Genomic DNA, 104,811 nt, shown 5'->3' with positions numbered 1-104,811 from the left:
TGAAAGAAACGGTGCTTTTCTTTGAGAAATAAGGACATTTCTAAGTGACCCCAAACTTTTGAACGGTAGTGTGTATATATATATATATATATATATATATATATATATATATACATATATATTTCTGTATTAAAGGCGTCCCTCCCTTCAGCCCTACAGTGTAGTTCTCCACCCGTCCACCAGATGTCCTCGGCCTGTCCCTCATGAGGCCTCGTGTGCAGCTTTGATCTCTTCTGAAACAGTTCTGGTGGAAATCGTTCTTTTTTCTCCGTGACGGTTTCTTCTCTCTCACTTTTTAAGCTTTTGTATTTTTTATACGTTTCCACTAAATCCCTGAACTCCTTCCCTCCGCGTCTCACGAACCGGAACGACCTCCGACTTTCACGTCAACGCGTCCGAGACTTCGGTTCGTGAGCAGAAACCTGCGGAGATAACGACGTGTTAGCATGCTAACATGCTAATCTAAGCTGCACACATTAAAGCTGCTGAACATCAACGTGTGACTGTAGACCTTCAGTGTTCAGAGTTAAAGAGAAGAACAGAACTAACGTCGTTCTTTAAGTCTCCTTTAAGGCCTTTAATCCTCAAACTCTGTTTCTTCATTGTTCAATCAGACGAACGTGTTCGGCTGAATGTTACTGATCGTTCGACGTGTTTAAATGTCAAATCTCTGGAAACTTTGAGGTCGTTTCTGTCAGATGTTATCAGCGTCCGTCTCTCTTTCATCTCCGGCTCACAGATGGAAGTCAGAGATAAGAATCTCCATAAGAGCAGCGACGTGTCGACACTCCAGACCAGAACCTGAAGAACATGGAGCTGAGACGCAGCCGCGGCGCTCTGCTGGTGAGCACCAACTTTATTAACAACGCCGACCGTTAACGCTGACCTGAGACACAATCAGTCTGATTATCAGCTGATCAAATGTGATTTAACTGAATGAATGTTTTTACAAGCTCATTGTTTGGCTGAGGATTGTGTACGTATGTATGTGTGTACACATGTATGTACACATATATATGTGTACATACATGTGTATGTGTATATGTGCGTAAGAAAGTTGAGATATTTAGGATAAAATCAGAGTAAATTCAAAGTATAACAGTAAACTCTGTTAGATTTGTATGTTTTAATGTTGGATTCTTTTTGTTGATGCATTTAAACATAGAAGCTCATTTTACTCAGTTTATTGAATCACAATGTTGTAAAGTAACTAAAGCTGACAGAAGTCGAAGTTTAAAGTAAAGAACAATCTTACTTCACGCCGCTGAAATGTAAAACTTTATTTGTAATTTCTTAAATTAAACACAGAAGCATGTGACATCCTCCAGAAGAGAGCTTGAGTTCATTTAAAGTCGTCTTCTCTCCCGTCCACAGGTGTGTTGCAGTGTATTGTGGGTCGTCGCCTCCTGCTCCAGGGTGAAGACTCCTCCCTCCGCTCCTCCTCGCTGCGATGCCACGTTGGCGTTCTCCTCCGAGCTCTCCTCCCAGGTCTCCTCCTCGTCTGAAGGAAACGGGAACATCCACCTCCGCTCTCTGTCTCCGTGGAGCTGGAGGTCAGTCTGAGGACTCCGAGTCACAAACACAGAAACAAATCTTTCTTTGATGCTGAAGACGAGTTTAACATGTGAAACACTCGATCAAATGATCTAAATGTGTGTTTGTTCAGGTCGTCCACGGTGCTGAACCGGATCCCCTCCGTCCTCTGGGAGGCCGAGTGCAGCAGCAGCCTCTGTTCCGGTCCCGACGGCGGACAAGACCTGAACTCGGTCCCCATCTACCAGAACGTGCTGGTCCTGAACCGGCAGGACCGAGGACGCTGCTTCGTGGCGTCGTACCGCTCCGTGGCCGTCGGCTGCACCTGCGTCTGGGCCAAGACCGGCAAGGACTGAACCCGAACCACCTGGACCTCCACAGACCTGGACCTGAACCACCTGGACCTCCACAGACCTGGACCTGAACCACCTGGACCTCCACAGACCTGGACCTGAAGCACCGTTCAGTTTCCTGTTGTTGTTGTTGATTGTTTCTCTTCACCAATAAAAAGATGGAACAGAACACGTGATGACATCATTCCTACTTTACTTGAATAATAAAATGAATCAAAGAAATCAAATATAATTAAAGCTGCAAGCAGCGATGTACGGGCCCTCGCATCCTCCCGCACGTCGGGGGTACTGGCGGGATGCCGGCAGAAGCGGCCATAAATATCTGCGACCATCAGACAGCGAGCCCACAAGTTAGACTTATCTTTAATGATTGGACTGTGTGACACTGGAAATTATGTAGTGCAAATATTTCACCAGTTCCTGTATCCACTATGTGGCGCTAGAGAACACGCGCAAACATGCATTATGTTGCTCTACATCAAGTATAGACCACATCGTGTAAATCCAATTCAGTGTGTCACATAACGACACACGACATAACAAAAAAAGTAAAGTAACTAAAAAAGTAACTTTAAAAGTAAAGTAACTAAAAAAGTAACTTTAAAAGTAAAGTAACTTTAAAAGTAACTAAAAAAGTAAAGTAACTAAAAAAGTAACTTTAAAAGTAAAGTAACTAAAAAAGTAACTTTAAAAGTAAAGTAACTTTAAAAGTAACTAAAAAAGTAAAGTAACTAAAAAAGCAACTTTAAAAGTAAAGTAACTTTAAAAGTAACTAAAAAAGTAAAGTAACTAAAAAAGTAACTTTAAAAGTAAAGTAACTAAAAAAGTAACTTTAAAAGTAAAGTAACTTTAAAAGTAACTAAAAAAGTAAAGTAACTAAAAAAGTAACTTTAAAAGTAAAGTAACTAAAAAAGTAACTTTAAAAGTAAAGTAACTTTAAAAGTAACTAAAAAAGTAAAGTAACTAAAAAAGCAACTTTAAAAGTAAAGTAACTTTAAAAGTAACTAAAAAAGTAAAGTAACTAAAAAAGTAACTTTAAAAGTAAAGTAACTAAAAAAGTAAAGTAACTTTAAAAGTAACTAAAAAAGTAAAGTAACTAAAAAAGTAACTTTAAAAGTAAAGTAACTAAAAAAGTAAAGTAACTAAAAAAGTAACTTTAAAAGTAAAGTAACTTTAAAAGTAACTAAAAAAGTAAAGTAACTAAAAAAGTAACTAAAAAAGTAAAGTAATTAAAAAGTAACTTTAAAAGTAAAGTAACTTTAAAAGTAACTAAAAAAGTAAAGTAACTAAAAAAGTAACTTTAAAAGTAAAGTAACTAAAAAAGTAACTTTAAAAGTAAAGTAACTAAAAAAGTAAAGTAACTAAAAAAGTAACTTTAAAAGTAAAGTAACTTTAAAAGTAACTAAAAAAGTAAAGTAACTAAAAAAGTAACTTTAAAAGTAAAGTAACTAAAAAAGTAACTTTAAAAGTAAAGTAACTTTAAAAGTAACTTTAAAAGTAAAGTAACTAAAGAAGCAACTTTAAAAATAAAGTAACTTAAGTAAAGTTATGACTTTTCGACATGGTACACTGACTTTTTCATGACTTTTTTCGACATCCTATACTATGCTGTTTATAACTCCGCAGCAACTCCCTTCATCAACATCGATTGTCTTCCTTCAGGATGGAGTCCAATCGCCAAAGACGTTGCACTATTCACATTTGTACAATGTGTAATAAATTATTGTGAAATTCTAATGAAGTCTCTCCTGATTGAATGACTTTTTGGACTGTTTTTCGACTTTAATCCCAGTAGAACAAACTGAAAAAACACAATTGGGTTTCATCATTAAATTCTTTTCTTTACTGCATTTGCACATAATTCACTGAACACACAGAAGTCCAGAAGCATCCAATACATAAACTGACCGATGAAAACAAGGTAAAAACAATACGTCTGTAATAAAATACACTTTCATGTTCTTATATGCATAATATAAAAACAATAAAGGAAAATATTTAAATTGCAGTAATTACTATTTACAAAAGGCATTTTCTTTTAAAAGGAACTTTTACAACTTCAGTACCTAAAATAAATCAAACTATATGCAGGTCAGGTGCAGTAGTACAAAAAGGCTTTGATATCAGGAGAGTAAGGTGACAGTTTTACAGCAGGACAGAAAGGCGGGATAAGGCCTGATGAACATTAGGTAGCCTGGAGGAGTTCACCAATGAGGAGCGAGTGCTTTTCCTCCGTTTCGTCTCTGGCCGGTCCAGGTTGCCTTCCAACCCAGCTGATATCACGCAGAAGTTCCAAATCATCAAGGTTGATAGGGTGAGGTCATCGCTAACGGAAATAACGAGCCTGTTGACGAGGGCAAACATATCAATAGTACAAACTACTAAACTTTTTCCCCCCATCATGTCCTACAGCCCGTCAACGGCCTCCCTACTGCACAGACCTGCTTCTTCCTGTTTCGCCTGCCCCCTTACACGAGCCAGGTCATCCTCGCTGAGCGTCTGCGTTACTCCATCCACAACTGCCCCTCCATCGACAACTACATGCTGACCCACAACACCGACGCAGCAGACAGCTCCGACACAGAGGAGTGAAGCGGCCAGCTGTGGTCAACCTGGTGATGAATGTATCTTCTCCCATGCCATGCACATTATGCACTGAACACAGACTTCTATTCGCCAAACCTGTAAGGTAGTGTACTGTACTGTTTATATGTTGGTTGAAATTAAAGATATGTGTAGTTTTGGTTTTCCAAATGTGCAAGGTGTTGTAATTAATGCAGTGCTTACTCTGAATCAACACTACAGGGATACGGAATAACAGTTTTTCAAATAGAAATAAAGTAACTAAAAAAGTAACTTTAAAAGTAAAGTAACTTTAAAAGTAAAGTAACTAAAAAAGTAACTTTAAAAGTAAAGTAACTAAAGAAGTAACTCTAAAAGTAAAGTAACTGAAAAAGTAACTTTAGAAGTAAAGTAACTTTAAAAGTAACTAAAAAAGTAAAGTAACTAAAAAAGTAACTTTAAAAGTAAAGTAACTAAAAAAGTAACTTTAAAAGTAAAGTAACTAAAAAAGTAACTTTAAAAGTAAAGTAACTAAAAAAGTAACTTTAAAGGTAAAGTAACTAAAAAAGTAACTTTAAAAGTAAAGTAACTAAAAAAGCAACTTTAAAAGTAACTAAAAAAGTAAAGTAACTAAAAAAGTAACTTTAAAAGTAAAGTAACTAAAAAAAGTAACTTTAAAAGTAAAGTAACTAAAGAAGTAACTTTAAAAGTAAAGTAACTAAAGAAGCAACTTTAAAAATAAAGTAACTTAAGTAAAGTTATGACTTTTCGACATGGTACACTGACTTTTTCATGACTTTTTTCGACATCCTATACTATGCTGTTTATAACTCCGCAGCAACTCCCTTCATCAACATCGATTGTCTTCCTTCAGGATGGAGTCCAATCGCCAAAGACGTTGCACTATTCACATTTGTACAATGTGTAATAAATTATTGTGAAATTCTAATGAAGTCTCTCCTGATTGAATGACTTTTTGGACTGTTTTTCGACTTTAATCCCAGTAGAACAAACTGAAAAAACACAATTGGGTTTCATCATTAAATTCTTTTCTTTACTGCATTTGCACATAATTCACTGAACACACAGAAGTCCAGAAGCATCCAATACATAAACTGACCGATGAAAACAAGGTAAAAACAATACGTCTGTAATAAAATACACTTTCATGTTCTTATATGCATAATATAAAAACAATAAAGGAAAATATTTAAATTGCAGTAATTACTATTTACAAATGGCATTTTCTTTTAAAAGGAACTTTTACAACTTCAGTACCTAAAATAAATCAAACTATATGCAGGTCAGGTGCAGTAGTACAAAAAGGCTTTGATATCAGGAGAGTAAGGTGACAGTTTTACAGCAGGACAGAAAGGCGGGATAAGGCCTGATGAACATTAGGTAGCCTGGAGGAGTTCACCAATGAGGAGCGAGTGCTTTTCCTCCGTTTCGTCTCTGGCCGGTCCAGGTTGCCTTCCAACCCAGCTGATATCACGCAGAAGTTCCAAATCATCAAGGTTGATAGGGTGAGGTCATCGCTAACGGAAATAACGAGCCTGTTGACGAGGGCAAACATATCAATAGTACAAACTACTAAACTTTTTCCCCCCATCATGTCCTACAGCCCGTCAACGGCCTCCCTACTGCACAGACCTGCTTCTTCCTGTTTCGCCTGCCCCCTTACACGAGCCAGGTCATCCTCGCTGAGCGTCTGCGTTACTCCATCCACAACTGCCCCTCCATCGACAACTACATGCTGACCCACAACACCGACGCAGCAGACAGCTCCGACACAGAGGAGTGAAGCGGCCAGCTGTGGTCAACCTGGTGATGAATGTATCTTCTCCCATGCCATGCACATTATGCACTGAACACAGACTTCTATTCGCCAAACCTGTAAGGTAGTGTACTGTACTGTTTATATGTTGGTTGAAATTAAAGATATGTGTAGTTTTGGTTTTCCAAATGTGCAAGGTGTTGTAATTAATGCAGTGCTTACTCTGAATCAACACTACAGGGATACGGAATAACAGTTTTTCAAATAGAAATAAAGTAACTAAAAAAGTAACTTTAAAAGTAAAGTAACTTTAAAAGTAAAGTAACTAAAAAAGTAACTTTAAAAGTAAAGTAACTAAAGAAGTAACTCTAAAAGTAAAGTAACTGAAAAAGTAACTTTAGAAGTAAAGTAACTTTAAAAGTAACTAAAAAAGTAAAGTAACTAAAAAAGTAACTTTAAAAGTAAAGTAACTAAAAAAGTAACTTTAAAAGTAAAGTAACTAAAAAAGTAACTTTAAAAGTAAAGTAACTAAAAAAGTAACTTTAAAGGTAAAGTAACTAAAAAAGTAACTTTAAAAGTAAAGTAACTAAAAAAGCAACTTTAAAAGTAACTAAAAAAGTAAAGTAACTAAAAAAGTAACTTTAAAAGTAAAGTAACTAAAAAAAGTAACTTTAAAAGTAAAGTAACTAAAGAAGTAACTTTAAAAGTAAAGTAACTAAAAAAGCAACTTTAAAAATAAAGTAACTTAAGTAAAGTTATGACTTTTTGACATGGTACACTGACTTTTTCATGACTTTTTTCGACATCCTATACTATGCTGTTTATAACTCCGCAGCAACTCCCTTCATCAACATTGATTGTCTTCCTTCAGGATGGAGTCCAATCGCCAAAGACGTTGCACTATTCACATTTGTACAATGTGTAATAAATTATTGTGAAATTCTAATGAAGTCTCTCCTGATTGAATGACTTTTTTGACTGTTTTTCGACTTTAACCCCAGTAGAACAAACTGAAAAAACACAATTGGGTTTCATCATTAAATTCTTTTCTTTACTGCATTTGCACATAATTCACTGAACACAGTTTGTTTGAAAGGGTCCAGCCAAAAAGCCATATGAAATATTTATTTCCATCACCTATGGCACCTTCCTTGTGCCAGTAGGTGGCGCTATGACTTTGTGAAAATGTTGGCATGGAGATGTGTTCAGGCCCGGACCAGCATCATGCAAAACTAGTTTGGGGCATATTGAATAAAGTACCTTGTACCAACTTCCTCTTTCATGGCGAACGGCACGAAATGTGCCTGACATGGGCGCCACATAAAACGAAGGTCGTTCAATGTCAGTACACTATTTCAGTAACTTTTCATCATTAATGTCTTTAGATCATCTTGACCAAATTTAAAGTTGATTGTATGAATTCTGTGGGAGGAGTTCGTTAAAGTACAATGCCTGGAAGTTTGGGACAGATTTGAGCAAGTCCAGTGGAGTTACATCAGCTTGTTTAACGGCGAATCACTTAAAATGGCCGCCATGCCACGGCTACGCCACTCCAGCAAACGTAAAACTTTTAGTAACTTTTAATTGCAACAGTCTTTAGATTATACTGACCAAATTTGAAGTCGATCTGACAAAGTCCCTAGGAGGAGTTTGTTAAAGGATAGCGACTAGAAAGCATGGGAAAATTCACACAAAAATCAAAATGGCCGACTTTCCGTTAATTTTAGAGCATGGTCCCACGACATTTTTTTTTATGTCTTCATATGATACACGTGCCTACCAAATTGCATACATGTAGGTCAAACGTAGCGCTGGGGCTGCGTTTTTGAATATTTGTAGGGGGCGCTATCGAGGCAATTTGAAAGGGTCAAGCCAAAACGCCATATGAAATATTTATTTCCATCACCTATGACACCTGTGCAAAGTTCCAAGGCTTGTTGAGCATCCTAAGCCACAGAAAAATAAGCTTCATTTTTCATGGCGAATGACGCGTTGCCACGGCAACAGCGTTTAACGACAACTCACAATATTCATGATGAAGCATCATCATTGTCTTACAAATTACCTTACCATATTTGAGAGTGATCTGGGCAACTTCCTAGTCGAAGTACATCAAAGTATAAAACTTGTCATTTCCTTGTGCCAGTAGGTGGCGCTATGACTTTGTGAAAATGTTGGCATGGAGATGTGTTCAGGCCTGGACCAGCATCATGCAAAACTAGTTTGGGGCAGATTGAATAAAGTACCTTGTAGTTACAACAACTTCCTCTTTCATAGCGAACGGCACGAAATGTGCCTGACATGGGCGCCACATAAAACGAAGGTCGTTCAATGTCAGTACACCATTTCAGTAACTTTTCATCATTAATGTCTTTAGATCATCTTGACCAAATTTGAAGTTGATTGTATAAATTCTGTGGGAGGAGTTCGTTAAAGTACAATGCCTGAAAACTGAAAAATGCCGAAAAATGCAAAGAAATGAGAGTATTACTGCATCGGCCCCTAGTGGTTGTATGGAATAAAAATTTGAGGGTATGTTACAGGACACAATGTGAACATATGCTAAAGATTTCGTGATGATAAGCCACATGGTTTTGAAGTTATATATATTGCTGTAGAAGGCCAACTCCTCATGAAATCCATTGGTCCATATATTCTTAATGCAATAAGATATCAAGAAACTTTTCATAACTTTTGATGATATATATCCAATAATGATTCACAGCAAATTTGGTACCAATCAGACCCAGGGTCTAGGAGAAGTGATTTTTTCTTTTTTTTTACAAAATTCAAAATGGTGGAAAATGTTGGTAGGCGGAGCTTAGGGTTCCAAGAGGATTTTTTGTAGAACTCATTCAGTTGCTCATGTCTGTAAAATCTTAAGTAATTTGGACATACGGGCTGTTGGGGCTTGCCTTTCCATTATCTAGGTGGCGCTAGCGAGTAATTTTGTATGCTCGAGCATTGGACCCATAAAATATCAAAATTTCCCGCAGTCCCGATATGCTCGCCAAATATGGGGAGGTTGGGGACATGTCAGATACCCTTAAACGGTTTTTCATCATAGGGTATAATAATAATTCCTACAGATACAATAGGGACCTCGCGGACCCGACGTTGTCGGTGCTCGGGCCCTAATAACACGAATGATTTCAGTGACCAGAGAGGTGTGTGTGTGTGTGTGTGTGTGTGTGTGTCTGTGTGTGTGTGTATGTGTGTGTGTGTGTGTGTCTGTGTGTGTATGTGTGTGTGTGTGTGTGTCTGTGTGTGTGCGTGTGTGTGCGTGTGTGTGTGTGTGTGTGTGTGTATGTGTGTGTGTGTGTGTGTCTGTGTGTGTATGTGTGTGTGTGTGTGTGTGTCTGTGTGTGTGTGTGTGTGTGTGTGTGTGTGTGTGTGTGTGTGTGTGTGTGTGTGTTGAGTCTCATGACGTCTCAAATCCTCTGCAGAGGAAAGAAACTCATTCAGGCTGAAATCAGCTCTAATGAGCTGAACACAAGAACACATTGTGAAGATTAGATTAGTGTGTGTGTGTGTGTGTGTGTGTGTGTGTGTGTGTGTGTGTGTCAGCATGCATGTGACAGCGGCCGGTCTACGGGACTGAATGAGTGGACCGTGGACCGAAGAGCTTCTGATGGTTAAAGAATAATATAAAATGCTTCAGGTATGTTTGTTTGTTTGTTTGTTTGTTTGTGTGTCGCTGTGGCCTCTGACCTTTGACCTTCCTTCTCTTTATGGTGATTTAGCATTTTTTTCAAGTTGTTTTTTCTGATCCTCTTACATTCATTCATTTGTGGGATATTTGTTTTTACCATCAATGAGAAAAACACAAACTCGTCTTTTCTTTAGAATATGATCACAGCTGTGTTTGCGTTGGTTTGTCTGATGATCTTTGATTAAACTATTGAGGCTCTTCATGAGCAGCTGATCACTGATCACTTCTTCTCTGCCATAAATGATCTTTTATGAAACGGGCCGTCTGACAACCGACTCGCCTGCCTGAGCTCTGACCTGTCTGAATGTAAGAATGTGTGTAATGGTTTCAGCTTTGAACAAGACTACGAGCCAGTCTGAGGATCTTTTCCCATCATGCCTCGGGTGTCGTTCGCTCCTCCCTCGCTGAGCCTCACCTTCCTCCCTCTGCTGCACCGCCTCCTCCCCTCCCTCCCCTCCCTCCCCCCCACCGTCCGGGATGTGGATGTCCCCCCTCTGTTTCGGGAGCGCTTCATCCTGTCCGGGTACCGTCCCGTGGGCCTGCCGTGGCGTTGTTACGTCCTCAGCCTCTTCCAGATCCACAACGAGACTCTGAACGTGTGGAGCCACCTGCTGGCCGCCGTCTGCGTGGCGCTGAGGTTCATGATGTTCACGGTCCTGCAAGGAGGGGTACTAAAGTCTAGTCTCACCACAGACACACCCGACTAACCACCGACACACCTGTTTAACAACCGACACACCTGTCTAACCACGACACACCCGACTAACCACCGACACACCTGTTTAACCACGACACTCCCGACTAACCACCGACACACCCGACTACCACCGACACACCTGTCTAACCACGACACACCCGACTAACCACCAACATACCTGACTACCACCGACACACCCGACTAACTACAGACACACCTGTTTAACCACCGACACACCTGTCTAACCACGACACACCCGACTAACCACCGACACACCCGACTAACCACGACTAACCACGACACACCCGACTAACCACGACACACCCGACTAACTACGACACACCCGACTAACCACCGACACACCCGACTAACCACCAACATACCTAACTACCACCGACACACCCGACTAACTACCGACACACCTGACTAACCACGACACACCCGACTAACCACGACACACCCGACTAACCACGACACACCCGACTAACCACCAACATACCTAACTACCACGACACACCCGTCTAACCACCAACATACCTAACTACCACCGACACACCCGACTAACTACCGACACACCCGACTAACCACCAACATACCTAACTACCACGACACACCCGACTAACCACCAACATACCTAACTACCACCGACACACCCGACTAACTACCGACACACCCGACTAACCACAGACACACCTGTTTAACCACCGACACACCCGACTAACTACCGACACACCCGACTAACCACGACACACCCGACTAACCACCGACATACCTGACTACCACCGACATACCCGACTAACCACCGACACACCCGTCTAACCACAACACACCCGACTAACCACCGACACACCCGACTAACCACCGACACACCCAACTAACTACCGACACACCTGTTTAACCACGACACACCCGACTAACTACCGACACACCTGTCTAACCACCGACACACCCGACTAACCACAGACACACCTGTCTAACTACGACACACCCGACTAACCACCGACACACTTGACTACCACGACACACCCGACTAACCACCGACACACCCCACTAACCACCGACACACGGTGGGGTACTAAAGTCACGTTCTTATACTGTTTGGTGTTTGGAAGCTGCGTGTTTGACCTCCTGCTGTCTGACCTTTGACCTCCTCAGGGGATCCTGGGTTTTCGGCTGCAGGGTCCTGAAGGTCAGGGGTTCTCGGTGGACGTCTCCTCGCTGCCTCTGGTCCTCTACGTTCTCTCTGCCGTCACATACCTGATCTGCAGGTGAGCCAAAGAAAGAGCTTAAACTGATGTGATGGATTGTGATGAAATGTGTTCAATACTTTGGTTTATGACCAAATACCTGCATGTTAGTGAGCATGTTAGCACGCTGATGTTAGCATTTCGCTCAAAGCACTGCTTGCCTAATATATTTTCATTCACATCATAACTGGCTATTTGAATTATTCATCGACTTCTTTTTGATTTCAGCTTTTTCATCGTTGACAAACGAGCACCTGTGGCAACTTCATCTGTAGTTTAACTTGTATGACTCTTCAGATTCATTATTTCATCTTTACATGTGCTGCCGTATATCCTGAAGTGAAGTCTTTAAAGCTGCATTTTTGTTGGCCACTTGGGGGCGCCAGAGCAAACGCTCAAACACTACACTGACATAATATCACATTGTTCAATTGTCAGCAAACAGTTGCTCATCGGCAGCTTTAATTGATGAACTAAGTTGCATGTTTCAGTGGCGTTACTCACCTGCTGCAGTCCCACTCGGAGCTCTCTCATTACTCGCTGTTCCTCCTGGACTATGTGGGCGTGGCCGTCTACCAGTACGGCTGCGCTCTGGCTCTGAGCCTGTACAGCTCCGACACTGCCTGGACGCAAAGCATGCTGGGACAGGTCAGTAAAAACACAAGCGTTTTTTCCGTCCTTTAGCGTTTTTTTAAGATGTACTGGTGATGTCGTGTTTCCTCTCGCAGGTCTTCCTCCCGGCCGCCGCCCTCCTCGCCTGGTTCTCCTGCACCACCTGCTGTTACGCGAAGCTCCGTTTCCGGCGGCCGTATCCGCTCCGCAGGAAGCTCTGCCAGGTGGTGCCGATGGGCGTGGCCTACCTGCTGGACATCAGCCCCGTCGCACACCGCCTCACCACCGCCAGCTGGACGAGCAGCGCTGCACTGCCGCTGCACTTCCTGCAGGTGGTGCTTCTTTACCCACATGTCTTAATTAATGTCATGACAGATTATTCACAGAGCTGGAACAATTCCAAAAACATAAATGCAAGTGACAGTAATAATGGAGACACTTTTAGTTCCACTGTTGTTTGTTTGTTTGGTTAAATCTTTGCACTATTGTTTAGTTAGTTAATTTAATATTATTATATTATATCTATCTAATTGTACTACAGTTTAAGTTACTGTATTCTACTACTGCAGCTTCTGCGCCAAGCCCATTCCCGCCAGCAAAAAAATAAAAAAAACCCACCCAAAAAAAAATACAAAAATAAAATATCCACCCAAAAAATAAATAATATATATATCCACCCAGAAAAAAAAGGTTTTTTTTTTTTTTTTAGCCGGAAAAAAGTAAAAAAAAGATTATGTTTGGTTTTTTTTGCTAGCAAAAGAGATTAGAAGTGCACATGCGCTTCAGTGATGATCTCCTCACAGGTCCCTTCATCCCCTCGCCAGTCTTTCCATGAAAACGACATGCAATTCTACATATTAATACTTAAAAAAAACTTTTTTCCGGAACAAATACGACATGCAAAAAAAACAAAAAACATAATCTTTTTTTTTTTTTTCTGGGTGGATTTTTTATTTTATTTTGCTGGCAGAAATGGGCTTCCACACCAAGCAGAGTTCTAGCCCGTAAATCAATGCAAACATCTCGCATCGTTCCTCCACCAGGTGGTGCTGTTCCTGCTGTCGGCCTTCTTCTTCTCTTGCCCCGTTCCCGAGCGCTTCTCCCCGGGCCGCTACGACATCGTGGGCCACGGCCACCAGCTCTTCCACGTCCTGCTGTTCTTGTGCACGCTGGCCCAGCAGGAGGCGCTCTTCCAAGACTTTCTGTGGCGGCGGCCGGCGCTGGTCGGGGAGTTCGGAGAGGAGCGCCTCCTGCTGGCCTGCGCCTCCTTCTTCTGCCTGGCGCTCTGCTGCGCGATGACGGCGCTCGTCATGAGGAGGCGAGCTCGAGCTCAGCTGATGAAAGAGCAAATATAACAGAAGAAGAAAGAAAGAAACAACTTCGCGTTACTTTGCGTAGAGCGACATGAGCTGTTTGTGTGAGTGTGTGTGCGTGCATGTGTGTGTGTTTGTGTGTGGGTGTGTTTGTGTATGTGTGCGTGTGTATGTCTGCGTGTGTGTGTGTGTGTGTATGTGTGCGTGTGTATGTCTGCGTGTGTGTGTGTGTGTGTTTGTATGTCTGCATGTGTGTGTGTATGTCTGTGTGTGTGTGTGTGTGTGTATGTCTGTGTGTGTGTGTGTGTGTGTGTGTGTGTGTAAGATCATCAGCTCTGATCTTCCAGATTTTCTGGTTTCTGCTATTTTTTAAACAAACAGCTGGAAAATGTAAAACATTCGAACTGAAATGTCGTGAAATGCACTGAATAAAAATGACTTTCTCCTAACTTCTTGTGTAATAACACAAGTTCACCAGTATGGTCTCTGCCGTTTAACACAACCACTACATGAAGCTTGAATCTTTTACTCTTCTTCCTTTTGGAGACAAAAGTATTTCACATGTAAACTAGTGAGAGCTCAGACTTAATGCTTCACACCTCTGAGGAACTGAACTAAGCTCCTTCATAACCATATATGTTGCTGATAGTAATTAAAGTTAAAGAATTACACTGTTTTTTATCTAAAAGGTACAATTGAAGAACATAAGGTAGATAAAATTATAACAGCTGATATACATGAAGAGTCACATGTTGAACAAATACAACACAGATTGTTAAACGACCTGCTGGTTTGATGACTCGTGTTTACTTTAATGACAGAAGTGAAATTTATTCATCAATACAAAAGTGTGAAGTGTGAAAAGAGGTTTACATGAGAACTGGAGCTGAAGCCTGTCAGAGGATGAAGAGATCAGAAACCATGACCCGGTTACTCAACATGAACATCCACAGAACTGTTCCACCAAACTACACCCGACAACCGCATCACCGCGCACAATCATTCAACATTAAATTAAACATTAACGGCGTCCGCCTCGGCTGAGCTGTAACGCTAGCTAGCTAGTGGTGCTAGGTGAGCTAGCAGTATCGAGTCTAGATGCACGCTTCCTTCATTCTACTTATGTATTTTTGATTTTGGGGTGAACTGTCCCTTTGAACTATAAGTCTGATGATACTAAATATTATTTTTTTCGTCAATAAATCCCATTTTCAGAATTAAACCGACAGTGAAGTGATCAATGGCTCTCCTACACAGGTGTTTAGCCTTTCTTTGTAGTCGTTGTGTGTCTCTTTGTAGTCGTGTGTCTCTTTGTAGCGGTTTTGTGTCTCTTTGTAGCGGTTTTGTGTCTCTTTGTAGCAGTTTTGTGTCTCTTTGTAGCGGTTTTGTGTCTCTTTGTAGCGGTTTTGTGTCTCTTTGTAGCAGTTTTGTGTCTCTTTGTAGCGGTTGTGTGTCTCTTTGTAGCCGTTGTGTGTCTCTTTGTAGTCGTTGTGTGTCTCTTTGTAGTCGTTTTGTGTCTCTTTGTAGTTGTTTTGTGTCTCTTTGTAGTCGTTTTGTGTCTCGTTGTAGTCGTTGTGTGTCTCTTTGTAGTCATTGTGTGTCTCTTTGTAGTCGTTTTGTGTCTCTTTGTAGGGGTTGTGTGTCTCTTTGTAGTCGTTTTGTGTCTCTTTGTAGTCGTTGTGTGTCTCTTTGTAGTTGTTTTGTGTCTCTTTGTAGTTGTTTTCTGTATCTTTAAGGTTGTTAAAACCTTCATCATAGCCGTGAGTCTCTTTGTAGTCGTTTTGTGTCTCTTTGTAGTGGCTTTATGTCTCTTTATGGTCATTTTGAGTCTTCCTGGTAGTTATGTGTCTCTTTGAGGGACCGGGGGGGGCCTGGGCCTGTGCCCGGTAGACCCATTCAGTAATCCTTCCATGAATGCACCTGCTAAGTATTGAGTGTGTAATAAAGCCTCTTTGCCATAGTGCTCCATTTTTATACTTTCACTTTTTATACTTTAACTACATTTTGTTGATAAAACTTCAATGTTTTCACTTAAATAACATTCAGAATGCAGGATGTTGGTCTTACCACTTGACTTAAGGAAATGATCTGAACATGTCTTCCACCACTGGACCTTCAGTGGGATTTGTGGACAGTAAGACAAATGTAGAGCATTTCCAGCCTTGTCTTTCAGCATTTGTCCATCAAAGTGAAATTAAATGGTAATAGTTTAAATACTTGGCAGGACATAAAAAACACCAATAAAACAGGAAAAAGCTGCAGCTTAATATAAAACATTCACAATGTGAACTCATCATAAAATCAAACTGAAAACACATTCTGCTTTTATAAAGCTTCAGAGCAAAGACTTTTTCATCACATTTAAAGTCACATCATCACGTGACAAAGTCTGACCTGCCGGGGGCGGGGCTAAAGGACGGCAACGAGCGTCCATCTGTCCGTCCAACACCTTGGTCCAAATTCACATCTCTCAACATCGACCAGTCAGACGATCAATAACAGATTTCCCATCTTTCCAAAAAGCAGGTCTGCCAGGCGTCAGCTGATCCTGGTTTAGAGGGACCTCTGTCCTCACAGTGCTGTTCTGACATGTTCGTCCACATGTGAAGTGACATAAAACACTCTTTAGAATAATGAAATAAAACCGGTCTAACGGATATCTTTCAATCTGTGGTCCGTTAGAACGAGGAGACAGAAATCTGTTCAGAACGTTCTCTTCAAATATCCGCTCATCTGTTCAGGATCACTCGTGAATGAGGAGGTGACATCGTCCTTCGTGGTGCAGCCTCCTGTGGGTTTGTCGTGAATCTTAAAACGGTGTTGTCCAGGTGACCCCGTCACATGTCTTCATACAGCAGCATGCCGCTGAAGATGGTGTGGGGCTCCACAGCGTGGGCCAGCTTGCCCATCACCAGGTCGATGCAGACCGTGTCCCGGGTCTGCAGAGGCAGGATGATGTTGAAGACGGCCAGAGATCCCGGAGTGGCTTTAGCCTCGGCCACGGGGTTGTTCTCCAGGCCTTCGGGCTGGTAGCCTCCGGAGTTCACCCTGGCGACGCCGTAGTTAGACTTGGACAGAACCGCCTCGATCTTCTCGTTCTTATGACCCGTCAGGATGGCGCTGAAGAAGTAACGTCCGTCGACGGGGGCGGTGAAAATACCTGAACGAGACACCGGGAAACATTTCAGTAACAACGTTTGTGACTTAATGGTGCAAGATTCAGAGATAGGGAGCATGTACGATCCCCTCAACATGTCGATGACGAGCCGGCAGCTAATAGCTAACGGTGCTAACGGTGCAAACTACGGTAACAGTCCTGAAAGAGCTAACAGTGTTTACCCTGAAGGGGAGCTGGATGGTGGACGCTACACAGTCGGTATGCACCACATGCACTAACATGCGCTAAATGGCACGCTCACATGCACTAACATGCACTAAATGGCACGCTCACATGCACTAACATGCACTAAATGGGACGCTCACATGCACTAAAAGGCTCGCGGCCAGCCGGCTATGTGAAGACTTTACTTCTCTATATCTTTAGATGGATAGTAATAGTAGTAATAGTTTTTTTATGATATATTGATGTTCATAATGTTTATTTTGCTCTCAATATATGAAGGCTAAATATATCATTTACACCCTTGGATCAGGAAAAAACAAGAGTAAATCTGTGTGTCTGTGTGTCCTCTGCATATCTCAATAACCGTTCGTCCGATCTACTCAAGCCTTGGTGGATGGGTTGCTGGGGATTAAAGGGACCGCTGTGTCCAATTTGGTGCAATTTAAACACGGACAGGGACTTTTTCAACACGTGGAAAACGAGGAGGCGGGGGATTGAACCGCCGACTCTGCACCGTTTACCCGTTCTCGAGTCGTAGAAGTCTCCTTCATTGACCAATATCTTGTCGAAGAGGATGGTTCCGGCTCTCTCCATGGGAACGGTGAGAGCAGCAGAGAAGGACAGTCTGGGTACGTGAGCGTCGACGCCAGCAAGACCTGAAAACACACGTGTGATAGCTGTGATGCATCTTTTCAGTTTTTGATTATGTCTTCTAAGCAGTTATCTAACAAAAACACAAGAGGATGCAACAAGTCAAACTGATGCATGATCTTCTGATCAAGAGACGTGATTGGCTGGTGGATCAGGAGCTACAGTGTGTGATTCTGCAGGTAAAACCCAACAATAGTTCATTTGTATTTCAGCAACTCCGTACCTGGTTCACCTTTGTGACCTGTAGAGGTAAGAAATCAGAGCAGCTGTTAGAAATAGCAGAACAATAAAAACCACACTAGTAATAATGGAAATAGTAAATTTAGTAAATGTAGACTTTATATACTGAGGATCCGGTTCATTTATTTGACCTCGGGCTCCACTTTTCACCTTGTCGTCCAGGAGGTCCAAGAGGTCCAGGAGGCCCAAGAGGCCCTTGGGGACCCGTCAGCCCATTGAAGCCTCTCTCTCCTTGGGCTCCCGGGGGTCCGGGCAGGCCTGTGAAATAATGTGAACGATATGAACTGACATTTAACAGAAAGGTCATAACTCTGACTGAGATACATTCTATGTGGAAACCTTTAAATAACGTTGTGTGGGTTTTGAACATAGATTTACCCAAATAATGTGTTTCTGAGGGTGAAGAAGTTAAAAAGCTTCATGGAGCCGCACTAAACGCAGCTGTTACCCATAATTCCTTCTGTTTGTTAATACCACAACGTTTATGAGTGACAGGGGACTCTGTTAGCATGTTAGCATGTTAGCAGGTAGCTGAGGGTTTATTTTTTTTATTATAAAACAGATCGTTATGGTCCTGGAATTTGATTGGCTGAGCTGCAGTTCAAAAAACTGCAACAATTACTCACCTATTGTTTAAAATCTTCAATTCTTTTTGTGAAATTGGATTTTGGGTTAAACCTCGATAAGAATTTGGAAGAGATGGATAGAATACAGGAGGAAGATAACATTATATGGTTATAATGAATTATCTGGACACATTGACCGGATTACTGTAACTTTATATTGTTGTGTTATTGACATGTTGAATGTCGTTATTGATTAACAGGCATGTTCTCAGCAGCAGGTAGTATTTATGTGTGTTACTGTTAGTTTGATTTGTCGATCGATTGCTAACTTGCTGATTAGTTAACATCCAACTTGTAAATCTGACAGACGTGGAGTATTTCTGTCTCTTGTGTTAAAACAACACATTCCGCTTCTGGCTTTGCAGTTAGTGAGTTAACAAAGAAGAAGAACAGCTACAAATTCAAACCTCTGCTGAGCCGCACGGTGCCTACGAAACAAAACAACACAACATCAACACCGTACGTTTGGTTCTTCAGGATCTAGAACGCTTCACTTAACATTTCACTGCTTTTCCTCAGATGATTCAGCACATTTTCTAGATCACCACACGAGTTTATACAGAGCAGCTCAACGCTTCCTTATTAACACAATAAGTCACTGAATTATTCAGGACCGTAATAACATTAAAGCTCCTGCAGCTTAATGTAATTTACTGTATTAATACGATACATTCGACATGTGATATAGAGAATACTCACATGCTATTCATTTATTAATGACACATCGCTGAAAATGTGAAGCATTTACATTGTAAACGTTATGACAGATGGCAGTAATTTGCATGTGAGGATTTTACACGACGATCGTGTGGATGAACGTGCATGAAAGTAATAAAGTCCGTTAGAAAGACACAAAGACAAAGTCCGAGCACCGCCGAGTCAAACGACAACAACTTAAAGTCCTGCTGTGAGGAAGAAGTGGACTCGAGAATCCTAGTTCTCATTTGAGAACTGAGCCGAAGCAGCTGAGAAAAAATTTAATAAATTAAATTAAATAAAAGATCTACACTTGATTTACTTTATGTCAGAAAAACTAACTAGTGTTCATACTGTTTGTCTTCAGATGGAGAAGAATAGAGTCAAATAGAAACAGAGTAGAGTCCAGCTCACCGGTCAGGTCGTGCTCAGAGGAACTCTGCAGGTCTTTGAGGGCCTGGTTCAGGCTGGAGTTCAGGTTCTTCATCCTGCTGTAGACGTCGTCCTGGTTCTTCTGAATGAAGTCCATGATTCCTCCGTGATGGACGACCGACTCGTTCAGACCAGAAACACAAGTCCACAAACTGGACACGTGTCGGTTCAGTCCTGAAAAACAGATCAAAACATTTAGAAAACACGACACAACAGAACCTTGGACGCTAATCGCGAGTCCCAGAAAGCATTTCTGTCAGAATCCATCCAATCAGAGAGCTTCAGACTTTGTTGCCGGGCGGATAACAGATGGATGAAGAGATTTTTATCAGCCGTGGCCGTCCGTCCCGTTCTCGTTATATCTCAGGAACGCATTGAGCAAACTTCTAAATGGACCATCATTCACTAAATGAACATCATGCTGTATTGAAGAAGACTTGAAACTAGAGATTGAGACCATAAACTCATGTTTACAATGTTTACTGAGGTAATAAATCAAGAGAGAAGTAGAGTCATTTTCTCATAGACTTCTATACAACCAGAGGAGTCGCCCCCTGGTGGACACTAGAGAGAATGCAGCTTTAACACGTGAAGCTTTGACTTCACTTTGCAGACCTGAAGGTTTCTGCCTGGGATCAAGTGATTACAATTAATAATAATAATTTATATGCTAATTATGGCAATATCTCACTAGTTGTCTAATAAGACAAAATATTGAAGTGATGACATTTTGGACGGGCATGGAGGTAAACTGCAACTTGACTTGTTGGTGGAGGCTTGCAAACACTAGTTTTGTCCCAAAAAAGGAAATTTGCCTCCATAAACTCCCATAGGTTTTAAGAATCTGGTTTGTGTACAAATGTGAAAATTGAAAAGTTTTTTTTTTTAAGAAAAAATAAGCACAGAAAACATGAAATGAAGTGTACCGTCTTTGATCTTGAGGATAGAGTCGGAGACGCCGTCCAGCCTCCCACAGACTCCCTCCAGCTTCGACAGCCTCTTCTCCAGCCCGTCTCCGGACCTCCTACAGTCTCCCATCTCCACCACAAGCATGCTCTCGAACCGCCGGACGTCCCTGTCCATGGCGTCCAGGCGGTCGCGGCTCTCCTCGATGTGCTCCGTCACATCCTGCTGGATTTTGTCGAGCTCCGAGATGATCTTATCCTTTGTGTTTCCTGTCGGGGGATCACAGGATGAGCGTTAGCAGAGAGAGAGGCGTTGTACCGAATGCAGAGAGTCGGCGTTACCGAGCTGGAGCTCACCAAGGTCGGTGATGACGCTGCCGTGTTTCTGCACCGTGTGTTCGAGCCCCTTCAGGGTGTCGTTGATGGAGCTGAAGGTGAGGATGACCTCGGACAGTTCGCCCTGCAGCGTCTTCAGCTGGTTGTTGTTGATGGAGCCTCCGATCACACTGTGGCCGTCTAAAGGCTTCTCAGCATCCAACCCGGGTCCACGTCCGCTGGTACCACCGGTGCCACCAGAACCACCACCTGCTGAGGGTTTAGTTTGCAAAACCACTTTAATTAATCTTTTCATCAAAAACAATTATTCAATTATGATTGACAGTTCAATTACTTACAGTGGAATTTGTGATTGTGGCTGATACATTTAGTGTCAACAGAAAGAGGAATATAATAAAACAAAAAGACTCAATACATTTGTTGAAACAGTGGAAAGCTTCAAGCACTTTGGTACATTTCTGAATGTAAACCTGGACTTACATTTTAAGAAATGTTTACGGATTCTATAAACACCCGGGGCCTAAAAACATGGTGTTTTTCTATCTCATGAGAAAACAAATGCAAAAATGGGAAAACACGTTATTATCTTTAAAGGAAAAAGCTTCATCTCAGAAAACTCAGATTACAGAGTGAAGATGAAACGCTGAACATGTCATTTGTTTTCATGTGAAACTGCAGAAGGTCTGAACCCAAAATGCATCAGTTATTCCCTCAGAAAGACAGGCGGACTGATGGACTGATTGATTGATATCAATGGAAGTTTCAAATTAAGGATTTTTAGATTTTTAACTGCCATTGTTATCGTTGTAAACAGGTGAGGGTGCAGGGTTTTTGTGAGCAATCGTTTCATTGGTCGATCTGACCTGTGGGCGTGTCCGGGCCGGTCTTACATCGGCCGGTGCACCTCCCGACATCGTGTCGAAGCCGGCGGACTTCGTCCTCCAGCAGCGAACACATCTGGAAGCAGCCTTCTTTCCCCGAGTCCAGTCTTATCTGGAGTCTGTTGATGTGGCTCTGCATGCGCCCCAGTGCATCGTGGGAATGGTTCCTCACCCTCTGCAGCTCATCCTCCACCTTCCCGCACAGCTCGCAGTCCTGCCCCAGCAGCTCCACCTCCGTCACAATTCGGTTGAAGTGTTCGCCGTGATCCCCGGTCAGGTCCTTGATCTTACGGACATCGTGGCTCAGGTCCACGACCTCGGTGATGATTCACATGTTAATATTCATACAGATCATATCCAACAGTGAGAACATACTTCCTGTTAAAACTATTAGAGAGATGACCAGCTGTGGGGCTTATTCTCTGTAACCAGTGTAGCATTGAAGCATGGTGGAATTAGCGAGCTAACAACTAGGCGGCTGGCTGCTTGGCTAGCTTGCTAATTCACCCATGCTACTACGTAGCACTGGTTTCAGAAAAATGTCCTGAAGAAAGTTGTAATTTATCTGTCAATGGCAATTTTCTTTCATATGCTGTGACAAGACTACATTAAGTTGTTACATTTTTACTCATTTAGCAGATGGCTAGTTAGCTAGCTACCATGCTAACTCCACCATGCCTTCATGCTATGGTTACACTGTTAACAGAAGAGCCCAACTGCAGGCTGGTGGTCTGCGATCTCTTTCGTTGAGTCCTCAACACTTGAAGACTATTTTGCCATCAGGAGAGCAGCTGGGAACTCCAAAAGACTAGCTAGCCAAATAGCTAGCTTGGAGAATTGACGAGTTAGCTAACTAGTCAGCAGTGGAGATGGACTAGCTAACTAGCCAGCCTTCATTTCCGGAGCTCCCGTTTGCTCTCCTCCCAGCAAAGTAGTCTACCAGCGGCTTAGGTGTCGGCTAATGGACCCATTGGTAACTTTCTCAGGTGACCCTCGTGGTCCCGGGATCTATATCTCACCTTGTCGAGCAGCGAGTCTCCAGACACCGACATGTCTTTGAGTTGAGTGTTGAAGTGCCGAATCTGATCCTCGTTGGCGACCACTCTCCACTCCAGTGATTTCTCTGTTGTACCTTCTCTTTCTCCTCCGGTCCCAGATAACCCTTTGCCTGCACCTCCTCTTCCTGTAGATCCTCCTCCTGCAGATCCACCTCCTGTAGATCCTCCTCCTGTTGTATATCCACCTCCTGTAGATCCTCCTCCTGCAGATCCACCTCCTGTAGATCCTCCTGCAGATGTAGATCCACCTCCTGTAGATCCACCTCCTGCAGGTCTTCCTCCATCTCCACCTGCTCCCCACCTTCCTCCTCCATCTCCCCGGTCACCACCACCTCCTCTTCCTCCTCCTCCTCCTTCAGACACTCCACAGCTGCACTCCTCAAGCCTCCGGCTGATAAGGGATGTGCTGTTTTCCAGCTTCGACAGCCTCTTGCCATGGTCGCCTACCCCGTCCTTCACCAGGCCCACATCCAGCTCCACGTCTACGATCCTGAAGGCCTGGTCATCGAAACGGTCCAGGAACACTGTCCTCAGGTCCCCCAGTTCTCTGTGGAAGTAGTCCTTCAGGTCGTTCTCCAGGTACGAGCAGCTCTGCTCGGTCCGCTGCACGGTGTTGTTGATGCGTCGTTCCAGGTCCCTCAGCCGATTGTCCAGTCGGTCCTCCGTCACCACTGCCTCCCTCCCACCTCCCCCGATTCCACCGCCACCACCACCAAACCCTCCTCCTCCTCCTCCTCCTCCTCCTCCAAAGCCACCATTTTCGCTGCTGCCGCCTCCTCCGCCGAGCTCCTTGTCCAGACGATTCTGCAGAAAGTCAAAGTTCTCCGAGGCTGAGCTGATCTTGCGCTCTGCGACGGTGACGCGGTTTTGGAGGTCGCTGACGGTGGCACAGCATCCTTGCGAACGCACCACCTCCCGTCGCAGTCCGTCCAGGCCCTGCCGATACCGACCGTCCATGGCGTTCAGCTGCTTCTCCAGAGCTCGAATGCTCTCCCTGTCCTCCTGCTGCTGTCGGCGCAGATCCTCCACGCCAGCCTGGAAAACACACAGCGAACCCTCTTACCCATTCAGAATGCCGTCATGTTAAATTGGACGAATGGCTCATTAAAAGCGATTGATGTGATACCTGACAAGAGGAGCAGGACAGCGACACCCTCCTCTCCAGCTCCCTCAGGATCTCCTCCTTCAGCGAATTCAGCCTCCCTCCGCTCAGTCCTCCTCCAGACGGACCTCCGTCCAGGTCGTTCCCTTTCCCATTCACCAGGTGGTTGTTGATGCTGACTAGGGTTTTATCATGGGCCTGTTGGAGCAGAGACACGCCTGCTACAGTTTACAGTGTTAAAAAACGACTTAAAGACAAAACTGCACCAACCAACTCGTTCACACAGATGTCCATCTGGACCTCCATCATGATCACCTTTCCAATGCCCTGATTTACTCTTTGATGCTATAACGGTCCATGTCAGGTGACAGCTTGACTCCCGTATGAAGTCCTCACAGATAAAGCAGTGACTCACCTGTGTGCGGTTGTCCAGCTGGTCCAGTTTGGTCTGAATGCTGTGAATCGTCTCTTTAATCTCTGGCTGAGCTGCATCAGCAGGGTTTCTTCCTCCCAAAGAGGTTCCTCCTTCTCCTCCGCCTCCTCCGCCTCCTCCTCCTCCTCCACTGAAGCCGGGTTTGTTGCCTTCCCGTTGAAAGTGTTCGTTCATGGTGGTCTGAAGGTCCTGAAGGTTTTTGGTCAAACTCTGGATCTTCTCCTCCAGCTGCCTCACCTTCTCGTTCTCACCTCGTCCTGGAAGAGATGGGAAGCAGCAGAGTCAGAGCTCCAATCACAGAAGCTCTTTACAGTCACATGGAGACGGAGGCGGGGCCACACATCTGACACAATACAGTAACATTACAATGAATAAATAATAAAATAAATAAGAATAAAGAATCCGCTCACCACTGTGTCCTCCACTCTGTCCGGATCCAGAACCGCCTCCTCCCTGACCTCCTCCCCCTTGTCCATAGCTCGTCCCTCCTCCTTGTCCCCCCGGTCTGGGCTGAGGTCTGGTGGTGGAAATCTGTGTTCCTGCTCCTCCGACCGGACCGTCATTGCAGTCCACTCCACTGTAACCGTGGCAACACTTCCACTCCATTACCGTCACCATCTTGTAGGCCACTTTGTACCGCGGCCTCATGAAGGTCCGGTAGCTGCAGACACATGCAGAGGCACAGTCCCGTGTGATGTCAACATGTACCCACAGTCCTGCGTGATGTCAGCATGTACCCACAGTCCTGTGTGATGTCAGCATGTACCCACAGTCCCGTGTGATGTCAACATGTACCCACAGTCCCGTGTGATGTCAACATGTACCCACAGTCCCGTGTGATGTCAACATGTACCCACAGTCCTGCGTGATGTCAGCATGTACCCACAGTCCTGTGTGATGTCAGCATGTACCCACAGTCCCGTGTGATGTCAACATGTACCCACAGTCCTGTGTGATGTCAACATGTACCCACAGTCCTGTGTGATGTCAACATGTACCCACAGTCCTGTGTGATGTCAGCATGTACCCACAGTCCCGTGTGATGTCAACATGTACCCACAGTCCTGTGTGATGTCAACATGTACCCACAGTCCTGTGTGATGTCAGCATGTACCCACAGTCCTGTGTGATGTCAGCATGTACCCACAGTCCCGTGTGATGTCAGCATGTACCCACAGTCCTGTGTGATGTCAGCATGTACCCACAGTCCTGTGTGATGTCAGCATGTACCCACAGTCCTGTGTGATGTCAACATGTACCCACAGTCCTGTGTGACGTCAACATGTACCCACAGTCCTGCGTGATGTCAGCATGTACCCACAGTCCTGTGTGATGTCAGCATGTACCCACAGTCCTGTGTGATGTCAGCATGTACCCACAGTCCTGTGTGACGTCAACATGTACCCACAGTCCTGTGTGACGTCAGCATGTACCCACAGTCCTGTGTGATGTCAGCATGTACCCACAGTCCTGTGTGACGTCAACATGTACCCACAGTCCTGTGTGATGTCAGCATGTACCCACAGTCCTGCGTGATGTCAGCATGTACCCACAGTCCTGTGTGATGTCAGCATGTACCCACAGTCCTGCGTGATGTCAGCATGTGTGTGTGTTTATAACATGTGTATACACGTGTATATATGTGTGTGTATATATATATATATATATTTATGTGTATATCTGTGTGTGTACTCACACCACCACCCTGCTGCAATGTCCGCTCCCCCAGCTGCAGGGATGATAATCAGGCTTCACGTAGGTTTCCACTCCGTCCTCGACCACACAGCTCACCGTCTTTGTCACCACGAATGCACACCAGTTCCTGTACAACACACACACACACACACACACACACACAGGTTTCAGTGACATGACTAGTTAACACAAAGTTCAAGAGGACTGATCCTCAAGTTCCTGTCAACCAACACTGATTTGTAGCACGTCACACAGTCGGGCGTCACTTTGTAGCTTCATGTCAGCGGCTTCCATTTACAAACACACACTAAGGGTTAATAAACCTTTATTGGTCAGATTTTTACCGTCGCTTCCTGTACGTTTGAGTTTTTCTCTTGGTCAGCTGCAGCTCCACAGGTTTAAAGACAAACATCTGTCTGGGTCGAGTGAGGTCAGAACTGAGTGTGTGCAGATGTTTTCGGATAGTTTAAAGAAGCAGCTGATGCTACAGGACGTCGGCAGACTATTTCAAAACGAACAGTGTCTTTAAACAAACTGTGTCCTTAAACACGGTGTTAAACCTGTGAACTTACATCCCAACGATTTAAATAGTAAAATAGATTTATTTTGAAACTGCTGCGGTTCTAGACATGTTTTATTTTGAAGTCCATGGTCGGCCGGCTGTGTTTCCTGATTGAAAACATATGAAGCTGAAACTGCAAAACTATCAGATGGAAACCTGAACGCTGCCCAAAGTGAACACATGTATGAAAATGTATAAATATATAGTTATTATTGCTTTTATTTACACATAATAATAATACAAATATATAAACATAGTTTTACCATCAGATTTCTGCCATATTGTCTATTTGTTTCTATTAAATTTATAGATTCAGTTTATACACACACAAGCTTCACACAAATTAAATACGACACACTTATTGTACGTGTGTATGGAAGTGGGTGTTGTACCCGCCTTGTGGGGACATGAATCTGTTCACACAGTCACATTGTGGGGACTCACCTTACTTATGGGGACAACATATAACATAACCCATTACGTAAATTATTACATATGAGGGTGAAGGCTTGAAAACACTACTGTGTGTGTGTGTCATGTGCAGAAGTGATCAGTGTGTGATAGTGATGACTGTGTCTCTGTGTCTGCCATGTTGGTTCTGCAGTAGACTGAAGCTGTGTCTCAATTCAGGGGCTGCATCCTCCGGAGGCTGCATTCGCAGACCAGTTACGTCACAGTGCTGCGACTAGGCCGTCCCAATTCGTCCCAAGTCTATTTATTTATTTATGTATTTACTGACTTACTTACCAAGATCGGTCTTGTACAGCCAGGGGGAGTATTTCAAGACAGAAATGATGCCGTCGTGTAGATAAGATAAATAACATGAGGCTGTTTAGTTTGTTTCATAAAAGTACAAGATGTAGACCTGTTCTATAGGATAGGAACCTTGAATGACTTCTGTTGTGATCTAGCGATATATAGAAAATAAAATTAAACTAAATTAACTCGACCTCCAAGGGGAGGCGGAGGGTGCCGTTGGGGGGACGGGGCTCCCCCCTAATATAATGGTAGGGGAAACACTGCAACTACAACTCAGGATGAGAAAGACACACTGTTAGTACACAGTGCACCCCCGAGAATAACAACATGATATCATGTTGAAGGCATGAGTGACATCAGACACAGAAACCAAACCCAGAACAAATATTTACTGCAGATCTACAGTTATCATGGAGACAAGAGAGCAACGCCCGAGACACACAGTCACATGTTTATATTCACATAGAGTCACTAATGGATGGATGGATGGATGGATGGATGGACGGATGGATGGACGGATGAATGGACGGATGAATGGACGGATGAATGGACGGATGAATGGACGGATGAATGGACGGATGGATGGACGGATGGATGGACGGATGGATGAACGGATGAATGGACGGATGAATGGATGGATGGACGGATGGATGAAGGGACGAATGGATGGATGGATGAATGGACGGATGAATGGATGGATGGATGGACGAATGGATGGATGGACGGATGGATGGACGGATGGACGGATGGATGAATGGATGGACGGACAGATAGAACCATGGACTCAAAAGGACCTAATTTCAATGCAGAACCCCGTGGACTGCTGGAGTGGTGTAGCGGACCGTAGTTGATCCGGGATTCGTTTGGCTATTGGGGGAATTATCACGTTATCATGATGTGTTCACATGTAGTCTGTAAAATGTAGTTTTGGTGATGAACTTGAATAAATCAAGTAGTTTGAAGGAGATGTTTTCACGTTAATATAAAATAGATATTAGAGATGAATTATGAGCTGTTTAACACATTATTATACTTCATCAAATATAATAATGAAGAGATTGATTTAAGATCTTTTATTTTTCTAATCATTTGAATTTTTTGTTTTTCTGCAAATCACCACAATAGATGACAATAACAAAGAAACAGGAGAACATTTAGAACTTCTGATGGTTTACACTGACTTCAGAATGGTTGAAATATATTTCTGCTGAACATAAATAGTCTGGAGACAACAAAACAACAACAACAAAAGCCATCTCTATCGGCCGATATTGCTCATTGGCGATCAGCAATTGTTACCAGAGGCAAGAAAACTGTGATTGGGGCTAAAAGTTAAGAGTTACTGGAGAGTATTAGCTGCCATTGTGCCTCGAGACTAGAGTTTGAATTGTGGAAAATGAAAAAAGACACCATGAGGTCTTGCCAGAAGAAGAGCATAAAAAACACCAAAAACATTCAACAAGATCTGCAGGTGAACACACAGAAGTGCTTCTTTCATCCCGTCTCTCCTTTGTTCCTCCAGCTTCTGTAACTCAATACAATCCGTCATCAAGCGTTTCTTTCATCGTCCTTTATGGAAATATTGGTGTTTTGAGATATGTGAGCTTTCAATATTATGACAGCCAATCAGAGCGCAGGATTCTCTGTAGAAACGATAATAAAAAAGATGTTTTTCTCACAGATCTTTTTAATCTTCACGCTGCAGAGAAAATAAAACTCAGACCTGAAACCATTGAGGAAACGGGAGATTTTTAGGATCGCAGGATTCACACACACACACACACACACACACACACACACACACACACACACACACACACACACACACACACACACACACCCACACACACACACACACACACACACACACACACACACACACACACAGTGATGTAGCCCTCTGCACAGGAAGTGAGTCATTCGGGCGTTTGTTTCAATTTGCTGCTGATGACATTACATGTGTGTGTGTGTGTGTGTGTGTGTGTGTGTGGTGTGTGTGTGTGTGTGTGTGTGTGTGTGTGTGTGCATCATCAGGCCTGCAGAGTTCCTTGAGGAGTTTCTAGTGTTTATCTCGTACATGCAGCACGCTGGTGATGCAATAAAGAGTTAATAACACAAAAGAATAAAGATATATTTAGCAGATGTGTCTCCAGTGTTCTCTGGTTACTACCACACACACTCAGAATAACATAAACATACGTTCCATGAGACAGAAGCTCAACTTCACGCATTAAAAGGCTGAACTTTTATCTGAAGCCCTGAACACACTGAAGGCAGCGCGCTGCTCTGAAGACCCACAGAACTTCTTCATGGACCCAGAGAACCTCTATATGGACCCAGAGAACCTCTATATGGACCCAGAGAACCTCTTTATGGACCCAGAGAACCTCTATATGGACCCAGAGAACCTCTTCATGGACCCATAGAACCTCTTTATGGACCCAGAGAACCTCTATATGGACCCAGAGAACCTCTTTATGGACCCAGAGAACCTCTATATGGACCCAGAGAACCTCTATATGGACCCAGAGAACCTCTTCATGGATCCATAGAACCTACATATAACCAGGCAACATCTTGTATTTTACTGAGACCCAGAAGAACATTTCATGATTCAAACACTGAGAACATTCACACTGTCAGTTAACAAAACTACACGTTTCACCAAACTACACACTGTACCTCCAAAATAAAACAACTCATCTTCACAAAAACCTGACTCCGTCTGACCAAAACCCAACATCATCTTATTGCAATACGTCAAACACATCTGTCAACATGTGGCTGACACGATTCCCATCAAAATAAAAGCTGAAGTCTTGTTCCCTTTAAACCACAGAAGAAGAAGAAGAAGAAGAAGAAGAAGAGGTCCAGTCAAAGTGGAACCAGAACCAAACTGAGACGATCTAAAGTTCTGAATGTTGGACCTGCAGGTCTCATAGAGAAGGAACCATGTGGTGTCACAGGTCTTCATCGATCATTTCTAAATCACAAACATCATAAATGAACTAAATATGAAGAAAATCCTCCAGCAGTGTGAGGTCACAGTGTGACGTCACAGCTGTCAGTGACATCACACCTGCAGATCAGACCCGGATTCGAACCAGCAACCTCCTGACTCTTCATGTCCTCTCTTTCACAAGAAAACATCTGCTGCACGCGCACACACGCACACGCTTATGCAGTGAGGTCATCAAACCCTGACGTCGCCTCATCATCATCATCAGACTTTCCGTGCACGTGTCAGTTTACCTGTGTCTGCTGGCGGCGCGAGGTCCGTGCGCGTTCCCGCCGGTGTATAGGCTGTAGGAGGGTCTCTGCGGGAACGCGCTCTTGGCTTGTGCGCTGGTCCAGAGCGCGAGCAGCAGCAGCAGGAGGAGCGCACCCATCCCGCCGATCAATACACGATCAATACAGAGTATCGATCCGGGATCAGAGTGAGATCAGATCCTCAATTGGCGGGAAAAAACTCCCATCTCCATGGAGAGAAAAAATAAAGTTTCCAGAAAGTCCGCCCGTCCTACCGACCCATGATCCGGATTCTGATCCAAACACCCAGAAACCAGAGTCCCGTCTCCCCTGATCCGCTTCGGGTCCCACACCAGGTCCGGGTCCCACCGGTCATTCGCCTTTAATCCAGGTTGTAATAATCCGGGTTTAATCCGTCCAGAGTTTGTCCATCAGAACCTTTCATGTGAAACAAAGAGAAGAAGAAAACGTTGCGACAGACTGAACCGAGACCAGCCGCTCCTCCTCTTCATCACCGCCCCCCCGAACTGTCCCCGCCCCTCCCGGAGGAGAAACCAGACACGTGCAGCTCCGCACCCACACCTGCACCGTGCCAACAGCCTAGTAGCCCAAAAATACGTAAAAGAGATGATTTCATCTGACATAAAGGCTCAATCTGATGTTTATATTGTTTGTATTGTCATTAATACATATTCAAGTTATTTAAAGTCAAGTTAAACCAACATTTTAATCTGATGAAACATGAAACACAAACAGAAGTTTGTTTCTACATTGTTTTACTTTATTATCACTTTAAATCACTTTAACGGGATTATTTGGTTTTTCTTCATTAATTAGATTTGGTCGTTTCAACAAACTGATAAAAAGTATTTAAAGATTAAAAACTTTTTCTTTTTCTTTCATGGATGAAGTCTGAACGTTTGATGAGCTCCACCCTGGAGGACCAATAAGGACTATTACGACGATGCAGCGAGGGAACAAAACAACAAGCAATGTAACGAACGATCATTATGTAAGAGCTACAAGTGAACTGACTATTAATGAAAACATGAACCTTTAATATCAAGAGATAACATTTAAACATCTTCATCATTCTGTAGCCTTGAAACGTCTTTAATGAGCGACAGAGAAGAAAACATCCTGCAGACTTCCTGAAGCTGAAGGCTGGTTCATATCTGCTGCTCCCTAAAATAAACCACTCTAGATAACCTCTGACACACACACACACTCACACACTCACACACACACACACACACACACACACACACACACACACACTCACACACACACACACTCACACACTCTCACACACACACACACACACTCACACACAGTAGATAACAGTAGAAGCTCTGGATGATGAACAACATGAGCTTCTTGTCTCACACACACACACACACACTCACACACACACACACACACACACACACACACACACACACACTCACACACACACACACACACACACACACACACACACACACACACACTCACACACACTCACACACTCACACACTCACACACACACACACACACACTCACACACACTCACACACTCTCACACACACACACACACACTCACACACAGTAGATAACAGTAGAAGCTCTGGATGATGAACAACATGAGCTTCTTGTTCTGTGGGTGTGTTTGATTTGTGTCACTGAGCGGCTCACTGATTCATTATACGAGGGTTAATATTGATACCTTCACCACAATGTGATCATCCCTCATTTCAATGCAGTGCTGTACTTTATGTACCCCCTCAGACCCCCTCAGACCCCCTCAGACCCCCTCAGACCCCCTCAGACTCCCTCGGGGTCTCTGATGTGTGCAAAATCGATGCAGCCGACCCAGAGAACCTTGTCTTTTTTTACCCCGCACCTTCCTCCCTGCGTCCACATTACCCACAGTGCACCTCTCCCTCTGACAGTCACTCTCCACATAATAACTTTTCTAACTCGTCGTCTTCAGATTCACACATTCAGACCCTTTATCTTACTGTCATGTGCAGAAGAGCTGGCTGAGGCCGACTGCAGTGACATCACTACGGACATGAATAATAATAATAATAATAATAATAATAATAATAATAATAATCCATCAGAAGATGAAACGGGAAACGTTGTGTTTTCAGGGGCGTTGAAGGGTAAACATGGAGACACCTGAGCGAGCTGTGATGAAAAGCTCTCATGTTTCTGTCCTGATAAGAACAACAGAGTGAAAACAGGACTCAGTGGAAATATTCTTTATCAGATCTCATGAACCATGAGGTGCCCCCCCCCCCCCCCCCCCCCCCCCCGGGGAGAGGCAGACCACCCACACTCATCACTCACACTAACCACTGTTTTCACGTTTATGAGGCGCTCTTTAAACGGAGCTTTTGTATTAAACACAGACTCACATTCCAGAGTCAGAGCCTCAGGTGAACCACCTGAAGACCAAACGCCGCTCCGCTCTCTGCTTTTGAATCACGTTGGTGACATTCATTGTTTGATCTTTATTCCCTTCCTATATTCATTGTTTGTCTGTACATTCATGATCTACTCTGTAAAGACTTAAATGCTGTTTTGTGACTTGATTCAAGCGCTGAAGCTCCGTTTACTCCTTTAACTCCTCACTCAACCTGGAGTCCTGGTTCACATCAGCATCTAATGAAGTTGCAGTTTGGAGGTTAAGTGACTTTGACAAAGTTAAACAGAGTTCATACAAACCCCACCATGTTCTCAGAGGTTTTAAAGATGTAGGGATGAGATAGAGCTAAACCAGCAGCTGCAGCGTGTGGTGTTCAATGTCTGCTCCAGAAGTCTGTAAATAAATGATTCCTCGTCAGCAGAATGGATAGCGCTCGAACAGGAAGTCATCGTGATGTGATGACGGATGTTGGCGATGTGGAAGAACTCTCTCCCTATAAAACGCTGATCTGACTAATATCCTCCTTCATCGATGGATCTCTGAGGAAGAGGAGCTAATCCAGCTAACTGAAGTTAGCCTGCGCTGGAGCAGGTTCAAGCTTATGGATGTGTTGCTATGGTGATTTTGCCAAACTTGCTTTGTGGAACCGAAAAGCCTGATTTATGTAATCTCATCCTGAAGATTATCCGGCTAACTCAGTTAGCCACGTACGAGGATCGGGGCCCTGAACAACTACCACCAGAACTACTACCACCAGAACTACTACCACCAGAACTACTACCACCAGAACTACTACCACCAGAACTACTACCTCCAGAACTACTACCTCCAGAACTACTACCACCAGAACTACTACCACCAGAACTACTACCACCAGAACTACTACCACCAGAACTACTACCACCAGAACTACTACCTCCAGAACTACTACCACCAGAACTACTACCACCAGAACTACTACCACCAGAACTACTACCTCCAGAACTACTACCACCAGAACTACTACCACCAGAACTACTACCTCCAGAACTACTACCACCAGAACTACTACCTCCAGAACTACTACCTCCAGAACTACTACCACCAGAACTACTACCTCCAGAACTACTACCTCCAGAACTACTACCTCCAGAACTACTACCACCAGAACTACTACCACCAGAACTACTACCTCCAGAACTACTACCTCCAGAACTACTACCACCAGAACTACTACCACCAGAACTACTACCTCCAGAACTACTACCACCAGAACTACTACCACCAGAACTACTACCTCCAGAACTACTACCTCCAGAACTACTACCACCAGAACTACTACCACCAGAACTACTACCTCCAGAACTACTACCTCCCGAACTACTACCACCAGAACTACTACCACCAGAACTACTACCTCCAGAACTACTACCACCAGAACTACTAACACCAGAACTACTACCACCAGAACTACTACCACCAGAACTACTACCTCCAGAACTACTACCTCCAGAACTACTACCACCAGAACTACTACCACCAGAACTACTACCTCCAGAACTACTACCTCCAGAACTACTAACACCAGAACTACTACCACCAGAACTACTACCACCAGAACTACTACCTCCAGAACTACTACCACCAGAACTACTACCACCAGAACTACTACCTCCAGAACTACTACCTCCCGAACTACTACCACCAGAACTACTACCACCAGAACTACTACCTCCAGAACTACTACCACCAGAACTACTAACACCAGAACTACTACCACCAGAACTACTACCACCAGAACTACTACCACCAGAACTACTACCACCAGAACTACTACCTCCAGAACTACTACCTCCAGAACTACTAACACCAGAAAACAACGGTTCGTCTCCTCACTCTCTCTCGTGTACAAATCTAAACCCGGTCCTGGTTCATGAGAGTGAAACTGAGGCGCTGCTCCTCTGCCCGTTGGGGGAATCGAACCAACAACCGTCGTCTTCACTGCGTGTCGTTGGTCGGCAGGTTGAGGATGTACTGGACGTGTTTGTCGTGGATTCAGAGGGTTTATCCTCACAGACAGTGAAGTGGGCGATGGATGAGATCACTGTTAACATTCCTGACGTTAATGTAAACAACGGGCCCTGAACGCAGCGCCACAGTCTGTGCTGATGAAGATGGAAACTGGCTGCTGAGTTTTCCATTCACCTGTCAGTCCACGCCGAGGGAACAACAGCTAGAGAAGCTGCCGTAGTGCCTCTGAGCAACACACTGAACCCTCTACAGCTGCCTGCACATCACCCACAACTAATTTACCAACTGATATATTAAATATATATATATATATATATTCCTTCTGGCCATATTTGCACCAACAGTATGTTTTTTTGCCGTTATAATATTTTTATATTCTTCATAGATCTCTATGATAAAGACCTGATCCTCTTGGCTGAATGTGATTGGTGCATTTAGTTTGGTAGAAGAGTCACATGACATAGTGGAGCAGCTATTCGATGATATACGACACGTGACGTCTCCTCCTTTAACCCTCTGCATCCGGAGCAGGAAGCAGGTCGTCCACCTTCAGGCCCCGGAGACCCGAAGCCCCGCCCCCTCCTCTGTCACCTGTCCGTCCTGCGGGTGATCACCTGGGAGTCGGGGGCTCAGGTGCAAACCGTAAACCTGCTCGTTATCAGTCCAGATGGGGCAATAAAGACCTAAAGAAAAGGCCTGCAGACAGAACTCTGGGCACAGATTCCTCCTTTAAGTCTGCACGTGAAAGAAATAATATTATTACTTTATTATAAACATTTAATATACTTTATATATTTAGTGTATTTGAATAAAGATCTTTTCTCTGCTAGCAGCTGAACTCCTCCTTCAGGCAGCAATACAGTTTCCTCCAATCAGATCAAAGAGCAGTTGTAAAACCACAGAAGAAGTCCCGAGGGTCTCTTCCTGTTGATTTGTTTGTGACGACTCCCATCGGCGGGGTCAAAGGTCACAGAGAGAGGAATTTAAGACGCTGTTCAAAGGAGTAAAGTGTCTCACCTGTTCAGCCTGGATCGGATCCTTCTGCTGGTTCTGTCTGAAGGTTCTACTTTAGTTCTGACAGTAGAACACAAAGCAACGAGACGGACTGAAGAACGTTATTTTCAAAATGTTAAACTTGAATATGAGAATAATATTCAGAAGTCAGAAGTGCCTTCAGGTTCTAACATGAACAGTTTCTTCTTCAGGCTGGTTCTATTCCTTCAACCCGGTTCTATTCCAACAGCCCGGTTCTATTCCAATAGGCTGGTTCTATTCCTTCGACCCGGTTCTATTGCTGCAGCAGGGTTCCTTTGCGTTGCCGTTATATCCTTTCTGCAGCTGGTCTCGAGCAGCCCGGTTCTTCTCAGCAGCCCGGCTTCATTCAGGAAACCTGGTTCCTTTCTGGCAGTCCACTTAGCTCCTCACAGCGCGGTACCTTCCTGACGGCCTGGTTTAAATGTTCCCAGGAGGCCGAGCAGTGACACCCGACACCTGCAGCACCTCTGGTCTCCTTTTTTAAGCAGAGAAGAAGAACCTGCATCTTTTACTGCCGATGAACGATTCACACAAATCATTTCTTGTGTTTCTGCAGAGCACCGAGGACCAGAACAGATGTTGTGATTCAGCGGAACACCTTCAGTCTGAAGCGTCGCTTCAGATTCAATGCTGACTGATATCAATCACAGGTTTTTAGGAATGTTTGGGAATGTGCTCGCTGGAAAGTGGGTCAAGAATTCAGGGCTTCACTTGGACGAGAGACCACCACAGAGGAACCGAAGTTCATCAGCGGAGCTGGAAACATTTCTGCCTGACTGACAGATGTATTTCAGTAGGAGGGGAGGAGGGGAGGAGGGGAGGAGGGGAGGAGGGGAGGAGGGAAGGAGGGGAGGAGGGGAGGAGGGGAAGAGGGGAGGAGGGGAGGAGGGAAGGAGGGGAGGAGGGGAGGAGGGGAGGAGGGGAGGAGGGGAGGAGGGAAGGAGGGGAGGAGGGGAGGAGGGGAGGATAATGACAGAGAGGAACATGAACATCCTCAGCTGCAGGGGAGGTATTCAGATCTTTACTTGAAAAAAAAGTCTTGCAGTGAAAACGTTTAAAGCTTCTACGATGGTTCTGTTGGTTCTGTTGGTTCTGTTGGTTCTGTTGGTTCTGTTGGTTCCTGTGGACTGAAGCTGTAGAGTCTCTGAGCTCCAGACTCTCTTTAGAAAAACTCATTTTACTGAAGCAGGTCTGACAGTCTGCTCCTCTCAGTCCTGGTTCTGGTTCTCCTGTGCCTCCCTTCCCTCCAGCGGGTCCAGCAATACGTCCTGGGTCTCCAGCAGAGAGGAGAAGCTCTGCTCCTGGAGGAGGAGGAGGAGGAGACGCTGCTGCTGCCGGGAGCTGAGCTCTCCTCCTCCCTCTTGGAGCTCCGGATCTGGGTCTGTCCACGGTGGACCGGTCTCTGCTGGAGGATCTGGGTCTGAAGGAGGTTCTGGGGAACCTGTGTGCTGTAAATTGTTGGATTTTTTTGAGAATCAAACCCGTCAGCAGGCGTTAAGAACGACTCTGTAGAAAAACCCAATCTTTGAAGTATTGTTAGAATATTAATACTGATGTTTACTCACTATTTCACTCATGGTGGTGTAGCTTCATCTATAGAGTATTATATAGTAGTAGTATTATATAGTAGTAGTATTATATAGTAGTAGTATTATATAGAGCGGCATAAAATAGAACTGCTGGACCTCAAACCGGACGCCTCCAACATCATCAATCATTCAACGTTCACACGTTTTAGACGCTCTTGTCCTATTTTTCTTTATTTTTTTTGTAATGTCTAAATATATAAAAACAGGGTTAATTAGGACTCAGTCTACGTGGTCTCGTGCTCCCTGATGATGATGGATCAACGGCCTCTAACGAGGTCCAGCATGTGGATCGGGAGCTCTGCGGACTTGGTTTTGAGGAGGTCTGAGGTTTCCTCTGAACACTCGGAGGTGTTTATGGATTCTCAGTCAGCTGCAGGTTTCTGTGGACGTGTTGATCCGGTTCAAGCTGATCGTCTTTAAACAGAAACAGTTTTATATTTAGTCTGAGTCTGCAGCAGGACGGTCCATCTAGACTCACTAACCGTGGGGGGGGGGGGGGGGGGGCATACCTGGGGGCCGGGTTAACCCTTGCTCTGCTTTTTTCTGCTCTGCTCTGTAACCTCCCCCACTCTCTCCCTCCTCTCCCTCTTTTGTTTATTTGACTTCCTTCAGGATCTTTTCTTTTCTTTCCACACAGAGGAACGCTGCTCGCTGGAGTTCAGGTGGAGGAAAGATCCCAAAGAACCGAATCACAGAGCTGCTGAACCAGAGAGCGACGGAGAAGATCGTCTTCATCATCATCATCATCATCATCATCAGCTCCAGACACATGAAAGAGATTCAGTTCCTTTACTTCATGATACTTGTTATTGTTCTGTGTATAGTGGGAACGTGTTGGAAGGATGTGAATAATTATCATCTTCTGTTGATTACATCAGATCAACACTCTGACATCATCACCTCATCACCACAACAACCAAACTACCTCACTGAAGAGTCAAGTGTGAGTTACACACAATGATCTTTACTCAGAGTCCACTTCATGTCTTTCATCTTAATATCTGAAAACGTTTGATGAAGAAGAATTCAGTCAAACTTCAGAAGTTAAAATGTTCGACACACAGGTCACAGTTTCTGTTCCTGACTGTGTAGAAATCAAACATCCTCCTCTGCTCGGCCTCAGGCAGCTGGAAGTCATTACACCCCCCCATCGTCCTCCCCCTCCTCCTCCTCCTCCTCCTCCTCCTCCTCCCCCCCCCCCCCCCCCTCCTCCTCCTCCTCCTCCTCCTCCTCCTCCTCCTCCTCCTCCTCCTCCTCCTCCCCCCCCCCCCCCTCCTCCTCCTCCTCCTCCTCCTCCTCCTCCTCCTCCTCCTCCTCCTCCTCCTCCTCCTCCCCCTCACACAGCCTGACTGTGTTTCTACCACATTATAAATCCATTCAGGACTCATAGCCAGCAAACTCTGAGCCAATGTGTCTTCCACAACCATGTTTACTGGTTAGTAGGACGAACTCAAACACACCCATCAGAACAGAGAACAGTGAGAGAACACTGAGAGAACACTGAGAGAACACTGAGAGAACAGTGAGAGAACGCCGAGAGAACGCTGAGAGAACACTGAGAGAACACTGAGAGAACAGTGAGAGAACACTGAGAGAACAGTGAGAGAACAGTGAGAGAACAGTGAGAGAACGCCGAGAGAACGCTGAGAGAACACTGAGAGAACACTGAGAGAACACTGAGAGAACACTGAGAGAACACTGAGAGAACAGTGAGAGAACACTGAGAGAACACTGAGAGAACACTGAGAGAACAGTGAGAGAACGCCGAGAGAACGCTGAGAGAACACTGAGAGAACACTGAGAGAACAGTGAGAGAACACTGAGAGAACAGTGAGAGAACAGTGAGAGAACACTGAGAGAACACTGAGAGAACAGTGAGAGAACAGTGAGAGAACACTGAGAGAACAGTGAGAGAACAGTGAGAGAACAGTGAGAGAACACTGAGAGAACACTGAGAGAACAGTGAGAGAACACTGAGAGAACAGTGAGAGAACAGTGAGAGAACACTGAGAGAACACTGAGAGAACAGTGAGAGAACACTGAGAGAACAGTGAGAGAACAGTGAGAGAACACTGAGAGAACAGTGAGAGAACAGTGAGAGAACACTGAGAGAACACTGAGAGAACAGTGAGAGAACAGTGAGAGAACGCTGAGAGAACACTGAGAGAACACTGAGAGAACACTGAGAGAACAGTGAGAGAACGCTGAGAGAACGTCGAGAGGCTCATAAAAGAGTGAAAATGATCTCCAGGTTCTGGTTCTGATCCTGAACGTGTGTGAGGAGGTTTCCTTCCTCCACAGATCTGATTTAATGAGCAGAACCTCCAGCGGAGAACAAACACTGTGACTCACTGCTGCTGTTCAAACGTTCTCCTGTTAAACTCGAGTTTACGCAGCAATAAAAAGCTGCAGCACGAACAACAGGGAGCACGTTGAAAAGATAAAAACGCTGCAGCCAGACAGTAAAACAGCACTCGTGTGTGTTGCACTGGTTTAAGTTAAAGGTCAAATAGACCATCTGTCCCAACACACAATAAGAGATAAAGGTTTGTAGTTCTGGTCTTTCTTTAAATATCACTTCCTGTAACAGTAAGAATCACTGCAGGAAACAGTTTAACATTATTAAACATCATTTTAACATTGTTAAACATTATTAAACGTTATTAAACGTTATTTTAACAATATTAAACACTATTTTAACATTATTAAACATTATTAAACGTTATTAAACATTATTAAACATTATTAAACATTATTAAACGTTAATAAACATTATTAAACGTTATTAAACGTTATCAAACATCATTAAACATTATTAAACATTATTAAACATTATTAAACATTATTTTAACAATACTAAACACTATTTTAACTCTGATTGTGTGATGGAACTTTTTAAGCACCAAAAAAACAACATTTTCCTTTACAAGGAAATTCATTTAGTTGAGCGATAACTCAAATAATATTTTTTATTTTTTTAAGAAACAGGAAATGTATCAGACTGCAGGGGTTGGGGGAGGGGCCACAATAACAGTTGGGGACAGAACATCCATGTAAATAAATGAAATAAAATAAAGGAGATGCACACGTCGTGCTCGTGTTACCTTCACTGACCCAACAATAATCTGAAACATGAAGCCGCTTCGGAGTCTAAAGGAGGGAAACTGTGAGTCAGACTGAACTCTGAAGAGCAGAAGAAGAACAGAGGCTGATGAAGTAAACAGGAAGCTCTGTGACACTAACCAACGCTCAGACTCTGATTACAGGGAACGCATCTCTGCTGTAAACACATGAGGCCTCAGCAGGTCAGTGAACGCATCTCTGCTGTGAACACATGAGGCCTCAGCAGGTCAGTGAACGCATCTCTGCTGTGAACACATGAGGCCTCAGCAGGTCAGTGAACGCATCTCTGCTGTGAACACATGAGGCCTCAGCAGGTCAGTGAACGCATCTCTGCTGTAAACACACGAGGCCTCAGCAGGTCAGTGAACGCATCTCTGCTGTAAACACACGAGGCCTCAGCAGGTCAGTGAACGCATCTCTGCTGTAAACACACGAGGCCTCAGCAGGTCAGTGAACGCATCTCTGCTGTAACGCCTCAGCAGGTCAGTGAACGCATCTCTGCTGTAACGCCTCAGCAGGTCAGTGAACGCATCTCTGCTGTAACGCCTCAGCAGGTCAGTGAACGCATCTCTGCTGTAAACACACGAGGCCTCAGCAGGTCAGTGAACGCATCTCTGCTGTGAACACATGAGGCCTCAGCAGGTCAGTGAACGCATCTCTGCTGTGAACACACGAGAACCTCCAGGTCCTCCAGAACCTCCAGGACTCCAGGACCTGCAGGACCTCTAGTACCTCCAGGTCCTATAGATCCTCCAGAACCTCCAGGTCCTCCAGGATTCCAGGACCTACAGGACGGATTTCCAGGATTCATTGAGGAGGTTCTTGAACGGTTCAACGGTATTCAAAAGGTCTTCAAGGTCGTTTCAGAGGTCTCTCAGTCTCTGAAGGTTTTAAGGACGATCCAGGACGGTTTGTGGGATTTTTTCCAGGATCCTTGAGGAGCATGTTCTCAGCTAAACGAGGATCTAAAACCACAATATGAGTTGATGAACACAGAGAAGAAGTTCAATTTAAATTCTGTTGAAGATGAAACAGGAGAGAAACAAACAGACGAGTTTAATTAGTTAAATGTTACTCAGATATTATTCAGTTATTTGTTCTCTGAGTTTTATTTTCTTTGCTCTCAAACCCTCAGACCTGGAGCTCCTTGAACAGGTTCCAGGACTCCTGGAGGAGGTGTAGAGAGACGTTGAATGAACCTGGTAAAGATCTGTGACTGACATCGTTCCAGGCGTCTCTGCGGGACTTTAATGGTTGGAGATGAATTCTGTGTTCTAGTTTAGATATTGTTGAGGGAACTCATCACTTCTCCTTCTCTTAACTTCACCGTCTGATAACTTGAGATTCTTCTGGATTCCTGTTGATGTTTCTTACTTTTTAATAGAACTACATCCGTCTACGTTGTTTTTGTTTAACGACCCGTCTCCGTCCTCCAGCGCTGATTGATTGCAGCTCCGGTGTTGTTCCAGATCACAGGTGAGTTCACCTGCTGCTCTCTCACAGGTGATGATTATTTCCTCCTGTACCGACAGGATCGCTTCATATCTTCTTCTGTGGTACGGTTTATACACAAATATACATTGATGTGATCATGTGACCTGATCATCACAGAAGTTATTTATACACTATTTAAAAATGTCTTTTTAACATTTTATGTTCTTAACAGGTTCTTTTCTTTACTTCCTCCTATTTTTATTTTCTTTATATTTATATTTAATTTATGTAAATCAGGACTTCAGAATAAATGTATTAAGTTAAGTTTAATCGCCTCATCTTTCTTCATATTTTCTCCTTTTCTTGTTTGACATTATTTCATAAGTTCTTGGTTTTCTTTGATCTTCTTTTCTTTCATTGTTTGTTAAATCTCTTTCTTTCCTTTCTTCTGTTCTCACGTGTTTTAATAAAGATCCTTTTGTTCTTCATTGTTCTTCTTGTTTCATATTCGACCTTGTTGCATAACACACGTGTCCTTCAAACCGACCTTCACTCGTCAGTAACCGATAACACACGACGACCTGCAGACACGTGACGAGTCCTCGCCTCCGGTCTCAGCTGTGCAGCAGGAACAGGAAGTCATCAACATGTTGTCAGGAAACCGTAAATCTGTTTGTGTTTCTGTGGAGGCAGGATGGGCTGAGCTTCAATCAGCTGACAGACGTCCTGAACCTTCATCACCTGAGAGAGAGACAACAGCCTCTTCTTCTATGGTTTTAAATCAGCAGCACATCTGGTGAATCGGTGATATAATGACCGGTTATATCTGGAGAAATGTGAATCCGCTGAGAGACAAGAGTGTGTCGATGAAGAGTGAAGGTGTTACAATTTCACTCGTTTAGCGGCTGACTAGCTAGCTCGCTAACGTTAGCTCGCTAACGCCACGTGTTTTCATGCTTCAGTTGCACTGGAAACAGAGAGGGGGGGGGGGGGGGGGGGGCAGGAGGAAGCAGGGCCTCGTGCCACATCACCACCACGTCTCTGCAGCTCGCTGTCGTGGCTTCGTCCCTCAGCTCCTCAGCGCTCTGCTGAGGCGTTCAGGTCAGACGGTGGTGGGTGGACTTCGGCTCAGTTACAACACTTTAAAACACTGAACCTGAGCAGCAGATGTTCAAACCAGCTCATGAATGAAGCTTCAGTCTGAAACGAGTCGAGACAAACAGGACACGCTCACGCTCATAAACCTGCAGCACCAGTATGATGAACACAGAACTATCATTTCATGTGACAGATTCAGGTGTTATTATTATTATGAATCTATTATTCATTTAAAGAGGTTTGAAATGTTAAAGCTGCACAAAGAACCGTCTGTCTGTCCAAACTATAATACTTTATGATTTAGTGTTAATTCATTCTGAGACGAGCTGCTTTAAAACAAGAGATTCAACTAATCCATGAATCTAAACCGTCAATGACAGCAGATGGTTTATTCTGCTCACAGAATGGAAGTAAACAGTAAATATTCACGACGTTAGTGAGACTGTCCCTTTAAAGCTCAAGCTGTTCTGTGATCAGCTGAAACAACCAGTCCAGCAGACGTCAGTTTATCTTCACAGACATTTATTCAGGTTATACATCATCAACATGAAAATGAAGACAAAAACAGATTTCAGATGATAAAAATACAAGTGAGCATGTAAACTATTACGTCCTCGGGTTCACTGATCGATGAAGGAATCTAACTGAACAGAGTCCAAATCTTTAAATCTTTTATTCTCTTTTTGTTTATTTCTCTGAAGATAAACTCCAGCAAACATTCTTCTTCATCATCATCATCATCATCAACAACTAGATTGCTGTAAATATTTGTTTAGTGCAACATGTTGTTTTTATGGCTTCATCCTCAAACATGTGACAGTGCAGCCTGCAGTCAAACTGCAGGGAAAAATACCCCAACCTAGTGCAGCCTGCAGGCAAACTGCAGGGGAAAATACCCCCTCTAAAGAGACCCCTATCAAAATAAAATAAGAATATATCAAAATAAAGGTCAAGATAAGTCGACTCGTCTCCACATTCATGTTTAGAATTTAGATTCAAGTAATGACGAAGAGGACGATTGATTGATTAATTACATTCAATACCGGTCACATGACCCCAGCCACCATGTGCTGAAGGATCTTTACCCAGAATGCCTCACAGCAGCGTGGCTTTGTATACCTTCAAAATAAGAGCGTCCAGTGGCAATCAAACCCACAACCCTGCTGACTCAGCTCTTTGGACGGATTCCAACTGACGACAGTTTAAAGAAAGAAACTAAAACTCATCTCCGCCGCTGAATAAACATGTTTATGTAAATGTTTCCTTTGCATCTCATTAGTGACACGTCATGAAGTTCAGGAAACAGGAAGTGACATCACTGCTTGTTGCTGGCCTTGAGGAAGCGCTGCGACTTCTGTCTCGCCATGCGGTGCTGCCGCTGCGCCGCCTGAGCGTCGGATATGGCCGCCTGCAGCTTCTGTAGGTAACCACGGCAACCAGGTGAAACATAAAGGTGCGTCTCGCTGCACGCGCTCAGTAGCGTTCAGTGTGTTATGAATATTCATATCATCATTACCTGAGCAGTGATTGTGTCTCTGAGCTCAACGTTCCTCACAGACTCATGACCGTCTCTCTTTGGCAACTTCAACATCTGCTGCTCCTGAGACAGACAGACAGACAGACAGACAGAGAGAGAGACAGACAGACAGACAGACAGACAGAGAGACAGACAGGCAGAGAGACAGACAGACAGACAGACAGAGAGAGAGACAGACAGACAGACAGACAGACAGAGAGACAGACAGGCAGAGAGACAGGCAGTGAGACAGAGAGTGAGACAGAGAGTGAGACAGACAGACAGACAGACAGACAGACAGACAGACAGACAGACAGACAGGCAGAGAGACAGGCAGTGAGACAGAGAGTGAGACAGAGAGTGAGACAGACAGACAGACAGACAGACAGACAGACAGACAGACAGACAGACAGACAGACAGACAGAGAGACAGTCAGTGAGACAGGGAGGGAGGGAGACAGTGAGACAGAGAGTGAGACAGGCAGACAGACAGACAGACAGACGGTACCTTGCAGTAGATCTTCAGCTCTGACCCCGTCACAGCTGGAGGTCGGTAGAAGTTCTCAAACAAACACTCCCACTCTCTGTTGAAGTGACCCACGAAGTCGATCTCCTTCACGCACAAAACCCTCCTACACAACAACAACAACAACAACAATGAAGAACAGCGGAGAACAACAACACACACAGAGTCTTTGTGAGGAAGTGGACCTGTTGGTGATGATGATGTTGGTCTTCCGGTGTCCAGGATACAGAAGGTGATCTCTGAACACTTCCCCCTCCAGCTGTTTGACCTGAGAGCGCTGCAGAGACAAACACACGTGAGTCCACCGAACCACGACGAGCACGAGACGACCTGAGCTTCTCACTTCGTCTCCCAGAGCTTCTCGCGTCGTCTCCCTGAGCTTCTCACTTCGTCTCCCTGAGCTTCTCACTTCGTCTCCCTGAGCTTCTCACTTCGTCTCCCAGAGCTTCTCACGTCGTCTCCCTGAGCTTCTCACGTCGTCTCCCTGAGCTTCTCACTTCGTCTCCCTGAGCTTCTCGCGTCGTCTCCCTGAGCTTCTCACTTCGTCTCCCTGAGCTTCTCACTTCGTCTCCCTGAGCTTCTCACGTCGTCTCCCTGAGCTTCTCACTTCGTCTCCCTGAGCTTCTCACTTCGTCTCCCTGAGCTTCTCACGTCGTCTCCCTGAGCTTCTCACTTCGTCTCCCTGAGCTTCTCGCGTCGTCTCTCTGAGCTTCTCACTTCGTCTCCCAGAGCTTCTCGCGTCGTCTCTCTGAGCTTCTCGCGTCGTCTCCCTGAGCTTCTCACGTCGTCTCTCTGAGCTTCTCACTTCGTCTCCCAGAGCTTCTCACTTCGTCTCCCAGAGCTTCTCACTTCGTCTCCCAGAGCTTCTCACTTCGTCTCCCAGAGCTTCTCACTTCGTCTCCCTGAGCTTCTCGCGTCGTCTCTCTGAGCTTCTCACTTCGTCTCCCAGAGCTTCTCACTTCGTCTCCCAGAGCTTCTCACTTCGTCTCCCTGAGCTTCTCGCGTCGTCTCCCTGAGCTTCTCACGTCGTCTCTCTGAGCTTCTCACTTCGTCTCCCTGAGCTTCTCACTTCGTCTCCCAGAGCTTCTCACTTCGTCTCCCAGAGCTTCTCACTTCGTCTCCCAGAGCTTCTCACTTCGTCTCCCAGAGCTTCTCACTTCGTCTCCCAGAGCTTCTCACTTCGTCTCCCTGAGCTTCTCGCGTCGTCTCTCTGAGCTTCTCACTTCGTCTCCCAGAGCTTCTCACTTCGTCTCCCAGAGCTTCTCACTTCGTCTCCCTGAGCTTCTCGCGTCGTCTCTCTGAGCTTCTCACTTCGTCTCCCTGAGCTTCTCGCTTCGTCTCTCTGAGCTTCTCGCGTCGTCTCCCTGAGCTTCTCGCGTCGTCTCTCTGAGCTTCTCACTTCGTCTCCCTGAGCTTCTCACTTCGTCTCCCTGAGCTTCTCGCTTCGTCTCTCTGATCTTCTCGCTTCGTCTCCCTGAGCTTCTCACTTCGTCTCCCTGAGCTTCTCGCTTCGTCTCCCTGAGCTTCTCGCTTCGTCTCCCTGAGCTTCTCACTTCGTCTCCCAGAGCTTCTCGCTTCGTCTCCCTGAGCTTCTCGCTTCGTCTCCCTGAGCTTCTCACATTGGAAATAAAACCAGTTTCAACACCAAAGAGCGTGAACGTGTGAAGAAGGAAGTCGTTTTATTAACAGACGTTAAAGCTCAACACAAAGCAGAGTTCATGCAGTTCAGACGTAGACAGAGAACACGTCCTCACAAAGACAGAAGTATTACATGTATGTATATATGTTTATGTACACACGTTTAGAGTGAACTCATCATGTGATGCTGCAGCCTTTTACAAAAATATTGAGAAGATCTACTGGAGATAAAACAATCACAGCTTTCATAGTAAAATAACTTCTTATATTGAATAGTTAAATTATGAATAGTTATGAACAAAAACTATGATACAAACTGTTTATAACGGGTTTATTTATAACGGGTCATTAACAGAAATTAAAGAAACTACTTCAATATTTCAGAAATAAAAAGCAGAAATGTTTACAAAAAACAAACAAACAGAGCTGAGAGTAAACATGTTTGAGGTATGAAATATATATATATAAATAAATAATATATATATAAATAAATAAATATATATATATATATATATAAATAAATATATATATAAATAAATATATATATTTATAAATAACTAATATATATATAAATAAATAATATATATAAATAAATATATATATATATATTTATATATATAAATGTAAAAAAAAATATATATATATATATATATATATAAATACAAAAATATATATAAATAAATATATGTATATTTATTTATATATATATAAATAATTAAAAAAAAAATATATATATATATATAAATAAATATATATATATATTTATATATATATTTATAAATAACTAATATATATATATAAATAAATAAATACATATATATATATAAATAAATAATATATATATATAAATAAATATATATATATATATTTATATATATAAATGTAAAAAATATATATATATATATATATATATATAAATACAAAAATATCTATAAATAAATATATATATATTTATTTATTTCTATATTTATATATATATAAATAATAAATAAATATATATATATATACACATTATATATATAATGTATATATATATATATATATATATATATATTTATTTATATATATAAATAAAGGTTTGTGCGTGCATAGAATCCTGAATGTTCTCAGCACGATATTTATAGATGAATGTGTAGTGAACAATATGAATGGATTATTATTTACAGGATGAATCATTGAACCTTTCTGAGACTGAATGAATTTAGTTTATCGTCTTTAAAAGCACTTGAATGATAAAGTTGATCCACTCAAACCCTGTTTATTCCTCATCAGGCTGCATGTGACACAAACACAAGAAGAAGAAGAAGAAACAAATTAAAGGCAGAAATAAGAAAAATCCAAGAAGACACATTCTTAGTTGTTTAAAGGCGACGCTGCTCCACAGAAACTCACCTGATTGTTCTTCTGTATTGTTTGTATTATAATGTTATCATGGTTTTTATAACACTCGCTCTTAAAGGGAAACACGCACCAACCGTATCTCGACACCCTGATGACGGTCCTGAATCCTGAACCACAAGTACTACACCACAAGTACTACACCACAGGTACTACACCACAGGTACTACACCACAAGTACTACACCACAAGTACTACACCACAAGTACTACACCACAAGTACTACACCACAGGTACTACACCACAAGTACTACACCACAAGTACTACACCACAGGTACTACACCACAAGTACTACACCACAAGTAGTACACCACAAGTACTACACCACAACCTGACAACTGTCCCTGACTACCTCCGCCCTACTACTGTCCATCTGAGAACTGTACCCAGACCTGATTACTGCACACTAATTACTGCCCCAACCGCCAACATACCCTGAATACTCTACCCCAACTGCTGTACCCCAACTACTCTACCCCAACTATTCTACCCCAACTACTCTATCCCAGCTACTCTATCCCAACTACTCTATCCCAGCTACTCTACCCCAACTACTCTACCCCAACTATTCTACCCCAACTACTCTATCCCAGCTACTCTATCCCAACTACTCTACCCCAACTACTCTATCCCAACTACTCTATCCCAGCTACTCTACCCCAACTACTCTATCCCAACTACTCTACCCCAACTACTCTATCCCAACTACTCTATCCCAGCTACTCTATCCCAGCTACTCTATCCCAACTACTCTATCCCAGCTACTCTATCCCAACTACTCTACCCCAACTACTCTATCCCAACTACTCTACCCCAACTACTCTATCCCAACTACTCTATCCCAACTACTCTACCCCAACTACTCTATCCCAACTACTCTACCCCAACTACTCTATCCCAACTACTCTACCCCAACTACTCTATCCCAACTACTCTATCCCAGCTACTCTATCCCAGCTACTCTATCCCAACTACTCTATCCCAGCTACTCTATCCCAACTACTCTACCCCAACTACTCTATCCCAACTACTCTATCCCAGCTACTCTATCCCAACTACTCTATCCCAACTACTCTATCCCAACTACTCTATCCCAGCTACTCTATCCCAACTACTCTACCCCAACTACTCTATCCCAACTACTCTATCCCAACTACTCTATCCCAACTACTCTATCCCAACTACTCTATCCCAGCTACTCTATCCCAACTACTCTACCCCAACTACTCTATCCCAACTACTCTATCCCAACTACTCTACCCCAACTACTCTATCCCAACTACTCTATCCCAACTACTCTATCCCAACTACTCTATCCCAACTACTCTATCCCAGCTACTCTATCCCAACTACTCTACCCCAACTACTCTATCCCAACTACTCTACCCCAACTACTCTATCCCAACTACTCTATCCCAACTACTCTATCCCAACTACTCTATCCCAACTACTCTATCCCAACTACTCTACCCCAACTACTCTATCCCAACTACTCTACCCCAACTACTCTATCCCAACTACTCTATCCCAACTACTCTATCCCAACTACTCTATCCCAGCTACTCTATCCCAGCTACTCTATCCCAACTACTCTATCCCAGCTACTCTATCCCAACTACTCTATCCCAGCTACTCTATCCCAACTACTCTATCCCAGCTATTGTACCCTGACTATTGTACCCCAACCTAACTACTGTACAATGGACCACTAAGATAACAGGCTTTTATTTAATGGTGGTGTGTTTTTTGATTAAAAATAAAACATTAACTGATCTCATGTTATATCGACTCACAGCGCGGTCGTTTTTTAGACCGAGTGAGAGATCGCGTCCGTTTCCTCTCAGGAAGTGACATCACAGTGTTGTAGAAACAGAGTAAAAGAGGGAAAGTGATCAAACCTGAAAAAGGTCGAAACCCTGCGACTCCGTGAGGTCGTACGGTCGGATGATCCCGTCCTCCCGGATCAGACGCACCGGACGCAGTTTGGTCACTTCCTCTGTCGACTCCGCCACTCTGACATCACACACATACACACACACACACACACACACAGTTTACAGTTGAGTGACAGTCATTTGGACACTAAACACATTGAGAACAGATCAGAAAGTTGATATCTTTCACTCTGAGCGACACACTTCAGTTAAAAAGAAGCTGATTTATTATCAATCATTAAACAAATCACAGCAGAAGCTCATTCAGACCGAAGCCGGTTTCACGTTCAGTGCACACGATGCCGTTAGCTTCCGTCTCACCTTTCTTGACCTCTACAGGACAGCATGGAACGGTAACGATCAACAGGTTATCAAGAACTCAAGGAGGTCACGTGACGGGAGGGGGGGGGGGGGGGGGGGGGGGGGGGGGTGAAGATCACTGAGGACATGTTTTAGGGACAGAAGCATGTTGTCTAGGCAACGACTGATTTACTGAAATATTAGTTAGATTAGTTTTGTCTCAAATGATCCATGAGGTCAGCGATGACATGATGTCATCGCTGTAACAGCACCGTGCAGAATGACACAAGAAGTATTTACAGGAATAATATTTGATATGTTTATAATATTTATTTATTTCTACCTCTTCTGTATCTGTGTTTAAATGTATTTACAAGTATTATACTATATATTCCATTATGTTAACTAATATATATATTTACATGTACTTATAGTATTTATACATCTGAACACATGTTTACACAATGAGTACAAGTGCTCATTAGTATTTCTAAATATTTACTACAATATAGATGTACTTACAAATGTAGGAGTATGTAGGAGTGTAAATCAGGAGTATTGACTGCTCGTTACATGTTCTTACAGTATTACAGATCTCTACAAGTATACTACAAGTTAAACTTGCATGTATTGACTAGTATTACTTGCAATCATATGTATTTTCAGATATTTACAAGTACTTGGATGTATTTATTAAATGTACTTGCATGTATGTAGTAGCATTTACTCGTAATTACACAAAGTTAAATGTATATTTTTGGTATTCAAAATATGTAAAAGTACTCTCTGATGCAGCTTTAAGTTAATCTCTGTGGAGTTCCACAACAAACAAACAAACAAACAAACAAACAAGCTGCAGCTGTTAGTCATCGTGTTCACCAGAAAGTTTCCAAACTCAGGCAGAACCATGTGATCATTCAGTCAGCCAATCCCTGAGGAGAGACCAGGTGATGCTGGAATCATGTTTACATGAAACACTGAGTGGATCTACACGGAGCAGGGTGTTATGGGTAACCTGCGCTTCAAGCTGATTGGTTGATTCAACTTTTCGGGAGGCGGTAAAATGGCAAACACGCAAATGTTTCTGAGAGAGTAGCGGGGCTCCGCACAAACACGTCCGTATAAACGCGTCAGTATAAACGCGTCAGTATAAACGCGTCAGTATAAACGCGTAAGCACAAACGCGTCAGTATAAACGCGTCAGTATAAACGCGTCAGTATAAACGCGTCAGTACAAACGCGTCAGTACAAACGCGTCAGTATAAACGCGTCAGTATAAACGCGTCAGTATAAACGCGTCCGTATAAACGCGTCCGTATAAACGCGTAAGCACAAACGCGTCCGTATAAACGCGTAAGCACAAACGCGTCAGTATAAACGCGTAAGCACAAACGCGTCAGTATAAACGCGTCAGTATAAACGCGTCCGTATAAACGTGTCAGTATAAACGCGTCCGTATAAACGCGTCCGTATAAACGCGTAAGCACAAACGCGTCCGTATAAACGCGTACAAACGCGTCCGTATAAACGCGTCAGTATAAACGTGTCAGTATAAACGCGTCCGTATAAACGCGTCCGTATAAACGCGTAAGCACAAACGCGTCCGCACAAACGCGTCCGCACAAACGCGTCAGTATAAACGCGTAAGCACAAACGCGTCCGCACAAACGCGTCCGCACAAACGCGTCAGTATAAACGCGTAAGCACAAACGCGTCAGTATAAACGCGTAAGCACAAACGCGTCCGCACAAACGCGTCCGCACAAACGCGTCAGTATAAACGCGTAAGCACAAACGCGTCAGTATAAATGCGTACAAACGCGTCCGCACAAACGCGTCCGCACAAACGCGCCGCTGTTCTCCGTCGGTGAGCTCTGAATTCTTCGAACCGTTGGACGTGACGGATATGTGAACATTTTGTGAACGTTAGGATTTCATTTAAGTGTCAGGTGACTCCTCAGGGGCGTGGCCTCTTGACTCACGATGCCGCAGCAAGCAGAGGAGGGGGGTGGGGCTTCCAGAGGGGGCGGGGCTCGGAGCAGTGTTAAGAGCGATGGACGATGAGAGCATGAATCGGTTTTAGGACACGATGGATGAAGTTTGTGTTTGTGACACGATGCAGAGACTTACCGTCTGTCTGCTGCAGGACGACAACAAACATGCACAAATACTGCTGCACGTTGAAGCTCTTCTCCTTCAGCTCTCTCATGTCCTACTACAGTAAACTGGCCCTGAACCTCTCACACAATGAGTGTAATGACTCGACATGAGCAGTGGAGAAGGAGCTCAGCTTTAACGTGCTCAAGGTGAAATACTCACGCAACAAAAAACCCACGAAAAGAAAAGAACAAAACTCCAGGAAACAACGACACCAGACAGAAAACAAAAGCAGAACATGTGAAAATTAGTGAGCAGACAAGAAGAAGAAGAAGAAGAAGAAGAACAGAGGAGACAGCGAACACGTGAAGCACACAGACGACACAGGAAGTTGACTGAAAGTGTTGTGTGGAGCGCTGCGTACCTCTGGATGCCCTGGAAGGTGCTGCTGGCCATGTCCACGATGCCGCCCGTCGGCCGAGCCACCACGCCCACCAAACCTTTACCGATGCCCTTAAAGAAACCCGCCGCTCCCTCCTTCTTCGCTCCTACGGACACACAGAGTCAGCAGCAGGTTCTACTGTGGTTCTACTGTGGTTCTACTGTGGTTCTACTGCAGGTCTGAACCAGGACAAACATATATTGCTCTATATTACATATCTATGTATTTATAAACCTGTGCTATTGTTTTCATTATATCAATATTTGATCATTATAATATGAAGTTACACCGAGCCTACGCTCACACACACACAATCACATCTTCTTTCTTTTGTTGTTGATAACATGATATTGTTATTATATATTATATCTTGTAATAATCCACGTGGTAATATTTTGTGTTATTATTATTATATAGGTGGAGGCTTCTAATAAGCCCGGTGGCTTTTCTGCCTCTTCCTGCACTGTGATCATATTTTATTATTGTTCGTGTATTTTTTTAAATTGTGCAAACTATTCTTTTGTTTTCCTGTTACTTTGATCAATAACGTTGTATTTAAATCTTTTTTTACAAACACGTTAATTGCAAATGAACAAAATTGAACAGAAAAGTTATCATGATGTAATGATTGAGGAATGAGCGAGAGATGCAACAACAAACGTTACAGTCCAACATCAACCGTCTTTTAAGGCCGTTTTAAAGCCTTTAATTATCAGATTACTAGAACTAGAACTGCTCTGTAGATACATTGACTTGGCGTGATATCTAGACATTTATGTATTTTATATATATATATATATATATATATATATATATATGTATATATATCTGAGTACTCACCCTCCACGGGTTTGGTGATGATGCCCGTCACTCCCCCCACGAGTCCCTGTGGAGACACAAAGTGTTACTGACCTCACATCAGCTGATAAACTGTTAACTGGTGTCACTTTGAGTCTCTGAGGACCTTCAGCAGTCCTTTTCCTCCTTTAGCCAGACTCTCTCCGAAGTCTTTGGGCGGGCGGTTGATCTCCTCTCGTCGTTTCTGCTGGTACTCTTTGTCCATGGTGATGGCTGCCAGACCTTTACCCACCGAACCCGTGATCCTGGAAACCATACCTGCAGCGCCACCTGCAGGACAGCCAGAGGAGGAAACGGTAAAAAAATTATATTTATGAAAGTTTAATGAAAAGAAAAACAGCAGAACCAGAAAAAAAAGAGGCGAAGTCATTCTTCTTCCAGGTCAAAAGCTGGCGCCTACATTACCCACAAAGCACCTCTCCCTCTGACAGCTGTGTGGTAGATTGTGGTGTGCTACGCTAGTAGCAGCTAACGTAGCCTGCAGCGAAGATGAGCAGCATCTGCTTCTCTCGAACTCCACATCTCCACATTTATTTACTTTTTGAATTTGTTGTTTCCTTTGAAGTTTCCACAGCTCGATAAAAAGATTCAGTCCAGAGAAATGAAGAGAAATGAAGCGACTCCTCTGTCACCACATGAACGAAACTCCAGACACATAACAGAAGATTCTGGTTTCTTACCGACTGTGTGACCCAACAGGCTGCGGACTCCGATCACGAAACCTTCAGCAAACTCCTCGGGACCCTGAACGGCTCCCTGAGGAACACACGCAGCCGTCGGTTCATTAAAGCAGCAAAAATAACCAAAAACACCACTTCTGATTGAAGATTTAAAAACTGGTTTCTATGTTACAGTGTGTTGCGTTACCTGGAAAGGTTCGTAGAAGAAGGCCTCCACTCCCTCGGACAGACCTCGGATCAGTCCAAACGGGTTCCCCAGGACGTCCAGACCCAGAACCAGAACATACATCTGCTTGAGGAACTGCAGCCAGAAAACAACACCAACGGTCTTACGTCACAGTTTGACTCCTCTCATCGTTTAGACGATCAGACTTTAGCTTCACTGATGAAAGACGGTTGAGACATGCCGACACGTTCTGAAGACATCCGAGAAGAATCTTTCATCTTAAGATCAGCACGCGTGTCAGATCGTGTAAGTGGTTACACTTTCTATAAAGCATTATAAACATACTTAAAATGAGTTATAATCCCTTTATAGCACTGTATAATTACATATATAAGCACTCAAATATTCACAACGCTTTATAACAATTACAACATATTATAAAGTATTTTATAGTAACTTATGTAGTATTCACTGATATTCTTTCTGCAAGTGTATTATAATTCTAATAGTTGCAATACATTATATTGTTTTTATAATGCATTATAATGTGATCATAAGTTACTCTAAGTGGACATTGTTTGCTTTAAGTGTATCTATACAAGAACACACAAAACGCTGTAAAATAAGTTTATCTCTGTCATTAGATATTTGGTAAAAACAGGACACAGAAATAGAAACACCACTAAACAAGAAGAAGAACCAACACAGGAGGAGGAAGAGGAGGAGGAAGGGAAGAAGAGGTTACCTGTTCACTGTAGTGACGAACCACGGCCCACATCAGCTTGTCTCTGCGGTAAAACTGGTACTTCACCTCGAAGAAGGCCAGTCTGACAGCGAGGACGAGAAACAGACATCAAACACGAGGAAGAAGAAACGGAGACTGAACTCTGCTTTGACAAATGATTCCTCTTCCTGCGGCCGCAGAGGTCAAAGAGGCGTATCTGATGTTAAAGGTGTCCTTTTATGGCCCAGAATGCATCTCTTTACAACAAAAGAAGCAGGAAGTGTCTTACTTGAAGATGAGGTCATCGACGTCCGTCAGCGTGGCTCCGATACTTTTCAGCAACAGGTTGAAAGACTGAAGGGCCGCCGTCTCCTGAGCCGAGTCCTCACCGCCGGAGCCCAGAGACAAACTGAGATGGAGCTGAGATATGAAATATAACAACAAAGATATGAAATATAACAACAAAGATATGAAATATAACAACAGAGATATGAAATATAACAACAAAGATATGAAATATAACAACAGAGATATGAAATATAACAACTGAGATATGAAATATAACAACAAAGATATGAAATATAACAACAAAGATATGAAATATAACAACAGAGATATGAAATATAACAACAGAGATATGAAATATAACAACAGAGATATGAAATATAACAACAAAGATATGAAATATAACAACAAAGATATGAAATATAACAACTGAGATATGAAATATAACAACTGAGATATGAAATATAACAACTGAGATATGAAATATAACAACAAAGATATGAAATATAACAACTGAGATATGAAATATAACAACTGAGATATGAAATATAACAACAAAGATATGAAATATAACAACAAAGATATGAAATATAACAACAGAGATATGAAATATAACAACAGAGATATGAAATATAACAACTGAGATATGAAATATAACAACAAAGATATGAAATATAACAACAGAGATATGAAATATAACAACTGAGATATGAAATATAACAACAAAGATATGAAATATAACAACAAAGATATGAAATATAACAACTGAGATATGAAATATAACAGAGATATGAAATATAACAACAGAGATATGAAATATAACAACTGAGATATGAAATATAACAACTGAGATATGAAATATAACAACAAAGATATGAAATATAACAACAAAGATATGAAATATAACAACAGAGATATGAAATATAACAACAAAGATATGAAATATAACAACTGAGATATGAAATATAACTGAGATATGAAATATAACAACTGAGATATGAAATATAACAACAAAGATATGAAATATAACAACAAAGATATGAAATATAACAACAGAGATATGAAATATAACAACTGAGATATGAAATATAACAACAGAGATATGAAATATAACAACTGAGATATGAAATATAACAACTGAGATATGAAATATAACAACAGAGATATGAAATATAACAACAGAGATATGAAATATAACAACTGAGATATGAAATATAACAACAAGGATATGAAATATAACAACTGAGATATGAAATATAACAACAGAGATATGAAATATAACAACTGAGATATGAAATATAACAACTGAGATATGAAATATAACAACTGAGATATGAAATATAACAACAGAGATATGAAATATAACAACTGAGATATGAAATATAACAACTGAGATATGAAATATAACAACTGAGATATGAAATATAACAACAGAGATATGAAATATAACAACAGAGATATGAAATACAACAACTGAGATATGAAATATAACAACTGAGATATGAAATATAACAACAAAGATATGAAATATAACAACAGAGATATGAAATATAACAACTGAGATATGAAATATAACAACTGAGATATGAAATATAACAACAGAGATATGAAATATAACAACTGAGATATGAAATATAACAACTGAGATATGAAATATAACAACAAAGATATGAAATATAACAACTGAGATATGAAATATAACAACAAAGATATGAAATATAACAACTGAGATATGAAATATAACAACTGAGATATGAAATATAACAACTGAGATATGAAATATAACAACAAAGATATGAAATATAACAACTGAGATATGAAATATAACTGAGATATGAAATATAACAACTGAGATATGAAATATAACAACAAAGATATGAAATATAACAACTGAGATATGAAATATAACAACTGAGATATGAAATATAACAACAGAGATATGAAATATAACAACTGAGATATGAAATATAACAACTGAGATATGAAATATAACAACAAAGAAATGAAATATAACAACAAAGATATGAAATATAACAACAGAGATATGAAATATAACAACTGAGATATGAAATATAACAGAGATATGAAATAAAACAACAGAGATATGAAATATAACAACTGAGATATGAAATATAACAACAGAGATATGAAATATAACAACAGAGATATGAAATATAACAGAGATATGAAATATAACAACAGAGATATGAAATATAACAGAGATATGAAATATAACAACAGAGATATGAAATATAACAACTGAGATATGAAATATAACAACAAAGATATGAAATAAAACAACAGAGATATGAAATATAACAACAGAGATATGAAATATAACAGAGATAAACTGAGATCTGAAACATAACTAAAGAGATATGAAATATGACGTTGAATTTGGTATCTGACTGATGAAAATAATTAAACTCATGTTGGAGACAGACGACACAGTTTTAAGACTTCCAGAAGAGGTTTAAACCCTGAACTCACCTTGATGGGCGAGATGTGGAAATGTTCAAAGAAGCTGAGTCCTGACGTGTCGGTGAGCGACGCCTCCATCAGCTCCGTCTGCAGCAGCTGCAGATCTCTCTCCAGCAGCTGCGACTGAAACACAGACACCAGCTCAGACGTGTTAACCACATTAACCTGAAGTGGGACGTTTGTGTGTCAGGGAGTCGAACCATCAACCCGCTGCCTCGCTCTACCTTCTGTCTGTCAGCCTGGAGGTCTGCAGCAGGGGTGAACAGAGCCAAGGTGGCTCCCAGGAAACCCTGATCGATCTTCACCGCCATCTCCTGAACCAGAGCCATGAAGTACCTGAAGTACACACCAACACTGTCAATACTTCATCAGAATCCATCACAGTTACAGGATTCAAATACCGCCAGAGGTTATAAACATTCAGGTGAAAGACTAACAGTGGTTGTTACTCACTTGAACTGCATGACGCTGCTGTGCTCGTTGAACCTGGTGATGATGGACACGTCGATGAACGGCTTCGGCTCTGTGGAGGCGGAGCTCAGAGTTAAAGAGACTCGGCTCATCAACAGCAACAGAGATCCAACTCAATGACACGTTAACATCTCCCACAATTATTCTAAACTCGTCTTTATGACACGTTTTCATTCTTCAACTCTAAGGAAACTTTAAGGTGAGTTGAGCAGGTCGGTTTTGGTTTGTGAGGAACCTCGACAGGTGAATGTGTAAAGATGGAGGAAAACTAACCTGAATCCAAGGCGATGGATTTTGGAGGAGGAACAGGATGGAAGACGATGGGGAAGATGGCACCCGGCAGCTGGTTATCCACCTGCAGACAGAACCCACACTGGTCATGACATCACCCGAGTGTGTGTGTGTGTGTGTGTGTGTGTGTGTGTGTGTGTGTTTACCTGCAGCCAGTGCAGCTGGGCCCTCAGGCTGCGCTGGTGCGGTGACTGTTTGAACTCCACCTGGATCCCAGACAGGAAGTTCCTCCTCACCGGGCAGGAACACGGCTGACGCATCATCATGACAGCTGCGTTTAGGTTGACCTGATGATCGGTGACATCACACGCTCTCACTCAGCTCATTGGACAAACGACTGGAAATCTAACACTCATGTTTTAGACGATTAACGTGTGAGGTGACATGGTGGTGTGTGGAAAGGAATCGAGGAGGCACAAAATCGATAAATGAGAAAGACCCTGTGTTTATATTTAGTCTATGAAGTTTTATACTGAGTCTGTGTGTGTGTGTGTGTGTGTGTGTGTGTGTTGACCTCTGACCTCCAGGTTGGTCTCCAGTTTGACCCAGCCCACCTCCGTCTTCCCGCTCAGCTGACTCTGGTAGGTTTTCTCCAGCAGGTTGATGTTCTTCTGACTGAACGGCTTCCAGCGGTTCTTTGGCTTCATCTCCCAAACCACACCTGAGCTGTGGACGGTCAAACGCTCACAAGTAAATATATATTTATATACCGTGTTTCATATACAAGTAAACGTTACACCAATAAGTAATGAAAGACTGAAACAGGTCAAAAGAAAACCACCTCTGTGACTTTAGGATGTCTGACCCGCTAACCTCACCCGGTCCGCTCTGGTGATGCATTTACCTGGTGATGCCGACGTAAGCGATCTCCTGCCGGTTGGTGTTGTTGATCAGCGACAGTCCGAGGTTTTGCAGCGACACCTTCACTTCCTGTTGGAACTGCTCGAGCTCCTCGGCCTGCCGAGCCTTCGTCACCACGCCGACGTCCTCGGTGAACAGCAGCACCCGCTGGCGTCCATCCAAGAAGGAAACCCAGTGTACCTGAGACAAGCTGTCGTAGGAGAACTGACCCACATCGTCCTGTAGCAAAAAGACCAGACACACACTCAAAGTTGATTTACTATCGTTATGGGGACCTAACACTAGAAGCCCCATTTGTGAGGACCCAAATTCTGGTCAACAAAAATCATGTCCCCATAAACCATGTAAATGAGTCTAGTGACTGATTTGACTGGTGGCACCCATTAAAAAATCAACACATATAGAAATACTGCCTCCACCAGTGATTTTAACTGGTTACAACTGGTATTGCAGTGTATACATTGTGTACATCTAAACCTGTAGTTTCTGTACAAGCTGCAAACACAACATCTGACATAACAAAACTAAAAATAATAGCTTTTTGCAAACTTTCAACCATCTTTCTCAGTGGATAAAGACTTTTCATTGTCATGCAGAAAGGTTCAAAGTTCCACAAAATCATAAATAAGATGAGTTTTTGTCAAACAAAGACTCCGGACATGTTAATGGTTACATTTTTTTAGCTGCCTAATTCCACATCCAGCAGACACAGAGCAACATGATCATCCCATTTCTCCTATTTTTTTTTGTTGTATGGTTTGCTAACCCACATTTAAAAAAAAATGAACCCCATAGTTTCAGACCTTCAGCAGGTCCAGCTCTCCAGAATTTTCCATGCAGCTCCAAATGAGCGTCCGGACGCCCGCCGGGTCGTCCCACGCAAACCGCCGAGCCTCGCCGGGTTTCAGCTCGTGAACCGTCGCTGAGCCGCTGAAAAAAAGAGAGAGAGAGAAGTTAGATTTCAAAAACTGTCAAAAAAAATAAGTTATAAGCCAATTTAAGCAAGATGTGAATCAATGCTTGTTGCTCAATATTTTGAAGGCAGCCTTAAAAACAAAACAAGAAATATGGCGAGGTGAGTCGTTTAGCGGACGAAGCTCGTTCTAAAACGAGAGAATAATATGGGGTTGGCTTTTAATGCACCCGAGCCATAACAAGGTCAGGGGGGCGGGGCTTCTGTTGTCGCTGAGCAGGGGGAGGAGGGACCACCTTTGGCAGGTTGTGTTCGATTAAACGGACTTAATGTTGGCTAAATGTTGTTGACCTCTGACCTCTGCCTGTAGCTGATGGTGACCCAGGGCGTGTGGTTGAGCAGCAGGGCTGGAGCTGCTCCTTCGTAGTAATCATTGAAGCTGATGATGGTGGAGAGATCAGAGATGTTGACGTCTACGATGATCCCACCGCACTGAAAACACACACACACACACACACACACACACACACACACACACACACACACACACACACACACACACACACACACACACACACACACACACACACACACACAAGCGTAAACAACCCTGATAATGCGCGACGCTCTCAGAGTCAAATCAGCCGATGTGATTGGTCCAGACACAGACCACGTCGAGGCTCAGCAGGGTGCCGTTGTCCTGCCGGTTAAAGAAGAAGAACTTGGAGGTTGATTCAGATCCGACCACACGGACGCACAACTTCCCCGAATTGTTCTCCGGCCACAGAGGGAGGCACTGCAACATAACAACAACAACAACAACAGAATTACAACCACACAACAACAACTCTCTGAGCGTCGTGGACCCTGCCGGCCGGATGTGGTCACAAACCTCGGTGGAGGAGATGTAGTGCCACCTGGTGGAGGTCTCGCTGGTGACTTCTCCCACCTCCAGCTCGTACGACGACTTGTTGACCAGAGTGTAGAACGGACTCATGGTGACGATCCTGGTGATGTTGAAGCTGCTCATCTGGATGCTAACGCCCACCTGGACACACAAAGTACGAAGCAAATACTGAGGAAGACGAGTGAAGGAGTCAAACTAGAGCTGCTTTTATTAATCCAACCTGTTTTTGATTCATTCTGGTTAACTTTATCAATTAATCAATTATCTGTTTGGTCCAAAAAAACAAACAGTAAACGGTAAAAGAATAGTGAAAAACACATTTAAACCCAACTTGATTTATAAACACTAAATGTCTTGTTAAACTGGACCGACAGACCAAAACCTCAAATAAATTTAGTTTAATATCAAAGAAGAATAAAACCAGCAAATATACACGTTTGCATTTTTGTGTTAAACAACCGACTAATCAGCTCATTGTTCAAACTCTAAACCACATTCCTCTTGGCCTCTTCTACTCTGATCTAATCTGGTGTTTATTCTGAGCACCAACAACAACCTGCAGATGAAGACTGTGTGAAATGGTCAAAAGCTCCGTAACAAGTGAGTAAGTGAACCTTGAGTTGGGATTATTTAATCTGATTTGACTAATCTGGTTCTAATCTGAAGAGACGCTGATCGAGCCTTTTTATAGTTACCAGGAAGTCCATGTTGGTGGCGGGACAGCGAACACAGCCGTAACTTCCCACCGTGTCCAGAGAGAAACCGTCCGACCAGGAGCTGGTGGAGACGCACAGCTGGAGCTGCAACAAAACAACAACAAGTTGACCTCACTGCACTTCTATCAAAATAACTTTCACCACCGTGACACGTGGCCGGGTTTGGTTTTAGTCTTCAGGTTAAAAGTTCAGGTGAAAAACAAGAAATCAGATGCACAACATGTGAGTTTGGGAAGAACAATACTTCTGATAAAAACAGAGATAAAGAAAATAAATTGAGTTTGTCCTGCGGGTGGCGCTAGAGGAAAGGTCCCAGGAGTGTTCATCCTCTGGGGAGCAGGACAGTGTTTAAGCTGATGACTGTCATCCTCGTATATCTAGACCTCCTCAGGCTCCATGCTGGGACTCGGTCGTCCTCACCTTGCTCTTGCTGAAGAGGTTCTTCTTCCTGAAGGAGAACAGGATGATGTCGCGGTAGTCTGCGGGGTGCTTCACGCTGACGTCCTCGGCTCGGTACTGCAGCACTCGAGACGTCTTGTTGATGATCCAGTACGGGCTGAAGAGCGACAGCACCAGGCGGCTCGCCGTCCTCGTCACGTGAACGCTCACGTCCACCGTCGCGTTGGGGTCCGAGTCGCAGACGAGACTCGTGGCCAAGAACTCTGGCATTTCCTGTTGGATGCGTACGTGGCCGTGCCAGTCACGGCCCTGATACCTCATCAGCACCAACGACATGATCTCCCCCGAGACGCGAGCGTTCAGGAGGTCCGACGTGCTGCCTTCCTGAAGCTCATAGGAGTCCGCTGAGCTCTGAGGAGGAGAGACCACATCAGACCGAACCACATTAGATTAGATGACTGAAATAGATACATGTTTGTGGATCCCAACAGGTCCGATCCTAATCAACACGGCCCTGATAAAATCTAGATCCTTGCGTCTATGTTTCTGACTCTGTGGGAGCTGCCATACCTCCATCATGTACCGGACGGTGTAGGGCAGCAGGTTGCGCAGCGTGGCCACCGGGTGGAGGTGGATGACGTAGGCCGGGTCCCAGTCCTCCTCCCCGTGGCTGGTGATGTGGCGCAGGTCGTCGGGGACGGCCAGCGTGCTGACCATCAGCGGCAGCAGGCCGCTGTCGGTCGCCGGACACTGCAGCACCGAACGCACCTCCGAGCTGCGGTGCACCTGCTCCTTCCACGACACGCAGGTGGTCGACGGACCGTACTGAGCGTCCAGACAACCCGCTGGGCGCACAAACAGCTGACATCTGGAGGGGAAGGAGGGGCATAGAACTACAACAACCAGAGAGACCGGCACCAAAACCTCTGCTGACGAAGCAGAACTGTATAGAAGTGAATCTTCCTGAATAAAAATCAAAACATTTGAGGAACTAACAGTCGATTTTGAACTTTCCTTGTTTGTGTTTTCACCACATCTGAACAACAGTGAAGAGAAGAGAACATAAAACCCTTGGAGGAGGAAAAAAACAACGGCAGCACATTTCCAGAACAGAAGTGCTCGCCATCCAATAATTCTCTTTTCATACCAAATCACTCCATGACTTTAGGTGTGGTCTTCCTTTAAGCTCTTAGAGTCTTAATGTGGTATTTTGGAGGGATTCTTTATCACGTTCATTGATTCTTGAGTGGAAAAACATGATTATATTTAGCACTAAATATGTGTAACAAATGATATCAATCCCAAAATTGCTGCAACAGCTTATGAGACGTAAATGAAATGAATGAAATACAAAGGCCATCATATACTTCGATCATAATGTTCTAAGCCCTTTTAGACTTTCACAGTTAATTAATGAAACTAATCTTCAGGTTCTTAGCTTTCAGTCCCCGAAAAAGAGAAAAACAGGTCTCCAAGCTTTAAAGATCTGAGCTTTTCCTTTGATTCTCTCATCTTTAAGAAGAACTAACTGGAAGTTCAGATGAATATCGAACAGAAACAAACAAGAAGCGCTGTTTTAAATAAGAGACGCTGCAAGCTGAGGACTCTGTGTGTTCCCTCGAGCCCCTCAGCAAGGCATTGTGACACTACCTGTATGTTTCCAGGGCGATGTGGAACTCCTTCTCAGGTTCGGCTTGTCCGACGCTCTGCAGGCTCCTGGATGTCGGACAGTACTTCAGGATGGTGAACGGCACAGAGAAGTGATTCTTTATCTGAAAACAAAAAACATAGATTCTGTCGGTTCTTCAACGAGTTTCAGACTGTGGTGAAGTTTTTCCAACGTCGTGCGATTCAGACCTGCAGCGGTGAGCGGACAGTGATGACCTTGTTGCCCTCGGCGGCGTCGATCTGCAGCAGAACAGCAACCGCCTCCTGCAGCATAGGACCCCGGATGTTGTAGAGACGACGACCCGGTTTGTCCACAGCGATGTTGGCGATCTCGCTGTATCCGGAGGGAACTGCGGGTTCAGAGACACATCAACCAACCTTTAGTCACACATTATTAGTTTTACGACCTTCATTCGCAGGCAGACTGCCATGCTGGCCAATCATCACGAGCACTTTGAGTTTCAGAGTCTCGCCCCAAAAAACACTTTGACATGCGGACAGAAAGAACCGGGGATTAGAGCGCCAAGAAACTAGAACGGTCAGCGATCACATTGGCTGATGGTACAGTATGTGTCTGTTATCTACCGACGGTGTATGCTAAAGTGCTAGCGTGAAGCCTGCTAACAAACAAACAATAGATATGCTAAAGTTGTGCAACAACACAGGACTTTGAAAGTCCACTCATACATGTAGCAGGCAGAAATGAATGTTGGAACCAGAGAAAGAGATTGCAGTGAAAGTGAGGTGTTCTGACCGATGGTGAGGTTGAACAGGCAGCTCTCTTGCCGCTGCAGAGCCGACAGTTTGCCACGTGACGACGATTTGAACCCGGAGTGCTCCAGGTCCATGCTCTGATCCACCGGCAGCTCGTGTAGCTTTCCCTGTGCCGGTGAACCCACCGGCCTCAGGTTGGCGGTGTGCTGCACGATGAGAGGAATCCCAAGAGAGTTCCTGATGGTGAAGGGCGCCTTCTCCTTCAGAGAGTAGTCAAAGGTGGAGGCTGTGGCCTCAGAAAACGCCTGATTAAAAAACACAGCAGCAACACGTTAGTAATTAACTGCTGCTATTCATAGAAGTAAAGAAATGGTTCACGAAAAGGTTGTTACGTGTCGTACCTTGGCGAGGTTGTAAAAGACGTTGAGGCTGCACTGGGAGACGGTGATGTTCATGGTGTCTTTGGAGCAGATGTTGATGGCCGTGCGAGGTTCGGGCAGAATGACGAAGTCGTCTCCGTGAATGGGACTCTTGTCCTGGACCGGGTTGTTCTTCATCTGCAGCAAACAAACAAAACAAGGAAAGGTGATTGTTCATCAACGATTTCGTCGTCTATTCACACAAATGTGATACAATAGTAAAGAGGCAGAATCCACCTCGGTAAGTAACCCTAGGCCAACCTCATGGGAGGGTAAAACCAGGCTCTACATTTCTTAGAAATAAAGGTTCCAAATGGGTTCTTCCTCAAAGGGCTGAGGTTCTACCAAGAACCGTTTGCCTCTGAAAGACCCATTTTTGAAAACAGGTTTTTCAAGGGCTCTTTGTAAGACTAATGGTTCCATTAAGAGCCCTTTTTCATTGCGAGACCCCGCTCTAGAAGGAAGAGTTCTTCAAGGACCGTTAAAAAGCATTGGCGGTAAAAGGGAACAACCCCCAAAGCTGTGACTGTTAACCAGAACGTTTGTGGGTTGAGCTGCATCAAATCAGGACTTTAGGGTTCTAGTAAAAAGCCTTGGAATATAAAAGGGTTGTCAGTAGAACCCCCTGGATGGGTTCTTGTTAGCACCCTTAGAAAGGTTCTTTATAGAACTTCCAGAAAGGGTACTGGGTGGAGCAGTTACACCATAGACTAGTTCTCTGAAGAACCTCTCATAGGGGGTTCTGATCCTGTATGTTGGGTTCTAGTTAAAACCCTCTGAAAGAACTCCAGGTGGGACGTTTATGAAAGGTCCCACCTAGAGTTCTAGTTAGCACCTTTATTTCTAAGAGTGTACAGAGAAGGCAATCTCCCTGAAATTCCCAAAATATTCTTCACTACTGCAGAATGACAAACAGGTAACTCCGACATGGCCAGAGCCGACCACAAAGATTGTTTATTTTGGGGGAGGAATCAAAATTATTGGGTTTCAATGAATTTCTGTTAATACTGACAGAATTTACCTCAAGCTCCAGGTTCCATCTGCGTCTGCCGCTGTCGACTCGTTCGATCAGAGGCTCCCACACCGCATGGACCTCATTAAAATAGTTCACCTGCAGACAAACGACAGGTGTCAACATATTACGTCATACACAATGAAACATCCTAATGTTGTACATATTTGTTCTTTCAGTCAGCAGCTGCAGGAACTCTATTTATCCTGTTTGACTTCAGTATCAGAAACATCACGGTTTACCGTTTAAAAAAAGTGTGAAAGAAAGTGAGTTTCAGGTGTTTCTCCTACATCTACAGCCGTTTATATCATAAAGTTATGGAAATATCTCGTGCCAAATACCACGTTCTTAAAAACGTGATGAAACAGTGAAGAACAGATTCAGGTGTAAAGGACAGGTTCAGGTCCAGGTATGAAGGACAGGTTCAGGTGTGAAGGACAGGTTCAGGTTCAGGTGTGAAGGACAGGTTCAGGTGTGAAGGACAGGTTCAGGTATGAAGGACAGGTTCAGGTTCAGGTGTGAAGTACAGGTTCAGGTGTAAGGGACAGGTTCAGGTGTGAAGGACAGGTTCAGGTATGAAGGACAGGTTCAGGTTCAGGTGTGAAGGACAGGTTCAGATGTGAAGGACAGGTTCAGGTGTGAAGGACAGGTTCAGGTGTAAGGGACAGGTTCAGATGTGAAGGACAGGTTCAGGTGTGAAGGACAGGTTCAGGTGTGAAGGACAGGTTCAGGTGTGAAGGACAGGTTCAGGTGTGAAGGACAGGTTCAGGTGTAAGGGACAGGTTCAGGTGTGAAGGACAGGTTCAGGTTCAGGTGTGAAGGACAGGTTCAGGTGTGAAGGACAGGTTCAGGTATGAAGGACAGGTTCAGGTTCAGGTGTGAAGTACAGGTTCAGGTGTAAGGGACAGGTTCAGGTGTGAAGGACAGGTTCAGGTATGAAGGACAGGTTCAGGTTCAGGTGTGAAGGACAGGTTCAGATGTGAAGGACAGGTTCAGGTGTGAAGGACAGGTTCAGGTGTAAGGGACAGGTTCAGGTGTGAAGGACAGGTTCAGATGTGAAGGACAGGTTCAGGTGTGAAGGACAGGTTCAGGTGTGAAGGACAGGTTCAGGTGTGAAGGACAGGTTCAGGTGTGAAGGACAGGTTCAGGTGTAAGGGACAGGTTCAGGTGTGAAGGACAGGTTCAGGTTCAGGTGTGAAGGACAGGTTCAGGTGTGATGGACAGGTTCAGGTGTGAAGGACAGGTTCAGGTGTGAAGGACAGGTTCAGGTGCGAAGGACAGGTTCAGGTTCAGGTGGGAAGGACAGGTTCAGGTATGAAGGACAGGTTCAGGTGTGAAGGACAGGTTCAGGTGTAAGGGACAGGTTCAGGTGTGAAGGACAGGTTCAGGTTCAGGTGTGAAGGACAGGTTCAGGTGTGATGGACAGGTTCAGGTGTGAAGGACAGGTTCAGGTGTGAAGGACAGGTTCAGGTATGAAGGACAGGTTCAGATGTGAAGGACAGGTTCAGGTGTGAAGGACAGGTTCAGGTGTAAGGGACAGGTTCAGGTGGAAGGGACAGGTTCAGGTGTGAAGGACAGGTTCAGATGTGAAGGACAGGTTCAGGTGTGAAGGACAGGTTCAGGTGTAAGGGACAGGTTCAGGTGTGAAGGACAGGTTCAGGTTCAGGTGTGAAGGACAGGTTCAGGTGCGAAGGACAGGTTCAGGTTCAGGTGGGAAGGACAGATTCAGATGTGAAGGACAGGTTCAGGTTCAGGTGTGAAGGACAGGTTCAGGTATGAAGGACAGGTTCAGGTTCAGGTGTGAAGGACAGGTTCAGGTATGAAGGACAGGTTCAGATGTGAAGGACAGGTTCAGGTTCAGGTGTGAAGGACAGGTTCAGGTATGAAGGACAGGTTCAGATGTGAAGGACAGGTTCAGGTTCAGGTGTGAAGGACAGGTTCAGATGTGAAGGACAGGTTCAGGTGTGAAGGACAGGTTCAGGTATGAAGGACAGGTTCAGGTATGAAGGACAGGTTCAGATGTGAAGGACAGGTTCAGGTTCAGATGTGAAGGACAGGTTCAGGTTCAGGTGTGAAGGACAGGTTCAGGTATGAAGGACAGGTTCAGATGTGAAGGACAGGTTCAGGTTCAGATGTGAAGGACAGGTTCAGGTTCAGGTGTGAAGGACAGGTTCAGGTATGAAGGACAGGTTCAGGTTCAGGTGTGAAGGACAGGTTCAGGTATGAAGGACAGGTTCAGGTTCAGGTATGAAGGACAGGTTCAGATGTGAAGGACAGGTTCAGGTTCAGGTGTGAAGGACAGGTTCAGGTATGAAGGACAGGTTCAGATGTGAAGGACAGGTTCAGGTTCAGGTGTGAAGGACAGGTTCAGATGTGAAGGACAGGTTCAGGTTCAGGTGTGAAGGACAGGTTCAGGTGTGAAGGACAGGTTCAGGTGTGAAGGACAGGTTCAGGTTCAGGTGTGAAGGACAGGTTCAGGTATGAAGGACAGGTTCAGATGTGAAGGACAGGTTCAGGTTCAGGTGGGAAGGACAGGTTCAGGTATGAAGGACAGGTTCAGATGTGAAGGACAGGTTCAGGTATGAAGGACAGGTTCAGGTGTGAAGGACAGGTTCAGGTGTGTAGGACAGATTCAGGTGTGAAGGACAGGTTCAGGTATGAAGGACAGGTTCAGGTACGAGGGACAGGTTCAGGTGTGAAGTACAGGTCCAGGTTCTGGTATAAAGGACCAGTTCTCACCTCCAGGGTCATGTCTGCACTGAGCTGCAGCAGAGACGACCAGTTTTTGGCCGATCCGTTGAAGGAGGACTCGGCCAGCAGCAGAGGGACAGTCCGATGACCCAAACCGGACTCAAGAGTCACCTGGACCACCTGTCGGGGCGACAATACCTCGTCAACAGGAAACACATCTGATCTCGTAATGTTTCAGAATAAAATCGTCTTGGAGCTGAAAGGTCGTACCTTGACTTCCGCGGTAAAGCTCTCGCCCTCTTGCAGCCCGTCCTGCTCTCTGAAGCTCTCGGTGACCTCGGTGGCCTGGTCCACCCCCAGGAACCAGTAGTTACAGCTGTAGACGTTCATGACCGACCAGAGGTCACGGAAGTCCGCCTTCGACTCCAGACTCTGCTCGTCGCTCTGCTTGGCCGTCATGGCGTCCGTTATCGTCTGCACCGTGTTGAGGATGAACGGAGAGATCTGCAGGACGAAGACGAAGAGTTCACGAGTCGCTCGACTCTCATGAAGACATTTAAGAATAATATTTGATAAATCAATGTACCTTGACGATGACGTCCTCCACCGTCACAAAGCCGCTCAGTGGTTGGTTTGGGTGGGTTTTGGCCTCCAAGGCGACAGAGCAGGGTCTCAACACCTATTGGACAGAGTCAGAGCAGTGAGTCGCTGCTCAGGTTTCAGCTGAAGAGGAGCCGTTTCCCTGTGAAGGCGGCGCGTTCGTACAGTCAGGGCCAGAATTTAAACGCAGTAAACAACAACATTTCTCCTGCAGCTAATATCAACACAAGATATTTTTGCATTCTATTCATAAAACTTGAATGAATAAAGGAAGAATATGGTCATAACCAGTCATAACCAGCTGCTGCATCATCACCTCGTGAGTCTGTTTGTGAGTCATTGTAGCAAAACACGTATATATTTCTGTCTGTGCAAGACGAGCTGAGATAAAATATTTAAATTGTTTTTTATAGATTTTGTTATGTTTTAGATAGAGAGCACCTTGGTGTAATGATTTTTATTCTACAGATTCCTATTATAATAATAATAATAATAATAAACTTAAACTACAACTGCTGCCCTTGTTGGATTTTCTACAGTCTGAACAACAGTCAGTTTTAAGTTCACATCTTTTCCTTTTGTCTCCAGTAATGTGGAAAACATCTGGTCTAGTTCCACTTCCCCCCAAAAAACAATGTGACGAGTCGCACATAATGAAATGTTATCACAGTGTTTTCCTGGATCACCTGAGTCGACGGGTCTCAGTCTTCAGTCTGTGGGTGTAAGTGATGCACGACTTTATAAGTATTTTTAGCCATCTTGAAACAATCGCCAGCCCCGTTAAGATCATGTTTTTAACCACATCAAATGAGCAAATGAAGCTTTCTAACTAGCTAACTAGTGACGTTTGTGAAAAACTGTTTTAAAAAAAACGACATATTTGTAAAGATTTTACATCTTCAGTAGGAACCAATGGGCTCCGAGCTCCAGCCTCGAACAGGAAGTCTGTAGACAGTATTGAGAGATGAACTAACATGTTAGTGGTTTGGGTCTAAATGTGAGGTTTAATAATGACAAGAAGAAAAATACACTAAGTCTTCTTAAACCTGGACCCTATTTGTCCTCTTGTGTCTAATAGGGACAAAACAATGTAATTGGTGCAGCAGTGAGGGAGAACGCTGCAGACGGCAGCCGCTAAACAGACGAGGTCCAGGTTGAAAAATACCGGAGTTACCCTTTAACGTATGACCTGCCGTGACCCCACATCATGTGTTCCTGTGATCTTACGGTGGTGACGGCGTTGTCCTCCTTGTTTCGGATGAAGGGGCACGCGAGGACCTTCAGCTCCCTCAGGTTGGCCCTCGTGTTCCGGGTGCCGTCCTCCTCGGCCTGCAGGCTGAAGTCGCACTGAAACGAGGCCACGAGGGCGGGGGCGTCCGCCTTCATCAGGCTGGCCACGAACACCACCTCCGGGTCCACCACCACCGCCCGCAAACGAGTCCGGACCAGCGAGGCTGCAGAGAAGACGAGCAGAGTTTAGATTGTAACAAGGTATAAATATGGTATCAGACTGCTCTGTTCGTGAGCGAGTCTGTTTTCTGTTGTACATGCTGCTTCCTGGTATCTGCTGCTGATGACTCACAACTCTACGTCTGTTGCAGCCAGTTTGTTAAAATAAAGGTTGAAGGCTGTTTGTTTAACTTTTACCTGGAACATTTACTATATTTTACAGGAGCGGTTTCAAACTTTGAGGGTCTCTTGGTCGTACCCGTCTTGGCGTCTGCTCGCGGCTCGGCGGTCTGTCTCAGCGGCAGTCTGTCGCTCGGTGCAGATGCGGCGGTCGGAGCCGAGCTCTGCGGCAGAGCCTGCAAGAAGAAATCTGCGACGGCCATCAGGAACTCCACACTGGCACACAGGTAAAGCTTCTGCAGGACGGCCACCACCTCCCGTTCTCCAGCACTCTGTCGATACGTCACCTCGATCATCGCCTCGGGGCTCTCCCCGTCTCTCCGACCGACCATCCTGCAGCCACGAGGAGAAAACAAAAACACAACAGGCAGAGCTAAGGTGAGTTACCACAGAGGGTTCAGAGAACGAGGCACGAGGGAGTTGCTCTGTTCCTTCTTCTAACATGGTAGTAAGTCTGAATTAGTCAGTGTTCATCTCAACAGTTTTGATGGCACACAGGCAGACAGAAACCAGAGGTCATGTGACCGTTACCGTGAGGTCACCCTCTCCATGCCGGTCCTCAGGTCGTCCAGCGTGCAGGCGCTGAGGATGGTGGTCACCTCCATGCTGCCGTTGGTCAGGATCTTCCCCGAAGTCTTCAGCAGGTGGAGGGCGAACTCGCCCAGTCTGAGGCTCTGCTGGCGCTGAAGGTCTGATGGCTGCAAGGAACAGGAACAACAATCAGACCACGAGATCCAAACAATCAGAGCGCCGATCCTGGAACAGCTGATCCCGAACCAGCTATTAGCTGTAGAAAATAATTTACCATCTAATCTTTTTATTGAGTCGAGGCAATTTTGTAGAACAGTCTTAAATGAAATGTATGATTGAATATCGGCATGAATGGCACAGATCTTGGCAAATTTTAAACCCATTACAATATAAAATCATTTATTCTATTAATCCAACAGTCTCGAGCTCTGGCTTCAAAATTTTACTCATTTCCACCAGATTGAGCATTTTTCTCATGTTTGACCTCTGCGGATGCTGTTTCCCTGGTTTCACTGCTGTATTATGCATCAAATCAATGCTGCTGATCATTGATTCATCCCAGTCTGTGAAAAGAATCCCCCCGAGCATTTACTAAACCAGATTTTTTGCCTCAAGTAAACAGACCCAAACTCTGTGAATGTGGAAAATAATATTAATATATAGTATTTTTATTTTAGTATTTTTATGGCAGTTTTTTTGACGTTTTGACATTTTGTTCCTCTTAAAGTACGACACGTGTCAACAGTGTTATTAAAAGCCATTACAAGTCAATTTAAATGTTATTGGTGAACTTGTAGATGGCAGCCAACTTTATCCAGGACTACTGGACATAATAACAGGGTTACTAGGAAACGCAGCAGAAACCTAACAAGGTAGAATTTCCAAAATAAAAGACAAGTTAAAAAGCTCCTGGAACACTAAGAGAAGCTAATCCAGGGTCCGTATGTGGCGACTGACCTGTTTTGGGTCGTTGCTGTACAGAACAAGACCAAGAGACTCAATGTTGAAGTTAAACTTCATGGTCTCCAGAGCTTCCTCCTCCTCTTCCTCACTGCTTACAGACGGTTTTCCAACATCACCTGAAGTCAGAAAACAGATAAAAAACATTCAGTCAGCTGTGAATCTAATATCAACAAGAATGCTTCTACACATGTGAATATGTTTGTTAATAGAGAGACCTGTTGGGGGGCCTCCGGCTGCTCGGAGCTGCAGACTAGTCTCCTGTCTCGGGGCGGTGGGCTCCAAACTACCGGCTTCACCCAGATTCTCCATCAGGATCCTGAGCAGCACCGTCAGGTCGTCCTGACTCAGCTCCACCTACAGGTCGAGCACAGACACCACCATCAGTAATCATCCTCTGAGAAGTGAACAGTTAAGGAACAGCACATATTCAGGTCAATCCACTTCGTCTCTGAAGATGTCTCAGATATCTGTTTAGCCTAGCTTAGCATAAAGACTGGAAGCAGGTGAATCTGCTAGCCTAGACCGTATCTGGGGGTCTAACTTTCTCTGTGATCACTCATTGTAGATGTCAATATAGTTGATCTTAAGGCAGTATTTTTGAGCCGTGATAAAATTTCACATTACAGAAAACTATAAATGAAAACAACCACATCAACACAGTATATGTGATCACAAATAGTGGTAGGGGGAGGGTCTCTCTCTCTAGTTACAAACACGAGAACAATACTATTTATTCAAAGTCACAAGTAGACCCTTCAGGACGGGAACAAAGCTCAGCAGCTAGAACGGCACCTCAACACTACAGAAAAACAAACTGTACCTTTGGTGGTGTGCGTGATAACTGGAACAGAGGAGTTAAAACAGGTTTATAGTTAGGGCTGGTTCAGGTCTATAGTTAGGGCTGGTTCAGGTTTATAGTTAGGGCTGGTTCAGGTTTATAGTTAGGACTGGTTCAGGTCTATAGTTAGGGCTGGTTCAGGTTTATAGTTAGGGCTGGTTCAGGTTTATAGTTAGGACTGGTTCAGGTTTATAGTTAGGACTGGCTCAGGTTTATAGTTAGGGCTGACTCAGGTTTATAGTTAGGGCTGGTTCAGGTTTATAGTTAGGGCTGGTTCAGGTTTATAGTTAGGGCTGGTTCAGGTTTATAGTTAGGGCTGGTTCAGGTTTATAGTTAGGGCTGGCTCAGGTTTATAGTTAGGGCTGGTTCAGGTTTATAGTTAGGACTGGTTCAGGTCTATAGTTAGGGCTGGTTCAGGTTTATAGTTAGGGCTGGTTCAGGTTTATAGTTAGGACTGGTTCAGGTTTATAGTTAGGACTGGCTCAGGTTTATAGTTAGGGCTGACTCAGGTTTATAGTTAGGGCTGGTTCAGGTTTATAGTTAGGGCTGGTTCAGGTTTATAGTTAGGGCTGGTTCAGGTTTATAGTTAGGGCTGGCTCAGGTTTATAGTTAGGGCTGGTTCAGGTTTATAGTTAGGGCTGGTTCAGGTTTATAGTTAGGGCTGGTTCAGGTTTATAGTTAGGACTGGTTCAGGTTTATAGTTAGGACTGGCTCAGGTTTATAGTTAGGGCTGACTCAGGTTTATAGTTAGGGCTGGTTCAGGTTTATAGTTAGGGCTGGTTCAGGTTTATAGTTAGGGCTGACTCAGGTTTATAGTTAGGGCTGGTTCAGGTTTATAGTTAGGGCTGGTTCAGGTTTATAGTTAGGGCTGGTTCAGGTTTATAGTTAGGGCTGGCTCAGGTTTATAGTTAGGGCTGACTCAGGTTTATATTTAGGGCTGACTCAGGTTTATATTTAGGACTGGCTCAGGTTTATAGTTAGGGCTGGTTCAGGTTTATAGTTAGGGCTGGCTCAGGTTTATAGTTAGGGCTGACTCAGGTTTATATTTAGGGCTGACTCAGGTTTATATTTAGGGCTGGTTCAGGTCTATAGTTAGGACTGGCTCAGGTTTATAGTTAGGGCTGGTTCAGGTCTATAGTTAGGACTGGCTCAGGTTTATAGTTAGGGCTGGCTCAGGTTTATAGTTAGGGCTGGCTCAGGTTTATAGTTAGGACTGGCTCAGGTTTATAGTTAGGGCTGGCTCAGGTTTATAGTTAGGACTGGTTCAGGTTTATAGTTAGGACTGGCTCAGGTTTATAGTTAGGACTGGTTCAGGTTTATAGTTAGGGCTGGTTCAGGTTTATAGTTAGGGCTGGCTCAGGTTTATAGTTAGGGCTGGCTCAGGTTTATAGTTAGGGCTGGCTCAGGTTTATAGTTAGGACTGGCTCAGGTTTATAGTTAGGACTGGCTCAGGTTTATAGTTAGGACTGGCTCAGGTTTATAGTTAGGACTGGTTCAGGTTTATAGTTAGGGCTGGTTCAGGTTTATAGTTAGGGCTGGCTCAGGTTTATAGTTAGGGCTGGCTCAGGTTTATAGTTAGGGCTGGTTCAGGTCTATAGTTAGGACTGGCTCAGGTTTATAGTTAGGGCTGGCTCAGGTTTATAGTTAGGACTGGCTCAGGTTTATAGTTAGGACTGGTTCAGGTTTATAGTTAGGGCTGGTTCAGGTTTATAGTTAGGGCTGGCTCAGGTTTATAGTTAGGGCTGGCTCAGGTTTATAGTTAGGGCTGGTTCAGGTTTATAGTTAGGGCTGACTCAGGTTTATAGTTAGGGCTGGCTCAGGTCTATAGTTAGGACTGGCTCAGGTTTATAGTTAGGACTGGTTCAGGTTTATAGTTAGGGCTGGCTCAGGTTTATAGTTAGGACTGGCTCAGGTTTATAGTTAGGGCTGGTTCAGGTTTATAGTTAGGGCTGGTTCAGGTTTATAGTTAGGACTGGCTCAGGTTTATAGTTAGGGCTGACTCAGGTTTATAGTTAGGGCTGGTTCAGGTTTATAGTTAGGGCTGGTTCAGGTTTATAGTTAGGGCTGGTTCAGGTATATAGTTAGGGCTGGTTCAGGTTTATAGTTAGGGCTGGTTCAGGTTTATAGTTAGGACTGACTCAGGTTTATAGTTAGGGCTGGTTCAGGTTTATAGTTAGGGCTGGTTCAGGTTTATAGTTAGGACTGGTTCAGGTTTATAGTTAGGGCTGACTCAGGTTTATAGTTAGGGCTGGTTCAGGTTTATAGTTAGGGCTGGTTCAGGTTTATAGTTAGGACTGGTTCAGGTTTATAGTTAGGGCTGGCTCAGGTTTATAGTTAGGGCTGGTTCAGGTTTATAGTTAGGACTGGTTCAGGTTTATAGTTAGGGCTGGTTCAGGTTTATAGTTAGGACTGGCTCAGGTTTATAGTTAGGACTGGCTCAGGTTTATAGTTAGGACTGGCTCAGGTTTATAGTTAGGACTGGTTCAGGCTTATAGTTAGGACTGGCTCAGGTTTATAGTTAGGACTGGTTCAGGTTTATAGTTAGGGCTGGTTCAGGTTTATAGTTAGGGCTGGCTCAGGTTTATAGTTAGGACTGGCTCAGGTTTATAGTTAGGACTGGTTCAGGTTTATAGTTAGGGTTGACTCAGGTTTATAGTTAGGGCTGGTTCAGGTTTATAGTTAGGACTGGCTCAGGTTTATAGTTATAGAATGGTAACGATTGTTACGTTACATGTATTTATGTATTAGAGAACCCTAAGGGTTACCAGGGAAATGGAGTGAACGGCTTGTGAGAAAACTTTCGATTTTGGTTGATCCTATGTATGGTATCACAATAATAGTCATGCATGCTTTAGTCTTTGATAATAAACAAATGATTTGATGTGATTTTCTTTAATCTGGATACTGGATCACTTTGTTAATGAAACTCATGGTTTCATGTTCTGCTGTACATGAAAAAACAGGAAAAACCAAAGAATGAACACGTTATTTTAACTTAAAACCACCATCAGTACTGGCACCTCTCTGGACAAGCAGAGCTGAAGGTTTTGCAGCTCATCAACTCCTCCTCCTCCTCCTCCTCCACCTCCTGCATCTCCTCCTACCTTCATGGGCTTCAGATCTCCATCGATCTCCACGGCAACCATCTTCTTGTACCAGGAAGCTGCGAGGTTCCTCTTGACATTTAAGTGCAGATTCACTGGTTCCAGTAGCTCGGTGGTGGGTCGACCCGACGCCGGCTCCATACAGGTCCTGATGGACAACCAGAGTTTAAAAAACAATGCTTGTTGAGTAATCATTATGAGGTATGAATCTGAATCTGACCTGGAGAGCTTGAGTTGGGTCAGCATGACGTCCATGTTGTCGATGATGGCCGGCAGCGGGCATCCGTCAACGGGCAGCAGAGAGAAGCTGTTCCCCACCGTGATCAGACCCAGGTCCATCACAAGTGCATCGTGGGAGGTGGAGGACTGGGGGATGATGATGAGCGGAGCTTTCAGCTTGATGTCCATGGACAGACGGAAGCTTTTCTGGGCAAAGTCACGGACGCTGGACGCCGCCTTCTCCGCCGCCTGAGCCGTCGCGGCGCTCAGAGCTTCTTTAGCCGTTTGGAAGTTGTTGGTAAAATTCTGAAAGAAAAGACAAAACTTTATTCACCAAAAACCAAACGAATATCAACAACAAGACGAGTCTGGCTCAGTAAAGAACGTTGAGTAAACACATAAAACTTAATTCTCTCAACAGTGTGAAACTCACCAGCAGAGACATGATGAACTTGTGCAGGTAAACCACCTGGATGCAGCCCACGTTCAGCTTGACTCTGCCGTCGGTTTTGGAGGTGTCGGCGTAACCGGTGCCCTCTGTGGCGTTAGGAGTGAGACTCATGGTGAAGCTGAACACCTCATCACCCACGATGGAGATCGCCTGAAGGACAGAAACATCAGTGATGTAGGGTAGTCCAGCTGCAGTCTAAGGTAGTCCAGCTGCAGTCTAAGGTAGTCCAACTGCAGTCTAAGGTAGTCTAGCTGCAGTCTAAGGTAGTCCAGCTGCAGTCTAAGGTAGTCCAGCTGCAGTCTAAGGTAGTCCAGGGTAGTCTGAGGGAGTCTAAGGTAGTCTGAGGGAGTCTAGGGTAGTCTGAGGGAGTCCAGGGTTGTCTGAGGGAGTCTAGGGTAGTATAAGGAGTTCATGGGGATCTGAGGGATTCTGACTGACCTTCTTGTGGATGCTTTTGGGATCAACGTTGAGGACGATGAAATCTCTCAGGCGGGCTGATATGTGAGTTTGTGTTCCTTGCATCAGCAAAGAGCCATTAATACCTGAAGGACACATCAAAACTGGGTAAATAAGAGTTTGTGTGGACAAATGAGAGCAGACAAACAAAACTAAAAACACAGATGTGATCCGGTACCTTGGATCTTGATGTCGGCCATATTGCAGCTCTGGTCGCACACAAGAACGTTGAAGGCTCCCAGCGTCATCATCACCTTCAGGTCGATGATGTCACTTTCGGCAGGTGACACCGGAGCGGCTGACGGGGAAAAAAAGTCCGAAGAGGTCAGAACTCCAGCAGCACGAGTTTAAACACACTTTAATTAAAGACTTTGAGGAGGATGTTCAGACTTTTGGACCTTTTTTCTCACTATACTTGTACTGAGAAGACATGCTAGCTCATTGTGTGTGTGTGTGTGTGTGTGTTACACTGACTGGACTTGGCAGACACCGTCTTGTCCTCCGTCTTCAGTCTGATCTCTCTCTCTGGAGACGCCACGCTGCCGGACGACAGCGCCGCCGACAGGAAGTTGATGGCCGACAGCAGAGCCTCGGTGTGGAGCATGAGGTCGAGAGAGGTGAACGTCACCTGGAGAGAGAGATTCAATCATTTCAGAAGCGTCCAATAAGAACCCACACAGTATTAACTGGCTGATGATCAGTGTTAGTGTGGACGGACTGTGACTCACGGTGATCATCTGCTCTGTGTTTTTGTAGACTGAGGAGAAGTTCGGCCCCGAGCGGTCAGCCTGAGGAAACACAGCCAAACAAACAGGAAGTTGAAGTTGCTCTTAGTTTAGCACATCTGTGTACCTCAGCAGGTGATCAGACAACATGTGAGTTCACCTTGAAATACTGCACTTTGAGCAGTTCAGCTCCAGACTCCACAGAGGAGCTGATGAGACACAGCGGCTCACCGCTGGAGTCTGAAACAAGATGACAAAATAAATGTACATGAATCCTACTAACACCATAGAAAACACTACAGTACTGTACATATAAAGACATAACAACCTTCCTCCACAGAGGCTCTGACCTTTGAACTCCAGACACTTCATGGTGATCTTGTCAATGAACGTTGTGGCGCACATGTCGTACTTCCTGACTTTGGTGTTGATGCCCAGGTGAGCGACGTGAAACACCAGGAAAGGTGACTCCACCCGCTCTCTGGGCTTCTTCAGGGTCAGCAACACCTTGAGGAGCAGACGGGAACCAGAATCAGAACGCCGCCGTGCCGGAGGAACAATCCGACGAAGATTAAAGTTGATCGGGACATTTTGTAGATTTGTAGACTTCGTACCTCTTTGATTTCAAAGTTCAGAAGAACGTTGACGGTGTTTTCATTCACGCCTCCGTTGGTAGCGGCCGACGCGCCGTCAGATCCCGTCTGTGACGACGGCACCACCTCCACCTGCCGCTCAGCCAGCTCTGCCTTCTCTGATTGGTTAAAGGGGATTATAAGCAGGTTAGGCTCCGCCCTTGAACTCTGTTAATAGTGTCGATGCAGGTGAAACACACGACGAGGAGAGTTTGCGTCAGATTTCCCATCATGCACTGAGTGACGTTACCTTGAGCCACCTGTCTCTTCAGGTCCATGCTGTGCTCTTTACTCCCCTCCCCGATGTTCTCCACCAGGATCTTCATCAGCACACCGAGGTCTTCTTGTCCCAGACTCATCTGAACAAACAAGGGTTAAATGTATGTATATATATTGATTACTGACATTAAGACAATTAGTTTTTGTTGATACAAGTTTTCTGAAATGTTATGTTTAAATATGCAAATGAGGCATTATCTAATGGTAACTTTTAGGGAATTTAGGATAAATCTACGGACGTAAACAGCAAAGGAGTAAAATAAACATTTCATTTCCTCTCGTCAGAAATAACACAAGTTATGGAAGAAAAACATCTGATCAGTGAGTGAAAAACAGGAACGTCTCGCCTTCAACAACAACAACACACGAGAGACCTACGTTGAGGGACCGGAGGACTCCCTGGACCTGGACTCCGGGGATCTCGGTGAACCAGGAAGCAGCCAGGTTCCTGGTGACGAGCAGCTCCAGGTTGATCGGCTGGAGGATCTCGATGTCGTGGTGAGAAGCATCTTGTCCCAGCGTGGTTCTGAACAAGGAGGAGACTTCCTGTTTGTGTGTTCAAGGACGCTCAGAAACAGGAACAACAGCAAAGCTCTGAATGACCAGAATACCTGGAGAGCTTCAGCTGAGTCAGCTTGACGTCCATCTTCTCCACCACCACCGGCAGAGAGAAACCCTCGGCGGGCAGCAGGGAGAAGCTGTTCCCCACCGTGATCAGACCCAGGTCCACCACCACGGCATTCTGGGAGGTGGAGGACTCGGGGACGATGATGAGCGGGGCCTTCAGCTTGATGTCCGTGGACAGACGGAAGCTCTTCTGGGCGAAGCCCCGGACGCTGGACGCCGCCTTCTCCGCCGCCTGAGCCGTGGCGGCGCTCAGAGCTTCTTTGGCCGTCTGGAAGTTATCGACGAACATCTGGAGGAAACGAATGAAGGAATCAGGAGGTGAGACGACAAAAACAAGGACGCGACAAAAGACTCGTGAGGCGTTCACTGCCCGCACGGAGAGCGCGCCGTCATTTCTGTTTCATAAACCTTCAGATCGATAACATGAAGCTCGGAGTCACGACAAAGATGTTTCTGTGTTTACATTCATCTATAACACCAAGAAAATCTTAAAATCTGTAAGAACAAAAACTATATATATTTTATTATATATAATATTTAAAAGAATAATATTCCCCACAAATATTATTCGCCTGTTTATATTATAAAATATAATATTTGTGGCGAATATTTGTTTTGTTTTTGAAACAAAAATGAAGCTTCAAAAAGTTCAGAACCGTTTGTGAAGGAGGGAAGTGAGGTTCACACAGGCAGAGGTCATGTGACGGGGGGGGGGGGGGGGGGGGGGCGTAGCAGTGATGGTGGCTGAGTGAGTTAGCATGAGTGAGTTAGCATAGCACTGATGGAGGAAGTGATAACGGTCACATGTGCATGAAAAACATTTCCTGTATCCGTCCATCAACCTGTCAGCGCTCGTTTCAGTGTTCTCTCCGGCTCAGACGGGTGGAGACTAAAGCTTTCACCACTTAGTTTTTGGGGTTTTTGTTGCTGTTTTTCAGGTTGAGATGTGAAGATTTCTGCCTCAGACACTGTGACGCGTTTATCAAACTGACTGACGAGGATGGAGCAGATTACAGGTGCAAAGAGTTAAAAAACAAACAAAAATAAAACAGAAGATTCCGTCAGATGAGATGTTCCTTTACTTTTTATACTTTTAATACTTTTTATACTTTTAATACTTTTAATACTTTTTATACTTTTAATACTTTTAATACTTTTAATACTTTTAATACTTTTAATACTTTTAATACTAATCTACAGCGTAAAATAGAGCTGCACGGATTTAGTGAAAATAAATAACAGACTAATGAAATATGAAATCTAGATAGAAAAATAATATAAATATAATAGTAATTCATTGTAATACATTATTATAATTTATAATAATGTATAATAATTATAATATAATTTTTAAATAAAATAAAATAATTAATGAATGATTATAAATAAATGGTGTATTATTTTATTATAATTATGTAATAATAAATACAGATATAGATCTGTTAATAAATAAAATGATCAGAATGATTGTTAACGAGAGATCTCGTCTTTGTTATTTCTTTGCATTAAATCAAGAGATGGAGTTTATTTATCCGCTCAGCTCGGAGGTTAGTGAAGGTTTAGTTCCTCGTCTCTCGTAAAGGATCCGGGTCACCACTTAACAGACGTGGACGGTATCTAAGGCGGACTGAAGGTGCGGTGGAGCCTCTTGAGTGAAGCTAAAAGCAGGAGGTTTTGATGCAGTTCAGAGAGCTGCATGCTGGGAGTTGTACCTCGTCAGCAGACGCGTACTGAAAGCTAAAAGAAGCCTAGAAGAAAACAAAGACAACACGACCAACAAGACGAGAAACATGAGACACGAGAAGAAGAGCGTGCAACAGGAAACACAAAAGTACAGGAGACAACAAACGCACCACAGGTCAAAGGTCATTTGTCCCGTTTCTCCAGAATATCTTCTTAATAATTACAATACAAAGGAAGGATCTGATTGGCTGTTTGTGGAGGGAACCAGTGATGATGTCATACCTGCAGCTCTTTATTTGAGAATTAACAATAAGATAAAAGATAATAAAAGGTCATATTTCAGAGAGTACGTTGGAACCATCTGAACATGACACACCACTACTACCACTACTACTACTACTACTACTACTACTACTACTACTACTACTACTACTACTACTACTACTACTACTCTACCAATAAACACAAACTGTACAACTGATCAAAGCCAAATACAGACAAACTATAACTATATATGTTAATGTGTAAATATGAATCTTAGTGTGTAACCGTGCATGTGTTTATATGTATATTTCTGGGCTCTGAATTACTGTGTATATACTCCTGTATAGATAATATATATATATATATATATATATATATATATATATATATACATATATATATATATATATATATATACACACACACGTATGTAAATAATATCTGACCAGCAGCGACATGAGGAACTTGTGCAGGTAGACGATCTGGATGCAGCCCAGACGCAGCGTGACCTTCCCGTCCACCCTCGACGTGTCGCTGTAGCCGTCTCCCTCCGTGGCCCCCGAGAACAAGGAGAGCCTGAAGCTGAACACCTCCTCCCCCACGATGGACACCGCCTATTCATAATAACAACAATAGTAATAACAAGGACTTTAATGTCTTACTGAACCATATCAAACACAGCAAAGCACCGCGTCGTGTGAACGTGAGGGACCTTTGTGTGGACGGTTTTGGGGTTGACGTCGGTGACCACGATGTCTCGGAGTCGAGCGAACACCTCCGTCTCCTTCGCCCGCACCGACACCGACGCGTCGATTCCTGCAGGAGTCACATGACGTTGTAAAGCTCGCTCCTTCAGTCTGCGTGTTGTTTTGCGAACATGATGATTTTCATACCTTGGACTCTGATGTCGGCGATGCTGCAGCGGTCGTCACACACCTCCACGTGGAAACAACCCAACACAGCAAACAGCTTGAAGCTGAACACGCCGCCGTCTTTGGCTCCTTTAGACACTGCAGAGAGAGACACGAGGGATTCAGAGGCCCCTCCCATCACAGATAGAGACAACAATAGACAGACACACCTGCAGGGACTCACCTGTCCGGCCCGGTCCCGCCTTCTCCACCTGCTTTTTGGCGTCTCGGTCTCGGCCGGCGGCGAGTTGCGGCGGCACGGCGCTGGTCAGGTAGTTTATGGTTGAGAGCAGAGCTTTGGTGTGAAGGAGGAAGTCCAGAGAGGAGAACTCCACCTGAAACACCACCAGGTAAACAGCTGTGAGAACACCTGAGAAACACAAATGTTTATTAGCTGTGGAACCCTCCTCCTCCTCCTCCTCCTCCTCCCACCTTCAGTGTTTGCTCGGTGTTGTTGAACAGAGTCTGGAAGCTCGGACCGCCGGGGTCGGCCTGCAGGACGAGAGACACACAAACACAATGTGTATCAGTGTTCTTAGTGTCTGTTAGTGAATGTGTCTTTATTTACCAACACACATATATATATACGTATATATATATATGTGTGTGTATATTCCTTTATTCAGACATGACAGCAATTATTAGTGTTAAGAATCGCTCATTTTACTTCTTCATCACTCAAGTCACTTCCCCATAATTTATTTTACTTCCTCATCACGTCACTTCCTCATTACATCACTTCCTCATCATGTCACTTCCTCATCACGTCACTTCCTCATCACGTCACTTCCTCATCACTTCACTTCCTCATCACTCACTTCCTCATCACGTCACTTCCTCATCACTCACTTCCTCATCACGTCACTTCCTCATCCCTCATATCACTTCCTCATCACGTCACTTCCTCATCACGTCACTTCCTCATCACGTCACTTCCTCATCACTCACTTCTTCATCACTCACTTCCTCATCACGTCACTTCCTCATCACTCACTTCTTCATCACTCACTTCCTTATCACATCACTTCCTCATCACTCCACTTCCTCATCACGTCACTTCCTCATCACTCACTTCCTCATCGCGTCACTTCCTCATCACATCACTTCCTTATGACTCACTTCCTCATCACGTCACTTCCTCATCACTCACTTCCTCATCACGTCACTTCCTCATCACTCATATCACTTCCTCATCACGTCACTTCCTCATCACTCACTTCCTCATCACTCACTTCCTCATCACATCACTTCCTCATCCCTCATAACACTTCCTCATCACTCACTTCTGCATCACTCATTTCCTCATCACTCACTTCCTCATCACATCACTTCCTCATCCCTCATAACACTTCCTCATCACTCACTTCTGCATCACTCACTTCCTCATCACGTCACTTCCTCATCACTCATGTCACTTCCTCATCACTCACTTCCTCATCACGTCACTTCCTCATCACTCATGTCATTTCCTCTGTCCCTCTCCCTGTTTTTATTGAAATGATCTGTCCTTCTTCCTCATCTTCTTCCTCTTCTCACACCCTGTAAACATACCGTATAGATCCTGATGGAGCGCTCTAGCAACAATTGAAGAGTTGAATTCGAGTGACTATCACGGGATCAAACTAAACGTTTGATGCAGGTGAGGAAGTCTGTGCTCACCTTGATGAACTCCACCTTCAGCAGGTCTGAGCCCTGCTGCTCCGAGGAGCTGATCAGGTGCAGCGGTTTGTTCCTGCCGTCTGAAGAAAACACATTTTAGAACTTTCCTGTTAAAGCAGAACATTTCCAGGAAGAAGACAATATCAAAAGTATTATAAATAAACTATATTTAGTCACTTCATGTGTGGATATGAGAATTATCTCATTACAAAAGAAATGAAGTAAATGCATCCAAGAAGCATTTTTAAGAAAGATTGATTGTTTGAACTTCCACCGGAGGAGGTTTGAGATTCATTCTAGATAAAATGATGAAAACAAAACATGTGTGTCCTCATACGAAAAAAGACTTTAAGTTACTATAAAGAGAGTTAAGAGCACCTTAAAGTGAACTCCTTTAGCTGAATATGAGATTAATATGCAGGTCAGAGGACGACCAGTTTTTTATCAGATGGAATGTTTTTACTAGTCTTTGGCAAGTTAACGTGTTATTATCGCGACCAGCCGGCAGCGAGCGGTGAACAGCTGTTTGTGTGGCTTCCTGTTTCCTTCCCCTACATTCCCCTGGGTCCTAAGTCCCTCCATGTACAGCTTCTTATCACCCTCTATGTACCAACGTACATTTATAACAAACACCACACATGTTACGCTAATCAGCGTAGCATAGTGTCTGACCAACACACCAACAAAAGAAATGATTCATTTAAATGATTGTTTTAGAGTTTAGTTTGTAATATGTATAATAATCATATCATTTAGTTATCACTACTATTACAAATGTTATTTGTTGCCCAGCACAAATGTGTACATTTATTTGAAGTTGCACTCCTCATGTAAAGACATACGTTACCTGGTACGTCACAGTAGTCGAGTGTGACTCTGCGCAGGTATGAAGTGACGCTGAGGTCGAAGCTCCGCCTCTTCCCTTCAGCTCCCAGCTGACAGACGCTGAGGGACAGGACGGTCTTCTCCTGGTCCACCTGCCGGGTCAGCTCCAACAGCACCTGAACACACCACACACACACACACACACACACACACACACACACACAGCTGTCTCACATGGAGTCACTATAAAACTCACATGATGATCTGAGACCAGAGGAAACTAACAAACCTCTTTGACTTCAAACTTGAAGTGAAGGTCAGTGAGTTCCTGACTCGAGACCTGCTGATCCTCATCTGTCGACTTCTCACTGGCGTCTTCATCTGAATCTGAAACCCAGCAGCACAAATAAATAAGTACACGATGATTGTGTTTAACGGTTTAAGAGTAACAAACGAGATTAGTTACCCTCATGTATCACGAAAATTAAGAAATACAAATGTGACTTTACCAACGGCATGAAGATACATATGTTTTGTCTTGAAAAGTTATTTTTCCTTTTTGTAATTCTTGGCTTTGTATCAGTTATGTATCAGTTAAACAGCCAATCAGAGAGCAGGCAGTATTGACCTGTTTCCATGGTGTTCAGGAGGACGGGGTGAAGCTGGAGGTCTCGTGGTCTGGCCTCCACCATGGACAGCACCTGCAGCAGGAAACACACCCAAATATGGTGATAGATCCCCATCACTCCCCTAAACATACCCCACTACTCCCCAAACGTCTCCCCATCACTCCCCTAAACATACCCGACTACTCCTCAAACGTCTCCCCATCACTCCCCTAAACATACCCACTACTCCCCAAACGTCTCCCCATCACTCCCCTAAACATACCCGACTACTCCCCAAACGTCTCCCCATCACTCCCCTAAACATACCCCACTACTCCCCAAACGTCTCCCCATCACTCCCCTAAACATACCCGACTACTCCTCAAACGTCTCCCCATCACTCCCCTAAACATACCCCACTACTCCCCAAACTTCTCCCCATCACTCCCCTAAACATACCCGACTACTCCCCAAACGTCTCCCCATCACTCCCCTAAACATACCCCACTACTCCCCAAACTTCTCCCCATCACTCCCCTAAACATACCCACTACTCCCCAAACTTCTCCCCATCACTCCCCTAAACATACCCGACTACTCCTCAAACGTCTCCCCATCACTCCCCTAAACATACCCCACTACTCCCCAAACTTCTCCCCATCACTCCCCTAAACATACCCACTACTCCCCAAACGTCTCCCCATCACTCCCCTAAACATACCCGACTACTCCTCAAACATCTCCCCATCACTCCCCTAAACATACCCACTACTCCTCAAACTTCTCCCCATCACTCCCCTAAACATACCCACTACTCCTCAAACTTCTCCCTATTACTTCACTAAACATCCCCAACAACTCCACCAACATGTCTCGATCCCTGCCCTAAACATACCCAAACTTCTCCTGACACTTCCCAAAACATTCCCCTTCAATCTTCCAATCACTCCTTCTAACTTTCCTTTCACTCCCTTTAACTCCCAAACAGTCCCTTAAACTTCCCCTAAAGTCTTTCCCATCACTCCCATAAACTTTGCCCTAAATTCTCATGCTGTCTTTCATACAAAGTTCCCCGTTACTCTGCTTAACTTTTAAATCACTTTCTGAACTCCTCCTTCTAATCCTCCTGTTTGTCCACAAACTTCCCGTCAAACCCAAACTTTTGATCATCGTTCTGCTTTAACCTCGTCACCGCCCTAAAGTCGTGGAACTTGGTGCACGTGCTCAGAGAGAGAGTTTTTAGTTACTGATCACGTTAGTGGGCGTGGTCACAGTTCAACCAGACTGTACCAAGTGTACCTTCTCCGTGGGTGTGGACGGGGGGGAGCCCATGTTGGGGAGCGGGATGCTGTCGACCAGATTCAGAACGTGGTGGATCTTCTGGTCTGAGATCTTGACGTGCAGCAGCGGCAGCTCCCCTGACACCTTGAACCTGGACGCACAAACACCCCCGATATGATTGAAACAACATGCAGGTCAGTGAGCAGAGAGATCGGACACCCGTCCGCCGGTAGAAGTCGTACCTGGGCATCCTGGCGTCCTTCTCCACCATACACTTGGCCAGCTGGACGGTGAAGTCCATCGGCTGGAGGATGTGCTGGACCGATGAACCCTGCAGCCGAGCCGACTTCCAGGCCTCACCTGGAAATCAATTACAACAACAACAATAAACTATGGAAGCAGTTGTGTATTTGTGTATATCTGTGTGTGTGAGAGCATTAGTTGTGTACCTGATTTGCTGTAGAGCACCTGAACTCGTCGTAGCTCCACGTTGTACCTCACGTAGGCTCGATCCATGATTTCCTCCAGAGAGGAGAAGGAGGACGAAGACGAACCGCTCTGCTCAACGCTGTTCAACTACACACACACACACACACACACACACACACACACACACACACACACACACACACACACACACACACACACACACACACACACACACACATACACACACACACACACACACACACACACACACACACGTGTTCAACCAAACCTAACAAACTGAAGACCAACATCTGGACAGTAAAAACAACAAGTCAAGTATTTTCCTCGGGATAAAGAAAGTTCTGTCTGTTCAGCCCAAAGAAAAAAAAAAACTTTGATTCCACATATGATGTCAAATCAAATATAAAAGTGAATTTAGGTTAAAACTGAATAAAGATAAAATATCTGGATCCAAAGCAAAATAAATTGAAGCGGTGCGACCACAAAAATCTGAATACAAACCCGGAAATTTTGCTAAAATTCCCCCAAATTTAATTTCAGTACAAAAGAAGCTGTGGGGTTTATCCTCTGGGCACCAGGACAATGTAAAGCTACTATCATTAAAAACCATGAACTGACCTGTAAGCTGCCGAAGTCTACGATGATGAGGTCCGACGTGCTGCTGTAGAAACCAGCCTTGGGTACGAGCAGGTAGGACGGCTTCAGGTCAATCCTCAAGTCCAGGACCTTCCTGGTCTCAATGATGTGAGACAAACCTGCAAAGATGAGAATCCATCAGAGTCCTGATGATTGTCCTCTACTGGATCACGTGAAACCAGAATTCATTAGAGTTCAGATCAAATACACTCTGCAGTTAGACTCGGCTCTAAACTGTCAGACTGGACTTAAATCAAAACTCTAGACTTTGATAACAATCATAATCAGACTCAGCTGGACTCTCAGCTCAGGGATTCATCCCCTGGGGAACATGAACGCTTGATTTAAACATGGTGGCTCTAAAACCTGTGAATAAATGATTCTAACTGACCTGTGGCAGTTTTGTCTTTGATCTCCTCCAGTTTGGAGAGCGTTGCCGAGGTCAGGACCTCCAGATCGACACCTTTCCCGGCCTTAAAGAAGTCGACCACACTGTTCACCGTCAGCTGGAAAGAAAAAAACTATTCGCTGAAATTGTTCCCCACAAAAAAACACAAAAAACAGACACGAGTGATGTGAGGTTTACCGCGTCGTAGATGATCTCGACGGGCTGAGAGTGAACTCTGAGCAGCTGGTCGGCGGCGGACTCCTCGGGGTTCAACTCGAACACGACGTCGAGCAGCGAGGAGGACGAGTCTCCCACCGAGGCGATGAGCGAAGGCACCTCCCCCTGCTGCTGCAGACCTGTGACGAACCAGTGCTGCAGCGCCGCCTCCACCCTGCAGGTCGCACAACACGTCACTACAGACGCTACACGAGGGGATCAAACCTGTGACGCTATGGGGGGGCGGAGACTCACCTGAAGGCCTGAGCTCCGGGTCTCTGAGATATTTTGGTGCTGAGGTCGATCATCTGGATTTTGAGGATTTCCGGCACATCCGGCTGCTCTCTGACCGTCACCGAGGTGCTGACCAGCTGGAAGCTGACGACCACTGCAACATACTGAACACACACACACACACACACAAGTTAAACCTGGCTCACCAACCAAGTCCTGGTTCTACTTAAACCAGGAATCCACTTGAAACTGAAGCACAGAACAACCACACTGAACAGTAGAGGAGCTCAACATGGTGCAGTCATTCAAATCTAAAGGGGTTCATCCTCTGAGGAGCAGGAAGGAGATCAGGTCATTTCATAGAAACCGGTCCATTAGATTCTAATACTACTTCCATGTGTGTGTGTGTGTGTGTGTGTGTGTGTGTGCTGACCTGTTTGGGTAAAGTCAGGTTGTGAGAGCTGCCGCTGTAGCCGATGGCGGTGTAAAGTTTTTCTTTCTCCTCGGCCGTCAGGAGATCGTCCAACCCCGAACCTGAACACCAGAGGAGACGCGTATTCTTCTTAATCAAGTACTGCACTTCAATGCATCATTTGGGGTACTTGTACTTTACTCTAGTCTTGTATTTCCGTGGTACTTTCTACTTCTACTGCACTACGTTTAGTTACTTTACAAAAAATATGAATACAAAATATTCCCAAGAGTTTATAGAAGTACAGCTGAAAGAATAATGAGCATAATCATTAGTTAACAATGTGAAAAGAGCTCCAGCTTAACAAACTACTGTTATAATAAATCCATGAGCAACTCAATGATAGAATATCTAATAGAAGAGTCACAGCTTTAATACGTTTTATTGATTATACTCATTTGTAAGTGTGGTATTAATACTTCTACTGCAGTAAAGCATCTGAAAACATCCTCCAACACTTTACGTCTTTACGTCAACTTGAATTATCAATATTAGTATTATTGTACGAGCTTTAAGGATGTTTTGAAAATGTAGAAGACTTAAATGACTAAATTAGTTTCTTGTATTTAACATTAGCCGTGTTTTCCATTCACATGTGTTTATGCACATTTTGAAATATGAACTAAACAGGATGTGAAAAAACAGCTGAATAAGTTGTGACGTAGCGAACAGTCAAACGAGCGATCAGCTGTTTTATGACGTGACGTCTTCCTGGATGTTCATTCTTATCGTCTTCGTCTCCAAACAAACATGAAACATGGACAACACGAGCGGACATGAAAGAACTATTAAACTAATTCTGGATTTATTCGCTCCAAACTGGTTTTAAACAAACTGTTTCTTTAGCGTATTGACTATTGAACAGAAACACGACGATTGAAGAAGTTACGGTTGCTTTGCTCACAAACTGACTTGTTTCTGATCAGTTGTTTCTCCTCTTAGAAAAATAAAAGTGAGATTATTATTCCACTGAGTCCTCGCCTACCATCACGGCTGACTTTCTAGTTCATTATAATCTTATTATTACTCATCATAGCTCTAATAAAGGTTTGGAGTTTGAATAAACTTGATGAGGACGATGAGAAGTGTGTCTTCTCACTTTGAAGTCATTGATTTTATACCAGATAATTACACATAAACATAAAATGATGTGGAGTTCCTCAAGGCTCCATCTCGGTGCCTCTTCTATTCAACATCTACACGCTCCGAATATGGAAAACAACTACATTCTGATGCCGTTATTTCCACTTACTCTCCGTCTCCGTGTTCTCCTCCGGCTCCTGCTCCTCCTTCTTGGCCTTTCTACCAAAGAAGCTGCTGAAGAAACCTCCTCCTCCTCCTCCAGGCTTCTGCCCCCCCGCCACCTTCTTCCCCACCACCTTCTGTCCCGACCTGATCACCTGGAAGAGGAAGAAGAGTGAGGAGGAGGAAGAGGAGAATGCTCTATAGTGGAACCGGACTCTGGTGAGGGATGGTGTTTACCTCCATGTGGGCCTGCTGCCGGATCAACGTGATGTTGAAGACGTCCAGAACTTTCTCCAGATCCTGGTGAGACAAACAAACTGCGGTTATTTCTGAGACTGTACGAGCTGAGCGTCAGATCTGAGGTTGAATCTGGTGCGTTTGTTTTACTGACGGCGTTCAGGCCGGTAGGAAATATATTCAGAATATATACTGTATATAGATATATAGATATATAGATATATCTCAGATACATTGCTTGTGCAGTCAGGCATTTGTGCTGTTCGTGGTGCGTTCAGGGGCACCTGGATGTGTCGCTCGGTGTCCTGGCTCGGCTTGTTCTGGCTCAGCAGTTTGGCCTTGTAGGCGGTCTTGTAGGCTTTCAGGTTCTCTCTGTGCTTTCTGATGCTGGACCAGGACCACATGTGACCCAAGCGTCTGATGTGGACCTCCAGGATGCTGTTGAAGCCGTACCTCCACCTGGCAGGAGCACGGGGAAAAAAAACAAACACCCCCCCAGAACCTTCAGGTGAAACTTTGCATCTTGAGTGCAGACTGGAGGTCTGTAATGAACTCTGGAGCCTGTAGGGGGCGCTGACAGGAAGTCACAGTACAATTCTAGACTCTACTTTGAATTGTTGGTCTTTCTCTCTGACGTTAGGATTTGTGTTGAACTCACCAGAGTTTGGCGTTGTGGTGGACGGGGGCGTCCGGCCTGAACTTCCTGTAGGGGGCGTTCTTCACCATGTAGTCGATGGACTCCAGCACCTCCACCATGGTCACGTACTGCAGAGGACCACAACACATCAACACACCTGTCTCACTCGTCTCACCTGTCTGTCTCTCTGTGACTCGTCACGGTAATAAGAAGAACTTTATTTATAGAGCACCTTTAAAAACAGAGTTTACAAAATGCTTTGGCAGACAAAATCAGCAAAAACAAGACGATAACAACAATAACAGGAAGCTCAGTCGATACGACAAGAATACAAACGTGTTTTAAGAAGTGATTTGAAAGAGATCACTGATTCTATGGCGCCGGTCTGGCTCTCAGGGAGGAAGTTGAACATCTCAAAAGTAACTTCTCAAACTTTCTCACTGCTTTTTTTTTTTTATTGAACCGGAGAGTTTTACTGAGCTTTTAGTTTATAACATCTGCTTTTGTTGTCCTTGTCCCCGGCTGGTATTCATACTTCATGTTACCTGTGGTTTGGTCATCTCTATGGCGATGTTCTGGACCTCCAGGTGAAGGTTTGCTTTTGGAGTTTTCAGCTCCAGCTCAGCGTTCGGGTTGATGCACATTTTAGCCGAAGCGAAGATCGGCTTGAAAACTACAAACAAAGTGAGAAAGGAAGTGTTGATATTGATGAAACACCCAGCTGATAATCAATACATCATGTGCAGGTTACAGGTCCCTGTGAGGGTCAAACTGTCGACAGAAAAACGAGAGAAAAACTATAATTGAATTTGTGTTTTGTTTCACAATGAGACTAAAACAAGTTTCTGTCAAACATCTAAATCTTCCTCCAGATGTTCACCGAAGAAATGTCTCTTTGTTCTGAGCGGTTAATATTAATAAATAATAATAAAGTGATGAACTCACTGTACTGATAGTGAGGAAGCTCCTGATCTTTACTGCTGATTCCACACTTCAGCTGATTCTGGAGGAGGAGGAGGAGGAGGAGGAGGAGGAGGAGGAGGAGGAGGAGGAGGAGGAGAGTTTAAAACAGAAACAGTGAATGTGATGAAGAACAGAGTTGGATTACAAATTATTATAAATTATAATTATGATAATATTTATGACATGAATATGTAATCGCTCTACCGTAGCTCCATAAGCTATCAAATAATGTGCGATCCTGATTCCTTATTACTTCAACACGTTATCTGTCCATCACAGAGTCTATGTATGTTTATGTTTATGTAAAAATCTAACTTTATACATCAACATAGATCTTGTGAGGACTCTGGCAGTTGTGTTTTCTTTTGGGTTGACCAGAAAGCAAAAATGGATTGATTGGTCGATTGATTGGTTGGTTGGTTGATTGGTTGGTCGATTGATTGGTTGGTCGATTGATTGGTCGGTCCTGATTGGTCGATTGATTGGTTGGTCGATTGATTGGTTGGTTGGTCTTGGTTGGTTGGTCCTGATTGGTTGGTCCTGATTGGTCGATTGATTGGTTGGTCGATTGATTGGTTGGTTGGTCGATTGATTGGTTGGTTGGTCTTGGTTGGTTGATTGATTGGTTGGTCGATTGATTGGTTGGTTGGTCTTGGTTGGTTGGTCCTGATTGGTTGGTCCTGATTGGTCGATTGATTGGTTGGTCGATTGATTGGTTGGTTGGTCGATTGATTGGTTGGTTGGTCTTGGTTGGTTGATTGATTGGTTGGTCGATTGATTGGTTGGTTGGTCTTGGTTGGTTGGTCCTGATTGGTTGGTCCTGATTGGTCGATTGATTGGTTGGTCGATTGATTGGTTGGTTGGTTGGTCCTGATTGGTCGATTGATTGGTTGGTCGATTGATTGGTTGGTTGATTGTAAATCTGCTGACTAATGAGATTGTTTTTGTCTAAAACAAGACAGACAGCATTGACTCACCACGATGTCTTCCCATGATCCTTTGTAAAAGATCGGACTGTTGACGTTCCAGTAGGCGCAGAGACAATCCAGACGGCCGAGCTGACACAAACAAACAAACACATAAAGAGGTCAAAAACAATGAAAAACTACAGTCAGCGAGGCCGATTGTTTCTACATCAGTCCATCAAACTGACCAACCAATCACATCACAGAACACTGTGATTTTTAGGGTGCAATCACTTTTGTTTACTTAAACCAATGGCAAAACGTTGAATCATACACTTCTAGGGACTTTTACTGTACTAGTAACCCCTGTCACCTTATAGATGATCTTTGCTGCTTCGTTCAGGATGCACGACTTCCAGTTTTCATCAGTAGTCTAAAAAAAAGAAACAAAGAGCAGGTCACTCACACCATAGTCTGTATACAATAAGTAGACGTAGTCATACTGACGTCTCTTATTGGTTTGTAGACGTTTTGAAGCCTCAAATTTTGTGATTTCTCCGTTGCCACCTTGTTTTTTTGCAACCAGTGAACAACATAATGTACTAATTGAACATCATGCTGTACTGAAGAAGACTTGAAACTAGAGATTGAGACCATAAACTCATGTTTACAATGTTTACTGAGGTAATAAATCAAGAGAGAAGTAGAGTCATTTTCTCATAGACTTCTATACAACCAGAGGAGTCGCCCCCTGGTGGACACTAGAGAGAATGCAGCTTTAAGAGGAGAGTACAGAAGTAGGAGGAGTTACCTGCAGGCTGAGCTCTGACAGAGTGACTCCCATAGACAGGGGGCGCTGTGGGTCTGACAGCTGAAACAAACAGTCACATGACACTCACAGGTTAGACCTGGTCCACCTGTCCATCAGAACAATGACATCACACGGAAATGTGTACACCTGACTGACAAAAACACAGAGCCTGAATCTCAACCTAGATCAGAACCAGAACCTGGACTGGTACTCACGTCGTCCTCGTAGCGCAGGTGGATGCTGCTGATCTTCACCTGCAGGTTTTTGATCACCTGAGTCGCCAGTTTCTCCGCGAACGTGTCCTTCTTGTTCTCCTGAGGCTTTTCTGAAATCAACACAAGACCATGAAGAGAGACCAGGATGTCTGTCGGCTGATCAGACCTGGACCTGAACAGACACCTGGAGACCAGGACGCTCAGACCTGGACCTGAACAGACACCTGAGACCAGGACGTCCGGACCTGGACCTGAACAGACACCTGAGACCAGGACGTCCGGACCTGGACCAGGTGAAACACAGTGAAATCAGAAAAACCTCACCTGCTTTGTTCTCGTGTCGTTTCAGCTTCTTTAAGCCTTTTCTAGGCTTTTTATGTTTTTTAGATCCTTTTAGGACTTTTGGCAGCGTTAAAGAGAGAGAAAGCAGTTAGTGACAGAAAAGGCAGAAAAACACAGACAGGAAGCAGGAAGCAGAGACAGAAGCTGTGTTGTTCTGTGCCAGAAAATATAATACAATATGGCGTTAATAGCTTAGCTTAGCCTTCTTCTTGCTAACCTCAGGAAAGCTAATTCTCTCCGAAGCTCTCATTGGGGTGTTGCTCCGCCCACAACAATACGCCTTGTTTACCAACACAATGTGGTCTATAAAGACCGTGTTACACATCATCGTGTGTGTGTGTGTGTTACAGTGTGTGTTTGTGTGTGTGTGTGTGTGTGTGTGTGTTACCATTGTGAGGATCCTTGTAAACAACACTCTCCAGGCTGAACAGCAGATCTCCAGTTTGAGACGCTGACAGCAAACGCAGCATGAACATAACGGACAACATGTTAATACGTTCATTCCTTCACTCACTCCCTCACTCACTCATTCCTTCATGCATTCATTCATTCACTCATGCCTTCATTCTGCAGCCAGCTTTGCACGTTACAAATATGGCAGCGAGCGTTAAATGCACGAATAGAAAATCACCAGAAAGCTTCAAATCAGCAGCAGAAGAACACGAGCCAGGTGAGTCCTCAGGTGTTACAGGTCAGAGGTCAGTAAGGTCAGTCAGAGGTCAGAGGTCAGCCTGTCTCACCTCTGCGTGCAGCCATCTGTAGCGCCTCCTCGATGCGTTGCAGCTCCCTCTGCTTGGCCTCCTGCTGGTCGCGCTCCTCTTTCGCTGCATCGTACTTTAGTGCTGCGAAAAAAACACAAACAAAAGAGTTTGTGTTAAAAACCTGCTCTGTTGATGCTGCATTCAGGCACTGACGGTAAAATGGGAAGAACAGGAACATTCTCTGAACAGCGCTGAACTTCCTATGCGTTCGCTGCAGGTTAACAAACTAAATGATCTTCTCAGAGAGGAACATGTTGCTAACAGGAAGTCAACCGACCGGACGAGCTTCTAGCTCCAGACTGATAAAAAATAAAGAAACAGATCAGAGTCTCGTTACTCAACTGTAAACCAACAAACACCTGGAAACAGGAAGCACTGTGTGTTCATTCGCACCAGAACCCATCAGGCCTGGTACTGGTCAGCAGAGGGTCGAGTCCACCAAGGTCCACGACTTTAACTTTGTGTTTCGAGTCCTTAAACGAGTCATGTTGTGCCCTTAACAAATTATATTTGCCTTTTTAAATTGTTTCAAATAGAGTAACAGTATAGGACATTTACAGAAATTGTTATTAATAGTAGTTAGAATATAACAGTTAAATAATGTCTGTTTTTTTATTCTTTACATCTGATGTGATAAACACACCTTCTGTTGTGAGGATTCTTTGCTCACGTATAACCGTCTGAACCTTTGAGTCCACACCTCTGCTGCTTCGTACCCTGATACCGACACAGTACAACTTAACAACGTCTAAAAGGCTGTTAGCGAGCTTCCTCCCCACTCCCAGTGATTCTAAATCATAGATTATGAGTAATCCTCCCAGATTAGAAACCAGCTAAATCTACATGAAACCATCACAGGTCAGTGTGTGAACACAGGGCTGCACGAGCTGCTGTTACTAATTCATCTTGTTTCAAAAATCTAAAAGTGCAACCAGTTAGCATTCGACGCTAACAACACGTGCATGTATCTATGTGTCACGACTGTAGCTCCTTCAGAATAAAAGCTCTCCCGCTGCAGGAATCTGACAGCAAAGGGTGCTTTTATTGTGAAGGAGCTCTGAACATTTTCCATCAGATCGCAACAGAGAATATATTATCATTATCATTACAATTATTATCATCGTTACTATCATGTGGACGTCGTGCAACCCCGACAGGACTCCCAGAGACCGGATCGGACCTGAACCACCACCTCTGAACCTCGTGGTCTTACCGTTATGTGGACACGCTGTCAGCTGAGATCCAGCTGGAACACACACACACAACTACTGAGGACACACATCATCAATAATACTCAATCATGTACAAGCTCCGCCTCCAGACTGGACCAGCCAATCCGCCGGCTCCACTCACCAGGTACTCTACTACAATCAACTAGAAGAGTCATAAAACTGGAGAGAAGTTGATGGATATTGAATTCAGCTGTGTATTAGTAGTGTAGTGAGTCTTGATAGGCCCCCCGAGTCAGAACTGGTCCCGGGTGAGGGGCCAGACTTATGATCCCCAAGGACGGTTCCACGACCACGACGTGGAATCCCGACAAGGAAACGTTTGGATCTTTTATACTTCTTGGGGATTTCTCCTCGTTGGTAAATCAAAGTTCTCAAAGTTCTCCATGTTCTGTGATCATGAATGTAAAGAACCTGCCGCATTAGAACCTCCTCTTCACAGCAGAACGCTGGAAGAGATCACTTACAACGTCAATGCAAAGACACGAATGGAGTCCACAAGATCTTCAACTCCCATCCCGAGGGAGGTCTGGGTGGATCCTGTTCAAAGTCACCATTGTGCAGGACGCTGCTCAGAGTTGCGATCAGAAGATCGTTGTCGTACCAGCAGGTGAAGGAGGTCATCAAGCTGAAGAAGAAGTCCTTTCAGACCTGCTTGGCCCATGAGACTCCTGGCATCAGGACGTCAGAAGGACTGCAGCTTCTGTGATTGCTGGAGAAGCAAAACTAGAGGCCATGGAAAGTCCGTCGGCGTCAGAAAGACCCATCTTCAAACCTGGGAGGACCTAGAGGAGCCTGGGAACACCTCAGGATCTTGCAGGAGGAGATGGAGGATGTGGTTCCTCATCTATTCTTTGTGTGATCTTGAAATAAATGGACCGGTGATGGAGGCACTGTGTCAACTGATGGAGCTCTCTCCATAGAGCTTTTACTTGGGGGAGTCTGAATACTAATGCTGATGTATAAATATCTGTAAAGCCTGTCGTCCTAAGACACGACACGAGAAGGTTTAAACCGTCACTTACTGGCTCCAGGAACCACCAGCAGGTACAGGCCGTCCAACGTGGCGACCACAGCGTCATTGTAGAGATTCTTCCAGGGAATCTTCAACGTCAGCTTCCCTAGAAAGCAGAAGACAAACAGGAAGTCCTCAGCAGCTGTGTGAGGCTACATTGTGAAGTCCTCCGGTTCCATGTAAAGTGTTTGTTTTTAACATTCTTTATTTTATTATCCTTTTAAAGAAGTTAACTTACAAACAAACATAGATAATAGATTCAAGGCTTTATTTTGGTAGTGTAGTACTGAAGATCAGTCTTTGTCTCAAGACCTTTTTAAAGGTCTCGTCTCGGAATCAACCACGTTTTTACTCGTCTCGTCTCGTACATTATCTCGCAACATTATCTTGCAACAATGTAGCCCAGGATATGCAAGGAGGCGGGCACAACGATCTACACCAATCACTGCCTGCGCAGCACCTTGCTGGGTTGGAAGCACGAGGAATCATGTCAGTGAGTGGACATGAATCCCAAAGCTCCCTTCAAAGCTACTGGGCACCAAATCTCAATGAAAGACAGCGTTGGAGTAATAACCTCGCTGGAGAAGCACTTCAACACCGAGCCACCGGCAAAGAGAGCAAGAGTGGTCTGATATCATCAGAGACGAAGGGGACGCGAGACACGTTTTCCACCGACGCACAATGAATGGAGATATCCAAACCAACACAAACAAACGTTAACAACAGCCTAACGTTAGTCTATCGAGTCCCAGTCACTCCTAACTTTAGTTTCTTAAGTTTAAACAGCTATTTAGGTTACGTTTATTAACCTAACGTTGTTCTAGTGCCTACGAAGCATTTATGATGGATTTAGAATGTTTAGGCCTAATGTTTAAATGAAATGTTATTTTATTGAAAGTGTCCCATTGTTTTTGTTATTTTAATGGACCTTTTATAAAATGAGCAATGTGAATGAATGAGATGGTGCGAGATCTAGCTAGCTGCTAGGCTAACACACAAAGATCCCGATGCTGTGTGTCTGTCGGGACTATTTTCTCTCGGCTACTGAAATGCGATACACAACGTTTGGTGGCTACAACTATTTTGTGCTGAAAGGCAGCTTACTATTGACTTACTACTTATAATGTCGCAGGCGAGCGTATTATAGAAGCCATAAGGTGCTCGAGCACTGGAGCGTCAACGATGTTCTGTTCAAGGGTGTCGTGACGATAAAGTACCGCCTCTCCTACCTTATTGCTTAAATATATTATATCACATTATTATATTATTAATAATCATGTAATAATGTGATATAATATAATAATTGATTATATTATATCACATTATTAGTTTCAGAACTCACCAATCTGTCCGGCCTTCACTTTGAATGGAACATCAAACTCACTCTGAAACACAAAGACACAAATTATTATTATTAATACTATTACTATTGTTATTACTATTGTTATTACAGATGAAACAATGAGTCAGTTCATCAATTAGCTGACTGAAATAATAAATGAAGCTGTGTTTGTATATTTAATATCTTGTCTGCTTTATGAGCCAGAAACAAAAGAAAACATTTAAAGTCGTCACTTTCAACTCTGAAACGTTTTGATTCGTTTAGATGAAGATTTAATTTGTACTTTTTTGAACGTTATGAACAAAACAATTCATTCTCATTTCATATCAACTCTCTGACAAAGACAGGATGTGTGTGTGTGTGTGTGTGTGTGTGTGTGTGTGTGTTTATAACTGAGCATGATGTATTAATGCGTGTGATGACGTCAGAGGGAGAGAGGACCTATCAGAAACACTCTGCATGATGACGTCAGAGGGAGGAGGCGGGGCTTACCAAAGCGTTCTCCTTCACTTTCAGGTTCTCCAGAACAACATTTCCTTCAGAGACACAGAAGACAAAGAGTCAGTGAAACTATTATAACGTCTTTGTGTTATCCAACGAGCCATGAAGCGAGAGCTCTGATTGGTGCTTATATACGAGCAGGTGATGTGCTCAGCATCAGTTACCATGGTGATCACCACCACACCCTGCTTCCTGGTTTACAGAGCTGTCCGCTGGTTGGTGGAGCCTGTTTGTCTCCAGGTGTGACGTGTGAACAGGAAGCTCCAGAACTCTGATTGTTTTAAACGCAACATGAAGTAACGCTGACATCATATTTAAACAATGAGTCAACGTTTAACACGGAGGTTTATTTATAGACTCAATGACCTCATCTTATGTTAAAGGAAACAAAATAAAACCGATGATTGAAAAACGTTCAAACTCATAAATAACATGTCTGTCATGATGTGTTCAGGGACACTCGTTCACAAAAGCACTTTAAGATGAAGAGTCCTCTGTTTGTTGTTTTATTCTAGGAGAGAGGAGTAATACACAGAGTTTGTGTGTGTGTGTGTGTCTGTGTGTGTGTGTGTGTGTGTATGTGTAGCTGATAAGCAGACGTTTCTCTACCAGTTAACTGTCTTTAACCTCGTGACCGCCTCACTGTCCCGTGTGTCACATTAACTGTTTAGTGTCTGGACGGTTTCACGTGAAGGTGTATTTATACACATACACATACATATACATATATATTTATATATATATATATATATATATATATATGTATATGTATGTATCTCCAGGTGTATCTCACTGCAGGTGTCTTGTTGACCGGATGTGACGTCCTGTGACGGAGACATTAACGTGGTTCCTACACACTGACCCTTAAACACTATGATGATGATGACGTAACGAGTCTCTCCAGTCATGAATGTGCAGATCAACTATCTGAAGAATGAATAAACTTCATGTTCATGACGCAGAAGATGAAGCTCCACTGACGTCAACACGTCATCGTGTAGTCACAAGAAGCGCAGCCCAGACTCAATAACAATAATAATAACAACAATAACAACAATAGCAATGATAACAATAACATGTTGGACGAGGTGTTCGTGTTTCTTTAGGGAGGAGGACTCGTTACACTACGAGGGTTCTGGTCCAGCTCACCTCCCCAGATCCCGATCTTGAGCTGGGACTTGTCCAGGTTCTCCACGTAGTCTCCGATGAACCTGTTGAGCAGGTCACTGACCAGAGACTCGAAGACCATGGCTGAAAGCTCCGGCAGGTCAGGTCACCGTCGGTCTGCACCTGATTTCCGGGTTCTGATGACGAGCAGTCCGCGGATCGAGTCTCTCTGGGATCGACTGTGTGATCGACTAGTTCTGTCTGCGTGCTGACGGTGATGTGAGCGCGAGAGAGCATCGATGAGTCAGGTGACTGTGAGTCAGTGAGGGCGGAACAAAGTACTACATATTAACAATAGGATTAATTAATACAATAAGTAATACTACAGTGTACAAATACTCTGTTAAAAGTAAAATAAAAATACGACAAATTATATATTTAATTATAAATAAATTCAACCAACAAATATATATTAATAATGAGAATTAACAATAATAACAATAATTATTATCATTATTATTATCATTATTAGTAGTAAAATAAATACATTATTTAAATGTTATTCAAGATGTTTTTTAAGAAATTAATCTTAACAATTAATTAACATAAAGGTTTTTATCCATCTTTAAAACATTTAGATTCAAATCAAGTTCAACATGACAGGAAGTATGAATTCAATCAGGAAATACATTGTTTAACATGTTTAAAACAAAAGAAGAAATATGAATATGTGACAGATGTACATCTGAGGAGAGACAAACTGAAAGTATTTATTATTAATATTATAATTTTAGAAACCAGTTCTGTCTCCATTATTACGTCTGTTTCTTCTTCTGGGCTTCATATAAAGGTTGCATTAGACGTGAACTGAGCTGAACCCTGAAGTTTAAATATCAGACACACAAATATCTATAAATACTCTCTCTGTCACGGTTTGGTTATTAACGATGGATCCTGAAGATACAAACATCTGAAACATTTATATGAAACAAATGTTCATTTTTATTCAAAGGATTTTCTAAAATACTGTAAAATTCTACAAAGTTTGGTTCATAACGTCAAACACACACACACACACACACACATACACACACACACACACACACACACACAGTGAAGAGCTGTTTATGAAAGTTAGACAGAAGAGAACAGAATTCATCAGCTGATTGAAGATGATTCATTGAACACTAATCATGACATAATGTATTACATCAGACTGACCCTGGATCTGCCATTAATGATCCAATCCAAGCACACACCTGTTTAATTAAACCTGACACCGACGTTTAATTAAACCTGACACAGACCTGACACCGACGTTTAACCCTTCTGTTATGTTCGTTTCTTAGGTACAGCCATGATGTTCGTGGGTCAATATGACCCGGTGCATGTTTAATCATCCAAAAGTTGTCAGAAACCAAAAAATCCTAATAAATATAGTTTGTACCTCATCACCAACACCCTTACTAACAATTCAATCAGTATTTAGTGGAATGAAGCAATTCACCCCTCCATAGATCATAGTTCAATCAGGGTAACTCACTCGTTTTAATGAAAAATACATGTTAAAACAATTTTTTAGGTACATTGGAAAAGCCTAGATGTAAATTGCATTAGTCTACCATAACATGTATTTTTCTCAAAATTATTTTTACATTTTGAAACATTATTTTTTTCATGGGGTGATGTAGATAAATGGAGATGAGACACCTCTGCTGTTCAGGGTCATATTGACCCGCTCACTCAAAATCAAGCTAAATGAGTCATGAGGATTTGTATTGAAATTAAACTGCACTCATGTTTACTTATAGTGTTAAGGAACAGACATTTACAAAAATTAACAAGATATGAACACAGTGAACGAGGTGTGTGTGTGTGTGTGTGTGTGTGTGTGTGTGTGTGTGTGTGTGTGTGTGTGTGTGTGTGTGTGTGTGTGTCTACACAGCACACAGTGACATGTCGTCACGGTGTGCTTTGTGCTGATACATGTTGCCACTGTCTTTATAATATTTTCGGTATACGTGTGTTGGGTGAGGATGAACACTGTATTTCACAATTTTTTGACACAAATGTCTCGCTTGGAGGAACAGATATATCAGTTTCCTCATCTGATGGTTCATAATCAGTAATATTGTAATCTGAATTGACCTCAAGATGGTCTTCATGTTCGGACACATCCTCCTCTATTTCACTGTTGTGATCAAGGATGTGCTCCAGAGCCTCAAGGCCTGTCGTCCTTTTGTTTCTGTTGCTCATGTTGTCCTCCAGTAAGCTGCTGTGTTGCATGTATCTGCAGAGTGTAATGTTGGTCGGACTCCCAAGCAACCCTTTCGTATGTTTCTCCCCTCTCCTGCTAAGTGTGGGCGGAGTTTTCCCGCGAGAAAAAAAAAGGTTCTCGCCAAAATAGTATCTTTCTCGCACAGGTGCGGTAGTGAGACCGCACGTGTGTGTGTGTGTTTGTGTGTGTGTATGTGTGTATGTGTGTGTGTGAAATGGGGTGAAACATGTTGGGAGGAGTAAGAGATACTTTGTCTCACATTTTCAAAGAAAGAAATGGTCTAAACTTGACCCTTCTGACCCCTTATAGCCCAATTTGACCCGCAACATAACAGGAGGGTTAATTAAACCTGACACAGACGTTTAATTAAACCTGACACAGACGTTTAATTAAACCTGACACAGACCTGACACAGACGTTTAATTAAACCTGACACAGACGTTTAATTAAACCTGACACAGACGTTTAATTAAACCTGACACAGACCTGACACAGACGTTTAATTAAACCTGACACAGACGTTTAATTAAACCTGACACAGACGTTTAATTAAACCTGACACAGACCGGTTAACTGAGGTTTAACTGTCTTCTCTTGTTGGTTCTAGGCTCCAGCTAAGGTCCTGGTTCGAGGCCTTTCACAATAAGAGCTTCAGTTCTGAGCATCGTATTAAGAACAAACACACGATGTGACACTGACCTCCGCTCTACAGATGCAACCTGTTAAACCCGACACTGTTTCCACGGTAACACAGAGTCGTTGTTGTCGATCGGGACAAACATGTTTTATTAAAAAAACATTTCCCGCTGATGGAGCGTAATCAGCGGTCAGCTGGTGATTGGTGCTGAGTGCAGCGATGATGTCGTCAGCGTGTCACAGTTCATGGAATCGGCGAAAAGAAGCAGCTGATTGATGTTGATGGAGGAAACATCTAATGTTCTCCAATCAAACACACGGAG

General features: G+C 43.8%; 4 protein-coding genes across 5 annotated transcripts; 2 read left to right on the top strand and 2 right to left on the bottom strand.

Moving 5' to 3' along the window:
* Positions 1 to 810: 810 nt before the first annotated feature.
* il17a/f2 (interleukin 17a/f2) lies at positions 811 to 1,889 on the top strand (the record flags this gene model as incomplete). The annotated part of the gene is made up of 3 exons (XM_079160261.1): positions 811 to 843; positions 1,375 to 1,553; positions 1,667 to 1,889. The coding sequence occupies 3 exons, from the start codon at positions 811 to 813 to the stop codon at positions 1,887 to 1,889; spliced, it is 435 nt and encodes a 144-aa protein (XP_079016387.1).
* An 8,422-nt stretch (positions 1,890 to 10,311) lies between these two features.
* Positions 10,312 to 13,848, top strand: paqr8 (progestin and adipoQ receptor family member VIII; the record flags this gene model as incomplete). The annotated part of the gene is made up of 5 exons (XM_079160250.1): positions 10,312 to 10,605; positions 11,790 to 11,902; positions 12,373 to 12,529; positions 12,610 to 12,825; positions 13,537 to 13,848. The coding sequence occupies 5 exons, from the start codon at positions 10,312 to 10,314 to the stop codon at positions 13,846 to 13,848; spliced, it is 1,092 nt and encodes a 363-aa protein (XP_079016376.1).
* Positions 13,849 to 14,602: 754 nt separating this feature from the next.
* On the bottom strand, positions 14,603 to 31,085 carry emilin1b (elastin microfibril interfacer 1b). The gene is made up of 14 exons (XM_079170934.1): positions 30,778 to 31,085; positions 26,206 to 26,331; positions 24,923 to 25,170; positions 24,492 to 24,766; positions 24,101 to 24,274; positions 22,936 to 24,009; positions 21,899 to 22,232; positions 21,057 to 21,287; positions 20,721 to 20,969; positions 19,777 to 19,968; positions 18,191 to 18,298; positions 18,024 to 18,041; positions 17,671 to 17,805; positions 14,603 to 16,966 (listed from the first exon to the last, which is right to left on the bottom strand). The coding sequence occupies exons 1-14, from the start codon at positions 30,912 to 30,914 to the stop codon at positions 16,644 to 16,646; spliced, it is 3,624 nt and encodes a 1,207-aa protein (XP_079027060.1). The 5' UTR covers positions 30,915 to 31,085; the 3' UTR covers positions 14,603 to 16,643.
* Positions 31,086 to 43,987: 12,902 nt separating this feature from the next.
* vps13c (vacuolar protein sorting 13 homolog C) lies at positions 43,988 to 101,754 on the bottom strand. Of its 2 annotated transcripts, XM_079162391.1 has the most exons (85): positions 101,617 to 101,754; positions 100,459 to 100,502; positions 99,967 to 100,009; positions 98,635 to 98,730; positions 97,594 to 97,626; positions 96,360 to 96,461; positions 95,278 to 95,387; positions 95,063 to 95,122; positions 94,625 to 94,684; positions 94,324 to 94,404; positions 93,329 to 93,386; positions 92,929 to 93,056; positions 92,405 to 92,511; positions 92,031 to 92,205; positions 91,747 to 91,809; positions 91,517 to 91,664; positions 90,226 to 90,326; positions 89,814 to 89,956; positions 89,541 to 89,733; positions 89,346 to 89,460; positions 88,937 to 89,073; positions 88,318 to 88,444; positions 88,111 to 88,228; positions 87,887 to 88,019; positions 86,608 to 86,680; positions 86,269 to 86,366; positions 86,002 to 86,155; positions 85,155 to 85,234; positions 83,928 to 83,987; positions 83,680 to 83,830; positions 83,478 to 83,594; positions 83,297 to 83,400; positions 83,031 to 83,198; positions 80,622 to 80,926; positions 80,389 to 80,536; positions 79,982 to 80,090; positions 79,714 to 79,850; positions 79,450 to 79,606; positions 79,260 to 79,339; positions 79,103 to 79,162; positions 78,849 to 79,002; positions 78,553 to 78,672; positions 78,357 to 78,460; positions 77,901 to 78,068; positions 77,469 to 77,773; positions 77,249 to 77,396; positions 73,522 to 73,660; positions 73,301 to 73,422; positions 72,344 to 72,510; positions 71,892 to 72,145; positions 71,411 to 71,637; positions 70,170 to 70,262; positions 69,854 to 70,087; positions 69,632 to 69,763; positions 66,902 to 66,991; positions 65,863 to 66,018; positions 65,502 to 65,766; positions 64,937 to 65,097; positions 64,730 to 64,851; positions 63,650 to 63,947; positions 63,101 to 63,490; positions 62,660 to 62,764; positions 61,950 to 62,105; positions 61,728 to 61,853; positions 61,416 to 61,549; positions 60,948 to 61,074; positions 60,128 to 60,363; positions 59,805 to 59,949; positions 59,430 to 59,570; positions 59,266 to 59,347; positions 58,975 to 59,044; positions 58,746 to 58,857; positions 58,531 to 58,644; positions 56,045 to 56,175; positions 55,777 to 55,858; positions 55,053 to 55,166; positions 54,866 to 54,941; positions 54,292 to 54,455; positions 54,168 to 54,213; positions 53,310 to 53,433; positions 50,454 to 50,568; positions 45,704 to 45,795; positions 45,501 to 45,624; positions 44,993 to 45,076; positions 43,988 to 44,893 (listed from the first exon to the last, which is right to left on the bottom strand). In XM_079162391.1, the coding sequence occupies exons 1-85, from the start codon at positions 101,714 to 101,716 to the stop codon at positions 44,792 to 44,794; spliced, it is 11,127 nt and encodes a 3,708-aa protein (XP_079018517.1). In that variant the 5' UTR covers positions 101,717 to 101,754; the 3' UTR covers positions 43,988 to 44,791. The 2 variants fall into 2 exon arrangements, with proteins under 2 accessions (XP_079018517.1, XP_079018518.1); XM_079162392.1 differs by lacking the exon at positions 97,594 to 97,626.
* Positions 101,755 to 104,811: the final 3,057 nt, after the last annotated feature.

This window comes from Pholis gunnellus (genome assembly GCF_910591455.1).
Source record: "Pholis gunnellus genome assembly, chromosome: 1".
Taxonomy (NCBI): Eukaryota; Metazoa; Chordata; class Actinopteri; order Perciformes; family Pholidae; genus Pholis; species Pholis gunnellus.
Note: the sequence above shows the minus strand (reverse complement) of the source record. Positions and strands in the feature narration are given on the sequence as shown.

Excerpts from the sequence above, each read along its gene's own strand:
- emilin1b (XM_079170934.1), bottom strand. The coding sequence starts at position 30,914 with ATGGGTGCGCTCCTCCTGCTGCTGCTGCTCGCGCTCTGGACCAGCGCA. Across the intron at positions 24,767-24,922 it reads CGGACAGAGTGGAGGACACA|GACGAGGTGAGAACGAGAAG; the intron begins GTGGTGAGCGGA and ends CATCTCTTCCAG. Across the intron at positions 21,288-21,898 it reads CGGCCCGGACACGCCCACAG|CAGGTGGTGGTTCTGGTGGC; the intron begins GTCAGATCGACC and ends CTAAACCCTCAG.
- vps13c (XM_079162391.1), bottom strand. The coding sequence starts at position 101,716 with ATGGTCTTCGAGTCTCTGGTCAGTGACCTGCTCAACAGGTTCATCGGA. Across the intron at positions 79,851-79,981 it reads GAAGAGACAGGTGGCTCAAG|AGAAGGCAGAGCTGGCTGAG; the intron begins GTAACGTCACTC and ends TTAACCAATCAG. Across the intron at positions 69,764-69,853 it reads GCTTTACCGCGGAAGTCAAG|GTGGTCCAGGTGACTCTTGA; the intron begins GTACGACCTTTC and ends TCGCCCCGACAG.